Source organism: Pogonomyrmex barbatus, unplaced genomic scaffold, assembly GCF_055798465.1.
Source record: "Pogonomyrmex barbatus isolate J1 unplaced genomic scaffold, ASM5579846v1 scaffold5, whole genome shotgun sequence".
Classification (NCBI taxonomy): Eukaryota; Metazoa; Arthropoda; class Insecta; order Hymenoptera; family Formicidae; genus Pogonomyrmex; species Pogonomyrmex barbatus.
Window position 1 is genome coordinate 967,039 of NW_028297149.1, and position 144,179 is coordinate 1,111,217.

The 144,179-nt window shown below is 34.4% G+C and overlaps 3 protein-coding genes, 3 long non-coding RNA genes and 2 pseudogenes across 13 annotated transcripts in view; 4 read left to right on the forward strand and 4 right to left on the reverse strand.

Annotated features, from left to right (window-relative positions):
* Positions 1–16,858: 16,858 nt before the first annotated feature.
* Positions 16,859–66,337, reverse strand: LOC112552379 (uncharacterized). Of its 6 annotated transcripts, none has more exons than XR_016140478.1 (7): positions 65,627–66,337; positions 65,352–65,537; positions 65,164–65,210; positions 65,000–65,047; positions 64,001–64,225; positions 17,993–19,547; positions 16,859–17,946 (listed from the first exon to the last, which is right to left on the reverse strand). It is a non-coding gene; the product is annotated as an uncharacterized LOC112552379 (long non-coding RNA). The 6 variants fall into 6 exon arrangements; XR_016140475.1 differs by lacking the exon at positions 16,859–17,946 and having other exon boundaries at positions 18,094–18,209; positions 18,684–19,547; positions 65,627–66,320; XR_016140476.1 differs by lacking the exon at positions 16,859–17,946 and having other exon boundaries at positions 18,094–19,547; positions 64,004–64,225; positions 65,627–66,251.
* Positions 25,898–35,725, reverse strand: LOC148935234 (uncharacterized; annotated as a pseudogene). The gene is made up of 2 exons (XR_016140472.1): positions 31,700–35,725; positions 25,898–31,607 (listed from the first exon to the last, which is right to left on the reverse strand). The product of XR_016140472.1 is annotated as an uncharacterized LOC148935234 (transcript).
* Positions 66,338–66,956: 619 nt separating the features above from the next.
* Positions 66,957–85,333, forward strand: eIF2beta (eukaryotic translation initiation factor 2 subunit beta). Of its 2 annotated transcripts, XM_089081426.1 has the most exons (7): positions 66,957–67,277; positions 68,895–69,149; positions 69,448–69,604; positions 69,682–69,714; positions 78,639–78,829; positions 84,115–84,399; positions 85,176–85,333. In XM_089081426.1, exons 1-7 carry the CDS (start codon positions 67,260–67,262, stop codon positions 85,218–85,220), a joined length of 984 nt encoding a protein of 327 aa, XP_088937552.1. In that variant the 5' UTR covers positions 66,957–67,259; the 3' UTR covers positions 85,221–85,333. The 2 variants fall into 2 exon arrangements, with proteins under 2 accessions (XP_088937552.1, XP_088937553.1); XM_089081427.1 differs by lacking the exon at positions 69,682–69,714 and having other exon boundaries at positions 66,961–67,277.
* LOC148935235 (uncharacterized) lies at positions 69,721–76,613 on the forward strand. Its single transcript, XR_016140329.1, has 2 exons — positions 69,721–70,069; positions 71,973–76,613. It is a non-coding gene; the product is annotated as an uncharacterized LOC148935235 (long non-coding RNA).
* Positions 85,334–94,582: 9,249 nt separating the features above from the next.
* On the reverse strand, positions 94,583–96,526 carry LOC148935236 (uncharacterized; annotated as a pseudogene).
* A 13,516-nt stretch (positions 96,527–110,042) lies between these two features.
* Positions 110,043–111,288, reverse strand: LOC148935237 (uncharacterized). The gene is made up of 3 exons (XM_089081507.1): positions 110,832–111,288; positions 110,646–110,704; positions 110,043–110,561 (listed from the first exon to the last, which is right to left on the reverse strand). Exons 1-3 carry the CDS (start codon positions 111,286–111,288, stop codon positions 110,043–110,045), a joined length of 1,035 nt encoding a protein of 344 aa, XP_088937633.1.
* Positions 111,289–116,691: 5,403 nt separating this feature from the next.
* On the forward strand, positions 116,692–123,271 carry LOC148935238 (uncharacterized). Its single transcript, XR_016140410.1, has 2 exons — positions 116,692–119,945; positions 120,080–123,271. It is a non-coding gene; the product is annotated as an uncharacterized LOC148935238 (long non-coding RNA).
* A 5,943-nt stretch (positions 123,272–129,214) lies between these two features.
* The window catches only part of LOC105423794 (uncharacterized), a 103,341-nt gene continuing 88,376 nt past the window's right edge, over positions 129,215–144,179 (forward strand). The window contains exon 1 of the mRNA XM_011633709.2: positions 129,215–130,851. The gene's annotated coding sequence lies outside the window, so the exon portion shown is untranslated. The remainder of the gene's footprint in view (positions 130,852–144,179) is intronic.

Sequence of the window (144,179 nt, forward strand, 5' to 3'; positions counted from 1 at the left end):
TATCAAGTCGTATTGCCCTAAGTAGATGCCGAATTACTCCCTCTCTGCATACTGGTTCCCGTATTGTAGAGCGACATTTTCAGGAGTCGAAAGGACTGACCCATGCAACGCGGGGATCGAAGAACGAGCAAAAGGGGAGCCGCCACTCCTCGCGAAATAGCGAGGAGACTCCACACAAACGAAAGCGAGCCGAAGAGCACGAGGACGAATACTTGAGCCGGAAGAGATAGCCACCTCTCACCGGAAAGATCAATGAAGGATCCTCGGAAGTCGCAGGCTCGGCCGAGAAGGATCGCCGTCTTCGAATCTCCCGCGGGATCAGTAGAACGCGGGCTATCTAGAATCCGCGCCGAAAATTAAAGGACCTAGCGGCTGATCGCGCCGCGGCGCTGATCGATACGCAGAAAGGGGATAACGACCACCATGGTGTCGCAGAAGTTCGCGAAGATGAATCACTTTTCCGTGCGAAGCTTTTGTAAGTAGATGCAGGAGCCAGAAGCCATGAGAAGAAGCAGATGATCGAGAGAAAGGAGTTGCCGTCTGGTGAAGCGAACGTGCCGATTGTAGTTGTCAATTTCGCCCGCGGACCCGAGGGATCGCGCGGGGCTGGCACGAAGAAACTTTCGCGGGAAAGCGTTCCCCGCGGTCGCGAAAATATTGCGTCAAGGCCATTGTCTATCCGGTGAGCCGGCCACGTGCCCCCCCTCATGATCCTTGTCGAGTCGTTGCAGTAATTTTCTCTCGCCCTCGTCACGCACGAAAAGTCGAGATAATTGTAGTTTTTTTGGTACGACTCTCGTTTGTATGGTTGCCGCGCATGGAATGTACTGTTGTAGAGTGAGATGGCTGTGTTCGCGGGGTGTATTGGATCACGTGTTGCGAATTAAATCGACGTCTGGTGTGAGCTCCCGACGGAAGCATAGTTCGGACACGTCATTGTGTATTCCTGAGTACTGTCATCACATTGCTGCCTCAGTTAACGTGAGGATTTCTGTACCTTTTATCGTTGCGCGATTCGAGAGAATGTATCATATCACGAAAAGGCGATCGAGATAAGTGCTTGAGAGATTCAAGCCGACATTAAAGATATTTTGGGTGTTGCTCTAATTAATTCGTGTCGCATTATTTGATTCCTTCTCTTTCGCACCCCGTCCCGCGAGTTCTCCCCCCCCCCTCTACCATCAAATCAGGCTACCGAATCGTAGTATAGTGTATGTGAATTCTAATTTTATTTTTAACAGACGATTTTCTTTGTGTGATTGAATGACACGTGCTCGTGCCTGGCGCCCAATCTCCCATAAGTTGTATTGTAAAGGACCGTCCTCAGGGGCGATGGTATATATACGAGGGTAGTCTGAAAAGTTTTGAGCCTAACATAGAAACAAGTATTTTTTCGGTCAAATATAGTTTTACTTTTCAACATAATCTCCTTTTAAGTCGATACACTTTTCCCATCGATACTCTAACCTCTTTAACTCCTCCAAATAGTAGTTGGCGTCTTGCTCCGCAAAATAGGCGTTTATGTATGCGATGACCTCCTCGTTCGATGAAAATCTCTATCCTCCAAGCGAAACTTTAAACTTAGGAAACAGGAAAAAGCTGAGGCCAGATCTGGTGTATATGGTGGGTGATCAACCAATTCGAAGTGCAGTTCGTGAATTTTTGCCATGACGATCGCCGAAGTGTGAGCAGGTGCGTTGTCTTGATGGAACAGTACTTTCTTCTTCTTCAAATTCTTCAATCGGCCGTTTTTTTACAATTTCTGCCTTCAGCTTATCAAGTAATGATGCGTAATACGCTCCTGTTATTGTTTTATCTTTTCCAAAATAGTCGATACACACAATTCCGTGACTATCCCAAAAAACAGTCGCCATTATCTTCCCAGCTGATGGAACCGTCTTCACTTTTTCGGAGCAGGTTCACCCTTTGCAGTCCACTGTTTTGACTGTTCTTTTGTCTCTGGAGTGTAGTGGTGGATTCAAGTTTCATCTACAGTTATGAATCGACGCAAAAAGTCTGACTCATTCCGCTTGAACCACTCCAACAGGGCCTTAGAAATGTTCATTCGAATTCGTTTTTGATCCAAAGTGAGCAAGCGCGGCACCCAACGCGCGGATAGCTTGCGCATATCCAATTCTTCAGTCAATATATGACAAACGCGTTCTTTCGATATGCCCATAGCCTCTGCTATCTCTCTAACCGTGATTCGACGGTCGTCCAGTACCATTTAGTGAACATTTTCGATGTTATCAGCGGTGGTCGCAGTTTTGGCCCGAACACTCATCATCAGCCAAGCTGGTACGACCACGTTTGAATTCATGCCCATCTTTTTACGGTGGCAAATGATGGGGCAGAGTCTCTCCCGTAAACAGCGTCCAACTCAATTTTAATTTGCGCAGACGTATTGCCTTTCAAATATAAGAATTTAATCACGGCACGATATTCAATTTTTTTCCATTTTTACAAAAACACTGACATCGACTGACACAAACAACTGTCAAACAACAACTGAGCGTCCAAAATGGCTGAAATTTTCACAAAAGTCTTTCACAAAAGTCTTTCAAAGCATATACTATATAGTACTAGAATAGTTTTGACGAGTAACGTCATCTTCATGTTAAGATTCAAAACTTTTCAGACTACCCTCGTATATGTATATATATTGTTGCGGCCGTGCGGTATTCCGTTCGGCGCTGCTAAAAGATAATCAATATCAATCGATAAGAGTTTGAATAGAGGATCGGCCCTTGGCAACGCGTCGTTCTCCGACTGTTTTATAGATTTGACGGCCGGATTCTGCGGTGGCCGGACGCGTTTCTGTACCGTTGGTTTAATAAAGAGCGAGTCTTTCTTAAAACAGTATTCTTCCTTTCCGAGAGCGCTCCGCCGAGTATCGCGATCACGGGAATTAACGCCGCGAACGCGACAATTTTGGGGGCTCGTCCGGGATCGAATTTTTCGATTCGTGTGTGTGTGTGTAAGAGATAATGGCGGAGCGACAAACAGAAGAGACGGGGACTGGACAGGAAGAGGCGAAAAGTCGGAGAGTAATCTCTGCGAGAAAAAGGGCCTGTACTCGAGCGGAAGGGCCGGAGGCGTCTCCGAACTTGGAGGAGATTCTTCGCTTAACGCTGGAGGAGCTTCGCTCTCTGAGGGAGGAGCGCGCTCGTCGAGAGACAGAAACATTTTCAATGCCCGGTCTGCAGGAAGAGATTTCGCAACGTCCGATATCAGGCCAGTCATTTCCTTTTTCAAATTTTAATTCCGACTTGAAACTTAAGCCCGATATTTACGACGGTAGTGTTCCGTTGCGCGAATATCTTACGCAGTTTAATTTAATTGCGCGGGCGAATAATTTGGGAAACGCGGAAAAGGCTGTTGTAATAGCGTCATGTCTCCGAGGAAAAGCGCGTGTGATTTTGGAAGGGGGCACGAATTTTGAGAACTCTCAATTTGAAAATTTAGTCGCGCGTTTAGAGCTACGTTTTGGGGAAAATTTATCCTCGCAAAATTATTATTTTCAATTTACGAATCGAAAACAGAAATTCGGAGAAGATTTAGCTGCATTAGGCTCGGATATTGAGCGTTTATCTCGATTAGCTTATCCAGAATGTTCTCCTGGAGTTCGTGACAAAATTGCTTGTTCTCAATTTGTAGTTGCATTGTCTGATGTAAATGTTAAACAGACATTGCAGCTAGAAGGGTTAACGTCTTTGAGGGCTGCGGTAGAAAGAGCTTTGGCTATTAAAATTATTAGGGAGAATTGTTTAAAAGAGCGGAGAAATTTTAATTTTAAGGAGGTTAAAGATTGCTCGAATTATAAGAGCAATCCTGATTTAAACGGGTTCAAAGTAGAATCTCGTGGAACGAGGGGATTAAATTTTAAGAAAAAGAAGAATTTTAAAATTCGAGAGAAAAAGGAATGTTGGCAGTGCGGAAAACAAGGGCACTTCCGTTCCGAGTGTCCATCACTTTCTGTTTCACAGCAGGGAAAATAGGTTTTGTCGAACTTACAGGGGCGGGCTCGACAAATGGAAGAAATGCCCCAGGTGTTTGTAGGCGTTTTGAGAGAGGGTGTGAAAAATCAAGAAATTTTGTTTTTCAAGGCTCTCTTAATGGGAAAGATTGTTTTTTTAAATTGGATACGGGCTCCGATGTGACCTTAGTGAGTAGTAAATTTATAGGGAGAAAAGGGAAGCGTTTTTCAGCTAAGGAAGAAAATTTGAGATATCCTACGGGGGAAAGAGTCCCGATTAGTTTTAAAATATTTGCTAAGATAAAGTTAGGGAGATTTGATTTAGAGTTACCGATTTTCGTTGCCGATATTGGAGAGGATTGTATTTTGGGCGCGGATTTCTTTTCACGAATAGGGATGCAAACTGTTATAGAATCTTTTCTCCGTGGAGGTCATAGGGAAGATTTTTGTCGTCGAATTAAGCAAGAGAACGAAGCTGTGCCCGCGGAGTTGGAAGAATTCTTTAATAATAATTCCCGAGAGTTGGAGGAAGATCAGAGATTAGTTTTCGCTACATTGTTGCGAGAATTTCGTGACGTGTTTTCGGAGCAAGCTATTGCAGGAAAGTGTGAAGTTCTTCAACATAAAATTGAGTTAATGGATTCTTGTCCTATCAAACAGGCTCCTAGGAGAATTCCAATTCATATGCGTTCAGAAGTTGAAAAAATTATGGAGGACATGAAAGAACAAGGGGTAATTGAAGAATCTTCAAGCCCTTGGGTTTCTCCAGCAGTTTTGGTAAAGAAGAAAGATGGATCTCTTAGATTTTGCATTGATTTTCGGAAATTGAATGCGGTTACGAAAAAAGATTCTTATCCGCTACCAAGGGTTGACGATCTTCTTGATCAGTTATCGGGAAATGCCTGGTTTTCTACTCTAGATTTGAAGAGTGGTTATTGGCAACTGAAAATTCGTCCCGAAGATAGGGAAAAGACTGCTTTTTCTGTGGGGAATGGACTTTGGCAATTTGTTGCGATACCTTTTGGTCTGTGTAATGCCCCAGCTACCTTTGAACGTCTTATGGAACGGGTGCTACGGGGTTTACTTTCGAAAATTTGCCTGGTTTATTTAGATGATGTGATAGTTTTTGGCAAAACCTTTGAGAAAATGAAAGAGAATTTAAGAGAGGTTCTTCTGAGATTTCGTGCTGCGAAACTTAGTGTTAACCCAAAGAAATGTGATTTATTTAAGAGACAGGTAAAATATTTGGGTCATGTTGTTTCTTCTGCCGGGATCACTACGGATCCTGAGAAGACTGAAGCGGTCACTGAGTGGCCAGTTCCTCAGAATAAGAAACAGGTCCGGAGTTTTCTTGGATTTTGCTCTTATTATCGGAAGTTTGTTAAAGGATTTTCTTCAATTGCGAAGCCTCTATTTAAATTAACTGAGAATTTGACTAAATTTGAATGGACTGAGCAATGTCAAGAAGCATTTTTGAGGTTAAAACAGGCATTAACGTCTGCACCTCTTCTTTCCTTTCCGAAGGGGGAAGGAAAGATGATTTTGGATACGGATGCTTCAGGTTTTGGAATAGGGGCGGTACTTTCACAAGTTCAGGACGGCTATGAGAGGGTCATTGCTTATTATAGTCGGGTTTTGAACAAACCTGAGCGGAATTATTGCACAACAAGAAGAGAGTTATTAGCTTTGGTAGATTCGATGAAACATTTTCATCATTATTTGTATGGAAAGAGTTTCTCTATTCGAACTGATCATGCTTCTTTGAGATGGTTGATGTCCTTCAAAGACTTGGAGGGACAATTGGCTCGCTGGATGGAAAGGTTACAACAATACGATTTTGATGTTGCTCATCGAAAGGGGATTATACACGGTAATGCCGATGGTCTTTCGAGACGCCCTTGTGTAGAAGAAAAATGTAGATTCTGTTCTAAAGTGGAAGTTCAGAGAGGGCTTTTTGAGGATAAAGTAGTTGCTCGTATTGTTTTGCGTGAGGATTCTTCTGAGGATTGGCGAAGGGCTCAAATAGAGGATCAGGAACTGGCAATGTTTTTACTTGCCAAAGAAAATGATTTGCGACCTTCTTGGGAGGAAGTTTCTTTGAAAGGATTGTCAGCCAAGATCTATTGGCATCAATGGCATGCCTTGGAAGTCCAAAATGGGATTTTGCATAAGAGATGGGAGGCTCCTAATTTAAAAAACAGTTTTCTTCAGTTGATGGTCCCGCGAAGCAAAGTGAAGCAGATTTTAGAAGAAGCTCATGAAACTCCTTCTGGAGGGCATTTCGGGATCAATAAAACGCTGGAAAAGATCCGGAAACGTTTTTATTGGGCAACCTGTAAGAAGGATGTTGAGGAATGGTGCAGAACCTGTAAGATTTGTATTGCGAAGAGGGGTGCTGCAGATAAGGGGAAATCTCCTTTGCAGATCTTTAATTCGGGAGCTCCTTTTGAGAGGATTCAGATGGATATTTTAGGCCCGTTACCTATTTCTTCTTCAGGCAACAAGTATCTTCTAGTTGTTGTTGATTGTTTTACTAAATGGGTAGAAGCTTTTCCTTTGAAAAATATGAGAGCTACTACGGTAGCAGAAATTTTTGTTAATCAGGTTGTTTCTAGATATGGGGTCCCGTTGAAACTTCATACTGATCAGGGAAGGAATTTTGAATCACAGCTCTTTCAAGAATTGATGAGAATTTTGGGAATTAGGAAAACGAGGACGACCGCTCTTCATCCTCAGTCTGATGGTCAAGTTGAAAGACAACATCAGACGATTTTACAGTATTTGTCAAAGTTTATTGAAGAGAATCAAAAGGATTGGGATCGTTGGATTCCCATGTTTCTTCTTGCCTATAGGACCTCTAAACATGAGGCTACAGGCGTAACTCCTTCAGAATTATTTTGCGGAAGAGATCTTACCTTGCCGATGGATTTGCTAAGAGGTACTCCTCCCAGTTATGGTTTTTCCGAGTCAGCGGAGGAGTACGTTCGAAATTTGCAGCAGAAGCTGGATGAAATTCATCAGAGAGTAAGAGAGAGATTAGAATCAAGGTCTTTGAAGGTCAAGTGCCGCTATGATCGAAAGGCTAGGCATCCCGTTTTTGAGGAAGGACAGAAGGTTTGGTTATTTAATCCTCATCGTAAGAAGGGTAGGTCTCCCAAACTACAGAACGATTGGGAGGGGCCTTTTGAGATAATTAAGAAAATTAGTGATGTAGTTTTCTGTATTTCTCGTTCAGGTGGTCGGAAAAGCAAGGTTGTGCATGCCGACAGGTTAGCTCCGTATAGAGAAAGGGAAGAATTTTAAGTAGAGATTTTCAGGGCCCGGTTTTCCAATTTCGACGTTACTTTTATTTCTTGTTAATTGTTTTGAGTTACTGTGTTCTGTTTTATTTTTCTTTAAGCTTCCTTCCGTCGTGAGAAGCGTCGTGGGGAGATTCTCGAGCCTGAGCACCAAGCAAGATCTTCAAGCTCGTACTTCAAACTGAGAAGAAGTCTGCCTCGCCCCCGGTTTTCCGAGTCGTGGTTTTTCCGGGGGACGATGGACGAATGCCGAGGCAGGGGCTTAGTGTGTCTTTTAGAAAGACGTAAGAGTCCACGACGATTACCCCCACTTTGCCCGAAAAATAGAAGAGAGAAGTGCGCAAAGCTCAAGACGAAGAGTCAAGAGTGAAACGCGCGAGAATTTCAAAAACAAGATTCTTCTGAAGAGTAGAGAAGACTGGGATTGGAAGTAGCGACGCCCGGTAACCTGAGGCAGCAGCCCAGGGTAGGGCAGGAAGTCGCCAGGAGAAGTCTTTTCTAAGAGGAAGTTCTTGAAAGAGGAAGAATTGTCGGGACGACAATTTTATGAAGAGGGGGGCAGTGTTGCGGCCGTGCGGTATTCCGTTCGGCGCTGCTAAAAGATAATCAATATCAATCGATAAGAGTTTGAATAGAGGATCGGCCCTTGGCAACGCGTCGTTCTCCGACTGTTTTATAGATTTGACGGCCGGATTCTGCGGTGGCCGGACGCGTTTCTGTACCGTTGGTTTAATAAAGAGCGAGTCTTTCTTAAAACAGTATTCTTCCTTTCCGAGAGCGCTCTGCCGAGTATCGCGATCACGGGAATTAACGCCGCGAACGCGACAATTTATATATATATTCATACAAAATTTTGATTAACTTATTAATTGTTTTAATAATACAAACATAATGACAATAATATAATGCATCTGATATATTTCATAATCTCTTGAAAGCTAATCTTTCTTTACATATTATCAAGATTTAAGGTTAATTATTATGTATGATTGCAATATATAAAATTCGGAAGAGTTAGGAGAACACGAATATCCCGCGTACTGCCGCAGTAAACTACACATATTACTTGATATAAAATAAAAAATGCTATTAAACGCAGTGATAAGAACAGTACATTGAATATTATCAATTTCAAAACGGTCAATCGAGACGGTGGTTAATCGGGATGGTGGTCAATCGGAATGATGGTCAATCGGGACGGTGGTCAATCGGGACTGTGATCAATCGGGACGGTGGTCAAACAGGATTGTGACCAAATGGGACTGTAGTTAATCGGGACAATGGTCAATCGGGACGGTGGCCAATCGCAATGTAGTCAATTGGGACTGTGATCAATATTAATGTGGTCAAGTAAGATGTCTCAGTCGTCACCTCTCTTTTCTTCGTGAATTAGCGTCATAGCGCGATCGGCCAACAAATCTATTATTTAGATGCGCGCGATCCGCTGATCCCGCGAGAGATTTAAAGAGCGGTTGCTTCTTCTTGGCTTTCTGGTCAATCCTTTCTTCATCCGGGGTTTCCTACAGCCTTGCGTGGAGCGACGCCTCCCTTTCTGCCGCCTCTTGTCCCCACGTGGCAGTGCTCAGCTTTCCAGTTCTCTGTAAATATTAGGTGTACAAAAAAGTTCTGAGCTTTAGATTTCATACAACCGAAATAACAATTTAAATTTTATATATCTTCCCGCCCTTTTGCGGTTTTAAAGCGTTGATATTTGGCCTTCTAAAATGCCATACGGTTTGGCGTTTGATGCACATAACCTCAAAAATCAGTAGTGTTCACGATGGCAATAACAAAAGAGCATATTCGATTTTCCATCCACTTCGCGTTTCATCTGAAGAAAAATGCTGCTGAAGCCACTGCAATGATTTGTGCTGCATGGAGAGAGATATGGAGAGAACGCTGTAAGTCATACTACATGTAAAAAATGGTATCAAAAATTTCGCCAAGGAGATTTCAGTCTTGAAGATGAACCGCGTGCTGGACGCTCTCAAAAGATTGAAACGGACGAATTGCTGGATATACTCTGCAAACTGAAAAGGAGCTTGCAGAACAGCTTGGCGTTACGCAGCAAACCATTTCCGTACGTTTACATACGATGGGAAAGGTTCAGAAAGAAGGCAGATGGGTTCCGCATGAATTGTGAAGACAACAAAATCGTCGGCATGACACTGCACTCACTTTGCTTTCAAAGTTCCAGAAAAAAGATTTTCTGCAAAATCATTACAGGAGATGAAAAGTGAATTCTTTATGATAACTCTAAACGTAAAAAATCATGGGTTGACCCTGGTCAACCTTCGACATCGACGCCAAAGCCCAATATCCACTCAAAGAAGATTTTGTTCTGTATCTGGTGGGATTGGAAAGGTGTGTTGTATTATGAGTTGTTACAACCGGATGAAACAATCACAGCAGACCACTACCAACAATAATTGACCAATTGATGCATTAGAAGAAAAGAGGCCATTCACAAGGACATCGTAAAGTGATCTTGCTTCATGACAATGCTCGACCACATGTTGCGAAAGCGACTCAGGACCATATCTTTGCATTAAGCTGGGAATTTTACCCGGTGTATAGCCCAGACATGGCGCCTTCCGATTACTACCTATTCCAGTCGCTGCAGCATCATTTGGCTGATACACATTTCGTGAGATTTGAAGAGATACGAAAATGCATTGATGACTTTATTGCTTCGAAGCCGGTGAGCTTCTAGCGTCAAGGAATTCGCAAGCTACCCGAAAGATGGCAAAAGGTCGTTGATGTAAACGGGGAATATTTCGCTGATTAATATTTTTTTGTTTGTTTTTGAATAAAGATTAAATTTTACAAAAAAAAGATCAGAACTTTTTTGTACACCTAATAGATTGCTGTAGCAAAACCTAATTCATACTTGAATATCGGTAATTTAACGGAGGAGTACGACCTGTCTAATCCTTGTTCAATGGCATCTCTTTTCGAATTTGGTTAAGGTGGATCGTCGGTAGGCATTTTGTTTTACATAGCATCTCGTCAGCCGTGAATTTCACCACGATATAATAATAAACGGTAAGCTAAACAATAATAGGAAATGGACAGAAAAATCCACACGAAATCATAAGCGGCTCACGCCTCTCTAAGTTCCGTTTGCATTCTCTCTCCCAAAAAAGGCGGACGCAGGATTCACTAGCTCTCCTGATCAGAGCAAACGCTCCTTGTGACGGGCAATTCCAGAACGCCATGTCACAACACCTATTCGATCTAGAATCCATTATTAACTTTATCCTTATCCTTTATTTCAAGATGACGATCCTCTTTTTCCCGATCTCAAAAAAAACAATTCCCGTCCTTTCGATTTGATAACCTCACCTCCCGAAGAAGATCAAGATTACTCTCCTCCTTAGCTCCTTATTTCCTTAGCTTCTATACCTGCTTAATCTCCCTATACACATATACATTATATACATTTCCATTATGCTATACTGTATTATTGTTAATCTTATTTTTGAAATATCTATGTCATTATTATTCAAAAAGTTAGAGAGACGGTATGGTTGTTAAGAGTCAAGCGCAGATCTTGCAGCATACAATTTAATTACGGATTATGTTATTACATAAAATATATAATAGACGTTTCAGTCATTTGAGTCATCTTCAGTACAAATCCTATAATCATAAATCGTATGGCGTTGGTGAAAGAATTCTTAGTTGTAATCTTTTTGCAAAGAGATTTATTATACATCCTATAACCGTTGTCCATGACACAGTTGTACAACTAAATGGAATTGGTACAAAATGTGCAACAAGATAGAATAGTAATGATATAATTTTTTATATGAAAAAACTAATGAGAAATAGCAAAGAATACAATTAGGATGTGACATACAACATAATCATTTTACCTTCGAACCACCACACAAGTACTTTGCATATGTATAATAAACAATTAGTAAAATAAAATACAAGTCAGCGATTAAAATAAATGTAAAAAATATAGTCAAAATAACAATCCAATTTTAAAACTTGATACATAAGAAATGATAAAATCGGAAACAAATATAATTAAAGACACGGCCATACAAAACGACTACATCGTCCAATGTCAAATTGTAAAATGACAGTAAATCTCGGCGATAAAAATAGATTTAATTACAAAATAGGAGCTGGCAAGGTTATTTATAAAAAGTACAATATATTAATGCAGTTATTTGTTTATAAGCGCGATCTAACATTTCGCTGTTTTTAAATTAGACCGTTCTTTTGTTTTTTGATATGTATAATTTCTGAGATCAACCATTTGTTATACAAGCTCTCAACATCCAGAATTTTTCGTTATCCCAATTAAATTCATGTTTCGTATGAAAATTGTGGTCCACAATCACAGAACGGGAAGATGTATTCCTAATAATATGCGGTTCAGAAATCCGAATACCTAATAATCGTTTGATCCACATAAGATGCATCATAATTCCGATAATTAATCTTGTATATGACATTTCTCTTTTGTGAATTTGACATGGGGTCTTTACGTCCTGATGACTATCACCACGAAATTTATTGATATTATAAAAAGCTAGTCTGAAGTTTGAGTTTTTAAAAATTTTGAAAAATTTATCAGAAACATTGGGGATGTATGATAAGGTAAATCACGAAAATTCATCCTCCCGTATGTTGTCAGTATTATCACTCGTCTGTCACTGATTTTGTTTGTATATTAGATTTTTTAATCGCTTATTAATATTGTCAAAAATAAATTCCTTCGGCTAGTCATTGTCGAATAGCATATTAACAATAAATTGAAAATTTTTCTCATGAAATTTTGAATGCGAAAGTAAAAATGCTTTATCCACTAGGTTCGTAATAATGCCTCTTTTTTGGAAAATGGGGTATTGCGACAAAAAATTCAAACATCGACCTGAAAAGGTTGATTTATGGTGCCAAAAAACAATTGAATTGTTTATTATGGACAACGAGATCTAAAAAATCTCGACATCTAAGAAATTTATTCGTTGTCTTCCTATCTCCAATGTAAATTATAGCCTCTGATGAAAGGCATTGAAATTTTTGACAATTTTGTTGATTGCAAAAGACGGAACCGTCATAAGAATATCATCAACATATTTATAATAAATTGGCACTGAAAAAGAAATTGTCGCAAGAACTCCATCCTCCAACTCCTGCATAATTAAATTTGCAATTATAGATGAGAAAGAAGAATCCATCGGAGTCCCGAAATTTTGCTCATATATCACGTTGTCAAATGTGAAAAACGTAGTATTCAGGAACCGAACAGCCTCCAAGAACTCCTTCTTCAGTATTTTGCAATGATCTGATATGCCACTTTTTTGAGGCATTGAATCGCCAATTCTGTCGGAACATTGGTAGACAATGACACATCGTCCAAAGAGATTAAGGAAAAATTGTTATCAATGGTTGTTTCCAGTAAATTTTTAACTAATTCATAAGTATTCAGAATATGACTTGAAGCTTTGGGAACATTAGTGGAGATCATCCCGTGCAAAAAAGTGGCTAATTGGTAAAGAGGTGTATCAATGGAGGACACAATGATTCTACAGGGGCAATTCGGTTTGTGTATCTTCAGGAGTCCATAAGCTCTCGGCAGTACATTATCGCTACAATATAATATTCTGTATCTCGGAAATATATTCCTTCTTTTTTCATCCCGAAAACAGCGTGTTCAAATCTCTAACAGTTTTCCTCATCAGATCTTTGTCAATAATAGTATAAGTGATTCTATCATTAAGCATGTCTTTAATTTTCCCGATGAATGCATCCCTATCGACAGCAACCATTAAGTTTCCCTTATCAGCTTTGGTAAACAATACCCCTTCTTTTTTATGAATTTGTCCGTTAGTTTTTTTTTTTAAGTTGAGAAGCATATTATTGTTCTTACGCTCTTAAGAGCGATAAAATTTAGGCTGCTCAAAATGGGAATTGAAAGATTTCTTACTTGAATACCAGTAGGTTCAGACAATTTTTTAATGTTATTATTGGTAAATCTTATTTTTGAAATTTCCATGTCATTAAGTTAAGTTAACTCAAGAATTATTATTTATACAAACCGAGTAGGATCATCGTACTAAAGATTTGATTCATACTGCCCTTCGTCAAAATCTTACTCTATGGCCTCCACACTAATGTAACATCCGCAATATCATTCACACAGTCACACACCCTCACACATGTTACTTCTCTTGTTTCTTTTAAAATTCCTTTTTTTCATTCATTAAAGATTATATTTAAATTTTAACTTTCTTTATTATTTTCATTTAAAACTCTCGTTCTCTATCCCATCGATCGCACGAGGTCTTTCCCTGGTAATTAACTTTTTTAAGATAGGAACTAACTTTCCTAAAAACGACCGACGAACGCATGTCTACGGCACTCATAGCGTTTCCTTATCGTTGCTCCAGTACCGAGACATAAACAATAGGTTTCGACTCGAGATCACGTTTCTACGCCTGATTGCCGAGAGAGCTGCTGTTCATCCTTCCGAGCCTATTCATACTCCTTTCATTTAAATTCTTAATTCTTAATTTCACAATTTACTCTGGGCTGGACGTAACACTACATTTCTTGGGTTTGACAACAATTTATTTAAATGTTTCTTTCGCATCAATAAATTTTGCATTCTTATCAATAAAGCATAGATTGTAGAAACTATGAATCCCGATAAAGAAAACTTTATATAATCCACTATAAATATATTGTAATAAATATATGTAATTATATTGTAACAATACGCCTCTCGCGCATCGTTCTAGTTATAAGTGCGACCGGGCTCCGCGTCCGTGATACCGAACGCACCGACCGTTGCACGCGCAATCGAACACGCACTCGCCACGTGCGTGTCAAGCGCCGCCGACCTGCGCTATTTTGTTAATACAAAATAACAAACGCGGCCGGGTATATAAACCGGTCGAACCAGGATAAAACATCCAGACCGATCCGATCTTCCGACCTGTTCACATCTCCGACCGATACCGAGAAACCGAGATCAGGCATTTCTGATCTCCGCCGAGCACTCGATATCCGGTATCATACATCCGCAAAAAGTGAGGAAATCGAGACAGAGTATTCTCAGTCTCCGTCAAGCATACTTGGCTCTCGCTTCCCTCGAGACAGAGCATTCTCAGTCTCAACGTTTCTTGACTAACCATACGAGCAAACCGAGACGGAGCATTCTCAGTCCCCGGCAAGCATATTTATCACTCGTTCCGTCTATCTTCCACCCCGAGACGGAACATTCTCGGTCTAATCTATCTCGCCTTTACACAAGCATATGGGACGGAGAATTCTCGGTCTCCGACCAGCATACTTGTCTTTCGTGCAACATTCACAAACCGAAGCGAGCATTCTCATTCCTCGAATTCGAACACACATTGACCGCGCGAAAATATCGAGCAATGCGGCACGCACCCAAATAAGAAGGGAGGGTGTGCGTCACAGCGGGGCTCGACTACGAACCAGTCGTGAAAACTCGTAATTATTTTGCGAAAAAATACTACTTCAGCCAGGAATCGAACCTGGATCTCCTGCTTACCGGGCAGGCATTTTATCCTTTCGACTACCGAGGCATGTGATGATATTTATCGCAATAACATGTTTAGAACAACAAGTCAACAATACAATGACACACACACACACACACACACACACACACACACACACACACACACACACACACAGACACACTACAATATACGTGTGTGTGTGTGTGTGTGTGTGTGTGTGTGTGTGTGTGTGTGTGTGTGTGTGTGTGTGTGTGTGTGTGTGTGTTCTCTCGAATCCCCACGACCGGTACTCCAGAGCGATGTTGATCTGTCACTCGATGGATGCAGGTCGGACTGCAGCGGCGACACCCTCCAACGCCATTGGCAAATATACAAATAATCCTCCTGGAGCACGACAGGAGAGATTGCATCAAGCATGGCTCGAGCCCCCGAATAAGAAGGGAGGGTGTGCGTCACGGCGGGGCCCGATCACGAACCAGTCGTAAAAACTCGTAATTATTTTGCGAAAAAATACTACCTCAGCCAGGAATCGAACCTGGATTTCCTGCTTACCGGGTAGACATCTTATCCCTTTGACTACCGAAGCATGTGATGATATTTATCGCAAATAACGTATTTAGAATAACACAACAATACAATGATACACACATATATATATATATATATATATATATATATACGTTGTGACGTTGTCACCTCGCTCGACGCTCGGATCGGCTCGTCGGTGTCCGGGTTCGAGAGGAGGGGAGACTCAAGCGTACGCGAACACAAGTGGCGGCGAAAAGATCGTTTATTGGTGGAAAGGTAGATACAGAGTAGTGCAGAGCCGGGTGATGTCGCAGTGTCGCTGGTAGCAAAGCGGAGACGCAACCGGTTGGCGTAAGGCGATGAGATGCGCAGGACGGGTGCGGCGTGCGGTCGACAACGATTTATTTACACGGCGCGATTATCACTAAAAATCTTAGGATTACTGACTTATAACTAGCAGCCTTAATCTCTATCGCATGCACTTACGAGCTAATGTCAGGCGGGACGGTTAGGTATTGCGGGCAGGGTCGAGTGCCACGTCGAGCCCTGCCTTCGCAACGGAAACCGGCGAAACCCGGTGGAGCTGAGCGAAACCTCAGCCCGAGGAGCGGTGACAGGAGTCGGTGAAACCCGACAGAGCTGAGTGAAACCTCATCCCGTGGAGCGGTGACAGGAGTCGGTGAAACCCGACAGAGCTGAGTGAAACCTCAGCTCGAAGATAGAGAAAGCCGGTGAAACCCGGCAGAGCCAAGTGAAACCTTGGCCCCGAGAGGTAGTAGATACTGGTTAGGTCAGTATCGGGAATCGGATCGCAGGATGGGATCTGGTCTCGATGTCTCGGCCGGCCAGCTTATATACCCGGTCGGCGTTCCGCATTGCGCGCCGTCGGTCCGGTGGCGGGGAGTCGGTATCGCGTGGGGGCACCGCGTACTGTGCTCGTAACGGCCCTGCCGTTACAACGTATATTACAATATACATATATACATGTATTCTTTCGATCGCCAGGGTCATATAAATGTCAACTTTGGTTTTTAAATGGAATTTCCCATTTTTGATTACACATCTTTGTAGCTGACTTCGAGAGCTCTGTAAAACACTATAATAAAGTATTTTTTTTTTTAATAAATACTTTTTTTATTCTGAGGTTTCAATTTGATATGCAATTTTACATAAAATATAAAATATCTAATAAACTATTCATTTTTTGGCAATTATATCTTAATACTTTTATGCACATAATATTGAGATGAATCAATTGGTGGAAAAAAGGTACATAGTTTTTCAAAAAAACGTATGTCATTGCATATAGCAAATCTCCATTCTTTTTAAATAGCAACTATTTTCACATGCCTAGACCTATTTCACAAGAGAAAAGTGATGAAATAATTGCATTTTTCAATGCAGAATTTATTGCGGAATGAATTACAGACATATTCAGATTGTGCAATGTAAATGTAAGATAAACTATATTAATAATAATTAATAAAAATGAAAAATCCATAGTGAAAGAAGGGATAAAAGAAAGAGAGAGGGAACAGAGATAAATTTTTCTAAATCTTTTTGCTATAATACTTTGTAATACTATAATATAAAGTTTCATATATAGAATTACACATTCAATAAAATATATATAAATACTAATACTAATAATAATAATAATAATAATAATAATAATAATAATAATAATAATAATAATAATAATATTAGGTGTACAAAAAAGTTCTGAGCTTTTTTTTGTAAAATTCAATCTTTATTCAAACAAAAAATATTAATCAGCGAAATATTCCCCGTTTGCATCAACGGCCTTTTGCCATCTTTCGGATAGCTTGCGAATTCCTTGACGATAGAAGCTCACCAGCTTCGAAGCAATAAAGTCATCAATGCATTTTCGTATCTCTTCAAATCTCACGAAATGTGTATCAGCCAAATGATGCTGCAGCGACTGGAATAGGCAGTAATCGGAAGGCGCCATGTCTGGGCTATACGCCGGGTGCAGGAGAAATTCCCAGCCTAATGCAAAGATATGGTCCTGAGTCGCTTTCGCAACATGTGATCGAGCATTGTCATGAAGCAAGATCATTTTACGACGTCCTTGTAAATAGCCTCTTTTCTTCTAATGCATCAATTGGTTAATTGTTGTTGGTAGCGATCTGCCGTGATTGTTTCACCCGGTTGTAACAACTCATAATACAACACACCTTTCCAATCCCACCAGATACAGAACAAAACCTTCTTGGCGTGGATATTGGGCTTTGGCCTCGATGTCGAAGGTTGACCAGGATCAACCCATGATTTTCTACGTTTAGGGTTATCATAAAGAATCCACTTTTCATCTCCTGTAATGATTTTGTGCAGAAATCTTTTTTCCAGAACTTTGAAAGCAAAGTAAGTGCAGTGTCACGCCGACGATTTTTGTTGTCTTCGGACAATTCATGCGGAACCCATCTGTCTTCCTTCTGAACCTTTCCCATCGTATGTAAACGTACGGAAATGGTTTGCTGCGTAATGCCAAGCTGTTCTGCAAACTCCTTTTCAGTTTGCGCAGAGTTTATATCCAGCACTGCTTGCAATTCGTCCGTTTCAATCTTTTGAGGGCATCCAGCACGCGGTTCATCTTCAAGACTGAAATCTCCTTGACGAAATTTTTGATACCATCTTTTACATGTAGTATGACTTACAGCGTTCTCTCCATATCTCTCTCCATGCAGCACAAATCATTGCAGTGGCTTCAGCAGCATTTTTCTTCAGATGAAACGCGAAGTGGATGGAAAATCGAATATGCTCTTTTGTTATTGCCATCGTGAACACTATTGATTTTTGAGGTTATGTGCATCAAACGCCAAACCGTACGGTGGCGTTTGGCATTTTAGAAGGCCAAATGTCAACGCTTTAAAACTGCAAAAGGGCGGGAAGATATATAAAATTTAAATTGTTATTTCAGTTGTATGAAATCTAAAGCTTAAAACTTTTTTGTACACTTAGTAATAATAAGAAATATGTTTTAATACAAATAAATATATACAATATATGACATGCATACATGCATACATGCGAGAAACAAAATATTTATACAATAAAAATTACTAAGTGCACAACGTAACAATTACATATGCGAACGGTTTTAATATAATTTCAAATCATAAGTTTTGAACGGTGAAAGAATAGATAAAGAAAAGAAATAAATTAAGAAAATAGAGAGAGACATTACAAGTGATGGCTTTTATTTACTCTTTCATGCCATATTCAGACAAGATTTATTCTTTTCAGTCAGTTTAAGTATATTATAATAAATTAACAATTAAAACAAATAAACATTAACGATATTTTAAAAAAAGTTAAAAAACAAGAATGACAAACTTGATTAATTACTTTGAGCAATTTTTTTAAAGTTATTATAATATGATTAACATTATATCGAGATTCTCTCGAAATATCGTTATCCTTAGTGCAAGCATTCAATAATTTATTCATCAACAATCCATACATAAACCAAGAAGAAGGCTACTTAAAATCGAATAACATTTTCCTGGTTATCTATTATTGCATTTAATCTTTAAGGCATAGACGCAGTTAAATATTGAAATAATGCGGGCCTTGCGCGGAGATCCTTCCACTGATCAAATATTGCGCAAGTGCCTCACGTGTACGTTGAACTTGAAGGTCCCACTTTTGTATTATAATGCTCTAAAAATTTTTAATAACATTCATATTCGGGAATTTGGCTGACCAATCCAACATCCTAAGGTTGGATTGTGTAGCCAGCCAAACCTGGATAACTCTCGCTCGAGGCACTCCTGAATTGTCTTGAAATTTATATAAGGTATGTCAGGAAACGCAACATATGGCATCATCACATTGAATATGTGAATGTATTCGTCGCTATGTGGTGTAGTACGCACCAATGATCCAGGACTATGCGAAGTCATACACTTCCAAAATCCGAATGTGATGCATCCAGATTATTGACAAAAACGAATATTTTCCTCATCTAGTTCCTCTCATTCTCCACAATGTCATTCTTCTATTCTCATCCGTACAAAAAACTTTTTCATCTGAAAAAATCATTGTCATCCATTCATTTTTCTATCCTAAATGTTGCAAAGCGAAAGCCACCCGATGTTCCTTATTGTGCGTTTAATAACTCGTTGAGCAGAAATATGATGGAAAAACTCATTTTTATTCGATCTACATCGTATAATACGTGTTGAATAATTCAATCCAATCAGTTTTCACCTGTAAGATATCAGAATATTGACAATTAGACAAGTGAAAAGTTTTTATACGTGCCTGACGAAAATAAAAATCGGAGCATAAATTGAATGTAAGGGAAAAATGACAGAAGCGTAAACAAAACTTTTAAAAAATGTAAATGGAAATAGCCAAATGTAAAAGAAGCATTTATCTATTAAATCTCTTAAAATTTCTTAAAAAGTTTCTTAACACTTCTGTCATTCTCCATTTACATTCCATTTACGATTGTTATTTTCGAGAATTATATTTGAATAGCTTAAAAGAAGTTTTTGAAATCTAGAATAATCGCTCGGAAAAATTTCGGAAAGATGTGGATCCAAAAATAAAAATCTAATTCTAAATTTTCATTGATATTTTTATACCTTTCTGGATGACTGGATGCTGTTTTGTGTTAATTGTATTTACAATTAGATTATCTTCCTCTCTCGTTGTAAATCGAGTAAGTCACGATATGGTCCTGCATTTATATGATCTTCTACTTCTTGCTTTCTAATAATTCTATACATTGTACTTCTCCGCAATAAAAGATATTATTAGTAAAACAAGAAAAAACATTTTATGATTAATAGAATCTCGAAGATCGTATCCTGCCAACAAATTATATATAAGAGAATACACACACACACACACACACACACACACACACACACACACACATTTCGCGCGCGCGAACGTTGTATGTGTGTCTGTATTCTCTCGTATATATTTTGTTGAATGTGTAATTTTATAAAATTGTACATTATAATATTAGAAAAATTATAGCAATTACAGCAAAAAGATTTAGAAAAATTTGTTTCTCTTTTCTTTCTCTCTTTTTTACATTTCCTTCTTTTACTATAGATTTTTTATTTTTATTAATTATTAATATTATTGATATAACATTATGTTATAACATTATATATTTATAATAATGTTATATCAACAACATAATATTATTACGATCGACCAGTGTTCCGCTCGATGCTACTCTCATAACGATCTCCAACCTGAAGATCCTTGCCGATGCGGTCAAGCGTTGTTTGGAGAGAGTCGACGGCGTTACGCGAGAATTTGAGTCGTATTGCGGCGAATTCTGATTTTATTGTGAAAGCTCTTGTTAATATTCTCGTGCTTCAGTCTAATAAAATGTGTTTCTCTCTTAAACTGTTCTTCCTTTCCTGGCGCGAGTGCAACTCGAGTGAACTCGCCGTGAGTGCGACATATTATTAATTCATCTTACATTTACATTATATAATCTGGATAATTCTGTGGCAGTAAGTCCTGCATTGGAGTATGCAATTATTTCATCTCTTTTCTCTTGTGAAATAGGTTCAGGCATTTTCTTTTCTTTAATTTCATAAACACAACAACAAAGCACAATATCGAGCTGTTAATTATTTATTTTTCATTGCCATCAAAAGAAACGGTCGTGGCTCGTCACCAAGTGTATGCGCTAGCGCTTTACAAACGCGAAACTGGCCGCGTCTATTTACACAAGCCGGTGAGTTGCTAATTATCAGATCTCAATAACGGCTGAACCGATCAACTTCTGAATAGGCGCAATCGTTAATTTGGATTTGCATTATATAATAAAAGTATTTTTATTTTTTCTCTACGTGAACAGAGATATTATGATGCAAAGTTCAAATTTGGACTTACTTTTAAGAAATATCATTGTCATCATCCCCCTCCGTGTGGAGTACGATTGCATTTTTCGCGACTGTGAAACAGGTCAAGTCTTCGGAGCGATGGGTTTGTTCTTTTTAACTGAACTGGCTACACTAGTTCAAAGTTTATCTTTCTACTTCTAGTGTAAAGAAAGATAAACTGATGTGAAATTATTTATTTTACTAATATATATATATATATATATATATATATATATATATATATATATATATATATATATATATATATAACGCGGACGCGATTGCGGGAAAGGAGCCGGCGGTCTCCAATCTCCCCTTTGTCGGGGCAATCAGGTTGTATTCACGGTGGACGAATACGCTCGCTCCCAGTGACGGACGAAAACACTCGGCGGAGGATCAGGAACGAGTACGCTCGCACACGGAGATGGACGACCACCGGGACGAGAACATTCGTCTCCCACGGGATCTCGAGGAGTTATGTGAGGGTACGTCCTTACACGAGACAGCAGTAACTGCCGAGAACGCTCGGCAAAACAATGAGTACGCTCGTCATCCACGTCAGGAATCGGTTTCCCAGCTACCTCGAGAACATTCGGAAGCCTCTGATTGTCCCGAAGACTTCGGGAACGGAACCCGTTTGACGAATCGGCTTATACCCCCTTCCAACGGGCTGGGTACCGAAGTGAGAAATCCCCCTGGTGGGGTTGGCGGAATCCGCTGCACGCGTTATCATGCGTTTGTAGTGTGGCAATTTTTTTTATTCGAATTGTGGTGCGGATGCACCGTAGACGAGCCTCGTAGACGAGCAGGTATTCAACCCGCGAGGCCTAGTAACGGTATGGCCGTTACAAAATTAACGTGTTTACACATTGATATTTGAAGAAAGAATAGAAGATACATTATTGATAAAAAAAGTTGTATTTTTTGGTAACTTAGTAACAAAAAAAGAAGAGTAATAACAGTGAAAAAATAACAGAAAATATAAGAGAATTGTGAGGGAGTAAATGAATAAGCGAGGCGTCACAGTACTTTCTCCTTAGTGACTATGTTGCGAACTTAACTTTCTTCTTAGCGGGATAAGTACGCAAAAATCTTCTTGCAGGGCCAAACATAGGAATTGTAGATGATGTGGAAGGAAAATCCGGAGACTGACGTAATCGTAGAGGATTGCTGAGAAATACTAGAAGGAACCTCTGGAGATGAGCCAGATGAGTTATCCAAAAACAACGTTTCTCTAGGTAGGAAAACTGACTTCAAACGTTCCATAGAAATGTTTACAATTTTCTCTGCAACATTTATTGAAACTAAATAATCAGAGATTTGATTAACTACAGGATCAGAATGATGAGACTGGAGAGATTTCGTGACATCCTCTTTATTCGTGAATATAATCGGCTATGTTTTTATGCATAAAAGGTGATTTTCTGCTGTGATGACTTGTCAGAGTGGATTTAATGTTCTTCAGGTGAATTCTGTGTTTCTCCAAAAATTTCTCAGGGTCCACTGGAAAATCCTCTTCAATAAAGAATTCTTCTGGAATTCGAAGTATTGTTCCATAGAAGAGTTCAACATCAGAGGAGTTAAGCATTCAAATCTTCTTTGAAACAAGAACGAAATTCAAGAAGAACTGAAAGTAAAGATTCTAACCAATTATGTGTTTAGTAACATATGTAGCAGTTTTAACTATTCTATGGCATTTTTCAAAAATGCTATTCGAAGTAGGATAATAAGCCGAAGTACGAAATGTAATTGCATCGATGCAATTGCATTAAGTTCATTAAAACTTTGAATAACGATGCTTCGAATTATGACCCTTGATCAGTAATAATAGTAGTAGGAAATCCATATTTAGCCATCCAATGTGAGTAAAATGATGTCGAAATTGTTTCAGCTGAAACGTCCTTAAGTGGTATAGTTACAAGCCACCTAGAAAATCTATCAATAATTGTAAGACAAATTCCGAAAATTCTGATATGTAGGAAGAGGACCAATTAAATCTAAATAGACATGTTGAAAATATTGATCAGGAACTGGAATGTGAACTGGAATGTGAACATTCCTGATATATCTAGAAATTTTGCTCGTTGTGCAAGACAAGTACGTGCCTTTAACATCTTTCATCCTTTGACATCTTTCTTTAAAGAAGACCAAATAAATTTTTGGAATAATTGTTCGATGGTAATTGCTTTGATCGAATATATTTTACAAATATACTTCTTATGGAAAAATTGCATAATTATATCTTTCTATAAGAAAAGTATTTTGCACAATATTTTTATAATATAAATACAAATATAAAAAATTAAAATAATAACACTGGACTTCTACACCACCCTTGAGGTTCCACTTTTGGCGCGTTAGGTTTTTTAAAGTGGACCTTCTCCTGGAACCATATTATATCACATTTTTTTTTATCTACTTTTTGGCATGTAAAACTCAAACAGATATATTATAGTCATATTGCGTAAGAACAAACATAAATAAAAAAATCACATCAACGTCTTGTGCCGGATACATCGCGCAATTTTGAAAAGGACTTTATTTTGTGAGAGAATGGAGGGGATCACTTTGAGCACATGTTTGTGGCGGCGCTGTCCTGTCTTCGCAGCGCCGTAAACATCTAATCTCGAGGACAGATCCGGATGAGATCGCCTCAATCACATGACGCGACCGCGCGCTAATGCGTAGCAGAGCGCTCTCTCTTTATGCTCCAAACTGGCGACCGGGACAGATGTGATTTCTTTCTTCTCCGAAGTTCCTTACTTTTGTGATATTTGTTATAAAATAAAGAGTTATTTTTATTAAATAGTGTAAGTAACATCACTGATATCAATCTCTCTGTAAAATTCCTTGACGCATATACTCCGTTACTTCACATGCTAAAATGAAAATATGATATATATAAATATGATATATTGTGAATAAGTTGCACACAGTCACACGTTGATATGATTTTTTTTATTTAAGTGTGCTCTTACGCAATATGCAATATATCTATTACGTCGACTACACGATTCTTCTTTTTCGAGAATCGGTTATTAAAATTTAGTTAAACAAATAAAGAGTTGTCAAACATCTATTCTGTTGAGGAAAGCAAAATGCAGGAAATAGAAAAAGCACGTGCGCCCCGTGGATAACGTCACACGGATAACCTTTATAATTTCGGGAAATGATAAACGCGCGGGATGCTGGTCGCGTGGCTAGGAATTATTAAAATAATTTATCGGCTTTTTACTGAAAAACAGCACGCGTGCAGTCGGTCATGTAGGCATCAATAATGAAGTAAAAAACATAAAAATTTTCTCGACAGAATCATATATATATATATATATATATATATAGCGCCTTTAAAGGCACAGCGTTTAGTTCACTTAGTTCACTCTGTTAGTCAGCGTTCAGTTTGTCTGCTCATTCGATTTACTCAGATCATTCACAATGCCAGTTACACTCAGTTCGAGCCTCATCAGAATATAGAGTCAGTACACGATTTTTACGAGTGAAGTTTCAACCTCGAGATTTTGCCGATCACCCTATTTTCTCAACCTACTCGGCATCGACAGCTTTGACGACAATCTTTAGCATCGACAATATTAAGGCGAATTCATTTTATTTTTTTTTGTTTTTTTTTCATTCGGTTGCAATGCGTTACGAACGCGCGTTCTCCTCCTGCAATCATGAAATCGCTTCTTGTTTCCTTTATTTCCTAATCTCATTAACCACTATGGACTTTGCGGCTTTCCGAATTACGTTGAAGGCCTTTGAAGATTCACGGTAGCCATAATCGGCGAATCTTTCTTCCATTTCTCTCTCATTAATCATTATGGACCTCGGGTTTCCGAAATTTCGATGTAGGTCCTTGAAGGCTCATAATAAGCGAATAATCGGCGAATATTTCTTACATTCTCTTCCTTTTTTCTTAAATATATCTCATCCTCTCTTTATTTACGCAGTAAATCAGAAGCAGCGAGTTCTAGATTGCCACGGTCTAAACGATCTCTAAAACGCTTCCGAAATCGGCGGAATACCCGGGATCGATGTGCGGCCAAGAAAACCGCTTTACAAACAAATTTAACATTAACAGAACAAACGGAACCAGTGCAATTAGAATCAACGGTTCCAGCTCCAAAATCCCCCTCTTACCTTTTCTCCATATACTTTCCCGACCTATCGACAAACCCACTAGCGTTTAATTTACGCAATAGAATCTAATTACTTCCCTGTACAGAGACCCGAATCGAAATCCCTTATAGATTTTAGTGTCTTATCTCCAGGTCCTTGGCTCCATGAAGACCACCTTTTCCCCCCGAATTGGCACAAGAATCCTCTCGATCACCTGAGTTAATAACTCTGCCTCGCAGAGGAAAATTAGGAAATTACTACTTCCTTCCTTAATTCCCCAATGATAATTCTCATCCGCATTTGTACACTATTTGTTAATCACATGATAGAAATATCAACATTATTAGGTTAAGTTAATTAATGAATTATTATTATAACCAGGTAGGATTATCGCTTTAAAATTTCAACTCATTCATACGACTCCGTTAAAATCCTACCCGATGACTTCCGTACTGCTAATATCCGCGATCTGTAACATCTCACACATACACACACACACACACACACACACACACACACACACACACACACACACACACACACACACACACACACACACACACACACACACACACACACAATACTACACACAAGTCATTTCTCTCTAAATCATATAATTTACGTATAACTTATGTTCATTAAATAGATAATTATAGATAATTAAATAGATAATTAAAAATAAAGAATTAAATACGACGAACGCACTAGGCCACGGTGTCATAGCGCTTCTTTATCGCTGACCCAGCCGAGACATAAATAATGCGTTTCGATTTGAAGTTCATGTTTAATTCTTGATCTTCAAGAAAGCAGCTGTCCCATCCTTCCTAGCTTCGCAAAAGATTCGTGGTCGTCGTAAACGCGATGAAAATCAAGATTGTTTTTAAAATCAGGCACACTGTTAACCGACCGTGTTAATTCTCCGATCACTTCGACTTGACGTATCGTCTTAGATTCTAGAAGCTAGACAGAAGAAGCTCCCGCTTATCGCCGGCGCGCGCAATTATTTATCATCGCTACTCGCTCTTAACTTAACGTTACACACACCGCTCGCTCGCACGCGCCCGAGCCTCCCAGACGAACTGAAGCTCGGGCTGTGACCGGCCTCGTTTACAAACTCGTTTCTTCTATATGATCTTCGTAACTTTCTCGCTCGCGTATGCGGATATGCGCGCGAGAGCCTCGCGCGCGCTTCTTCTCGCTCGCTTGCCCCGTAAACTCCAGAAGTTTGATGTCTCTCTTTCTCTCTCTTTCTCACTCACTCTCGGTCGCTGGAGGACCGGCTCCGAAATCCGCGATTTGTGAGAGGATGCGGACCGATGCTGTCGGTCCGGTATCGCGAGTCGATGTGGCGTCGACGGCTACTCGCCGCCGCTGGTCTAGGTGACCACACGGTTCTTCACCGTTCCTCTCTCCCGTCACTGACACTGACATACACCAACCATGGATCTTTTATGCCTGGAGAACACCGCGGCACCCCTACTTTCCGCGACGTGGCGTAGCCTCTCCGCACGTTCGCCCGTACGTGGCCCGTTCGTTCGGACGTGGGACGTTGCCACCCATCCTCGCATGTCCCACACGTATGTCTGCACGTATGTGGTGTGGGACGTATTCGCGCATTGTGCACAACCGACAACGCGTGTTAAAATGCGTGACCCGTGAACACGCGCGTACATCGCGCCGCTACCGTCGTCCCAGCCCTACTTCGTTCTTAATTTCATAATTTTCTAATTTCTTTGGGTTGAATGTAACATATCTGTTTGAACCTTACGTATCGAAAAATAGGTCAGAAAAAAATGTGGTATAATATGGCTCCAGGCGAAGGTCCACTTTAAAAAATCTAACGCGCCAAAAGTAGAACCTCAAGGGTGGAAATTTACTGTTATTATTTTTAATTTTTTATTATATTTATATTAAGTAACAAAACCACATTTCCTAAGTGTCAATCCTCAAGTAATAATAAATAATATTTCTTTCTTTCACAAATTGTATCACCATGTACACCATGAAGACATTTTTGGATTTACTCACGCACTTGATAATACGAACAGATCGATAAATACAAACGAAACATTCTTTTACCATCATTAATTACTACCGTTGAATTATTCGGCGACTTTACTTGAAGAAACGAAAATACATATACGTCATATTTCGACGCGGAGATTTCTCGGCGACAATAATTACGCATGTTGTTACAGTGAACTGCGTAAATCTCCAGATCACAGTAACATCTGATTTATCGGCGTAAATTACTTTAGATTAATAAGATCAGATTGCTATTATCGCTCATTTGCTACACAACTTAATGACACAACTTAAAAATTTTTATTACAAACGCAAGATGTTTCATGTACAAATATGTTGGTCGCTCTGAAAAGAGCGGATTGTTTTTTGCATTGCTCTAAAAAGAATGGATTATTTTTCGTCGCTCCAAAAAGAGCGGATTGTTTTTCGTCACTCCGAAAAAAGCGGATTTAAAAATAATTATAATAGGTGCTCAAAGTGACCACCGCCCATTCTAGCGCAAGCTGTCATTTTAATAAATTTCTCTGGATATCCTCCATTACATCTTCTTCAATGGCCCAAATAGCATATCACAATGTCATATCTAAATCATCGATATGCTCGGGAAGCGTTTTATAAATTACTTTCTTACAATATCCCCATAAAAAGAAATCTAAGAGATTGAGATTCTGTGACCTTGCGAGCCAACGTATTGGCCCATATCGACTCATCGATCATCCATTATTTGAACTGTTCGTTCAAATAATGTGTTACAATTCTGGCATTGTGTAGTCCAGCACCATCTTGTTGGAATACAATTCCGTTTCTCTGTAATAATGGCATCTTCTGAAATCTGGAAGATTATCTTTTAAAAACTGCACGTATGTTTCTCCAGTTAAAGTATCCGGAAGAATAACCGGACTTAGAATTTGATTTCCCATGATTTTAGCGCACAGAATTATCTTCCAGCGGATGTGAAAGCTTTTGAGTCACGTCTCTCCGGAATTTTCTTCGCTCCACAAATGCATGTTGTGCGAATAAATTCCTTTTCGTGTGAACAACGATTCATCACTGAATATCACACAAAAAGGAAATCTGAAATTTCAATCTACTTTTCTGAAATGAAAATGTTCAAAATGTTCTTTGTACTTCGTAATCTTCTAAGCGCAAATGTTACACGCGTGAAATGCATGCAATTCTTCTTCTTGCAATATTTTCTGTATAGTTGCATACGATAAATTGTGTTCTCGAGCAATGACCTGAATACTCGTTTCGGGATTTTGTCCGAAGTACAATTATTTCCATGCTTTGTAAATTTCGTACAACTATTTCCATGCTTTGTAAATTTCTTTCCTCGCAATTTCTCCCAGTATCGTGTTTGTTCGGCAGGACACTGCCGGTTTCATATAATCTTTGAGCTGCTCGGAGTATGACGGCAGCCGATGGATGCCTTGCTCGATAGGGATTCGGCATATTGTCTTGCAGCTACTATCCGTGATACTACCTGAGATACTAGCCGTGACACTCGCCAAGTGTCATTAGCATATCATAATATTCTTCGTATGTATATTGCCATATCATTCCAATAATAATCGAAAGATGTTCTAATCGAGAGATGTGTTGGATTTTATTGGAAAGATGTTCCAATAAAATCCATCGCTTCAAATAATCTCCCTCTAGGATTCGAGGGATTATTGACTGAGATCGCTTCGAGATATGGAGCGCGTTGTAGCTCTGTGAGTTAGCATGAGACTCGTAAGTCAGAGGTCCTCCAGGTTCGAATCTCGATCCCGACTAACAGTATTTACAAGCGATGATGCTCCTCTACAGAGGTCTGGCGAATCGCCTAGAGTAACTCAGCCGAAAAAAAATCCCTATACTGGCCGTTCGGAACCGGCGTAAAACTGTAGGTCCTGTGTTAACAACTCGCGCACTATGGATATATGCAGAGATAACCGAAAGACGTCGGACAATGTCGAAAGATGTTATAAAACCGACTCATAGAATCTAGACTTCGAGGGATTGACTGAGATATCAATCGCTTCACCGTATTCACGATCTTTAGACGGATCAATATCTCCCTCCCATCTCTCCTCGCGAATCAAAACGTGGCGCAATATGCGAAACGCTAGCGATTATTAAAATCATTTGACTACTTGTTATTGCTTGTTAGATAAATGTGTTTTTTCAATTATCCAATAATTAGTCGACAGCGATAGTGATTAATAGAAATTAATTAGTAGATTAATAGTTTTAATTAAGAGATTTAGTATTAAAATCAATCGAATTTGTGCTTTTTTTGTTCAAGTGACCGGTTTTTTTTTCAGTCACCGATAATTAAGTGACTAAATAATTAAAGTTATTGATAATAATAAAAATTGATAAATTAGTAAATTTCTCGCTTCTTAATCAAGAGAGTAAACTGATTGGATGTAAAAGTTTATCAGTGTAATTAAAAAGTTCATCAGTGCATTGAAATTTGTTAAAATGAACTTATTTGAAATTCGATCGGGAAATCCATCTGTCTTTCTCGAGGAATTTGAAGAACAGCAAAAGAGGTGAAACCATTATACAAGATAATTTTTATAAGATAAGTGAGTGAGTGAGGGAGTGCGTGAATAAATGAATGATTTATAAAATATCATATTCTTCTTGAAGACGAAACATGCACAAATGACGACGCACTGCGAGAGACACATCATTTGTTACGAACTTTTATTTTAAAATAAATTTAATTATTTTATTTTAACCAAACCCAGGCGTCTGCAAATTCTTTTTCCGAACCCGATATCCGACGAGCTTTAGACGCTTTCGCGGCACATGTTGTACGTCGAAGGGAAAGTCCGAGAACGCTCCGATTTTTCGTGTAAGGATAGAACGTGAATACTGAGAACGCTCGATATTCGGAACGAGTGTTATTCTTGTGTTATTCGGATCAGCTTGATGATTCGGAAACGGACCAGATGATCGGACGGACAAATCTGGTTCTTTTCTGTAAAATTTGCTGAGCTTATATACCTATTTTTGCGCGTACATGTCAACGCGCGATTTGTTAATATATTTAAAACAGCTGATCTGTCACGCCGTCGGTGTGTGACAGATCAGCAGTGTGCGCTCGCTCGCAGTCGGGGATGTTCGGGCCATATAGCGTCTAGTAATGGAGCTTTTACATATGCTCTGTTACAAGATAATAGAATTTAGATAATAATAATAAACAAATTGAGTGAAGCATCGATATATGATGATGCTTCCGGTTTAGAGGGGGACAAGGGACAAGGAAAAAAACACTGATGATTGTACATATCGCGACATGTTAAACCGCCAATAAATTCGGCTGCTATAAAATAAAGGGCTGCTATGAAATAAAATTTAAAGAGAAAATTGCTGATGATGTGTTGCGACGGAGCGATGACAAGGACGCGCCCGAGAGAGCCCGGGTCCATCGTCGCCGCTGCCCGCCGCCCCTGCCACTATCATATCATCTTCTCTTTTTTCTTTACCTACTATCTTTATCCCCCGTTGCAACTCTTTCTATTGTATACCTACTATCTCTCTCTCTTATTATGAATCTTATTCTTACGATTTTATATATAGTAATTATTATTCTAATATCATAAGGAAGGAGGTGGAGGAAGGAATGATGAAAGAGAAGGGAAAAAATTTTAAATTTGAAAGAATGATATATTTTTTTTCAATATATACATATTTATTTATCATTTAAATCATAGTGCACAATATTATTTATAGAGAGTAAGATATTAATTTGCATTCTATGAATTTTTATCATAAAACTTGCGCAAAACTTACACTGCATCGCATTTATCGGTGATACAATTTTGGCGTAAAAAGGTTACAAATTGTTTAAATTTTTCATTTATGCTGTGTATATTCTGACATAACTAGATATATACATGCTCGATGCAATGTTCCAAATAAAAAGAGTATGGTTGATGGCTTCATGTACAAACAAATATCGTGCAATGTCAGTTTTACATTTAATATTATTTTTATACATTTTAACGAGTTCTATAACCAAATCCTGAATTGTTAATGATGAAACCATAATCGATTGCACAAGTCGTTCGATATCCGCACGTCAATTTCAATGACATCTTCCCTATTGCATAAGGCAATATTATCTGATTGCTTCGATTATTGCCAAGAATCAATTTCACATGAGACATTGGTCCCACGTTGATTCCAATATTCAGATATTTATATGCTGTGGATGTTAATGCGAATCTTCTCCCCAAAATATGAGCTGTATAACAAGATGATGAATTTTGATGTACTGTAAAAAAAAAAATTACAAGTAAAACATAAGCTGTAGAAAAAATTGTTTTAAAAAAAAATTTTTCTATGAAGAATAGAAAAAAAATTTACTGTTGATTGTACGTTTCATCCTGCCGAATTGGGATGTAATAATTCATCTTCTCACACATTTTTGAAAATTTTGTAGTAATAAAAGTTGTTTGTTTTTTTTTTCACAGAACGATTAATATCCGACTTATATATAACGTGTTAGAACTCAACGAATGCTGTAGTAACATTGTTTAGAGTTCTTTATATATTCCCCACCAATTTCTTTTACCGGATATCAATTTTAATGTTGTCTTCAGAACATATAATTTATTCATCTTTATGGATACGTCTAGAAAAAGCCGTAAAAAGATAGAAATCGTAGAAATCGATAATTGTACATGTCATGATGTATTAAGAGAAGTGTCGATACTTCGGCTGCTATTTATTTTGCGCAATTTTTATAATTTATTTTTTAGACAAAGGACATGGAAAAAACACTTATGAAAGCGCCGATAATTCGGCTGCTATAAACAAATTGTGATTTCGGAAGACATATGATAACGTCTCCGGTTTAAATAAAGGGGGATGGCCATGCTCCGGTTTAGATAAAAGAACAAGGAGATTGTCAATGATATATAATAGCTCCTTGAGCGCGCGGGATTACAGTAGAAAAAAATAATTGATCGTGTCGAGAATTTAGTAATTGAGGATATTGAAAAATATGAATCCTGAAAACGCGAATATAGTAAACGAAGTGTTTGGAGAAGAAAAAGAAATAGACATCAATATTGAAAATATTGACATTGACATTGATATTGAAGAAGAGTTTTCCAATGAAGAGCACGCATTGTCTGACGATAGTGATTACCTAAGTAATCAGAGTAAAGACCATACGGATCGTGAAGAGAAAATTGTTCGGAACAATTGCTCTGAATTTTCGTAAAAAACATTGCATGATACAATTATTCAATGGATGATGCTCTGGTCGTATGTACCGAATGTATTGTTCCTCTGACAAACATTGATATCGGAACAATGTATGCTGTTAGGAAGCATGAAATAAATTCTCTTGGTGCGGCTGAGCTTATTCCAACTGCAAGCAGCCTCTGTATACAATAATATCGTGTAATATGTGTCCTATTTGCACAAAATGAGAAAGACAGTATTGTGAACGAGTCATGTGCAAGTGCTCCGTGGAAGAGTGATAAAAAAAATGAAACACTTAGAGCGAGTGGAACGCGAGCTGCTGGAGTAATGCAATCAAGTTGCCTAGTGGAATGTTTCGATTGCAACGATGCGACAAGAGCATCGAACAACTCGAGGAACTTAGCCGTGTAAGCGTTTTCAGTTTACTATCGGAAACAAACAATCTATGGTAGCACGGATCGCACGACTCGTGGATGTAAAGGTACAATTAGAAAGACGTTTCGTGCACATCGATGTTGCGTACGCGAGCACTATTAGAGACAATGGATCTCTCGTTTGACGAGAGATTGATGGCGTTTGAAAGCCATATATTGACTAATGCGGTGATTAATGTGGATTATATCGAACCGCGACGATTTTTGGAAGACGCTGATGGTATAATGCGAGTGGTATCAAGCGAGTACGAGATGCTATAGAAAAATATGATAGTGTGAAAGTGAACACACGCATTCGGCGAGTTTGTGACGGGCGATAAACGCGCCAATAAAAGTGTCAATATGAGAAACTATAAACATTTTCGAGTGTCAAATGTGGATGAATGGTACGAGCAGCATGTCATCGAACCCACGTTGGCATCGCTCGAAGAATTCCAAGAACGCGACAGTGGATGGGCGCTGTCGCAAATTTTCAATCTCATTGTAAACGTAAACAAATATAATTCTCTACATGCAGGATGTTACATCGAGTTACCGCGAGAAATTATGTTGAAACGAGCGGCGATCAACGTACGATCAGAGACCACCGTGATCGGTCGCGACCTTGCATCCGGCTAAAAGGCAGAAAGATCGGAAATTATCATATCCATATTACACGTCAGTCTTGAATCTCCGAGATATTGAGTTTCCAGTGACATTGGATCAAATAAAAAAATTCAAAACTCCATTTTCATTAACGTTTATGACTTTGAGGGAAAGGAGATTCTCCCGACAAAAAAAATTGTATACTATTTTATAATTGTTTATTTAATACTAAAAAAAATGTTTTCCTTTTTTTGCAGATATCTACAATATTTCAGTTCATTTAAAAAATTGTAGTCGCATATAATGGATTGCGAACAGATGAACGACTGCGCCATCCGACTGCCGAGCGAAGACGAAAAGTGGCTCGAATTAAGAACCACTTGAATAAGAAACAACTTCCACTCATTATATACGGACTTGGAGTGCGTATTACGGCAAACCGAACTGGAGAAGGAAGACATCGTACACCTATGAGCAGCATGAGGTATTTAGCATGAGGAATATTATATGCGATGCTCGTATAATGATGCGTATCGGTTTCAGCGCGGACTTCGTTGCGTGATTTGTTCCATAACTCGAAGACTTGGCTCATCGAATAAAAATTTTGTTATCCGCAAATGTCCCCATGTCGAGAGAACAGTGGGAGGCATACCGTAGCGCGACGCGTTTTCATATTTGCGAGAAACCATTTGCATCGGACGACACGCGGGTACGCGATTATTGCCACTTTACCGATCGTTACCTCGGCATTCAAATTGCAATCTAAATTATAAAGATTCATATTGCATTCCCGTTTCTTATAACTATTTCGTATAACTTATCCAGTTATGACGCGCATTTTGTCATCACGGAAATAGCTATAGCGTTCGAAGGCAAGATCGACGTGCTGCCGATAACAAAAGAAAAATACATTTCATTTATTAAACACGTTAAAGATATCGCCGAGAAATCAGATTCGCGAACTTGCGTACGACTATGATTTATCGATTCGTACAAATTTTTAAGTATCAACCTCGATAAATTTGCACCTTTTCTAACGAAAGAGAAATTAAAAATTTTACGTTCTGAATTTTCAACATTATCAAACGAGGATTTTTTGACTTGTTGATGCGTAAAGGTATCTTTCCCTACGAATACGTGGACAAGCTGCAGGACACGTGCCTACCATCACGCAAATCATTCTATAGCTCGTTAACCGGTGACACGGTGTCGGAGAACGATTACGCGCACGCTGCGAACATCTGGCAGCGGTTTTCTATTGAAACCCAAGGCGAATATAGCGATCTGTATTTAAAAACTGATGTCTGGTTATTGATCGACGTTTTTGAAAATTTCCGCGAAAGTTGCATCAAAAGTTACAGTCTTGATTCCGCGCATTGTTACACTTTGTTAGGTTTCATGTGGGACGCCATGCTGAAATATACGTGCGTAAACAAAAAATAATTTCGAAAAAAATTTGTATCAATTGATGAACAACGCGATATTTGGTAAAATAATTTGGTAAAATATTCGAAATCACGTGGATGTAAAATTGATAACGAAATGGAATAGACGGTATGGTACAGAGGCAATGATCGCGAAACCAAATTTCCACATCCGCAGCGTCTTTGCGGAAAATTTAATCGCTGTCGAACTGCGTAAACTCGAGCTGAAATTCAACAAGTTGATTTACGTGGGTATGTGTATACTCGATATATTGAAAATTTGCTTATACGAATTTCACCACGAGTATATGTCATTGCTGTATCGCAAGAAATGCAAGATCATGTACACTGACATGGACAGTCTCCTACAGTGAGTGCGATGTGTACGAGATGATGCAACGCGATATCGCTAAATTCGACACGAACGATTAGAAGATAACGCATACGGGATGCCTCTCGTGAAAAAAAGGTACCCGGCCTAATGAAGGACGAAAATAATAGTGCGATAATGACGGAATTCGTCGGACTCAGAGCGAAGATATACGCGGTGAGGGTGGGCGGCAGAAAAGATGAAAGGTATCAGGAGACACGGTAGTGTCTCGGGTGTTAAGTCAACCGAGAACACTGCCGTGTGACTTTACGCGAGTCGTCGAGGTTCGAGCATCTGAAATTATCGAATTTCAATAACGGCTATACTGATCAAGTTCTAAGTAGGCTTGATCGATAGCTTGAGTCCGCATGAGACTTGCATAATAAAAGTATTTTTATTTTTCTGCTACGTGCCCTACAAGCAGAGATATTGCTACACAAAATCCGATTTAGAAATTTTTACTTTAAGAAACGTCATTATCGTCGCCTTTGTACGGCTGCAACGTCTGTCACGAGATGTCATTATTAATCTTATCGACCCAGCGGATTATCAGACTGAAGTCAGGGTTATTGTAGAATCTAGCGAATCAAGGTCCTGCAGTGACCCTGATTTATCGGCCTGATTTATCCGCTGGGTCGATAAAATTGATTGATGTAAACACGGTAGTGTTTTTGGTTAGATCTCTCGGGTATCAATATAATAATAAATACGCGTATATTAAAATTAAAAAGGAAACATTAGCACTATTAATAAATTGCATACTACTATTATTCTTTTTCTGCACGTCCGAGTGGTGGCCAACGATGTTGACGTTCGCGGCGAGTTTGACAATTTGTAATAATTTCGGAGTGTAACTCATGTTTGTGTTTATACTTTGCAAGTAAGTTCTATTTTTCATTTTATCAGAGAACAAAGATATTATTCTTTTATTCAATCTTATCTACATACTCTTATTATGTCACTCTAGAAAAATCAGTTCCAAAGCGAATAAAAATGAAAATTTGTCAATTAAAAAAATAATATATCTAGAGAACTATACATATATTATAATTTTGAATCATATTTCTAATCAACTATTTATTATTAGACAATTACATATATATATATATATATATATATATATATATAATTGCAAAATTTACAAAGAATTTAAAGATTGATATTTGATAATTTCCAACTTATATTGATCTTAAACTATTTAATAACAATATATATGTGTGTATATACACATTGTTTGATCGGAAGTTTATTATTTCTTCGAATATATATATATATATATATATGTATATATATAGAATATATGAAATAATAAGATTACATGTTTATTTATTAGGTATATATATATATATATATATATATATATATATATATATATATATATATATACACTATAAAATTACCTTTTTTTTAAAAAAAGGTAAAAAAGGGTGTCAAGTATATAGTGAAATACTTCAAAATGTCTGATATCACTATAAAATTATCTTTTTTTAAAAAAAAGATAAAAAAAGGGTATCAAGTATAGTGGATATTGCCAACTCAAATGATTGTGAAAAATTTAAGATTTGATAAACCACTGTTTTAAAAAAATAAAACTCAAGTAGTAGTTTCTTTAATTTAAAAATAATAAAAACCAAATTATATGTATATCTTTCTATCCATTAAAAACTTCTTTTTCTAACCCAAGTGATAATTATTTAGCTTTAAAATATTTTTATATCACAAAATTGCTTTACTCAATTTACGTTTTTATTATAAAGAATTAAATAAAGTAACAGTATAAAATAAATGATAAAATTTTATTTAAATAAAAAAAATTTTTATGTAAAAACACTTGGCGCTGCTCATACCTCTAAAAAGAATATGAATAAAATGTGTGTGTGTGTGTGTGTGTGTGTGTGTGTGTGTAAAATTATAATTTAATCATATTAAATAATAAATTTTGCCTTTATTTGTAACATTCAAATAATCTCATCATTAGTTTTGCATTTTCGTTTGATCTAAGCAGCGCCAAGTGTTTTTACATAAAAATTTTTTTTATTTAAATAAAATTTTATCATTTATTTTATGCTGTTACTTTATAATTCTTTGTAATAAAAACGTAAATTGAGTAAAGCAATTTTGTGATATAAAAATATTTTAAAGCTAAATAATTACTATCATTTGAGTTAGAAAAAGAAGTTTTTAATGGATAGAAAGATATACATATAATTTGGTTTTTATTATTTTTAAATTAAAGAAACTACTACTTGAATTTTATTTTTTTAAAACAGTGGTTTATCAAATCTTTTATATGATTGAAATATATAATTTGACTAAAATGGACTTGTAGCTTCATGTTTGTAAGACTATAACTTGGCGCCAATTATTGATATCAAATCTTTTATATAAATTTTTCACAATCATTTGAGTTGGCAATATTCACTATACTTGACACCCTTTTTTTATCTTTTTTTTAAAAAAAGGTAATTTAAAGAACAACGTCGTAACGCGAACAATAACTTTCGACGATTATACGCAGTGCTTGAACGAAGAGAAATCGAAATGACTCGTTGCCAGTCGTATCGATAAGATATATCGATAAGATCCAAGCTACACCAAGTATATACGGTGTCCGAATTGAAAATCGCTCTGAGTCCCTACGATGACAAATGATACATCGTACCGGATTCGAGACGTTACCGTGGGGACATTGGCGGATTCCATTGTAATATACATATATAATGTACATATATTTTTTTATATTTTATACATATATAATTGACATATGTAGTTTATACGTTCGTATGTAGTTTATACGTTCGTATGTATGTAGTTTATACGTTCGTTCGTATGTATGTATGTATGTATGTACATTTGTACGTATGTACGTATGTCTGTATGTATGTATGTATGTATATATATGTACGTATGTCTTTAGGTCGTTTGTACGTATTTCATGTCGTTTTATATATCATGAGTTTCATCATTGGTATTGTACATGTATAGTTTTTTACGAAGATGTAATGAAACAAAAAAATTCTTTGTATACATTTATACATTGTACAATATATTTATTTTTTAATATGTTGAAAAATAAAATGAATTAAATCACACTGCTTTTGTTTATCCAAAAATTGTACAATCCAGCTTGTCGAATTCCAGCCTTACTTGACGTAAACCTTGTCTTCCTTCCTGCGTAGTACTTTCTCCGCGAGATACGCGTCCGGATGAGTCGCGTGATACAACTCATGCTCGTAAAACGCTCCAGCGATTTTCTGCGATAGTCCTCGAGCAGATAAGTTACGGGATTAATACGCTGCATTTTTAATAATCTTAAACACTTAGATAGTCCAATTTGGCGTGTAATCTTTTTCGAAAACTGTCTTGTACTTGCTTACGCGTAACGAATCGCCTACTTTGAATTTTGTTGGACCTGCGATCTTTATCACTGTACATCGTGTCCAAGAGTCTTTTGGCGATCGCGGGAGCTACATCAACGGGTCGCATGCCGATAGTGTGATGCTTGCGCGCGTTGTAATCTGATACCAGATGCGATAGCACGTCGACCCACTTGTAAGTGCCACTTGAGTGTAAACATCTTCTACATGTCGTTGTTAAGCGTGCGATTGAACCATTCGACGATCGATGCCTTCAACACCATATACGTGGAATAATGATTAACGTTGTGCTTTTTCAAGAGTTTCTGCACCTCGGCACCTTGTAAAATTCCTTCTCCATATTCGTTTGCAAGTTTCTCGAGCTTCAGCTCTCTCGAATTATTTTAGCGATAACGTTAGCGATCTCGTTTCCGACCTTGCTGTTAAATAGTATGGCCCAGGCGTACTTGCTGAACGCATCGATAACGGTAAGTATGTAATGATGACCTCTGTTAAAACTCAAGTACCGACGCATCTTGATATCAGCCTGCCACAGATCGTCGTATCCCCGAATTATAACACGTCTTCGTGGAAAATTTCTTCTCGCTGCAGTGTGCAATTCTTCAAGTTGTCATCTCACGGAATTAACATTTTTTTCACATCGGATTTTGACGATCTCATGTTTCGACGATATTAATAATAATATGTATAAGTAAGATATAGGATTAAAAATTGTTTTCTTTTCCATTGACACCAATTCACTGACTCGTTTCGGCGATTAATTTATAATAATACCGGCTTCGCGAAGTTCCTCGACCGACAGCATCTTGTTGTCGTGAGCGTTGTAACCAGCTCGCGAAGCGTCGAGCAATCTACGACGGATCCACGATGGAAATCGATCCACCAGTTCGTTGGGATCGTCCCAATGCAAGTAATCGATCTTATTGTCATTTAACTTCATGGCTAGTATATTGCCCCTGCACCCTTTTTATCGCTTCTTTTATATGTAGATACGAGTGGAGCGATGATGTTAATGTATTTGTATCCCTTGTTGCCCATGATGAGATTATAGGCGTTGTGGCCACGTCTATGAGCATTCGTTGTTAGTATATTTTTATAAGTTTGTTTGCATCTTCGGTAAATATAGCCTCATTGTATTTTGAAGATCAATTCGTATAATTCTGGTGTACCATTGTATCTCACATTGTCTATGATTATGAAATCATTTTTTGTCAACGTCAAACTTTTTGTCACCAAGCATCGTACCACTTTTGTCGAAATAAACACTATACACATTATCGATCGCTTTATCTGTGTCGTCACCGAGAAAACTCACATACTTTCGTCCCAATGGTCCTAATTGACCATGAAGTTCCTCATTCGGGGGCTCGAGCCATGCTTGATGCAATCTCTCCTGTCGTGGAGGTCTCCAGGAGGATTATTTGTATATTTGCCAATGGCGTTGGAGGGTGTCGCCGCTGCAATCCGACCTGCATCCATCGAGAGAATAGGACCATCATCTCTCTGGAGTACCGGTCGTGGGGATTCGAAAGAATACATGTATATATGTATATTGTAATATATATATATATATATATATATATGTGTGTATCATTGTATTGTTGACGTGTTATTCTAAACACGTTATTTGCGATAAATATCATCACATGCCTCGGTAGTCGAAAGGATAAGATGCCTGCCCGGTAAGCAGGAGATCCAGGTTCGATTCCTGGCTGAGGTGGTATTTTTTCGCAAAATAATTATGAGTTTTCACGACTGGTTCGTGGTCGGGCCCCGCCGTGACGCACACCCTCCCTTCTTATTTGGGCTTTCTGTTTGATAATTGTTTCGAGTGACGGTTCACTGATGTCTTTTGTTTCAAAAATATCTTCGTTTCACACAAACAGTGGTATTTTCAGTGATTTTTTTCGATGATTCTATCGGTGTAGAATCGAACACGGTGAATGAATCTGACGCGGTGTTCAATTGTTTTGTACGTTGCTTTTTAGGCAGCGTTAATTTCAATCATCCGTCCAGTACGAATCTCTGTTAATAGTAGTATCGTTATTATCGCTGTTTTCACGTTTCTTTTTCTTAATATTGATATTCTTTGCAACATTAGCTTCTTTTCTTAATCGACTGAGATTCCTCGATATTTTCAACAATCTGTTTTAGAAGTTCGACGATGGTTTGAAGCGTCTCTCTAACGCTACATCTTTATCTATTTTACCAGTTTTCAAAGCACGATATTTTTTGCGAACCGAATCACTCATTTTCGCAATCTGCTTCGCTATTTTTTCATGATCTTTGATGTTATCCATGTTGCCTAGTTGACGTATCGACATCGACTAATGGTGTTATGGTACCGCAAACATGTTAAATTCTTTTCTGTATCGCTCATTGATAAGCGGACTGTCTTTATCTATCTAGGAATCCGTACTCGCGCTGCCAGTTGCCAGCATAACGCACAGAATTCATCGTACGACATGTCGGTATTCACGTGATCATTGTAAACATGTTTCAAGTTGGTGCCATCCTTCAAATAAAATCAGCAGGTTCGCATTGTTGCGCATATTTAGGTATCTTTGCGTACGTCTGACAGAGATAGAAGCAGTCGACGTTCGGTGATCCATCGAGAAGTATTCTCTTATAGCATCTTGCTTATCACATGTAACATCGTCAAAGACAAAGATTGAATTGGGACGTGCCTCGCTCGGTGGAATGATGTCACTGTTGTTGGAGAACGTAAAGTAACCGATTTCGTCGATCGATGTCAATAAAGTTTCGAGATATTGATATTTTGGTTGTTGTAACAACTTCGAGTATACGTTCTCGAAACGTACACAGTGCGGACTCTTGAGTAGGCTTATGAAAACATTGATTTTACCGCAATTCGACGTATCGCAAATGATAGCGCGTATAGTACTCGGTAGCATTTCATGCTTACGCTTTGTCGCGATGTCCCCCATCATTCGCGTTTTCTCGTCGCAGTTCACGTATATCGTCAGCGACTGCCGCATGAATTTCATATTCACACTGCGTTACCTAAGTTCAATTAAACGCTTATTTATAGGCGCGCGAAACCGCGAATCGCTCAGTAGTAAAAATGTATCTCGCGTTGTCGCATCCTTCCAATATTCGGGACTTGAGCGCTGAGCAATTGCAATATATACGAAGGTTATACTGTTACGCGTGTGTAGCGATTATATTGACCACGTGACCACGGAACAAGCTTCCAGAGTATATAATAATGCGGATTTGGAGGTGCGAACCTATCGTCGCTGTATCGAGCATTATAATCAATCATCAATGGCAACGCACGCACATCGACGGTCTCGCACCGAAGATAAAGGATTGTAGCATATGTCAGCAGCAACATCGAACGAATGAGGTTGCGTTGGAGGTCTGCTCAATCGAGCGATAGACGCGCTTCTTTTCGTTACATATTTCCGGCTATCAGTTTTGCAGTCCGGATACTCGGCTGAAAAAGCGATTAACCAGATGTGAAACGGGCATAAATCCACTGGACGCGGCGTGCCATGAACACGACATTGCGTATTCTCGAAGTAACGATCTCGCCGATAGACACGCGGCGGACAAAATATTTGCCGATAAAGTATCCTAGGATGCGTCATCGCGAGAGATTCGACTCTGGACGAGAAAACTGCCACTAGTCATTTGAGCAGCGATGAAAGCCAAGACCAAGATCGGCATGAACATGAAAGCGAAGATAAGGAAAAAGCCGACAAAAAAAACGAATACTTCTCACGGCGAAACGAGGCGGCGCGTTACCGATTCTGCCAATGTTGAGCGCACTTGGATTCTTGATCGGCGGAGTGGCCAGCATAGCAAAAGCGGTAAACAGAAAAGCCGCGCGACATCAGCTCGAGGAACTGCAACACTCACACTCGCGCGATGGAAACGCACGGACAGGGACTGTATCTCACTCCGTACAAATACGGATAGGGATTATATCTCGTTCCATATTTGTACGGATTTGTACAAAGGCGGACAGGGAAGTTCCAATTGCGCACAGAATAAATCGGACACAGCAAGTTGAATGGATCGGACACAGGTCCAAACGGACACAATAAGGAACGGAGACAAGGTGGTTGAAATCGGACACAGTGAAAATCGGACACAATGGCAATCGAACACATTGAAAATCGGACACAGTACTAATCAAATGTATCCTACTGTAGTAGGAAATGGACACACGATAGCTGCAATCGGACAGTGTCAATCGGACACAGTAGGAAACGGACACACGGTGATTGCAATTGGACAGTAACAATCGGACACAGTGCCAATCGGACATAGTGGGAAATAGACGCACGGATAGTTAAATAGATAAATAGATAAAAGAATCTGGCCAAAAAAACGCGGCGGTCTGCCTCACAAACCGAGATATTAGCGTTAAAATTGATTTTTTTGGTTAGGAAATCTGTCACAGCGACATAATGCAGCAAACTGAGCATGCGTTGTGACTCTGTACGCACGATAGGAAGGTTTGGGCGGCAAAGTCCCCCGAATGGGGATCGAAGAGACGAAGTCCCCTCGTCAGGGATCCAGGGGGCGAAGCCCCCTACTCGGAGTCCAGTGGACGAAACTCCTCCCATTATCACAGAACTAATTACGAAAACAACACAAAATTATATTTGTAACAAAATGAAAGGATCAGCGAAAACTTCACACCCAATCCTTGCGTTGAGGTCTTTGCTAATCTTTCTAGAATTTATCATTTTAGTATATGATAGACTCATCAATTTAGTAAGGCGAAAGATTGCAACTTGCACTTCGAATATAATAACACTTTTAACTCTTTTATTTTTAACACTTTTTCAGCGCTGTATCGAGTCGCTGTAACAGATTTCCTAATCAAAAAAGTGATAAATTTTAACGTTCTAACGCTGCGCAATGGGGACTCATTCAGGCGAACGAGGCATAACGGCGATAAAAGAAAAAAAAACATCAAAGAGATAATAAAGAGACAATAAAAATACCTACTAGTATAACCACTAGTATAACCACCAACGTATAATTGGACCAGCTGGCGAAGCGTATGCGCGTATCGTACTTCAAAGATGTTTTCATGCGTAACGCATTACTGTTTAGTGGTCAAAAGGAAAGCGGTATCATAAATCTGGACGATACGATGAGTACTCATTGGATAGCGTACGTAAAGAGGAACGATCACGTCGTGTATTTCGACAGTTTCGGTAATCTTCGATCGCCCGAGGAACGGGTGCGATATTTCGGAGACAGTGTTACGACGATAGAGTACAATCAAACGTCCTATCAGACGTACTATCAGAGCGTCTGCGGACTGAGCTGTGCCTGTGGTTTCTTCAAATGGTTGACACACGTGAATTTAAAAGATCCGATAAAACGCGACGTCTCAGTATTCGTTGAATGCTGTTTCCATCATGTTACTGACGCTTATGCTGAACGGGAAAAGCAGCGTTCTCACAGCAAACTATTGCCAGCCATAGATTCGAGCAACGATCATTACGAGCTAGGTTTAGCAATTTTGGAAACTTATCACACGATACGGAATGTAAACGCTTTGAACAATACATTTTATTTTGACAAAAACGATGCAGTAATTATGATTCCCGAGGAATCGTATAAACTGCAGGCCATAAATGAATTTTTAAAACGTAAGATTTTACGGAAACGTTCGCGATGCGACACGTTCGATGGCAACGTCGGTGACACTGCGCGCGGCGATGGTAAGATTGGAGAATAGCTGATAGTGCTTCGCGCAAATTACGCAACATGATGAGATGCCAAATTAAATGCGCCTACAGAATAAATTTTAACAAGCCCAACAACATTGGATCGCTGCTAAGTTTTTCGTCAAAGCGTATACTACAACCGCGAAAATGGCATGAATCAGACGTATCGATCAACATAATGAATGTAAACATTATTCGTAGAGTGCAACATTACCGCAGGCGCGTACAGCAGCAACAAAAGTGTGTACACGAATTTTCGCCGAGCATGCCGCCAGGATATAAGATCGAAAAAGCCGATGCAGATCATTTACTTGCCAGTCATCGCTCGGAGCATTACGGAGCTAATGATATGCATTGTTGACCAGAACGGACGATTGCTCGATTTTAGAAGAGAAGAGATCACCATCAGATTGCACATACAATGGCGACAGCGATAACACGAGTCTGACATTTGAGATGCTCGTGTTGAACGAAGCAAAGTACGTGCAGAGAGATAACGCATTCTTTACAAAGAAAATACCGATCGACAATATTCGCTCATTCGGCTGCGTCAAAAAGAGGAAGAAGCTCAACGCATCGAACGTTAAATTTTTGAAATTGGGATTCATCGTATGAGATGACCAATCTGAGATGGCCGATATCTTGAACATCGGAGGTCAGCCGATCTTTGACGACCGCATTGTCAAAATGGAGACTCACGCATATAATCCATGTTAATACAACATTTGGACATAGCGATGAAATAACAATACCCATACAACAGCAAGACTTGTACGCATTGCCGTCCGAAAGTTTTCTCTACGTTGAAGGAAGATTGACGAAGAATAAAGAAGTTGATCTGATCTAGTATTGGGAAATAATTGCATCGCGTTTAATGAAATTCGATATGAACTCAATGGTGTAGAGATTAATCGCAATAGAAACGTTAGAGTGACCAGTCTTCTAAAGAACTATCCATTGTTGTCAAGTGACAACTTTATAGCTCCGTGGAATGCTGGAATTATCATAACTGGCTATAACGCGAAAACTCTAATGACAGCTGATGGATACTTTAATTTTTGTGTATCGCTCAACATATTGTTTAGCTTTTGCGAAGACAAACAATATGTTGAGCGCACATTACAAATGTGTGATAATTAACGCTCATCATAAATTGTGAAATTGATTTTGATACGAGCGTTCAATGATAATAATTGCCTTGTTGGCAATTGGATCAATTGAGAGATCCTGTGATGGAACTGATATTTGAATTATTCAAAGTACAATGGCGAATGCCTCACGTTATGTTGAACGAAGTCAATAAACTATTCATGCTGCGGATTTTGGAAAGTAAACGATCTGTATGTGAGTTTATGAGATTTATATGAATATCCTTTATTGCCGAATATGGCGAAACATTCCTGGGCTATCAAAACTGCGACTCAGCTCGAGAAGCCACGATACATCATTTTTGCTGTGCAGACTAATAAAAAAAATAACATGAATGCACATAAATATTTCTTCGACAATTGTAAATTGACCAACATAAAACTTTACTAAACTCAGAATTTTATCCGTATGATGATCTGAATCTACTTGAAGACTTTGACAAACATATGCTGTCTTATATGACATGTATTTGCGCTTCCGTACATCTTATTATCAAATTAATAAAATACCATACCGCAAATCATTACATAACTATGATACCTTTGAGAATTTTTGTTGTGCAACCATTGACTGTTTGCGAAAAATGAGTCTATCAAGAGCACCGTAGATGTGCGATTAAAATTTGAGTTCAAAAAGAATGTACTAGCAAATATTACCGCCTGTCTCATCATACATGACCGCGTAATTGAATATAATCCACTGTCCAATGTAGTGCGTAAGATGACATAAATTGCAGCGCTGATATATAAGAGAGACAATAAAATCTACGATACATCAAAATCGGCCACAGTCTTCTTCTCGACAACAGTCTGTGCCAACATGTCTGTGCCAACGTTCGTAGACCTGCAAGGTTTCCTCGTTGGAGGACAGTTTGTCGTAAAAGAGTTTGCTGCTCTCAGAGAACGGACCGTTCTCTCTCACTACATTTTCGCAAGCCCGTAGCATTTCCTCGCAAGTGCCAACAAGTCCCGCGCACGCTGGGTAATACATTATCACCATAGACTGCGATAGAATGACGGAACGGTTCCGTACAGCAAAACTAAGAGTTTGATTACAAAAGCTGTGCATGGTATGAGAGAAGACGACGACAACGACGATGCTGTCATATATATCAAGAGACACGAAAAATGAAAATGGCTGTGGAATTTACTTTTGGACGATGAACGAGAGCGCGTGTACATCGAGACCCTGGATGCGGATTACGAAGATGTAGATTCTTTGAACAATCTAGATGCTGATAATACTATGCGATGCGGATATTATTATACTAATTGCGCGTTACAAAATGTATTCAAATTGTTTAATTGGTGATCAGATAACCATGAATAAAATAAATATAATATACGAAATATGTTTTTTATTTCTTTCCTTTACGTTGACTACTCCAACATTCCAACGATTCAATACATGGTTTTTTTTTTCTGATGTTCAATCGACTATAGTCAAAACTCGTCGCCCGCGATTATAACAACAGGAAGAGATAAAGAAGAACAACAAAAAGAATGAATCTTATATTGAAATATAAACGAAACGTCACTTCAGATAAGTTCAGGTTACATCCTACAAATTTTCATAGTTAGGCCGACTAAATGATCAGTAAACATTCAGTTGTGCAAGAATGAAGAGAAAAAAAGATCGCAAGAAAAATTAACGAAGTTAACTGAAATTTTCAAGAACAAATAAATCAGGTAAAAATTTCAAAAATTTTTTATGTGAAAATAGAATAATAAAATAGAAATAGATTAAGTTAAAAAAAATTTTTTAAATTATTTTTTTTAAAGAATGAAACTGCCAGCGGAGGAAAAGCCGCCCATCGGGAGCTTTTCCTCCGCAGGCAGTTTCATTCTTTAAAAAAAATAATTTAAAAAATTTTTTTATGGCTCGAGCTATGCTTGATGCAATCTCTCCTGTCGTGCTCCAGGAGGATTATTTGTATAGTTGCCAATGGCGTTGGAGAGTGTCGCCGCTACAGTCCGACCTGCATCCATCGAGAGAATAGGACCATCATCTCTCTGGAGTACCAGTCGTGGAGATTTGAGAGAATCATGTATATATGTATATTGTAATATACGTATATATGTGTATCATTGTATTGTTGACGTATTATTCTAAACACGTTATTTGTGATAAATATTATCACATACCTCGGTAGTCGAAGGAATAAGATGCCTGCCCGGTAAGCAGGAGATTCAGGTTCGATTCCTAGCTGAGGTATTTTTTCGCAAAATAATTACGAGTTTTCACGACTGGTTCGTGGTCGGGTCCCGCCGTGACGCACACCCTCCCTTCTTATTTGGGATGGAATGATTCCACAAGAGTATCCTGAAACATACCAGGCTTTATTACGAGAAACGACAATGTGCATAAGAGCAATTTATCAAGAAGTGACTTATCAGAAAAAGAAACAACCCTATCGACGTCTCTATGAAAATTGTTACTTGGAACGACATCTAGAAAATGTAGGAATTCATCAGATTTTTGACAAAATGAGAGAGTGGCATGATTATGTAAAGTTACCGAAAACAATAGCGAACTAAAACAACACTGTTTTGAGTGCGGGAAGATATTATAATACTTATGTTAAGAGCGGCGAGTCAATATGTGCAATGTGTAGAAGAGTTTATAAATAATGAAGAAATATTTTATTGGTTGGATGAAATTGACGTACTGAACTACGAAAATAATTAGGAAATATCTGCAGAAATGTGTAAGTATAATATAGTTTAGATTAATAATTTTATATTAAAAAAAAAAATGTGAATGAAAAATAGTTTTGTACTTAAATCAAAATGTGTTTATACGATTTATATAGAAATAAATATATTAGGTGTACAAAAAAGTTCTGAGCTTTAGATTTCAACCGAAATAACAATTTAAATTTTATATATCTTCCCGCCCTTTTGCGGTTTTAAAGCATTGACATTTGATCTTCTAAAATGCCATACGGTTTGGCGTTTGATGCACATAACCTCAAAAATCAGTAGTGTTCACGATGGCAATAACAAAAGAGCATATTCGATTTTCCATCCACTTCGCGTTTCATCTGAAGAAAAATGCTGCTGAAGCCACTGCAATGATTTGTGCTGCATATGGAGAGAACGCTGTAAGTCATACTACATGTAAAAGATGGTATCAAAAATTTCGGGGAGATTTCAGTCTTGAAGATGAATCGCGTGCTGGATGCCCTCAAAAGATTGAAACGGACGAATTGCAAGCACTGCTGGATATAAACTCTGCGCAAACTGAAAAGGAGCTTGCAGAACAGCTTGGCATTACGTAGCAAATCATTTCCGTACGTTTACATACGATGGGAAAGGTTCAGAAAGAAGGCAGATGGGTTCCGCATGAATTGTCCGAAGACAACAAAAATCGTCGGCGTGACACTGCACTCACTTTGCTTTCAAAGTTCCGGAAAAAAGATTTTCTGCACAAAATCATTACAGGCGATGAAAAGTGGATTCTTTATGATAAACGTAGAAAATCATGGGTTGACCCTGGTCAACCCTCAACATCGACGCCAAAGCCCAATATCCACGCCAAGAACGTTTTGTTCTGTATCTGGTGGGATTGGAAAGGTGTGTTGTATTATGAGTTGTTACAACCGGTACAAACAATCACGGCAGACCGCTACCAACAACAATTGACCAATTGATGCATTAGAAGAAAAGGGGCAATTTACTAGCCAAGAACGTCGTAAAGTGATCTTGCTTCATGACAATGCTCGACCACATTGCGAAAGCGACTCAGGACCATATCTATTAGGCTGGGAATTTCTCCCGCACGCGGCGTATAGCTCAGACATGGCGCCTTCCGATTACTACCTATTCCGGTCGCTGCAGCATCATTTGGCTGATACACATTTCGTGAGATTTGAAGAGATACGAAAATGCATTGATGACTTTATCGTTTCGAAGCCGTTGAGCTTCTATCGTCAAGAAATTCGCAAGCTATCCGAAAGATGGCAAAAGGTCGTTGATGCAAACGGGGAATATTTCGCTGATTAACATTTTTTTGTTTTTAAGATATTTGAATAAAGATAGAATTTTACAAAAAAATGTTCAGAACTTTTGTGTACATCTAATATATACAAAATATGTATTTTGTCCCGCCATAAAAAAATAATTATCTAAAAAAATAATTGTACGAATAAGATTCGTAATAAGAGAGTGATAGAAGGTATACAATAGAGAGAGCCGCGATGGGGGAGAGAGATAGTAGATAAAGAAAAAAGAGATGATATGAGAACACGGCAGTGGTGGGGGTGGCGGCAACGATAGACCCGGGCCCTCCCGGGCACGCCCCTGTCATCGCTCTATTGCAACACATTATTAGCAATTTTCTCTTTAAATTTTAGTTTATAGCAGTCGAATTTATTGGCGGTTTTCTTAACATGTCGCGATACGTACAATCGTCAGTGTTTTTTTCCTTGTCCCTTATCTAAACCGGAAACATCATCATGTATTGACGCTTCATTCTATATTTGTTTATTATTATTATCTAAATTCTATTATCTTATCTTCCTTACTGGGCGACACATTTTAAAGGATCATTGACGAAGCATTCCTCCTTCTCTCTCCCTCCGCGCCAACGAGTTCCCCCCCGCACCCCCTCGGAGTTCTTGGATTAGAATCCTGGGTTAGCCTAGTATAGCTGTTATAGTATACCTATTATAATATAACGTTTGAGGAAAACTCAAAAAACAGCGTGCGCCGTGTAGCTCGTGTACTCGCTTTGTCTCGTACACCATGTTCTTCGCCAAAACGGATTGCATTCGTATCATTTTCAACGAGTATCATTTACAACTTCTTACGGGAGATGAAGTGCAACGCGTCTATTTTTGTGAAGGTACTTTCATTATTTTTATTTAATATTGGCACTATTTTTAATAAATATTTTAATTGTCGGTGAAATACGTAGGATCGTTCGCGCAGTATCGGCGCAATGCTCTTTTCCCCGACCGCATCTTGTGGACGAAGCGATCTTCACATCGAACAGCGTTTTTAACTCCCATAATTTTTTATTATGGGAAGACGAAAATCCGCACGCCGTTCGCCAAGACGCGTTTCAGTATCGCTGGTCCATTAATGTATGGGCAGGAAAGCGAACCGAATCATAAGTAAATTTATAAAGTAAATAATTTTCTCCCTCCTCTCTCTCTCTCTCTCTCTCTCTCTCTCTCTTTCTTTCTCTCTCGCATGCAGTTTTTAATTACTCATTTGATAATTTTCAGATTGGTCCGTATTTCCTCCCGCCGCGTCTAATAGGAGACATTTACGCACATTTCCTGGAAAATGAGTTATCCACACTTCTCGAACATTCCTCTTTGTGAACGCGACAAGCTTATTTTCCAGCATGACGGGACCTGCGCACTTTTCTCGTCAGACACGCAAAATTTTAAACGTGCCTTATCCGGAGAAATAGATGGGTCGAGGTGGCCCAATCATTTAGGCGCGGTCATCGAATCTTAACGTGCTCGATTATTTTGTTTGGGGTTACGTCAAAGATCTAATCGAGCATAGGTGTGAGGGTAATAAAAACGACGTACAAGAAGCAATTCTTGCCGTCTTCAATTCCATCACGCCGGAAATGGTGCACTGCGCGACGCGTAATATTGCTCGAAGAGCCGAGCTTTGTTTGCGAGAACGAGAACGACACTTCGAGCAGTTTCTGCATTCAATAATGAGAATGGATTAGACCTACTGAGAATACCACTTTTAAAACAATGCTATCTACCGCAAGGTGGTGCGGAAACGATAGCTTTAATATTTTTATTTCTTCTCATTGAAAAAACGTAGGCGATACCACGCGACCGCGCCGCTCGTACGTAGCTATTGCCGTTTGAAGAAAACAATTCTTCGCGCGCTTAGCAATGATGATTGCCGGGCGAGAATATCTTATCGCGCGCTTGCATTTACCGATGAACCAGGCAATATGGTGATTTTTAAAAATTAATAGCTCGTTAACTATTGCAAAAATTGCAAAATGGTAGAGGACTTTTCTACTCAGTTTTACTAGCTCTACCTGTCTACGAGAGGTGATACAACCGATATCAGACACCCTGTATATATATATATATATATATATATATATATATATATATATATATATATACAGGATGTCCCAAAACTCTCGCATTTGGAGTACACTACGTGTTTCTTTATGCTAAAAGAAACAACTTTTTCTTTTAGCAAAATTGCGTGCGACGTCTAGTTTTTATAGTAAATCAAATTAAAAGTGACGAATGAGTGCGTGTATGTGCGTAGCGGTCAGGACCGACGCGGCCTGGAACTTAATCTTTAACGATTTCATGTACTGTATTGTTTAGAATATAATATAAGTTAACAAAATAAGTATTGTTTTCATCCTTTATATAACGAATAAAAGAATTGTCTGATTTCGTAGCATTATCTGGAAAGAAAAATAAATGTAAATTATGGTATATGAACTGAGCATGTTATATTAATTATTTTTTATTGTCATATGTGCAATTGCATGTGACAATAAAAAAAATACTGAATTTAACGAATACTTATTAATTACGTGAGTATGTAATTATGAAAAGTCAAAAACTAGATTTTTTTATAATAGTGTCTAAATAATTCGGTAAATTCAGTATTTTTTTATTGTTATATGCAATTGCACAATAATTAAAATAATAAAACGCTCTGTTCATACAACATATTATTTACATTTATTTTTATTTCAAGATAATGTTACGAAATCAGACAATTTTTTTATTAAATCATTAAAGAATAAAACAATATTTATTTTGTTAACTTTTATCATATTTTAAACGATATAGTACGTGAAGTCGTCAAAGATTAAGTATTAAGCCGCGCCGGCCTGAAGAACGCGCGTCAGCCCTGACCGCTACGCACATACGCGCGCTCATTCGTCACTTTTAATCTGATCCACTATAAAAATTACTCGTCGCACGCAATTTTGCTAAAGGAAAAAATTGTTTCTTTTAGCATAAAAAATCACGTATTGTATTTCAAATGCGGGAGTTTTGGGACACCCTGTGTGTATGTATGTTAACACACACACACACACACACACACACACACACACGCACACACACACACACACGCGCGCACACACACACACACACACACACACACACACATACACACACACACACACAGGGTGTTTTTAAGTGATATGATCGATTATCTCGCGAATTGATGATTTTATTGAAAAATTTTTCAATAAACGAACGAAAGTTATATGGTTTGAAAGGGGGATACATGATAGAAATGTGGACTTGACTTTGAATAATGACCTTGTCAAAATCAAGTCGAGGTCATTAACGTTTTTTTAAATGGAAACCTCTATTTTTTATTACATATTCTTGTAGCTTATTTCGAAAGCTTTGCAAAACACTATAATAAAGTTACTTTTCGTACTTGTTAGGTTACTTAAGTACTTGTTAAGTTATAAGGCAAGACCGATCACTGATCCGGCCAACTAAGGCAAGACCGATCACTAATCCGGCCAACTAAGGCAAGACTGATCACTGATCCGGCTAACTAAGGCAAGACCGATCACTGATCCGGCCAACTAAGGCAAGATCGATCACTAATCCGGCCAACTAAGGCAAGACTGATCACTGATCCGACCAATTAAGGCAAGACCGATCATTAATCCGGCCAACTAAGGCAAAATCAATTCGGATATGTCTTTAGCCGTTGATAAGATGTTCAAATGGAATTTCATTTTTTTTGCAGACATAGCTTCAACCATTTCTTAAAATTTTCTACTGTTAAAATATTTTGAGGAATGCTACGACAAACATTAGTTCACAAACATTATTTTCATGTCTCCTGCAGATGTCGGCGGAGTTTTGTAAACAATATTTTTTATGTAGCCCCACAAAGAAAATCACACGAAGTTAAATAAGGAGACCGTGGAGGCTATCAAATATATTCACACCTCCCTATCCATCTTTCATGAAAGATGTTATTGAGGTATTCCGTCACAATACGATGAGAATGGGGTGGCGCACCATCTTGTTGTCACCACATTTTTTGTTGAAGCAAGATCAACTTCTTCTAAAAGCTTAGGCAATTTATTCTGTAAGAAAGAAAGGTAAGTTTCCCCATTTAAGCGGTTATCAAAAAAGTATGGACCAATCAAATATCCATTTACAATTCCGCACCAAGTGTTTAAACTCCAACGATGTTGATTATCAATTGAGTCCAATGAGGATTGTATGTGAACTAATAATGACAATTATACCTGTTGAGTTGTCCATTGTTATGAAATGAGGCTTCGTCACTAAAGAGAACATACTGGAAAAAAGTGGATCTTCTTTTATCATTATAATGCCCAATGACAAAATTATTTTCTTAGCCTCATATCATTTTCACTTATATCTTCACTTATATCTGGATTAAAGTAATATGGAATGGAATTTATATCTTTGTAAAATCCTTTACACAGTGACATAAGGAATTCCTAAATTACATTGCAGTTCTCTAGTCAAAATATGAGGATTCAAGTTTATCATTGCTAGCATTGCTAATACACGCGGGTCATTAACGTCAGCATTTTTGCTTTTTCTCTTACGGATTTTTCTACGCTCTCGTAATAAAATTCTTCTTATCTACATTGCATTTGGATGTCATCTAAATGGATATCTATTACGATACAATCTTTCTGCTCTACTAATAATTTCGTCCAGCTTCACCAAGCACAAGAATAATATCAACGATTTCATTTGAACTGTAAGCGGCCATTTTGGAAAAAGCTTTGAAAAAGCCCACTAATGTAAAAAAAATTAAAAAAAAAGCTATACAAGAAAAGAGGAAAGTTGAATCGTTTAATTGGGAAGGATTGAACTCAATTCCGTGCGCGTGAGCGTATGTCAAGTAGTGGATAGATCGCGGAAACGCGCGTGTGTAAAAATCCCGCACATGCGTACATGGATAACGCCGGCAGTACTATAACTTTCAAGCTCTATAACTCGGAAAGTACTCAATGAAATGTAACTTTATTATAGTGTTTTGGACAACTCTCGAAATAAGCTACAAGAATATATAATAAAAAATAGAGGTTTTCATTTAAAAATACATTAATGACCTTGACCTGATTTTGACAAGATCACTCAAGTTCATATTTCCATCGTGTGTCCACCTTCAAGCGATACAACTTTCTTTCGAAAAATTTTTCAATAAAATCATCGATTCGCGAGATAATCGACCATATCACTTAAAATGAAACACCCTACATACATATATACACACACATATATATATATATATATATACACTCATATACATAACGTGTGTATATATATATGTTTCATTTTAAGTGATATGGTCGATTATCTCGCGAATCGATGATTATATATATATATTATATTTTATTGATATTAAATTTAATTGATATAAATAATGGATATTATAAAAAATATTTAATCTATGAATTTTATTTAAAAATTAGATATTAATTTTTTGTATTATATTTTATTATTCTTAATTTTTCTTATTTCTTCTTATTTTGATTCTTATTTTTTCTTATTTTTTTTATTTTATTTTATTTTTATTTTAATTATATCTTATTATTCTTATTTTACTTGGATCAATTATTTGTTTCTGACTCTTTTCGCTTCTTATTAATCTAATAAAATTCATTTTGGTGTTCGTTTACGCAGTACTGCAAGCAGAGCATTCAAAGCAGGACTTCCGATAGGGTGAGGTCCAATCGGACACATTATCAATTAAATAAAAAAATTTTTGATAGGTGGCTCACTAGAAAATTCCTAGGCATCGGCTGATGTGAGTGGTGTGTCCGATTGAAAATGTGCGCATCTGAGACACTCCCCGGAGTAAACGAACGACATCTGCGATAGTGATTGCATAAACGAATGCACCCATCTAGATTTGTATGTACTTGACCTGAGAAGTATGCCGGTTCAAAGAATTATTATTTTAAATCGTTTGTATTTTGTATGAAGAGTTATGAAGTGCAATTGAAAAGTCGATTATTCTTCTATTCTTTGATTATGATTGGTCAATTTTTTACGGCTTAAGACTTAAATTAAGACTTAAATAAAATAACTCACTTATTGTAGACCGGGACTGACGGAACTTTCGAAGTTGCAACGATACTACATTATAGTACAATAGTGCAGATAATCTTATTTATTATGTTATTTTAAGAGCCAAATTGCAAAGTCCGAGTCTGTAGGTTTCGCGATTTCATAAAACATAGATAAAAAAAAGACTTGTGACAAAATATTGTAAGAATTAGACGACCGTAAGCGGTCATGAAAGAGATTCGGAATATAAACAGCTAACAGAGAGGAGCCGTCGTGGTCGTGCAGACTAAGTGTCGGATTGGTAGACGAGGGATCCCGAGTTCAAATCCAGTCGGTCTCCGTTAATTTTTTCCGAATCTAATAGATATCTTTCAATCTCAGAAGTGGGATTCAGCCTATGTTACCTCAGAGAAGATTCAGCCTATGTTACCTGACAAGTCGATCGTTCAGGAGTGAACGGAAAAAGTCGGGGGTAGTACTCCAAAGTCGTTGTCGGTCGTTCAAGAGAAATGAACGGGAAAAAAAAGTCGTGGAGTAGTACTCCAAAGGAGTCGTGTCGGTCGTTCAAGAAAGTGATCGAAAGTCGGGAGCAGAAGCTCCAAGTTTCGGATAAAAGTCCGATAGAGGAAGACTCGGTACATTCGGGACGAATGTAATACCAGAATGGCCGAACTGTAAGAATTAGACGACCATAAGCGGTCATGAAAGAGATTCGGAATATAAACAGCTAACAGAGAGGAGCCGTCGTGGTCGTGCAGACTAAGTGTCGGATTGGTAGACGAGGGATCCCGAGTTCAAATCCAGTCGGTCTCCGTTAATTTTTTCCGAATCTAATAGATATCTTTCAATCTCAGAAGTGGGATTCAGCCTATGTTACCTCAGAGAAGATTCAGCCTATGTTACCTGACAAGTCGATCGTTCAGGAGTGAACGGAAAAAGTCGGGGGTAGTACTCCAAAGTCGTGTCGGTCATTCAAGAGAAATGAACGGGAAAAAAAAAAGTCGCGGAGTAGTACTCCAAAGGAGTCGTGTCGGTCGTTCAAGAAAGTGATCGAAAGTCGGGAGCAGAAGCTCCAAGTTTCGGATAAAAATCCGATAGAGGAAGACTCGGTACATTCGGGACGAATGTAATAGCAGAATGGCCGAACTGTAAGAATTAGACGACCGTAAGCGGTCATGAAAGAGATTCGGAATATAAACAGCTAACAGAGAGGAGCCGTCGTGGTCGTGCAGACTAAGTGTCGGATTGGTAGACGAGGGATCCCGAGTTCAAATCCAGTCGGTCTCCGTTAATTTTTTCCGAATCTAATAGATATCTTTCAATATTATCTCGAAAAAACTATTATTATAAGATAAAGGATACGATCATAGACATAGTATAGATAGACCGAGCATATTATATACTAGGCAATGGGCGACATATGTAAGTGAGAAGAAACAACACTTGATTTTTTCTCTCTTTCTAATAGAAGAAAGTGGAGGAAACATTAAGTGGGGACTATGTCTATGATAAGGCCATTGCACGTGAAAAAAATTTTAGTGATAATTGTAAGGTCATAAGCGAATTGACCAACTACAATCGATTATTTTTAGACTGTAAGGAGAATAATTGATTCTGATTGATCAATTTGCTTATGATTTTACGATTACGATTAAAATTTTTTTACGTGCAATGGCCTATAGGGATCATACACACAGTTCCCACTTAATGTTTCTCCTACCTTCTTCTATTAGAGAGAGACCAAAATATGATAGAATACAGATTTGTATCTACACCGCACAAATGAGTTATAAATGAGTTGGCTTATTGTTTCCTACTGATTCTTAAATATTGAATTATAATTATCTAAATAACTCACACAAAACTTTTTAATGACACTTTCATAATTCTTTATACAAAATACAAATAATTCCATACAGAAACATTGTCCAATTTATCTTCGATTAATTCTTCGGGCTAAATACACGATATAAAAATGATTAATTAATTACAATTAACTGAATGATTCACAAATCTTTCCAATTGTACTTCAATATTCTTCAAATGATTTAAAATAATAATTCTTTGAATCGGCATACTTCTCGGGTCAAGTACATACGAATCTCATCCAGTAGCAAATTCATAACGTTGATTTTCTTAGGGTGCGTTCCCAGGGACAAGGAAATAGCGGAACGGAATAGTAATGGAAAGGAAACATGGTGGGGGCTAACCAATCAGAATGATTCCGTTCCGTTTTTTCATGGCAGGGTTCCCCATAGCAAACATTTAACGGAACGGAATACGTGAATTTAACCTGTTATCGGATACATCGTTGGACAACCCGACATAAAGGACTTTAACCGTTCGCTTCATCCGAGAAGACATCCAAAAAAAAGCAATTTTTGCACAATATGGTATATAATATTATGTATATATATATATATATATATATATATATATACATAATATTATATCATAATATTAAATATTGATATTAAAATATTTTATCTAAACTAAGACTCAGTTGCGCCAACGAAATTTTGGTTTTAATCGAGACATAAAACTTTAAATTTATTGTATCTAAGCACTTAAAGTATTTTAATTTGTTTATCTTATTAAGATTAGTATAAAGCATTTTAGGTTACGCTTTTGCTTTGGTATATAAATTTAAAGTTTTACGTCTCGATTAAAGTCAAAATTTTGTTGGCGCAACTGAGTCTTAGTTTAGATAAAATATTTAATATCATAATATTTAATATTATGATATAATATCATATATATAATAATATTATATATCATATTGTGCAAAAATTTTTTTGGATGTCTTCTCGGATGAAGAGAACAATTAAAGTGGTTTTATGTCGGGCCGTTCAACGATGTATCCGATAATAGGTTAAATTCACGTATTCCGTAATAAATCCGTTCCGTTAAATGTTTGCCCTGGGCAACCCGGTCATGAAAAAACGGAACGGAATCATTCTGATTGGTTAGCTTCCCACCATGTTTCTTTTCCGTTATTATTCCGTTCCGCTATTTCCTTGTCCATGGGGATGCACTTAAAGCCTAGTCTACAATGACATAAAGCTATAAGACTGTAAGGGTGCCGTCACATGCGGCGTAACTTGCGTCAGCATAACTTGCGCCGACCAATCACATCGTTTCTGATGAACATCAGATTCCGCCTAGTTACTTTATATTGTTTACGCTATTAATGGGTGCTTTTCATTTAGTGACACAAGTTGACACAGGTACAGTATATACAGGGTGCTTTCCAAGGAGAGTTTGGTGTTACACAGTGTGACACAGAGAGACACTGTAAGACACAGTTATAGAGTTTAATTGGAACACATAAGTTACTACACGCTCACTAGAGAGCGTAAAAGATTGTGACGTAAGAGAAGATCATCATAAACATGAGCGCATTTTTTTCGTTGTTATCTATTACTGCCAGTGCATTTTTTGAAGAATTATTGATACATACTGAAATAAATTTAAGTAAATTATATGTATTGATTATTTCATTTCTGGCTACAAAGCGCTTTATTTTATATTTGTGAAATAATTATGATCTTTTCGATTTGACATTACATGGAATCTCATTCATTTCAGGTGAATATAATTCCTTTTCTCTTTCAAGGAAAACTTCTGTTCCTTTGAAACAAGTATGATGCTTAACATCATCTAATGTAGAAATAATTCCTTTACAATGCCAACAAAAGAACATATCTGCAATAAAAATTAATGCAATAAAAAATATTAATTAATAGAATTTGTACTAATAATGGGTCATCAACAAATACGTAATGTTTTTAAGTTTATATAGTTCTTTAAATAAAAAAAAACTGAATATTGATTACCTAAGAATTCCGAATTCGGTACTACGTTATTCGAATGCGACAATGCGAAGACATTTTTTGCAAATAAAGAATGCGTTCCATTTCTCGCATGATACGCGTGATGTATCATTTATCCTTATCACAATACATTAAACAAGGATAAATGATGCATTATGCGCATCATGCAAGAAACGGAACGCATCCAAAATGACAATAATGACCGGAATGTATATTAGTATCCCACTTAAAAAAATAATTTTGCTCGATATGTTGGCACTATTGACGTCCGACACGGCCAAACTTAGGATTGAGCTGTGTTTCGCAGTGTTGTTCTGTGTCTCTCTGTGTCATAGATGGAAAGCACCAATGTAGACATTGTGTTATACAGTGTCGCCTGTGTACGTGTTGGAAAGCACCCACAGTAGCGCAACTCTCTGTCGGTACCTTTGATGTCAGTGTTGACCAAAATGGAGTGCATATGCGTGAAATAACTAAGTTAACTAGTGTCGTCATCTGAACTTCTTTCTCGTTTTATCCTCCATGTTATTCTCTTTCTAACTCAGTATATACTCAGTTAGTATATTGGAACTTAGTATTGTAAGAATTAGACGACCGTAAGCGGTCATGAAAGAGATTCGGAATATAAACAGCTAACAGAGAGGAGCCGTCGTGGTCGTGCAGACTAAGTGTCGGATTGGTAGACGAGGGATCCCGAGTTCAAATCCAGTCGGTCTCAGTTAATTTTTTCCGAATCTAATAGATATTTTTCAGTATATTTAACTTATATGTAAAAGATTAATAAAAATATGCTATTAATAATGCATTAAAAAAGAAGAAATAAATATAAAAAATGTGGAATATAAAATATGTAAATGTATTAAAAAATATAAATATTGTACTATAAAAATATTGTGTGTGTGTGTGTGTGTGTGTGTGTGTGTGTGTGTGTGTGTGTTACATAATATAAAAAAAAGTAGGTAAATGTAATTATTATGTATTACAACAATTTTTTATGTATTATAATAATAAACATACAAAAATTTATATATAGAAAGATACTGAAATATAAAGATATGAAAGTAAATATTTTATTAACAGGTAAAATAAAAATACACTTTTCTAAATATAAAATATGATTATATTTTTGTACAATACCATAAGAAATATAATTTTATTTAAACTTTTTATATAAATATTATATAAAATAAAAAAATTACGTTATACTTATTAATATTAAAACGCTACAGTGAAATCAATAATGTGAAGAAAACATGATATATAAAATATGTATTATACTGTATAACTTCTTCATTGGTCGTATTTCAGCTACTCGATCCACCTCAAAACCCATGAACCAAAGAAAAAGAAAAAAAATCGAAAAGGTAAAAAATGATTGTGATAAAATAATAAAATATGTGAAATGTTAATGAAAAAAGAGATCTTTAAATTTAATATTAAACTCTATTTTATACCTCAATTTTTTTATCTGTTTATACCTTTGTTACTTATCTTTGTGGCATGTAAGCACTTAAAAAAACAAAGATATTAATATTAATTTGTATTAAATAAAAAACAAAATTATAATATTTAACATACAAACATAACACACAATAACAATAAAGCAATTTAATTAAATGTAAAACAATTAATTAATAAGACAAAAACATTCAATTAAAAAACATTTCAATTAAGAAACATGCAAAATGAAAAGAAGTTACAAAAAAAAGAAACACACATTAGAAAAAAATATTTTAACATTTTTCATAACTTATATTTTGGCTGCACAATCCATTTCGAAATAAAATAAAGAAAAAGAAATTGGAATTTGTTAAAGAAAAAGCGATAAAACAATATAATAACTTTTTCATTAATTCATATTTCAGTTATTCGACCCACCTCAGTATAAATTAAAGAAAAAGAAAACAAATTAAAAAGATGATTTTGTTAAATTATGCTCATAAATTATAGATTACAATACATATTATATTATAAAAATTATGTTATAAGACTATAGAGACCAACATCGCTCTGGAGTACCGGTCGTGGGGATTCGAAAGAATACATGTATATATGTATATTGTAATATATATATATATATATATATATGTATCATTGTATTGTTGACGTGTTATTCTAAACACGTTATTTGCGATAAATATCATCACATGCCTCGGTAGTCGAAAGGATAAGATGCCTGCCCGGTAAGCAGGAGATCCAGGTTCGATTCCTGGCTGAGGTGGTATTTTTTCGCAAAAATAATTACGAGTTTTCACAACTGGTTCGTGGTCGGGCCCCGCCGTGACACACACCCTCCCTTCTTATTTTGGAAGATTATTATAAAAAAAAAGCGATGAAATAATATTGCAATAACTTTTTCATTGATTCATATCTCAGCTACGATCCTTAATATAATGAAACAAAAAAAAGGAAAATTAAAACGTACTAGACGTGAACTAGATTTTAAAGATAGATAAATTTTAAAAGCAGAAAAAGATAGAAAAAGATTAATAAATGCAGGACATTTAAAAGTTTTATATTCTTTCGTGCAATTCCTTTGCATGACTTATTATGTTGCGATAATGTATAGTAAATACGCATGCGGAGAAACAGTTTTATTAAAAAGTCTTTTGGAAAATTTGGACATGGCGGTTAAAAAGTTACATTCGGTATTCGTGCCAACTGAAGTAAATAATTACCGATATTTTTTTGGAAACAGTTCTTTTCAAAATATTTCTTCTAATTTATGAATATAATTACAAAAAGTATTAGTTGGTATATTTAAATTACCAAACAAATCTCCGTTTTCGTTTTCATAGGCTCGAAAAGAACAATATAATGTAGTATTATCTAAAACAGCCTTATTTTCATTTACAAAATTACTACATATATCACATGAATGTATCGCAGTATATTTTTTAAAAATCACATACATATTTAAATGCATTTTCCTCTGGCAGATCTATTGAATAATAATCATGTACAGGAATATTTAAAATATTATGTATTGATGAAGAAAGAAATTCAGGAATTGTGGGATCTGTAATATATGTAATATATGATGTTTCAATAATGTTCAACACATTATATACATCATCATTATCATTTATACAATTTTGCGTTTCTGAATGTTTTAAAAATTTTGTACTAAATAGCTTTTTAAAGGCACACATAAATTGTACAGGTGTCGAATTGAAACAATTACCACCTTGCTGTCGAGCAGAACCAAAGAAATTTTCAATACAATCTTGATTCAATCTGTATTTGAAGATATGGAAAATTATAATTTTGTAAAATTTATCAAATTTGAATTATACTTTTAATAGTGATCTGCCAACATTCAAAGCATTTTACTTTTATATATGTATTATTACTTTTTAATACTTTAATACATTTTAAAAAGTATAACATTTGTTCCAAAAATTGCATTTGTTTTTCATTTCCGGTGAAAACTTTACCATATTCTTTTGGATTATTTATCGAAGATGAATTTAATATATGAAACAATTTATCAAAATTATCGATTAAATCTATAATTCCAACAGCTTCAGTTGGAAGAAAACCAGAAGACATTTGTGTACACATACACAATGGCAGCTACATGATTACTAAAAACTTGTACAGCATATTTAATTTCATTTTTGCAAAATTATTTGGTTCAATATGATTCATTGATAATTTCGGAACTGTTTTAATCCATTGTTTACTATCTCTTTTATAAAAGTCTACATATGAGTCCATGAAGCTGTTTTATTATTAATTTGAAAATTATGTTTTAATAGATTATTTCGCGTTGCTTTGAATAAATGTGGAGTATCAAAAATATAAAATATGTTTTCACCATTAACTACAAAATTTGTATTATCTAGAAATATTTAATTCAGAAATATTATATACAGAAATATTTAATTCATGTGATAATTGTTCAAATAAAATTTGAATCTATGTCGGTAATTAATGCATGCACGATACCGCCATTTTTTTAATTTAATTATAATATTAAACAAAAGATCTTTCAATATTTTATTGGAACAGGTAGTCTGTACAAAACAAAAACAAAGTTTCCAGTTGCCTACAATGCTACATGCCATTATAATTAAAGCACTTTTTGCAGGTAAGCTTGATTTTGTATCACCGGTATCTTCAAAAGCAATTATTTCATCACTAGATATGTTATAAAAAAGATAAGCTTTCAAACTTATTTCATCTGCACACAATATGCAATGACGCTCTATAACTGATAATGAGTTTAATTTAACTTTAAGTGCTTTAAAAATTTTATTATTTATTCCGGGTATAATATTCCACGTTTTTGTAAATAATTGTAGAGAACGTACCGAAAACAATGCAATTGATTTTTTTTAGTTCTCTATAATTTCATATTTTTTCATATTTCATATTTTTTTTAAAAAAGTGGACTTAAGAAATATAATGATAATGCAAACTTTTTAAATTCATGGTTATATCTTCTGCCACGTTTGCTTTTGCATTATGCTTCAATTTAAGCAGCTAATATTTTATAAAAACTATTAGGTAATAACTTACAACCTAATTTTTTCAAGTGGTCGAATTCGTCCTCTTCTTTAGTTGGATTTTTTTGGTATTCTTCTTATCCAGTTGAAGATGTCATATTGTTTCTCACAATGATTTATTTTGTGCCTTTAACTTTGCGATTTTCATACGCAATTTCTTCTTCTGTGGACTATCCTCTGATTTGGATTTTTTTCTTTTCCCATTTGATATTCTTTTATAGTATTCTTAGATGTACTCCTAAATAATAATATGTTAAAATTACAATTAAGATTAAAATCAAATATAATTATTCATTTAAAAAATTTTTAATTTCTGAAATTTTAAATAAAAATTAAAAAAAAAATTATTAATAGATACAAAAATCTAGTCTTGCTGAGATTTGTCACTGATTATTTTTAATTTAGTTTAAAACTTATATTCGCCTTATTACATTAATTGTTTATGCAAATATGTTAAAATAAATTTCCTTATAAAAAAAAACGAATAGCAAAAAGATATTAAATAAAATATAAGATTATAAAGAATTAAAACATATATCAATATTTGCAAATTCTAATCATAATTTTTTATAAAAAAGTTAATACTTTTATTAAGTAAATAAAATTTCATAAAAATAAATATTTCCCAAATGGCACAGAGAGTTCAAAAAGAATTCATTTGTATGTCATCTGTATGTCATCAATTCTGAATTCATTTTCAAATGCAAAAAAATTCTTTGCATTTAGTAATTAAAAAAAAAATTTCTTTTGCATCTGAAAATGAATTCAGAATTGGTGATATACAGGTGACACAAATAAATTTTTTTTGAACTCTGTGCCATCTGGATTCATTATAATTTAAAATATATAAAATATATGAAAACTTATGGATCATTCATTTCAATATCTGTAATTGGTACTGGAACCTCTGTATTGCTGAAATGTAAAATAAAATATTAAATATAAATTAATTATAAAATTTTATAGTAATAATATATATCTATTATTATAAATAGAAAATATAATTTATTACCTGTTCTTATTTATTTCTTCAATTTCCATTCCTGTTTCATTTATATTTCTGCAACATATATTTGATAACATAAATAAAGATTCTTGTTCTTTTCCACAAATAAAATAATATAAAATAAGATATCATTATAAAACATGCCAAATATTTAAAATCAATATACTCACTCGTTTCTTCTTCATGTTATTTTTCTATTTTATTTGTTATATCATTTCTGAAAATAAATTTCTTTTATTTCCTAATTCAAATAAATTATTCTTCATTGTGTGTGTGTATGTGTGTGTGTATGTGTGTTTTACTTTTCTTAAATATTGCTATTAATATTAAAGTGATTATATATAGTTACAAAACTTACTCTATGTTAAAACCTGATCCAAAAAATATTATTAGGATGGCATCAGGAAGACGAGCTCTACTTTCATTTAATTTGTATCATTTTTTATCAAAATGTAAATGGCACAATCTGCAATTTTGGTAAGCATATTCTGGTTCTTTTGGTTTTAAATCCATCTTTTTGCATGCTTTCACCTATTGCAATCATCTATAAATATCATAATATTTTATCAATATACATGTTTTTTTATAATTAAAAACATGATTTATATAAAAAGTAATAATTAAACAGTATACCTATCATGTTTCTTAGGAAATCTGAAAAAGAAACGTTTCTCTACATCCAATGTTGACATACATTCTGATATTGCACACCATGGAGTTTTTTGCTACCCATCTTTATAGATATGATATCTTATGATATTTATAAAATATAATTTTAAATCCAGATTACAGCTACCTGAAACAGAGCTAAGATCAAAATGCTTTTTCAAAAAAATAAGAAACTTATATATTTATATAAGTCAATTATTCTCTCAGAAAAGGAAATTTCTCATCAGCTTTTTCTTTTTAAATCCACTCTAAATTCACTTTTACTTTTTGCACAAAAACTGATTCACAAATCACTAAATCACTAACCACAAATTATAAACACAAATTACGCAAATAATCATTATCGTTCTCTAAAATTACTTCTCGAAATTGCATCTAAACACATCAAACATATCTAGACATTTAAACGGCATATCTAGATGTTTAAACGGTATGTTTTGTTAGTGTCGGTCCACAATAAGTATTTAAGCTTTAAACCGTAAGAAATTGACCAATCATAATCGATTATTCTTTTCATATTCGATTATAATTGGTCAATTTCTTACTTCTTAAAGCTTAAATCATCTATTGTGGACCGACACTTAGAAAGAGACAATATGAAGAAAGAAGAAGTAAGAAAGATTAGATGGTATTAGTGTCGGTCCACAATAGGTGATTTAAGCTTTAAGAAGTAAAGAATTGACGAATCATAAGGGTCGGTCCACAATAAATATTTAATCTTTAAACCGTAAGAAATTGACCAATTATAGTAGATTATTCTTTTCATATTCGATTATAATTAGTCAATTTCTTACTTCTTAAAGCTTAAATCATCTATTGTGGACCGACACTAATCGAATATAAAAAGAATAATCACTTATCAATTTCTTATGGCTTAAAGATTAAATACCTATTGTGGATCGAGACTTAATGTCGGTCTATAAGTGTTGGTCCACAATAAGTATTTAATCTTTAAACCGTAAGAAATTGACCAATCATAATCGATTATTCTTTTCATATTCGATTATAATTGGTCAATTTCTTACTTCTTAAAGCTTAAATCACCTATTGTGGACCGACACTAATAGGTAATTTAAGCTTTAAAAAATAAGAAATTGACCAATTATAATCGAATATGAAAAGAATAATCGATTATGATTGGTCAATTTCTTACGACTTAAAGATTAAATACTTATTGTGGACCGACATTTACAGCCTTATAGTCTTATGTTATGTCATTGTAGACTAGGCTTTAATCCAAACGCAGCCTAATCTTCTCTAATTCCGAAGCATATTCATTAATTTTCTCTAGATTTCCGCCTTTCTGCCACGAAGGTACATGGCGAAAAAATTCGCGTGAAAAATTGTACATTTTCACGTTTCCGCTCTAGAGGGAAAGTTACATGATCGACTCCCACTTATTCAACGTTAAATGGTCGGTCAATCGTATTTTCTGAACGCAGTCGGAGTTACAAAATTTTCTGATGCAATCTTTGAGCAGCATGCAGAGATAGAACGTGGAATCTTTATTTGAGTCTTGTATGCTTTATGTCGTTTAAATTAACAATAAACAAAGAAATTTCTTTTTTTAAGACGAGAACGCTTTATAATAAAGGAAATGACGGAAGAGGATACGGTATGTAAAACAGCTTACAAAGTGCTGAAGTCAAAAATTTATGAAGACGGCTTTTACGCTGTTTAAATTTTTTCTATCAAAGCAATATCAGATTTTGCTTTTTTCCATCTTCTAGAAATTATCAATGCATAATAATATTTTGAAAGCAAAAAAATATTTCCAACCTCGAAATCTCATTGAAAATGTTTTTTTATCGTGTTAATAATCCTTTGCGAGAATTGTTGCGAGAATTTGACGAGAAAATGATATTAGAAGTTATTAATATATGTTTTTGAATTCTATTTTTATCAATATTTTTATTTGTGATTAGCAAAAATTAAAAGGATAATTAATTTTAAAAAATTTTCCTATCGTGTGTCTTGTTTTCTGGCTTTTCTAATATTGCAATTTTTTTTCCTTATAGTCTACTTTAAATTATATTACAACTCTATTTTACTTTTATCAAGACACTAATCTATTTCTCTTTCATATCTTTGTTATTTTATTTTTGTATTTATTTTGATTTGTGCTGATACACACACACACACATATATATATATATGTATATATATATATATACATACGTATATACACATATATATATATATATATACTATATTATATCCCATATACATATATGTATATAAACATAATATACATGATATATGTATATATATATGTATATATGTATATATATATGTATATAATATGTATATATATGTATATAATATGTATATATATATGTATATAATATGTATATATATATATGTATATATATATATGTATCTATATATATATATATATATGTGTGTGTATCTATATAATATGTATCTATATATTAACGACATATTTGTATCAAATTCTTGTTTTTCAATCAGATATAGTTCAGTCAGATATAGTTTCAGATTCAATTACTGAATTATAATATTCAGTTTCTGATCTTATTCTTCTGATCTTATATCAGATTATCTTCCTTTTTTTCAAGAACTATTTGAATCTCCTAAACAAAACCAGCAAAAATTGAGATTATTGGACTTTTCTTCTTTCTTATTAACAGGTTTATTTCTAAATTCTTAAGCTAGCATTAGAATATGATTCAGATTCAGATTTTATAATTAAATTGATATTGATATAATCATGTTGATTATGATTCAGAACAAATTCTTTATATTTTTTTTTATCTTTTAATTCTTCTTTATTTTTCAGAATTCTTAGTTTACATATTTGTATTTGATTTTGCAAATAACTTAATATCACATAGCTTTTGTTTGTCTTCTTTATATTTTTTGTATTGTCTCTATTTTATATAAAATTTTTTTCTTTACAATTATTTTTCTTATTCTTATTTAATTAAAGATTTTTTGTATCATTCTATAAAATTATTTTTTTTTCATTACAGTCAATTATTTCTAAGATTTATATATTTTTATGAAACTTTGTAAGCTTGTAGCTATATTAATACTGCATTATTGTTTGCATTGTATTAAAATTTCTTAATAGTTCATAATCCAAAAAATTTTGTTAAATTTAAATTTTGTTGAAATGTATAATATACACTCAATAAAATCACCATTGTTGATAATGTTTACTGAATAGTATGAATTAATTATTTTAATTCTATTTTTGTAAAATTGCTAGGTATTTGATCCAACCCTTAAAAAGAAGAAAAAGAAGAAGAAGACTACTTTTGATATAGATGCAGCTTTTAATGAAGGTAGCAATAGTGGTGATATAACTGAAAACATTGATAAAGAAAACCAGGAACCTGAGGCAACAAATATCGAAGATGATGAAGCACTGGATTTGGAAAATTTTGGCAAAAAGAAAAAAAAAAAGAAAAAGGCATTCAATTTGGATGAATTAGAAGCAGCTTTGCCTGATACGAAAAAAGAGGTAAAAAGTTATTTGAAAATTTTTATTATTTTTAACAATTTTTTTTATTATTATCATTAATTATTTATTTTTTTACTATTCTGAATTTTTTTCTAATAATAGATATTTTACAAATTTTTTAATGAATGAATTTTTTATATTAGTCATAAGTATATTAGATAAATAAACTAGACGTTAATGCTACTTTGTTATTTTTCAAATAATCTAGGGATTTACTAAATTAAATTTTTAAATAAATACGCAATCATGTTTGATTACAGTATATTTTAAATTTGTTACGATCCTTTTTAATTTACAGGAACCTGTAGAGCAACAGGTTGAAGAAATTATGTTGGATGATGATTTTGATTTAGATATGGATTTCTCTAAGACTAAGAAAAAGAAAAAAAAGAAGAAAGATCTCGATGAATTAGTGGCTGAAGAAGAGCGTAAAGAAATCGAAGATAAGGAGAATGGTATGTATCATAAGAAATGATTTTTGTCAACATCTTTTTACATCTAGTTGTTTATGTTATTCATTATTTGTTAACATGCTGCACTGAATCTGAGCGAAGTGCAGAGTATGGTAAGACATATGCTCTTGGTGTTTTCTAATCATGCATTTGATTATCTTCGATTATTCTTGCACTTGTTTTATAATAAATTGGTATTATAAAAACATTTCATATAAAAATTAATATTGAAATAATCTTATTTTCATAAAATGAAAAATTTTCCAGATTGGTTTATATATATTTATTCTATTGCGTAACATTACTAAGGTTTACTTTAACATTGGGACATAATAGATAAAATATTATTTCTAGGGATATTAGAATTGCATTAAATTTTTGTAACAAGTAATTTAAAACAATATTTTTATTTATATAAGAGGAGGAGGAGGTAAATTATAAGAAGTTTATAGATGTGGTTGTATGTAGGTGAGTGTGATTAAATAATTAATTTTTTCAGTGTCATATATTCATGCAAAAGATATATATAAAAAATATACCATGCAAAAGATATATATAAAAAATATACCATTAAATTTTGTCACAAATCTAATATTTTGAAATAATGATAACTCAAGAATTATTATTGAGAAGAATTATAATTCATTCATTCTTCAAATTAAAATTTAAATTTCCTTGAATAATTAAAAAAGTAAATTGAATTATAAAAAAATGCTTTATAAAATGGCGAACATTGAAAATAGACTATGAAAATGGATAACTTATTTCTAAATTAGTGCGTTACTCAGAGAAACTGGCTGTCTTACAAAAATATTTGTTTTCAAATTTATATTTATTACTAAAATTGATTATTTAAAATTTTTTTTAAAACTTAAAACTAAAATAACTTTTTTTCATATAGTTACCATTTTAAAACAATGTAAAATAATTTTTTTTTAAATCTGCAATTCATTCATCCTTTATAAAAAAAATGTTAAGTTGATTACTCGCATTTCTCAAAGCTTATTGTTGCCGCTTTTCCACGATGCTGATTGATTCTTTTGCTGCGCTAATTTCGTGAGTTATTGTTAATTTACACAAGACCTAAAATAATAGGTAATTATCATTACCTATAACTTATTCATTACAATATACTACATGGAAGTAGAAAATAGCATTTATATAATGCGCTTTTTTGGATTATATGTATAAATTTTGCATTTGTCTAATCAAATGTATTATAAATTACTAATAAACTTCTTTTATTTCGAAAAGTGTGTGTGTGTATGTGTGTGTGTGTGTGTGTGTGTGTGTGTGTGTGTGTGTGTGTGTGTGTGTGTGTGTGTGTGTGTGTGTGTGTGTGTGTGTGTGTGTGTGTGTGTGTGTGTGTGTGTGTGTGTGTGTGTGTGTGTGTGTGTGTGTGTGTGTGTGTGTGTGTGTGTGTGTTCTTTGTAAATTATGTTATCATAGAAATAAAAAAAAGTTTTACTGTTTAAGGTTTACATTTTAATTTATTTTTTTATAAAATTCTATAATGATTTGATTTTGAAACTACAAATTTTACAAAAAAAATTGATTGTTGATTTAACATTTTTTTTTTCTTTAAAATAGTATTATTATCAAAAAGGGTTATAAAAAAATTTTTTTAATAAATGAATTTTTTAAGAAATAAATGACGGTAAACATATTTTTGTAAAAAGTGGTCATTCTTTTGAACAACTCAGTAGTAGTTTAAAAAAACAGATCTTTATTTTTCAAAGGCCTGTTTTTAATGTCTGCCATATTGTTAAATATTTTTTGTATTTAATAATTTTTGTTATCAAAAGAAAGGTTTAAATTTTAGGAAGGCTTAAACTTCAGCTTTGATTTATCTCAATACAATAATGTTATGCTTAGTAATTATAGTACATATAATACAATAACATTATGCTTAGTAATTATATTATAGTTTAAAAATATTAGAAAGTGACAAATTTTGTGATGGTCCAGGTTTTTTCAAAATTCTATATAAGTAAAATGTTAATTAGAAAATTAGACTTAATAATTTTTGAATGGAGTAAAAAATAACATGATTTATATTTCAGAATTGAGAAAGTTATTTTATTTTTAAAATGTTGTTATTGTTACTGAAAAAAAAGCATTTGTTATTTTTTTCTATTGCTTTTTAATATCAGAATGAGATCAAATTAAATAAAAAATTTATTTTTTAAATATTTTTTCATTAGATTATTATAAATAATAAAACTTTTTATTTTAAACTTCTAAAAACTCACAAAAAATTTAAACAAAAATTTTTAAATATTTAAAATGCAAATAAAAAGACTGATTTTTATTAAATTCATAAATACAGCTATATTTATACTTTTTTTTATCGTCGATTTTATGTTTACAGATTTTTAAAGTCTAAAATCTGTTATGATGCTAATGCGATTCTGTAATTGATTTCTGATAAATTATTCTTAAGAAATAATCATTTTAAATCTAAATATAATGAATTATAAATACTAATCGAAGACTGAACGTTAATATATAAAAATTATAAATAGATTCAAAAAGATATATAAAATAACAATGAAAATTAAATTCATCATCATTACTGAAAAAAACTAACAGTCACAGCATTATAAGTAACGCATTATTTCTAACTTTCTTTACATTTTGTATTGATATAAAAAAATATTTTTATACTGCATAAGTACTACATAAAATGCATAAACTAAATTTTTATGCAAAATATTAAATAACTAAAATATTTAGATAAATATTTAGATAAAAATTTAAACATTAAAAATATTCTTAAAGATATATGAAACTTCAAAATTCATATATTATTCAAAATAATAAATATACAAGAGTGTCCCAAAATTTGTGCATACGGAGTATAGTACGTGAGACGTGGGAAGAGGGGGGGGGATGTTTTTCTTTAACAAAATTGCGCGCGACAAGTAGTTATTGCAGAAAAGTCGGTTAAAGTTGACGAAGAAATGCTCTTAACTATGTGGCGCTCAGAATAGGGACGCGCTTCTCGCTCCTTTGTATCTAATTGTCAGCTGGTATTTATAAGTAATATCTTAAGATGCTCTTTTATAATTACATTTACGACATTTTAAGACTTAAGATTGTTTCGAATCAGTTCTGAATAGCAAATCTTAATCCTTTTCCGTATTGTATCGAGCTACGATTCTGCCCCGATAAATTATCTGAAATTAAAAAGTAAGCGATTTTTTATATTTGTCACTCTTGGATTACTTTCCTTGAAAGAAAATTTTTAAAATTTTATTTTCTGTAAAAATATGCACATTCGAATTTGAAATTTTTAATACAATTAAACCATTAGAATTGAAGTCGTCATAATTTTGTAAAAAGATCATACAACAATCTGTATGGAATTATTTTAAAGAGTAAAACTTTTCTTTTACTTCTTTCATTTCTATAAATTGATATTCATCAAAGATGCTTTAGATGCTTTAAATACATTAAAGAGCAAGATGAACAAATTCAAGAAGAATTTAAACGTCGAAAATTTTATAAAATTACACTCTACGGAATTAAAAAAAAAAAACTTTCGCGACTCAAATTAATTAAGTTTCAAGATCACGAAATTATTATATTTTTAAAGGAAAATTAAAAGATAAAGCTATACATCTTCGAAATTACTGTACATCATTTCTCCTATGACATAAACCATAAAACTGAAATAAGAGATCTATCTTAAGTTTTTGTTAATTATATTTTTCATAGTACATGATTATAAGGGTGATAATTATATTAAATTTTACTGACAATTATAAGTTGGCAGTAATTTTTAACATTAGATCTTTTTTATTAATTTAGTTTCAATATTCTTTCAAAATTCTTACAGTATATGTATGCAAATACAATAATTATATTAGATTTTTCTACCAACTATGTGACATTAGTTTTCTATAATAAAATTTTTTTATTTATGAGATTTTTATTTTACGCTATAACAAGTTAGTGTTATTATATTTTTTATATCAACTTTCACTTAGAAATCACTTAGAAATAATAAAATAGTTTATTTACTGATATGTTTAAATAAAATAGACTTTTTACAAAGAAAATAATTAGAGATGCGTGAACATAGCATTATTTTTTTATTTTTTGAAAATTTTATTTTAAAAAATGGAAAGAAAAAATTTTGAAGGCCAATTTCATCTGCGAATAAATCAATATCATGATTATGTTGCCTCTTCGAAATCCTTCATCTTTGTCCTTCATCTTGTCTATTTTTTCTGAATTATTATGAGATAATCCACTGTATCGTTCAAAATAAAACATTCTGTATACACGTGTATAAAGGATTTTTGAAATTTGCAATTTGAAGTAAAGTTGTTTTCGAAAGTTTGAGTCAAATTGTTTATAACTTTTTTTTAAGCTATAGATTTTAAGATATATGGATTTATAATTAGCCAATTAGAAATTACATTTAGTCAATTATTTATATGTTAATGACGCGTGCGATAATCTATGACTGCATCCTTGAAGCATTAATGTTAATATGTAGTCGATTAATTATAAACATCTATATTTTAAAAATAACTCCTTGAAATAAAAAGTTATAAATAACTTTTTGACTTAATTTTTCGAAACTTTCTTGCTACAATATTTTTAATCGTGAATTTCGGGTCGCATTATACAAGGACGTGAACAATACAACTTGATGGTAATTAATTGTTCCTGTCTCTACTTGATTTTTTCTTTCTTTTTTTTTAAGTTTATGAATTGACATGTTTTTTTGCAACTTTTTTTTAATGAAATTTTTAATAACGTTACTTTAATTTTCTTTATGGAACCCTAGTTCTTTCTAAGTTTATCTTTTAAAGGACAGTTAGAGGAATTTGACAAATGTCATAAAATATTTTTATTTATTATTATATGCTATTATAATAAAGATAATAGAGAAAACATTTTATAGCAAAAATATTTAGAAACATCTACTCATAGAATATGTTCGAAAATATCGTCTTGTAAATACCTCTAGATATGCATCTAAAATTTCTTGCCGTATATTTTCTGATATAATTATCTTCGCTTATTTTATCAACATATTTCAAAAAATTTTACTTGGTCAAGGTTTTTAAAAACTTTTAAGAAACATTTTTAAAGACGTTTTTAGATATGTTAAAAATAATAAACGCTTTTTCTTTTATTAAAAAAAAAACAAAACGTTTATTTTAATGTTGGAAAAACATTTATTTAACTATAAAAAAATATTTTTTTAATATTTGAGAAATATTTCTTGAAATGATTTGAAAAAAAATATTCTTTTAATGGAATAATAGATGGTATCACTCGGAAGACAATATCTTAAATATCTTATAATCTTCCATTTTCCTTAATTGAATTTCTATCTATAAATTTGGAATCATCATTAATATCACAAATTACATTACTTATTAACAGACTTTCAACGCAGCAGTTTAAAGCTATATTTTTAAAGCTATATTCTTTTAAAAAATATTTAAAAAATTAAAAAAATAGATTTTTGGCTAGTCATCAGTAGCAACTTTTTTTTTTTTAGAGAAGGAAGCAAATCCTTGTTTACTGTTTATTGAATAATTCAAAATTAAAAATTGTTTGGATTTTCCAATCCCCAGTTGTGACTTGGAGGATTAAAGAAATATATGATTATGGTATAAGTTCTACAAATGAGCTCTGTCAATATTTTGTCCCTTCTTCTTCTTCTTCTTCTTCATAAATTATATATAAATTATATAAAAATATCGTAAATTATTTATTTCTTTATAATCACATTTTGATATTTTTGTATACGGAGTAGTGAAATGAATAAATTAGTAAAAAATTAGTAAAAAAATTAGTAAAAAAGGAAGATATATAATGCTTTTAAAAATTTATTCAATTTACAATATATAAATACATTATTTTTTTAAAAATGACTATATATTTCTATTATAAAAATGACTATAATTTTCTTACTAATTGATTTCGTCTTATTATTTTGTGCATAATTAAAAACATAAGTAAATGTGAGAAATTTTATATTTCATATCAAAATTAGAATAAACTATTAATTTTTGATAATTTTTCTTGATATTTTTTACTTTAGACTCTAGAAAAATTAGGAGAATAGTATAAAAAGAAATTATGATCTTATTTTAAAAAATGGTACTTATAAAAGAATATTGATATTGTAATGTGGTCAGTTCATGTCGGATAATCTCCTGTTCAATTCAATTGTATCATCTATCCTATTCTACTTTATATGTTATTTATATTGTTAGTTTCCTTATAATTCAAAAATTTAGTGATGCATTAATATTCAAACTTTTAACTATTATCATATTAAAGTTATTTATAAAGTAAAAAAAATAAAAAATTGTTACATCTAAATTTTTTTGCATATTTATTACATAGTTTTTGGTAAGATAATATATTCTAATAACTTTGTAATTGCTTTTTATTAATAAACGAATATAACGTACCATAAATATTCTATATTTTTAGTGAAAAATGGCTTTTTTTTACTTGATTCAAATTCAAGATTTAAGTTTAAATTTATTAAACTATATAAGAAAAATATGTTGTAACATTTTCTTTATTTATTTATTCTAATAATTATAAAAATAAACAATTTAAAAACTTTAATTTAGTTCCATATATAATGCAAAGTGTATGAATTTTTCTATTAATGTATTCATTTTATGTATCTATAATAAGGAATTAAAAATTAACTAAAATAAACTATGTAATGATAGAAAACTTTTAATATCTAATTTAAAAAAAAGATATAGTAATCTCTGAATTTATACTTACTTGAATAATAATTTTTAATATCTTTATTTAAAAAATATTAAATTACATTTTTTGTTCTCTTTATTTATTGTTTTGTCATTTTTTAAATAGTTAATAACATTAAGTATTGTTCTCAATTGCACTTGTCTGTTCAATTATAACAATCCCAGATTAGCTAAAATTGCTAAGATCATATCTTGCAGTTATTTATACTACATATTGTGTCACATTTTGTGTCAATAAAATAGCAGCAAAATTTTAACAATTTCCAGTCTAATATTGATAGTTGTTTTAACTAATAGTGATAGAAAACAACAATGAAAATCAAATTGATATGCATTATGATGTAATGAAAAAATTGAATTTAATTGATTAACAGGGAAAGAGCAGATTTAGAGTATAGCATGTTAACATATTAGTAAAAAGTTTAAAAACTAAAACATTGTTTTCTATCATCTAGCAGTAGAAAACTATTAGAAGTCAAATTTGAAAGATCGCTATAACAGATTTATAGAAAAAAAGTATGATGTGTTGCATCGTGTGAGAGCAAAAATATGGTAAGGTCTGTGCTGTCACTAAGTGAATAATAATTATAGAACTGTTGCTAGATAGCATTTATTTCTTGTATATAAAATTTGTTAATTTGTATAATCACATAATTTTATTAAATTATACTTTTATAATTTAATAAAGTTTTTTTTATTTCCAATGAAATTAAATTGGTGCATAAAATCGGATTTTTGCTAATTGAAAATATTAGTATCACTGTTTTAGTCATATTGATTTGTAATATAATCTTATATACAATTGCTTGTCACTATATCATGCTTATAAAATTTTTTCTGAAAACGCATTTTGATTGTTTTATTTAAAATTTAAAAAATGAATTCTACTGAAATTTATATAATTTCGATTTTGGAACATAATTGTGGAGCTGATCTTTTTATTAAGATATGAAAATGTAAAATCGTGAAAATTGTTTACGATTGTTGTAAAGAATCTTTTTTTTCCACAAATGTCGTTCTGATCGAAAAATGAATATCATTTGAGACGAATCAGTAATGATGAATATATATTCATATAATTCATATATATTCATTCCTTTATAACTTCTTGCAATCGATTAAATTTATATGATATCCATTCTTATTTACTCTTTTTGTTCTACCAATTGCAGGAAAATGACGTATCATAAATTATCAATATTCATTTTTTTAGCAAATTCTCTTATTGATTGATAAAAATCTTCTACTAAGTTTCTTAAAATATTATTATGAACTGAATTTACCATATAACTCACTTTACAAAGAAAAATCTCCAGAATGAAATTTTTGAAGAAAAGTCTATTATATTGTTGTTTCATTAACAGTATACAAAAGTTCTATTAATATTGTTATAGTAACATTATCCAATTTAAATGTATATAAGAAAATTATACAAATTTCAATAGAATTTATTTTGAACTTTAAACCAAATAACCAAAACACGTTTTTAAAAAAAAGTTTTATAAATACATTGTAACTATAATAATGATAAGCAGTTAAATTATAAGATTATGCTATAAAATCAGTGTGGCTGAAACAGTGATAGCAATATTTTCAATTAGTGAAAATCTAACATAACATATGCAATTCAATAGTTATTGTGATATTGATTTCTAAATTGTACAAGGACAGAATTAATAGAATGAAAAAAAAAAATATATATATATATATATATATATATATGAAAAATTAATAAATTTTATTTATTCAATATTATCTTTTCTTATCCTATAAGATTAAAGAAATAATATCTCTTATTTAATCACCGTCTCAATTTAACTAATATATTAATTAATATATTAATTCAATAATTAAATATCTTCTGCATTTTTGCTGTTACTTTTGTAATTGCATGTATGCTTAATTTCTGTTGTATTTCTGTTGTCATTAGTTGATACGACTTTTCTCGTAATATCTGTTACATATCTACCATCACACTATGACATTATCATATTTCTACATCACATTTCTAATTTCTGTTGCATTTCTGCTATTACATTAGTTGAATATTAGAATATAAAAACTAAACATAAACTAAATTTAAAGAGGATATATACAATGAATAGGGGTCTATTCTAAAGTCTAATTTGCTGGCATATTGCTAATATATTTTTAGCAATATGCCAGCAATATACTTTGCTAACTGGGATGTTACATATAGGAATTTATAAACAACTCTTTTTAATAGAAATATATTTATAAATGATTTAATAGAAATATATTTGTCTTTTCTTTAGTGGAGGAACCAAGTTTGTGGGTTGGTTTGGATAGAGATTATACATATGATGAATTATTAGTTAGAGTATTTAACATCATGCGAGAAAAGAATCCTGATATGGTGGCTGGTAAGAAACAGAAGTTTGTTATGCGTCCACCACAAGTAGTACGAATTGGAACGAAAAAGACATCTTTTGCTAACTTTACTGAGGTATGTATTATGTAAAAAAAAATCTTATATATAATCTTATATGTGTGTAATAATTTACGAAAAAAATTTATAATTTAAAGATAAAAAATGATTTTAATATTCATTGATAGCCGAGCAAATGTTAACAAACAACATCGAGTAACACAATTAGTTTCTCGGCAAGGAAGTAATTCCAGGGAGGATAACAAAGAGATTTTAATCGATATCAAATTATTTGATTATCGAATTATTATTGAACCACTATGTTGGTCGACTATTTAAATGGCACATAGTTGACGATATAATTATTTGAATTTATTACAAAAATTTAGCTATCAAGATCTTGCTTGCCGAGAAACTGGCTGTGTTACTCGATTTTAATATTGTTTATATCATTCATGTAACATTGATAATTTATATATGAAAGTGTGACACTCCAAACAATCTTTTTTTCAATTTTCTTGTGGACAAACATTTTTTATTTTATTTTATTTCGTGTAACCAACTTTGGATTAAAAAAAAAATTAAATTTGATGTTAATATCATAATAAATAGTTACGATTATTAATTAATACGTTTATTAAGTATTTATCATATTATGTAATGATTTTTTAAATAGCTATTTTATTAAAATATATAACTTTATAATACACTAGACATTACAAATGTACGCTGGGCGCGCACTATTTATCTTTTTCAACACAAGAGCAAAAATTAATATAATACTATTACAGTATAATATTTTTAACTTCTTGATACACAATTATCAAAACAATCTTCTGTGAGATCCTAATAAAATCCTAATAAAATTACCTTTTAAAAAAGATAAAAAAATAACGCCAAATTCACGCACCTCTTTTCTTATTTATATAAAAGAAAGAATTTTATACAAATATTTCCATCTACAAAAGTCTTTTTAATAATAAATTTCATATTGGTACAAAAGATGTGATATGAAGAACTGGCGCCAACTTTTAATTTAATAAAATAAAAAGAACTTTAAAAGAACTTTACATTAAAATACATTTTTTTTTATAGTTCATTTTTATTTGAAAAGTCGTTTCATTATTTCTATAAAAAAACATGATATCAAAAATTGGCACAAACTTTTAATTATATAAAGTAAAAAAGAAACTTTGCAAAGGTGAAAAAAAGATTAACGAACAAAGGGCAATGAGAAAACGCGGTAAACAATGCGCAATGAACCTTATAAATCTTCTTGATTAAGAAATCTTCTTTATTAAAATTAAACGTTTCGGCTCTCGTATTGAGCCATCTTCAGTGATAAATAGTATTGTATTCAGTAGTAATAGTATTCAGTAGACGCCGAACTCTAATGTGGCTTGATAAAAAGTGTGTCGCTCACGACGGTTGCCAAGTTGTGTGAGGGAGCAGATCTTTCCGTCTTCCCTGATAAAGCGGCACACGAATATAGTTGGAATCAAATTCTAATAATATAAATAGTATAAAATTTCTTTACTCACCATATTAAAGCGAAGCTATATATGGTAGATCATAAGCAAAAAAGTTAAAAACGTTACAGAGATGTTAAAACACGGTACAACGGTACAATTATTAAAAGCAAACTTATATCCACTTTTCAAGCACTTTGAGTTTGCTTGGGATAATGTTAAAATTTTAGATTCTGAATGTGATTGTGGTAAACGTTTAATCTCAGAGATGTTATTTATCAAACTACAAAACAATAATAATTAAATCTACAAACGGATACAGAATGCCTTCATCATGCTTATGTCTCTGTTCTTGACAAATTATAATTTTATATATAATTTATATATATATTTATATATAATTTATATATATAATTCTTGACCTCTGGCTTATTTTTTATTTTCAATTCATTTCCTTTCACATCACGTTTTTCGATTTCACACAGTATATAACTGTCTTTTGATTGATATGTTTTTAATAATCGTACCATTGGTTTTAACATCTCTGTAACTTTTTTGCTTATACGATCTACCATGTATAGCTTGGCTTTAATGTGGTGAGTAAAGAAATTTTATACTACTTATATTATTAGAATTTGATTCCAACTATATTCGTGTGCCGCTTTATCAGGGACAAGACGGAAAGATTTGCTCCCTCACACGACTTGGCAACCGTCGTGAGCGACACACTTTTTATCAAGTCACATTAAAGTTCGGCATCTACTGACCAATGCTATTTATCACTAAAGATGGCTCAATACGAGAGCCGAAATGTTTGATTTTAATAAAGAAGATTTCTTAATCAAGAAGATTTATAAAGTTCATTGCGCATTGTTTACCGCACGTTTTCTCATTGCCCCTTATTCGCGTTTTCTCGTTGCCGTTGTTTAATTTTTTTTTTTTAAATGCGGAGAAACTGAATATATGTAATTGTGAAAAAAGATGTTATCAATCCAAAATTAATGTCAATTTGTAGTTGCCAAAAAAATTTTATTGAATTATTAAACTTGTGTTTATATAAAAATAAAAATGCGACCTGGGCGCGCCAAATTTTAATACGTCGTTTTTTTTTCTTACACATCAAATTTTCTTTTATATTATATTTTTATATAAACACAAATAAAGTTTAATAATTCAATAAAATTTTTTTGGCAATTACAAATTGACATTAATTTTGGATTGATAATATCTTTTTTCATCTTTGCAAAGTTTCTTTTTTACTTTATATAATAAAGTTATTTTACTTTATATAAAAGTTTGTGCCAATTTTTGATAGAAATCATATTTTTTATAGAAATAATGAAACGACTTTTCAAATAAAAATGAACTACAAAAAAAATGTATTTCAATGTAAAGTTCTTTTTATTTTATTAAATTAAAAGTTGGTGCCAATTCTTCATATCACATCTTTTGTACCAATATGAAATTTATTATTAAAAGAACTTTTGTAGATGGAAATATATAAAATTCTTTCTTTTACATAAATAAGAAAAGGACGGCGTGAACTTGGCGTTACTTTTTACTTTTTTTAAAAGGTAATTTTATTAGGATATTATTTTTTTAGTAACAAATAATATCTATTATTTAGTATTTAGTAAATTTGAAACATTTTTATACTTGATATATACTAGAAAAAACAATCAATCATTATTTTTTAATCTTTTGTAAAAAAAATATATATACACATTTTTTGCTCCTTTAGGCCATTTTTTCTTGTTAATTTGCGCATCAGCAATGTCTATCCATCCATTAGATGTTTAATAAATGGTTCCTAAAGTGCCAATATATTTATCAATCTTTTCTTTCAATAAATTAACAGAAACAAAATTTTCGTGTACAGGAAGTAATTGAAAAAGATCTCCAAATAAAAGAATTTGTTTTCGACCAAACGAGCCATCATTCCATTCAGTAGTGTCATATATTTTGGATAATTAAAGATGTATATACATTAAAATTTAATTAGATATCATTGATATTTCATCTATTATAAAAAGTATAACATCATTTAAATCCGCTCGTAGAACTTTCAATACATGATCAGATAATTGTTTATATTTAGGAGTATGACCTGTTCAACAGGTAATTGAAACAATCTGTGAATTGTCAAATCGTCTATATTAAATGCAATATCTGTAGGTGCTGCTACAGCAGTTTCTTTATTAAGATTTTGTTTTATCCAACATTTAATAGTCTTAATTAGAAAACTTTTTTCAGTACTATCTTTACCGCTAATATGTAATCGTAATACTAATTTATTTAATTTAATAGTGCTAATAACTCTATCAAATATCTATCTTTCTTTTGATCCGTGTTTAATTTTTGTATGTTTATTTATGTTTATGTTTATTGATGTGTATGTTTATTCAGCTTCAAGACATAATAAAAAAAAAATAAAATTGATTCTAATTCTATTTCTATTTCTTATTCTATTTCTTCAATGTATTATATATTACAATATTACTTATTATTATATGTGACACACGTTATATCTTCTTTTTTATTAATACGTACAACTTCACATGAAGGACATCTATCAAAGAATCATCATATCACAGCATATCAAATAAAAAAAATGAGCGCTGCAAGAGCTGTCATACAGAGACATTCATTAGCGCCTCTTGCGACAGAAAAAGGAGAGTTACGATCGACGACCAGGACGTTTCTTAAATTTATCAATTTGAACTTTGCGATTATGTCGCGATATCTCAGTTTGTAGAACAGAAAGAGAAGAAAAATAAAAACACTTTTCTGATATAATTTGATACTCAGTTATCGATTAAGCATAGTTGAAACTTAATCGATACAGTCATTGCTGAGATATGAAAATGTAGACCGAGTTCGTCCCGGGGTCTCGCGTAAATAGAACGGGCATCTCGCCGCCGTTCTACGCGAACTTCGTTGCGCGTGAACTTGGCGTCGAGACACTACCCGTCTCTTGATACAATGACAGCTATTCACGAAGTTAGCGCAACCAGAGATCCAGAGATCCAAGCGGCAACAATAAACTTCGAGATATTCGAGTATTGACTTAACATGCCTTTTTTTAGAATGGATAAATAAATAAAAAATGACGAAACAAAAAATTAATCAATCAACATTAAAATATAAGCGTCAATAATATATATTCTACAACGATAATATATATAAATACAAAACATACGTTTCGACCTTAAATGTGATCAATATATTAATAAGTATAAATTTTATAAATATCGCAAAAATTGCTAACAAATCAAAATATAAAAATTAATGTTTTAATTTCTCACATTATTTGAAAGAAAGTCATTACTATAAAACCGCACTTAAAAAATGTAAGAACAGAAATTAGATGAGGTACGTAAAATGGACGAATAAATAAACACATCTACTTTTTCTGACAGGCAAAATGAAATCATGAACATATGTGAAAATGATTATAAACGTTATTATACCTGAAGTAAGCGTACAAATCTATTTATTTTTTTATTTAATTTTTTTAACACTGCAATTTTATAAATTTTTTTCAATTAAGTAACTTTTTCAAATAATATGACAAATTAAAGTGTCAATTTTTATATTATGACTTGTTGATGGTTTTTGCGATATTTATAGTAATTAATTTACTGAAATGACCGCATTTTAAGTAAAAACATGTACATTTTCTTTTTGTATTTATATATACTATCATTTTAGAATATTTATTATTGGCGCTTATATTCTGATCTTGGCTTATTTAGTCCTTTGTTTCATTATTTTTTTTATTTTATTTATTTTATTGAACTTTTATTGAATTTTATCTGTATTAATTTTATAATCGTAAAGAATTGTAAGACAAATTATATTGTAAGCTTTTATTTAAATATTCTTATTTTACAGATTTGTAAAACATTGCATAGACAGCCAAAACATTTACTCGATTTTTTGCTAGCTGAGTTGGGTACGAGTGGCTCAGTTGATGGTAACAGTCAGCTTATCATCAAAGGTCGCTTCCAACAGAAGCAAATAGAAAATGTTCTTAGAAGATATATCAAGGAATATGTTACATGTCATACGTGCCGCTCTCCAGATACCATTCTTCAAAAGGACACACGACTATTCTTTTTACAATGTGAAACTTGTGGTTCAAGATGTTCTGTTGCTAGCATAAAATCTGGATTCCAAGTAAGTTATTCTTTATTTAAAGATAATGTATTTTTTTCTTATCATTTTGCACTTTTACAATCAGCAATGACTTATTAATAAAAATTACTAAATGAACATGTGTATATCTCCTGATTCATCGATAAATGCAAATGTGTAGCAAGATATCAGTCAGCGTTTATGAATGTTGCTATGAATGTTTGGAGGATGTTGTCAAATGATGAAGTTGACAAATGATGAAGTATTTGTTTATAATACATGTTTCTAACTATCTTACCTTCTAGCAATCGCAAATGCACGTAACACTGGGTCATCTATCTTGCTGTACGTTTGCATTTGCTGATGCTTTGGGCATTTCGGAGATCTTTATTAATTAATAATTAATATTTGTAATTGTAAAAATCGCAAAATAGTAAAGGACTTTTTTATTTAATTTGAAATTCTATTTGTAAACAAGCCATACCATTAATTGATGAAAGATCTCATGTATATGTATAGGTATATACATGTCGAACATGCATATATATAACATATTCATATATATACATTTGGGAAAAGTATTGTGTATATGCATTATGTGTATGTCATGTATGTATATGTGGATGAGGCGCTATAAAATTAATTATTGAATTATATATATATATATATGTACATATACATGTATTTCATACTACTATATTATATTGTATGAATTTATATTCTTTGATTATTATTATTATTCTTAATCAAACTCTATGTGTATATAATTATAATACATCAAATATATTTTAAATATGAATTTTTTATATTTGTTTCAGGCTGTTACAGGAAAACGCGCTGCTATTCGTGCTAAAACTGCCTAAGCAATTCTTTAAGAAGATGCTAGTGCAAAAGTAAAATATTATGAAATATAAATAAACAGTACAAGTGATTGCATCTCGAATTGATTTAAATACAGAAATGTAGATAGTATTAACTTGGATTGTCGTAAATTTATTATTAATCCTAATATAAAGACAAACTAAAATAGTTAAGGTCTTACATAAAATCTTTAATATCTTAAATATGTAAAGCATCAAAATTTTGTCATTCAATTTTGTCACGTTTTATGAATTGTAATTTAATCCTAAATCTTTGATTTTTAAACACTAATATTTTTGATTATGAAAAAATTTTTTGATCTTGATTTTTGTGAAAAATTAGAAATTTTCTATTTTAAACATCTTTCAAATCCTAAAAGATTGTAAAAGGATGAACAAATGGGTTCAACTTTTCCAATATAATTTAATCAGATCATAAGTTTTATACATTTTAGAATTTATAATTCTCAAAGTTATTTGCTTTTCAAACTTATATTTGTTTTTTATAACAAATTTGGAAAATGTCAATAATTATTAAAATGTTAAAATATTATAATGTTAAAAATTATTAAAATATGTGTAATTTTTTTATTTTTTTTAAACCATTAAAACTAATATTAATATACATAAAACAAATACCCACAAAATATCTGTTATCTTCGTGTCTATACATGTACAAAAGTTGTTTGTTTAAATGTATGAAGAATATCCAATTGTTATTAACAATAGATTTAAGCAATAATTTATTATATTCTATATTTGTATATATAATAATCAAATCAGAACAAATTTTTGCAAAATTATAAATTTACAAGTTATATAACTTTGCAAATCTAAAATATTTTGGAGAACAATTTTTCAAAAATTTAATTATTAGGTGTACAAAAAAAGTTAGGTGTACAAAAAAGTTCTGAGCTTTTTTTGTAAAATTTAATCTTTCATTCAAAAACAAACAAAAAAATATTAATCAGTGAAATATTCCCCGTTTTCATCAACGACCTTTTGCCATCTTTCGGGTAGCTTACGAATTCTTTGACGATAGAAGCTCACCAGCTTCGAAACGATAAAGTCATCAATACATTTTCGTATCTCTTAAAATCTCACGAAATGTGTATCAGCCAAATGATGCTGCAGCGACCGGAATAGGTAGTAATCAGAAGGCGCCATGTTTAGGCTATACGCCGCGTGCGGGAGTAGTTCCCAGCCTAACTCAAAGATATGGTCCTGAGTCGCTTTCGCAACATGTGGTCGAGCATTGTCATGAAGCAAGATCACTTTACGATGTCCTTGGCCAGTAAATGGCCTCTTTTCTTCTAATACATCGCTCAAATTGATCAATTGTTGTTGGTAGCGGTCTGCCGTGATTGTTTCACCTGGTTGTAACAACTCGTAATACAACACACCTTTCCAATCCCACCAGATACAGAGCAAAACCTTCTTGGCGTGGATATTGGGCTTTGGCGTCGATGTCGAAGGTTGACCAGAGTCAACCATGATTTTCTACGTTTATGGTTATCATAAAGAATCCACTTTTCATCGCCTGTAATGATTTTGTGCAGAAAATCTTTTTTCCGGAACTTTGAAAGCAAAGTGAGTGCAGTGTCACGCCGACGATTTTGTTGTCTTCACAATTCATGCGGAACCCATCTGCCTTCTTTCTGAACCTTTCCCATCGTATGTAAACGTACGGAAATGATTTGCTGCGTAACGCCAAGCTGTTCTGCAAGCTCCTTTTCAGTTTGCGCAGAGTATATCCAGCAGTGCTTGCAATTCGTCCGTTTCAATCTTTTGAGAGCGTCCAGCACGCGGTTCATCTTCAAGACTGAAATCTCCTTGGCGAAATTTTTGATACCATCTTTTACATGTAGTATGACTTACAGCGTTCTCTCCATATCTCTCTCCATGCAGCACAAATCATTGCAGTGGCTTCAGCAGCATTTTTCTTCAGATGAAACGCGAAGTGGATGGAAAATCGAATATGCTCTTTTGTTATTGCCATCGTGAACACTACTGATTTTTGAGGTTATGTGCATCAAACGCCAAACCGTATGGCATTTTAGAAGGCCAAATGTCAACGCTTTAAAACCGCAAAAGGGCGGGAAGATATATAAAATTTAAATTGTTATTTCGGTTGTATGAAGTCTAAAGCTTAGAACTTTTTTGTACACCTAATATATTCATTTTAATTTGTCTTTCATATATGAAATGCTTTTAATTATATTTACTTTCATAAACTCTCGTATATTCTTCCTTATAACTCTTCTTTCTTTTATTTTCAAGTTCCTTCAAAGAATTTAATGAAAAACCTTTTAACAAATATGTATAATATAAATGTAATAAAAAGCTAACCAACTTATTGCAATCTGATCTTAAATTACTTTAAAGAATAATGTTAGTGTTATGTCAAGTAGCTTCTTTCCTTATAAACGTGTACTTGATATAATAGAACTCTATTATCACTTTCAGAACAAATTTGCAAGAATGAAGAGTATTTTCTGAAAATATTAATAAAAAATTTGGCTAACAAGCTTAGATAATTGATATATTATAGAAAATTGACTTCGAGATAAAGAAAAGGGTTGTGATTGAACTGATTTTTTCTCGACCGACTATCAGCACTGTTGCCAGAAATGAAGACGCAAGATTTCATTACACATATGCAATGCAGCATATGCACTCAGCGCTTTGTCTTCGGACAAAGAAAATAAACCTAGTAAACAAAATGTTAATATGTCTATATGTTATATATCAACATAGAAAACGGTAGTGGTTTTTGTGTCGATTGTATTAATTTTATAGATTTGGAAATTCTTTTCCGCAATTAAACATTATCACATATGTCTAGCATATGAATTTTGTATCAAAATCCAGAAAAATTTGTTAAATTTAGACCAATTCTTTTTTTATCATTTGACACTTTAGTGTCGGTCCACAATAGGTGATTTAAGCTTTAAGAAGTAAGAAATTGACCAATTATAATCGAATATGAAAAGAATATTCGACTATGATTAGTCAATTTCTTACGGCTTAAAGATTAAATACTTATTGTGGACCGACACTTAAGCGTCAGAACTGTTAAAGAGGATGCTGAACTTATCTGTACTACCGATAGGATGCGATAATTTTTGTATCGCTCTTTTTTTAATTTTATAGATTTGGAGATACTTTTCCACAATTAAAATTTATGCACTAACACGTGGTTCGTGGTCGGGCTCTGTCGTGACGCACACCCTCCCTTCTTATTCGGGGGCTCGAGCCATGCTTGATGCAATCTCTCCTGTCGTGCTCCAGGAGGATTATTTGTATATTTGCCAATGGCGTTGGAGGGTGTCGCCGCTGCAGTCCAACCTGCATCCATTGAGAGAATAGGATCATCATCTCTCTGGAGTACCGGTCGTGGAGATTTGAGAGAATACATGTATATATGTATATTGTAATATATGTATATTGTAATATATGTGTATCGTATATATTGTAATATATTGTATATCGTGTATATTGTAATATACGTATATATGTGTATACGTATATATGTGTATCATTGTATTGTTGACGTGTTATTCTAAACACGTTATTTGCGATAAATATCATCACATACCTCGGTAGTCGAAAGGATGAGATGCCTGTCCAGTAAGCAGGAGATCCAGGTTCGATTCCTGGCTGAGGTGGTATTTTTTCGTAAAATAATTATGAGTTTTCACGACTGGTTCGTGATCGGGCCCCGTCGTGACGCACACCCTCCCTTCTTATTTGGGTTTAGCATATGAATTTCATATCAAGAACGAGAAAAATTTTATAATTTAGATCATTTACCATAGATTTTTTTACCATTTGATATTCTAATATGGCATCCAGAGCTGTCAAATTGTATCGATATTTGCTTTATACAAAAATTTTGCATTTCTTGAACCTACAAAATTAATATTGCTAAACTAGAAGATTATATGAAGAAACAATATTGAGTTCTTAGAATTAGGCAAAATAATGTCATTCAAAAAGGCAATACGAAAATTTATTCATATGCAGAAATGTATGTATAAGTATATGTATTATCACCGACGAGGTACTGTTAAAGACTGTTCAATCTCGATCCGTCCTTGTCTCACAAAATCGTGGACATTACCTACAGTATCATGGACATTGGCTATTGAAAAATATTTATTAGATTCGGAAAAATAAACAGAGATCGACACTGGATTTGAACTCGCGATCCCTCGCTTATTACCAAGACATTTAATCTGCACGACCGCGACGGCTCCTCTCTGTTAGCTGTTTATATTCCGAATCTCTTTCATGACCGCTTACGGTCGTCTAATTCTTACACTATATAGTTCAATGCTCACGTTTTTATGGACATAGAGGCGCTTCAAAATAAAGTTATAGCTACATTGCGAGCATGTCCGCTCTTAGGCTCTGCAGTCAGTCTTACAGAAGTTAGCATCATCATCAAAGGGGATAGTTGAGGAATGTTGATATCGACCGTTTTGATGAGGATAACAAAGGGAAGATAACGTTTATTTATTACTGTCATTATGACAGATTTAATTTTAAATTAATAGTTCCTTTTACGAACTATTAATTTAAAATTAAATCCACCATAACAGTAATAAATAAACATTATCCTCAGTACAGTCAAAACGGTCGATAATATCAACGTTTTTCAATTATCACTGGACTCCCGGGGCTCCTTTGGTGATGAAAATTTATCCACGGTTATCGGTCTTGGTAGACATCAGGAGACACGGTAATGTCTCGGGTGTCAAGTCAACCGAACTGTGTGACTACGCGAGTCGGCGAGATGCGAGCATCAACAAATTATCGGATCTGAATAACGTTAAATCAATCAAGTTCTAAGTAGACTTGATCGATAGCTTAAATTCGACTTGCATAATAAAAGTATTTTTATTTTTCTGCTATGTGTCCCACAAGCAGAGATATTGCTACGCAAAGTCCGATTTGGAAATTTTTACTTTAAGAAACGTCGTTTTTACTTAAGAAACGTCATTATCGTCGTCGCCGGGTTCTCATCTACAGTTGCAATTTTTGTCACGACGCCACTGTCCAATGTACACGCACCGGCGAGAATGATATCTGTACGCTCGGCGTGCAGCCGCTACACATCATACGTGTGAAGCGTGTATGTCCGTGTCTTCGCGGAGCGTGAAAGAGATCGCGGAGCGGAGGGAAAAAAATAGTGAGGGCAATTCGATGCTGCATCCTTAATGCGAGACGATTGAGAGAGAAAGCATAATTGAACGTGATTTCCCTTTGCTGTCTCACACACTTAATGCTAGTGCGAGTGAGAGACCGCGGTATCTCGATACATCGCGCTTTTCTTTCTTCCTCTTTCGTTCTGATTAATTATTGATTATTCAGTGATTATTTATTTATTTAATGATTATTTAAATATAATTATTAATTATTTAATTATCGCGTAATAATTCTTTTATTATATGTTTTAAAAAAAGTTACGTATAAAATTACAACTATCTACTGCGGTTTTGGACATTGAATGTCTTACAACTATCTCAAGCAGCCGATATTAAAAATTATTTTAAAAAATAAATTCGCGAAACTGTATTCAAAAATAAAGAAGATTATATTTAATAATAATAAAAAGTTATTAGTAAATAAAAATGTGAAAATCAAAATAAATATTTTTGAAATGAATATTATGTTGTAAATTTAAAATTTAAATTTGCAATAATGTAATTATATAAAGTATTATTTCTATATGTAAAAGTATTATTTCACGTTGCATTATATCGTATCATTTCTATATACTTACATTTAATTGTAAATCTTATAACACAAGAAGTTTATTTGCACTTTAAAAATGCAAATTTAAAAATGCGCGTAAAACTGTTACATTGGTCTCGAAATTGTCTGCAACGATAGTAATTTTACATGTAACTTCTTTTTAATGTATAATAGAAGAATTACTACGCAATCATAATTAAATAATCAATTAAATCAATAATTAAATTAATTATTGATTATTTAATGATTATCTAATTATTGATTTAATTGATTATTTAATTATGATTGCGTAATAATTTTTCTATTGCACATTTTATAAAAAGTTATGTGTAAAATTACAATTATATATAATCACACAAATAAAAGAATTACTTAAATTATTTCTTGTATACAATTACTAAAATATCATCCATTTAACACATAAAATTTATTAAATTAATTTTTTATTACAGATTTTAACACCTATACATTTTATTAGTTTTTCTAACAATGTAAAATATTAATATGGTTAACACAAAATTGATATCACTATAACATTATCTTTTTACAAAAAGATAAAAAAGAGTGTCAAATATAGTAAAATTCTATTTAAATTTAAATGTTACATCACAATCTTATTAAATTTAAATAAATATCTAATATTTAACTTTAATGTGTATATCATTTATATAAAAGATTTGATATCAAAAATGTGGCGCCAAGTTATAGTCTATCTCGAAAGTTAAATGTACAGTTGCTTTTAAAAATTGTAAATTAATCAATTCGTATCTTTGTATTCCTATTAAAATCTTCTTATTTTAAAACCCAAGTGATAGTAGCTTTAATTTTTTTTAAAAAAGTAATGATATAAAATTGCATTTAACTTAATTAATATGTATATCATATGTATATCATCTATATAAAAGATTTGATAAAAAGTGGCGGTCAGTTATAGTCCCATTACTTCGAAAGTTAAATGTAGAGTTGCTTTTAAAAAATGTAAATCAATCAATAATTGGTATCTTTGTATTCTCATTGAAGTCTTCTTATTTTAAAATTCAAATGATAGTAACTTTATTCTTTTTCAAAATTCATAAAATTGCGTTTAACTTAATTTAATTCAAATTGTCTATATGTGTCTAACATAATAGCTTTCATTCTCAATATATGTATATCAATTTTTAAATATGTATAGAATTTTTAAATATGTATATTTGAACAACATGTATATTTGAATCGAATGGAAAATTTAATTACAAAGAATTAAAGAAGTAATAAAATGGAAAAAATTTAATTCAAATAAAAAAATTTTTATGTAAAAAAACTTGGCGCTGGATAAAAAAAATAAAACTATTTAAAGTAATAATATATTCCTTAAATCTTGTCATTACTTTTTTAAATACAAATTTGTCATTTTTTGTTATTATTTCAATCAAGATCTAGCAGCGCCAAGTTTTCTTACATATAAATTTTTTTATTTAAATTAAATGTATTCCATTTTGTACTATTACCTCTTTAATTCTTTGTTTATTCTTTGTTTAATTAAATTTTCCATTGGATTCAAATATACATATTTAAAAATTCTTTACAGAAGGATATGCCAGAATATTATGTATACTATATATATTGAGATAGAATGAAAGCTACTACCACTTAGCACATATTATTTGAGTTAAGTTAGGTTAAACGCAATTTTATGATATTATTTTGAAAAAGAATTAAAGCTACTATCATTTTATATATATATTTATTGTATCTTCGGCTTTCGCCAAGAAGCGGGACTTGGTTTACAAATAAGGCCTTAAGACACTCATCCCTCCACTCCTATCCACGCATCCATCCATATTCAAATCTAAATACTCGACTTCCTGAATCTCGCCACAACTTATACTTATACTTAATTAATGCCTAGGCATTGCATTGTGTCCCTTCCAATCACCCTACTACATTAAGTATACGAGATACATAAAATACTATACCATATATAACATAACATCACGTATACATAAAATACATATAATACATAACATACATAAAATATATAGAAAACACACCTTCATATACCCCTACCCTTGCATCTCTCTCTCCTCTTCAAGCCTTCCTACTCTTATATCTCTCTTTCTCCTTCCAAAATTTTACTAATACTTTCTCTTTCCTCTCATCCAAACTATCATTCTCCAACCTGCTTATTCTTTCCTCTACGCAGTCTCCCAGTTCCTCAAACCAGTCTTTTGTTACTTCGCATTCTCCTATAAAGTGTACTAGGTTATCCTGCCCCCTCTCACAGAAACTACATTTTCTCTCTTCCTCTTTTAACCAGTACTTATTATCTATTTCCATATTTCCACACCTTAATCTCATTAATGCTCTTATTCCTTCCCCCTTTTCCTTTCCTCTCACTTCATTTACCTCTAAATAGCTAGGTGCTTTATTCTCGATCATAAACCTTCTATACCTTTTATTATATTTTGCTTCCCTAATCCTATGTTCCTCCTCCTGACGTTGTACGTCCCTTTCTCTTTCCCTTATTTCCTCAATTAAATCCCTTTCTACACCTGGCATCCCATCTATCGCTACTACCCCCCAACCGTTTCTATTGTAATATTTCTCTCTCTCCTTTCCATATAAGTCCTTCCATCCCTCTCTCCTTTTTTCCAACCAACAGACTTTTACCCATCTCTCCTCCCCCATTCCTTCAATCTTTTCCTCATATTTCCTCGCTCTAATACCCCATTCTATTTTAAGCTTATTCATCCCTAATTCCCTCGTGATCAAGTATCTTGGTGTACAAAAGTCTATTTTAAACATCCATCTAATGTAGTCCATCATTATTTTCTCTAATTCTTTCCTTTCCCTCCAACCCCATAATTCTACCTCATAGGATATCACACTTTCCACTAAATACCTGAACATCATCCATCTCCTTATAAAATCATCCCTACAAATTCTTTCTCCTAATCCCCATACCATGTTTGCCGCTATCCTTCCTTTTCTCTTTAGTTCCTTTATATGAAAGTCGTAAATCCCTCGCCTATTAAAGTTAAAACCAAGATACTTGAAAGTCTGCACTTCCTCGATCTCGCTTTTCCCCCATTCCCATTTCATTTTCTTTTCCCTCCCCTCTTTATTGAAAACCAACATCTTCGACTTACCAGTATTTAATTTTAGTTTCCTTTCCCTTAAAAATCCTCCTAAAGTCCCCATCATATCCATGATAGCCTCCCTATTTTTTGCTAACAACACCAAATCATCTGCGTATGCCAGCGACCACACTCTGTTTTTCCCTAGTTTTATTCCGCCTGTTCCCCTCTTTTCTAGACGCTCATCTAGATCCGCAATGTACAAATTAAACAGCGTCGGACTCAGTACACACCCCTGTCTCACTCCCTTCTTCGTCTTGAATTCTTCCGATAGACCATCCTTCGTCCTAATTGCTGCTCTCGTATCTTCATAAATTTCCTTCATCCTCTGTATTAGTGTCCCATTGATGTTTTTCCTCTCCAGTGTCTCCCATAGCTCCTTCCTATTCACATTGTCAAAGGCCGAGCTCAAATCTGCAAAAAAGGCATACACTTTCTTTTTTCTCCTGCTTTCCTCTCTCTCTGCACCAGATGACTTAGCACAAAAATATTATCCATGGTCCCCCTTCCTAAAGCCACCTTGGCTCTCGGGCACTAGGGTCCCATGCTCGACCTCAACCTCCAACCTTTTCCTCAACACCTCCGCGTAGATCTTGTACGCTGTGCAAAGCAACGATATCCCTCTATAATTCTCCATTTTCTCCGTATCTCCTTTCTTATAAATCGTTGCTATGACGCTTTTTCTCCAGTCCTCTGGTATTCCGCCTCCTTTCCATATACACGTCAGCAGGTCTGCTAACCTCCTCTTCACCTTCCCCCCTCCGTACTTCCACGCTTCCATAGGAATACCGTCTATCCCTGCTGCCTTTCCTTTCTTCAGCTTCTTTACTGCCTCCGCTATCTCCTCTGTCTTCAGTTCCCTTTCTACTTGTTCCTCCTCCTCTATCTTCCCCCTTTCGCTTTCCCTTTCTTCCTCTACTTCCTCTCCTCCAAGCAATTTTCTAAAGTATTCATTCCAACTTTCTTTATTTATAGAATTTTCCACCCAGTTATTTTTCCCTCTTTTCTTGTTAATTACCTTCCACACCTCAGCCTCATTTTTTAAATTTCTTAGTTCCTTTTCTTCTTTCTCCTTCCACTTCCTCTTCTTCTCCTCCACATGCTCTTTGAAACTTCTCCTTTCTTCCAAGAATCTTTCCCTACTCGACTTTCCTATCCTCCATCCTTTGTATAATCTATGTACTATCCTCTTCTTCCTCGTGCAACTCCTGTCCCACCATTCCTTGTAACCTAGTTTCTTCTTTCTTCTTTTTATTCTTACTCTTATCATTGCGTCCTTCACCAACTCCTTTACCGCCCCCCATTTTTCTTCTACTGAGACTTCACTTACTTCACTGAGACTTCTCCTCTTCGTCTTCTTCCCCTTCTGTCCTTTCCTTATATAATTCGATGTCCTCCTCCTTCCATCTATATCTCCATTCCTCTTCTTCACTCCTCTCTTCTCCTCCTGCGTTCTTCTCTCTTCCTTCATCTTCTTTTAATTCCAGTACCAGGGGCATGTGGTCTGAGTCCGTCCGCCCTATTACCTTAAAGCTACTTACAACGTCCATACAATAATCATTCGCTATTACATAATCGATCGTGGAGCTGCCCCTCTCTCCTATGTAAGTGTATTCGCCTTCCCCGTCTCCTATCTTTGTCCCATTCATAATATTGATCCATGATATTGCCGCCTATTTCCCCAACTAAATCTACTAAATCTCTGCCTCTGCTGTTAACTACCTTATCCTTATTTTTTCTTACGACACTCCATCCTTCCTCGTCATTTCCTCCCTCTAAACCAATTCTTGCATTAAAATCCCCCCCTATTACTATATACTCCTCTTTATTCTCTTCTACCATCCTTTCTATTACTCTCCTTATCGCCTCCCAATTTCTCGTGGCATAGACTGCTACTAATACATAATCTCTTTCCCCTTCCCTCCCCTTGATTTTCGATACAACAACCCCATCTTCCTCCTTCCATTTTAGTTCTACATTATCCCCTTTCCAATCTTTTCTTATTCCCACAATAAATCCCCCCATTGCCCTGCCTTTCTTTTTTACCCTCCTTGCAAAACTACATCCCCACCTGTGCGTAGTCGGTAATCTGATCTTAATTTTCTCCCACCCCTTTTCTTCTACCCACGTCTCAATTAAACACACATACTCCATCCCTCCTACAAATTTCCAAAATTCTATATCCTGTCTCCATATTCCTGCTATATTCCAAAACATTAATCTCTTATTTCTTACCCTTCCCCCTTCTGCTTCATCTTCCTCCTCCCCTCCTTGGCTTAGTCGAAATTTGTACTCGTTTCACTTCTCCTACTTTCCCCCCCTCCTCTCTCTCCCCGCTCCTATCTCTCTCTATCTCCTCTTCTATCTCGCCCCAGCTTCTTCAGACATTTCCTATTTTAACCCTCCCTGTCCCTATCTTTACCTCTAACCCCTTTTCTCTTTGTTCCCTTTTATATCTCTGTATCCTTTCCTATATCTTCCTCTCTTCCCATGATAAATCATTTTCTATATATATCCTTCCCTCTCTTAGCTTGCTTTTATTTGTCATAATTTCCCATTTCTTCTCCTCCCCCTCTACCTTTGCTATTACAACTGCCTTATTAATCCTACACATTTTTATCTTACATTCTATTCCTAATTCTTTCTCTATGAAATTCTCTACCCATACTATTTTATTCTCTTCCACTTCTCTTATCTTATCCCCTAAACCTTTAATCACAATATTATTGCGCCTTTCCTCTCTCTCTTTCTCTGTTACCCATTTTCTCACTTTGTTAACCTCTCTTTCACTAAGCCTACTACATCCACTTTCTCGCGTTCTCCCACTTCCTCCGCTTCGAGAACTTTCCCCATCCCCTTCCCCCCCCACTCATCGGCTCTCTTATCCCTGCAATCTGCCTCTCTACACTGCCTAATCTTTCCCCCATATCTCTAAATCTTTCCTCCCATTCGCTTTCCCTATTCTTATCTCTTTCCACCATCTCTCGCAATTTCTTCACCTCCTCCCTTAACTCTTTCACCTCTTTTAGCCATTCTCCCCTAAATTCCAACCATTCGTTTTTCCATTCCCCCGATTTCTCCTCTCCTGCCCCTGTCATCTTAAAGGTTACCTTTTTTCCACTCGCACTCCGTCAGTAACTTTCTCTGCCTCAATTCTTTGCTTCCTACCTTACCGACCTCGCTTCCCGCACTCGCCACGCTCGCCTTTCCCGGTGCCATAACCTTAACGCTCTACGCTCTCCAAATCTCTTTGTATCTCTTCTAAACTTTCCTCCTCCACTCTCCCTCCAATCTCCTTACCTCTTCCAATCCCCCTCTTCTCGCATTCACTTCCCTACCTTCCTCCGCCAACTTATTCTACTCGAATCTCTAATCTAAATCACACACTCACGTTTTCCACGTCCACTCTCTCATGCGCTCCCTAACCAAGTCCGCTACTATCATTTTAGAATAAGAAGATTTTAATGAGAATACAAAGATATCAATTATTGATTGATTTACATTTTTTAAAAGCAACTCTACATTTAACATTCGAAGTAATGGGACTATAACTTGGCGCCACTTTTTTGATATCAAATCTTTTATATAGATGATATACATATTAATTAAGTTAAATGCAATTTTATATCATTATTTAAAAAAAAAAATTAAAGCTACTATCACTTGGGTTTTAAAATAAGAAGATTTTAATGGGAATACAAAGATACGAATCATTGATTAATTTACAATTTTTAAAAGTAACTGTATATTTAACTTTCGAGATAATAAGACTATAACTTGGCGCCACATTTTTGATATCAAATCTTTTATATAAATGATATACACATTAGGGTTGAATATTAGATACTATTTAAATTTAATAAGATTGTGATATAACATTTACGTTTAAATATTATGTATATATAAATGTATATATAATATATATACATTTATATATACATATATATATATATATAATATTATGTATATATAAATGTATACAGATAGCAAAATGCCGGCAGTATGCCGGAAGTATACCGACAGATCTGATCATAATTTCGCAGCAGATCCCAAACTGCTGCTTCCCAATTAAGGGGGTACTGGATTTGTTTGTATTACCAACAAAACGCAATAATTTTTGTATTATTCTAATTTTTTATTAACTTTATTAAAACGGAGCTAGTTTCTTTCCCCGTCCGAATCGGGTGTGATAAATGAGCGCAGAATAGCTCACTAGCCCACCACGGGTTCGTCGGTTAGAAATAATTTACTGAGATTAAATTTAGATATGTATACAATAAAGTTTATTGTAATATAAAGTTAACAAAAACAAGAATACTGTAATGGTATTTGGTTGGCAAAGCGAAGATGACAACGTGCTAATAATTTCGTGAGATTATGCCATTGCAAGGATATAGTGTGTATGCCGCCGAACTCGTCTCGATCGGGTCACGACTCAGCAGCGATGGCCGAAATGTTTTCACGCGTGTTTTGGATTCGAAACAGCGCGAATTGTCGCGGCTATGGTTGCTTAGTGACGATAGTCGTAAATCACGCGGTCCTCGGTGTCTACGCGTATGATTCGCGAGCGGGCGGTCCTCGGTGAATCTATCGGATTTTGATCGACCTGATTTTCCGTGTCGTGGCGCGTAACTATGGCCAGTAGAGGAATTAGTGAGTGTACGTCAATTTCTCGCGTGCACCTGTGGATGGAAAGCGGTCGGCCGAGAATACCCAGGCGGAGGCGGGATGCCTTCATCTCTATGACGAGCTTCTTCGGAGGCGTTAGAAGAGCGAATCGGCCGGGAATACCCGGGCGGAGGCGGATTGCCCTCACTTTCGATGCATCTTCCGAGCGGTTGTTAGAATAGAGCGGCTAGGTGCCGGTTCAACAAGCGGCGGAACAGGAAACACCTTAGCTCGTATGCTTCTCCTAGCGTTTGGAAGCGGTGGTTTGAAAAGGAGACGTCGGGAATTCTCGAGAATATCCAGACGGAGGCGGGTTTCTCTCATCTCGTTTTCCTTAGCTTTGTCTCTTGGAGCGGAGTGCGGATCGGCTCGTAGGAACAAATCACGATTCTAGGAAGATCTGTCTTGATAGAGCGGAGGATGGCCTTTATACCTCCATGATCCGATATTCGGTCGGATTCGGAATGATTCGGATTAGATCGTGGGTGATAATTAATTCACCACCACCGCTCTAATTAATCGAACGCTCTTTTTATCTCCGGAGAGTTTTGGAGCATTTCGGGAATACTCCGGTGTTATTTTGTATCTGAGAGCGCGTCTGTTCTTCGGGAGAATTCGGCGGTCTTCGGTCGAACTCGGCAGCGCGGCGCAGGACGTATGCCACGTACGTCTCGCAATTAATTTGTGAGACGGTTTTGTAATAGATTAAAGTGGCGCAAAGCGCCTTTTGCCCGGCGAATCGTCGGTCGAGCACCACTTGGTGGCGGATGGACGACCGCGGAAATGTGCGTAAGAATATGCACCGTTATATCTCCCCCTTCTCCTAAAGCCTCAATTTGGAGACATATATTTTATTTTGGCTGTAGTCGGCATGTCATTTTCCATTGCGGTCGAACCGTATCACGTAACGGTCATTCCCATGCCGCGCTTTATATTTGACGAATGCCGCGAAATGAGGCACATCTATAATGACGCTGGATAGTATCTCGACGGGTATAAACGGCAGCGGTGTGAATTCCATGACCCGTACGGGCTGCAAGGATGGCCGTGCTTCCTCGGCTAGTCCTCTGGATCGGAATGGAGACGGCGTGGCTATAAGCCATTCCATTTTGCGACGCTGATTCGCGTCAAATTTTTGGATGATCGTGCCGACCCTGGGGATGGTCCTCGAGGTTGGCGTTGATGTGGCCGTGATAACGACCGTTTGGGTCGTTGTGATAACGATGGTTTTTGACGATTGGTGAACGTTCTTGTGATCGTTCGTGATCGTTCGGTGATCGTTCTTGACTGGTGATCGGCCGGAGATTTTCTGGACGGGAGTCGGACTGGCCCTTACCATACTGTGTCTAGCGAGGATTTCGCTGGATCGTAGGCAGGTGATGTTGAATCTTCGAGAAGCTCGTTGAGCAATCTTTTCTCTCCATGACGGTCGGTATCGATTTGACTGTTTGTCGGTTTGTTCTCGTGTGCTGCATCAGCCTATCTTCCAAGATGTTTGTATTTATTTGTTCTCTGGTTCGTTATTGTTTACGAGCTTTAAATCTTAAAAGTTAATAATACATATCAGTGGTACTTGCTTCGGTTGTCTCGTAAATCATATATAATGGTTGACACGATTTTCCGAATTTCCAATGGTTTTGAGGGGGGGGGGGGCGAGTTTAGCGTTATATCCCGCGCTGTCTTGTAAGAGGGTGTGGTTGCGCTTCCCCACCCATTCTCCAATTTTCGGTCGCCATTCTCGTCGGCGTAGATTATAATATTGTTCCTGGCGGTGAAACGCTCGTGCCGAGTTGATCCTCACAACTTCGTAGGCGTCTCGTAAATGGCGATGTTTCATGACAGTTTCTGGTTGTTCAGTGATGGTCATCCGATCAGGTCCATCCTTTGGCGTAGCTAATTCGCGGCCGTGATTTAGGAATGCCGGTGTATATTCCGTGGCATCGTGCAGAGCCGTGTTGTAGGCAGTTCGCCTACGTGTTTGTCCCAGCGGCGGTGATTTTTTCCCAACGTATTGGAAAATCATAGTTTTCACCATCCGATTTGTGCGTTCCACCGGATTACAATGGGGCACATAAATGGGTGTAAATTTCTGCCGAATGTTGAATTTCTTGTATAGTTCGGCCAGTGCGGTGGATTTTAATTGTGTTCCATTGTCCGATAGTATCTCTTCAGGATATCCATGCCGGAAAATGATTGCTTCGGCCAAGCTTCGTGTAACTGTATGCTTCGTGTATTGCCTCCGTTGTAGCGGAGCAGGCGCATCTCCAATCACTTAATGAATCGGTCTTGCATCGTAAAAAGCCACCGATGCCCGTTGTTAGATTTTGATAACGATCCGATGAGGTCGTTTATTGCCACGGTCGTCGTATGTGTGTCGCGTGAAGGAGTCCGAGTGGTTTCGTCTGTGTGACTTTGTGTTGATTGCATGCTATGCAATTACGCACGTATTTGGCGATATTATGAAACATGCCTGGCCAGTAGTAGAAAGACGTATTCGCGCGATTGTTTTGGCTATGCCAAAGTGTCCGACTGTTCGTTATGGTACTATTCGCATGATGTCCGGTCGTCTTTCGCGGGGCATACATATTTTCCATTGTTCGTCGGGTGATACGTCGCGGAAGTTCAGATCGTGGAGCAGGTCGATACAGGTGTTGATCGCGCAGCGCGTAATTGAGTACTTCGGTACTAAGATTTTTCTTTGTCGTATCATTCGGCGGTACGGGCAGTTTATTGCGAAAACGGAAACTAGTTCGGGTTGCTGTGATAACGCGTCAGCGACATGATTCAAGGAGTCTTTGCGGTATTTTATGTCGAACTCTTTGCTGTAATTTGGGCACCCATCTCCCGAGTCGGCCCGAGAAGGCTTCTTCTAATCGTTGTAGCCATTGTAACGCCTGATGGTCGTGAAATGATAGCCTTCTAAATAGCTACGCATACGGCGGATTCCCCAGATTACGGTGAGACATTCTAATTCGGTAACCGAGTAATTTTTTTCTGTTGCATTCAGGATGCGACTCGTGTATGCGACTACTCGCTCGCCCTTCGGGAAGAATTGTGTTAAAACGGCGCCGAGCTCCAGCGTACTTGCGTCAGTCTGGAAGTTAAATGATCGCTCGAAGTCGGGACAAACGAGTATCGGTGTCGATACTAGTCGGCTTCTCAGTTCATCAAACGCTTTTTACTGAGGCTCGTCCCATTGCCACCGCGCGTTTTTCCAAGTTAAAGATGTGAACGGCGCGGCTACGATTGAAACGGGTATTAATCGTCAGTACCATGAAGCCATGCCCAGGAACTGGCGGACTTGCCGGATGGTCGTCAGTGTAGGCCATTTTTCCATCGCACGCGTTTTTTCCGGGTCTGTTTGGAGTCCCTCACGACTCACGATATGTCCGAGATACTTAATTTGTTTTACGCAAAATTTGCATTTTTCCGGGTTTAGTTGCAGTCGCACGTCTCGTAATCGGTGGAATACTTCTGCTAGTATGTGTAAATGTTCGTCAAACGTTCGAGCTATCACGATGTCATCGAGATATATCCGTGTGGTTCGAGTCGATTATCTCAACCAGAATTTGTTGGAAAGTCACTGGCGCGAAGTGTAATCTGAAGGGTATCATCCGAAATCAGATCCTTTCCTGGTAAACGCGATTATCGAATGGCTTTCGGGCGCAAGTGGTACAGAATACTCGATACAGAAACGCGGCTTTTTATCTTTTTTCTTAACGATGACGACCGGCGAGTTCCAGGACGGCTCAATAATCCCGTCTTTTAACATTTGATCGTTGTTAATGATAGTCTGCATGGCTGGATTTCTGGGCCGGTATCTCTGTTTGATGGATTGGTCAGTTTTTACGCGAATTTTATGCTGACCTCGGTTAGTCGGTCCCTGAATATTATCGAAAGCTTGGAGTTCTTTTTCTAAAAATTGTTGCAGTCGTTTTTGTGTGGTTTCGGAGAGGTGCGCGGTTCCCATTCGCGCACGTTTGGTTCGTTTTGGTAGCTTCCGGGCGATTTCAATTCGATCTTTGCTTTGGCCCAAAAATCTACCCCAATGATCATGGCATCTCTAATGACGGCATCACGGCAAACATGTGCTACGTAATATCGTGACCGATTCGGATAGGTGATCAGTGTCTGTGATATGACGTATGCTTCCATCAGTCGCACCCTCATGTTCGTCTGGTATGAACTGTAATCCTTGTACTAGTTGAGTGATTTCCTGATCCATAAACGAGGTTTCTGAGCCCGTATCGATGAGCGCCAATAACGAGTGGTTGGCGAGATAGATAGTCAGGTGCGGCCGTGGTAAGAATGTTATATTTAGGGTCGAAATGCGGCCGCGGTCTCCCCGATTCTGGAAGTGTCTCGTCGGTGGATGGCAATCGCGAGTGAAAACGCCGTCTTTTCCACACTGGGAGCAAAACCGTTGTGGCGGACATTCACCCGTGTGTTTACAACGCCAGCAGTACTCTGCTGCATTATATGCGGCGGCGACGACAGTCCTTTCATCTTGTTTCTTTAATGCCTGTCGTTGGGCCTGTATGGCTTCGAATTTTAAGGTGCACTGTTGTAAGACGCGAAGAGAGCGGGTATCTTCCAGATGTATAACTTATATTCTGAATGTAAATTTTCGTATATTTGTTCGATCGTATTGTCGTCGAGGATCCCGGCGCATTAACGTTTGCCAGCGTTAGTTCGACAGCGTATTTGGTATATAGCTCGCCGGGTCATTGGATTCGTGCTGTGATTTCGCAGAGTAGTTGTGCGCGGTGTGGCAAGTATTGTACCCGAAAATCGTCGACAAAATCACTAAGTCCGGTAGCAGGAATTTCCTCTACTAACTCACAGAAGTTCTGTCAGCTTTTCCTCTTCGCCTCAACCACAGAGTCTCTACTCCTTCTAGGATTCCTTGTAAAGATTCCAGTCGGAAGCCCGTATTCTTTGCTCTGTTCCAGGCTCGGTGAGCCCTGATTCTAAGATCTTGTAGTCGTGGGCTCTACCAAGAGGTTCCTTGATTATTAGTAACTGTCCTAACTGGACCGTACAAGCTTATTAGAACCCTTTGCAGATGTTCTACAGAGAGCTCTAACTCCTCCGCCATATCGTGTCTCTTGAGAAACTCCTTGTTCAGATCCCTCCAGTAGGAGATCCAATCCGTCCACTTTGCGTTCTTCACCTTTCTGACTTCCGCCTTAAGATCTGAAAGCCCAAAAGTTATTAGTCTGTGGTCGGAAAGAGAGGACTCATCCGACGCCTTTCATTCACCTCATGCACTGCCCTTTGTGAGCAGAGAGTGAGGTCGAGCACCTCCCTTCTCACTGTCGTGCAAAAGGTGGGTTCATTGCCCCTGTTCAACACTTCCAGGTGGGTCGTTACGAGATACTCCAGCAACTTCTTTCCCCGTTCGTTTGTGTCGGAGCTGCCCCATACGGTGTGATACGCATTGGCATCCCACCACTAGGGTAGTAGATGAACAAGGGAGGCCCTATGCCCCCCCAGGTATGTGGGGGAAGGGGATGAGGGAGAGAGGGGGATCGTAGAATCCCCAGGGGACATAGGGCCTCCCCTTGAGTCGATAAGATGATTTTCTTTCCTCAGAGGGTTCGTATCCGGGACAGAGAAGGTGGATCCCTCTGGCGATCGTCGAGACAGGTTTATCCCTCTCGGTTGGTAAGGCGGTTGCGGGGTTTCCCCGGGTCAGTTCCCCCGTTCTCGACGCCGCCCTAGCGTTTTTTTTTCGAGCGCGTTCTCGACGCCGCCCGCGCCTCTTGTTTCGGGCGCGTTCTCGACGCCGTTCTAGCGTTTCCCGCTAGGTAACCCCGGGCGCGTCATCGACGCCGCCCTAGCGTTTTTCGCGGGGATCTAGCGCGTCCTTTTTCGCGGGGTGTGGCGCTTCCCGCGTCTGGGCGTTTTCCGCGGGGTCTAGCGCGTCCTGTTTTCGCGGTTTGTCGCGTCGCCTTAGGCGTATTTGTTTTCCATAACGTCGCGATTAGACACGTCGTCGAGGCGACTCGCGTTGTTTACAGGATGTTGCGGTTTGTCGCGTCGCCTTAGGCATATCTGTTTTCCATAACGTCGCGATTAGGCGCGTCGTCGAGGCGACTCGCTTTGTTGACAGGATGTTGCGGTTTGTCGCGTCGCCTTAGTCGTGTCTGTTTTCCATAACGTCGCGATTAGGCGCGTCTCGCACGTCGCGATTAGGCGCGTCTCGCGTCCGAGCGTTTTCCGCGCTTAGCGCGTCCTGTTTGTGGTTTGACGTGTTTTTACGTCACTTTAGAGAGTATTTAACTAGGAGTGTCGACGATATATTGTTAATTTGCGAGAGTCAGTCTAATGTTTCGGAGAGTCAGTTTAATGTTTTGGAGAGTCAATTGAAGGATCCGGAGATAATATCGCTCTTAGACGATTCGCTCGAGCTCTCGAGAAAGATGGAACGCGAGATAGTGGAACGGAAGAAACACGCGATGACGATGGGGCCTACCTGAGAAACGGCCTACGATCGAGCGGGAAGAGGAGAATGAGATATCGGCGGAGGTCGAGAGCGATGCGGTCGACTCGCTCGAGTTGATGCGCGCGATGTGGACGTCTATGCATTCGACGTCGTGTAATTTGCGGCTAATGATGGCGTTTTTGTCTAAACATCTGACGCTTCATCGAGGAACGGAGCCGATCGCGCGTATACGCGAGGCTGAGCGTATGAAGAACGCTATACGTATCGTTACTGATGTCTGGAGTCGAAAGGGTCCGTGGAACTCGTACTGTTCTGGGGACAGTATGGTTCGCTTGGTCGAGAGTTCCGCGACGCCGGACGAGCGTGCGTCGCTTATGGAGATCGAGATAACGAAGGAGGCTTTTTCGAATTGGATACGAGATTACTGGGAATATCTGGCGCGTTTGAATACTACGAGAGGGAATGATGAGAGAGTTGTGGCAGTGGTTTAGACGCGTTGTTCGCGTCTCTATCTGGAGATAAGGAGGAGGCTGATCGATTCGTTCAGTATGTGACGAAGTTGAAGGGTGGATGACAGCTCGAGGCGAGATCTCCGGGCGAGAAAGGGATCGATTGCGAATTGGTTCGAATGTACGTGTCAAGGATATAGTTAAGAAGAAGAGACGCAACTGGTGGAAGTATGCGAAATTGAGAGTTCAATTTTTGAACTCCGTGTCGGATCGGAAGAAACAGTTGATGCGACAGTTGATAGATCGAGTCGCCGATGATCTGAAGAAAGTACCCGGAGTGCGCGGGGAAACGAGAAGCGTCGAGTACGACAGCGAGTAGGAATGTATCGCTATGACGCTCGTGCTAATTATCGTCAGGGGGTATTGATTGTGGCGAAGAGCGCGAGTATATGTAAAAGAAAATGTACTAATATTTCTATGTAAAAGAATATATTAATATGTATACTAATTACTAATTGAATATATGTATAAGAATATACACGAATATATGTATACTAATTATTAATTGAATATATGTATAAAAACATACACGAATATATGTATAAGAATATACACGAATATATGTATAAGAATATACACGAATATATGTATAAGAATATGTACACGAATATATGTGTAAAAGTGTGCGCAAATATGATGCCGAAGTTTTTTCTTGTTCCGAGAACGTACGAGAGTGGGAGTCGCACGAGAAGAAAATTATCGTAGGAGTATTAATAAGAAGATAATATTTCATTAGGAATGTGAATGTTGTGCGATGCGTCATTTTCGCGCTTGCTACGCGTGACTACGGGAAGTCTGACCGCAACGGTGATAGAAGATTAGTCAGTCTATTGTTTATTTCGTCGTTCTTTATTTTGTTCTTTATTCTATTGCTATTTTATCGTTGTCATGCTTTTATTTTTTGTTCTCTATTGTGTACTTTTGTTCTCTATTTTGTATTGTTAATGATATTGCGTATGGGATCTTTAGCGAAATCACGCTACTTATATTTGGATTCGTTCGATGAGAATAATCTCACGCGATAGAGAATAGAAATTAAAGCGATTTTAATTTCTGATTTGTGACTCGGATCGATTCATCGCGTCGGTCTTCGCCCTCTCGCGACCGATGGCAACATCGATCGAACGGATCGCGCGTATTTCGGTCGGCGACGCGCAGTGTCGATTTGACTTCTGTCTCGCGCGATGACGCCCGCTCGTGGAATCACCGTGATCGCGTGCGCGATAGCCGTTATCGCGGCGATTCGCAACTCCGTCGATAGCGACGAAGAGGCGATTCGGTTTTTGCAAACCGGATATCTGGACGGCGATAACGTGCAAACGATATCAGATAACGCGACATTGGCTCTGAGACACGCGATTGCGCTTTTTCAGGAGTATTACCGTATACCTGGTGATGGTATTCTTAACGAAGCTACATTGGAACAGATGCGTAAACCGCGATGCGGCGTCAAAGTATATTGAATGATTTGAACAATTCTCCGAGGAAATGGGCGAAGACGCATCTCACTTGGAACTTTCATCTGGCGAGCGAAAGCGTTCTATGAGTCACCGAAGTCGCGTTCGAGATGTGGACTGCGAATTCGTCGCTGACGTTTGAGCGCGATTCAATGAATCTCAATATCGTTTCGGAAAGGTTTTCACACGTTTGTAGATCCTCGGCATCAAGGTAGCCGAATATGTCCGTCGTTGCTGGACGGACCAGGAAACGTGTTAGCTCACGCTTTTTTACCATCGTCAGAAGTGTCAGAGGTGCACGTGGATAGCGCGGAGAAGTGGCACATCGAGTTAACTGTTAATCCTGACGATACGATTCATCTGTTGCATACGTTGACGCACGAGATCGGTCACGCATTAGGATTACATCACAGTCCTCTAAAAAATGCGATAATGTACGCTTTTGTTTCCTCTAAGACCTTTCCCGATTGAGCGAGGCGGATTTTCTCGCCATTCAGAATTTATACGGTTTAAGAAATAAGAACGAAATTCCGGGACCAGTTACGACGACCGTAGCGACGACCACGATTGCAACGCGCGATACGGGGAATTCCGCGGATCTGTGCGCGTTGCGATGCGTCGATGCGGTGTTGGTATTAGAAAATAGAATGTATGTGGCGTATCGACATTACTTATGGTCGGTCGATCTAAACGGAAAATCTTACGGCAGGTCGTTGTTACTGACTATCGTGTGTTTTCTTCCTGATAATTTTACGCGTTTGGCGGGTGCGTATCGACGACCCTCGGGCCAACTCGTATTGTTTGTTGACGATACAATTTATATAGAATATCCGAGTTTTGAGTTAGTACCGGGTTGGCCGAGGAAATTGAAAGATATGAATCTTCCTCCTAATGCGAAAATTAAAGCAAGATTAATACTAACGCGGGACGAACGTTCGCGATTTACAACGACGAGATCGTGGCCGAGATCGACGATTGCTCGATGATAGCCGTTAGGCATAATTCGTTGCATGCAATATTTCCTGGGATTCCACCCGCTGTAATGTCTGCCGTTCGATACATCGACGGTAATCTGTACTTTTTTGTTAAACGACAGTTCTTCAAATATAATGAATTTATTAGAAGCGTAACGTATGGCTGATAAATTTGATTCAGAGATTTTTGGTATCGTGTGTCCAAAGGACGGATTGTTAGAGCAATTGCGCGCTCTTTTGAAAAGACTCGCTCAGATGAGGAACGTATTTTCGAGCGAGGACGATTTAGAAGAGGAGAGAGAGAAGGAAGAGGCACGGAAATTTTCGCATAGTGTATAGAGCTAAGAATACGAAACATTTACGAACAGTAAACGCGATCTCTTCGATCGTAAAGATGTACGATATCGAGCGCTCGCAGGATTCCGAGACACGCCGAGTCGACGAGAGTGATGACGCGAAAAGGAGAAAGAGGACGCTCGACGATGACAGATCGATCGCGTCGAGTCATAGTAACGCCGGTTATACGAATAATTCAGTTAGAATTCTAGAACGAAAATATTCCTTGACTAAGACGGGATACAAGTTTCTTAATGTATGTGTCACTTTTGAGCGCTCTTCGCGCGTGAATATTATTCTGGAAGATAGTCATGGCAAGGAGGTCTCGATGTCGCCCGACGTGGAGGCAGCTTGTCGAGCAACGAGACGTTCTCTTGAAGTATCTGCAGAGTACCAACGGAGAACCGTCCTTTCCAGCCCCGTTGCATATTGGAAATATGACCGTGCGTTTCGGAAAAATCAACAACTTGACGATATTGTGCCTGGAAACATCCGCGGCTCGCTTGGCCATGTCGAAGGAAACAATGAATAATATGTTCGAGCTCGAGCATTGCATCAGTCGACTCGTTATCTCGTTGACCAAGATATTAGGAAAAATCAATGCGAAATTGGCACGTTTCAAGGATATTGCGTTAACCGCTAAGGATACGGAAAATATCTCGAAAGTTATACGCGATAGCGTATGCCTACGATCGTAACGACATTATCGATTGCGAACTCGTTGCTCTGTACTTTGGGATGTAAGATTGAGATGAAATAAAAGTGAGATATATCGTAAACAATGTTTTGTGTATTTCTTCAAGCATATATATATATATATATATATATATATATAAATATATATATATATAAGTATAGCGAGCGATAAAAAAATTCGATTATAGTATAAGCAATGAATCTAATTATAATATATAAGCACTGAATCTAATATATAATACAATGATTAAAAACTAATTTGACATATGATATAAGTCGTTAATGCGATATTACAATTCGGTGATTCCCGTCGTTTTGACCATCAGTCGTACAATTTGCACACGTTCTCCATAGCGCAATGTTTCGCGTGACGCTCGCAGTGAAATGCTCGAACGTTGTCCAGAGTGCTTAGGCGCCCTATATCCTCGAAATCCGCGTTAATAGTCTCGACGATCACGTCGTGATCCGCGATGACGTCGCAGCCGAGAATTTCCTCTAACCACTTCTTTTTCTCCAAGTCTTTGACGTACACTCGTTTAGGCGCGTCTCGCGATTGATCGCACACGCCGTTTCGAATCACATGCTTCGAGAGTCTGTACGCGACGTCGCCGTCGCTCCACTGCAGGCCGTGATGATTGGAGGTTCCAATCACAATCCAACACGCTTTAGATTTTTCCATTTTTGTAAGAAGATTCCAGGGTATCGCTTCTCGAAATATTCGATGGGTCAGCTCTTTTCCATTTTTTAATATTGCCACCTCTTTAACCATAAATTTTTCCCGAACGGTAAAATCTTGCAGATCGACGAAGATCGGTATGTTCGGCATCGTTCTCGTAGGAAAACCGCGATTACGTGAGTTTACGACGTGAGTACGACGTTCGTCAGTGGGTTATACTCTACAACTCTATTGTGAATGATGAGACAATAAGCCGTTGTGTTAGCTGGAACGTTCTCTTTGCATTCGAATTCTATGCGAACGTCGACGGTGGCGCTCTTGATCGATTCGTTCTGGTGGGAGCAATCGATGACCACTAGCGGACCATATTGCAGAAATCTAGTGACAGACATAAACAGTTCGCAAGTCTCACACCCGTAATACGTCTTTCGAAATTTTAGATACATATCGTACAGTACTGCGAACTTGTTTCGCTCGAAATCTAGATTCATATTGTCGTAGGGATAGAACTCGGAATTCAAATAGAGTTTTACATTAGTCAGCTTACAATTGTCGAATTTAGAAATGTCTTCTGACGGTACGTTTTTTTTTCCAGTCTGTAGCGCAAAGATCACGTATCGCGGTTTCTCCAATTGCGTTGCCGCTTTTACCGCCCAGGAATGCTTGGTCGTACTTTGCAACAGCGGAAATTCGTATAGATCCTACGAACGAAAGCCCATGCTCAGATATCGTCCACTGTCCAACGTTCGCAGAAGCGATAGTTTGTTAACGTCATTAAGTATCACGTGTGGCATTTGCCACTGTATTCTTAACAAGGTGATCTTCGGTTTCTGATCTGAATACGCTACGACGCAATTGTTATCGTTGCGAGCGCGTATCAGAATGAGTTCGTGTCGCGCGTTTATCACTATGCGTTTGTAATCCTCGCAGAAATCAAGGAGTACGTTGAGAGGCACACAAAAGAGGCATACAAAAGTTGAAATCGTCCAACGCTATAGGCGGTATTTCCCATCCGGTGTTTTGTAAAACTCTATCTCTCTCGTAGCTCAACGATGCATAGTTTTTCATCAAGATCGTTATGCCGACGTTTCTGCTCTTATCGATCTCCACGCCATTAAGCTCGTATCGAATTTCGTCGAACATAAACGCGACGCAGTTATTGACTAGCTTTGTTCTCGTAACTTCTTTCGCCGTGCCTTCCGTCGCCGTGCCTTCCTTCGCGCTCTCTCTCGTCGCGAATTTTCCCTCGATGTATAGAAAACTTTCACACGGCAATGTATACAGATCCTGTTGCTGAATAGGTATTCGTATCTCGTCGTTGTATCCGAACGTAGTGTTAGCATATGGATTGTAAGTGTGAGTTTCTATTTTCACGATACGATCGTCAAAGATCGGGACACCTTCGATACTTAAAATGTCACTCGCCATGTCGATTCTTCACGACGAAACCTAAAGATCTTAAGAATGCAACGTTCGCGGCGTTCAGCTCGTTCGCTCTTCCCTCGTGTGCCTTCCTCGTCGCGTCGTTTTGCGGTAAGATCGCGGATGTAACGTTTGCGTCTCCTCTTTCTCTCGAGTACCACTCATTCAGAACGAGCATCTTTTGCTCTTGCGCAATTCTCTCTAATGCCTTCGTCGTCGCACGTGAAGTCACGCCGTTATCTCTTCTCCGCGAAAATCGATCGGTCGCTCGTCTTGATCCACTATTCGAAGCGTGATATCGGTAACGTTTCGCGCGATGATCGGAAAGTAAATGATCGATGTTGGAGCGTTCGACAGTTTATATCCCGGAGGAACATTCGGCGAAAACTCGTGTATCGTGTGAACCGGCTCGTTATTGCTGTACGCACCTGCGGTGATATTGCATTCCACCCGAATGATATTTACGCCCATGATATTCACGAGTCCGTCGGATGTATGCCATTTGTTCGGTCGTAGCACGCGCGACGATGAGAATCCCAGGAGCGAACCGATATTGTTTGGTTTCGCGAAATCGATTTGATGCTCGCATCTAATTTCACTTCTCATAGTGTTCTCATTGGCTCGAATAATCAGAGACCGCGCGCCTCTCTCGCCCTCGTCGCTCTCGTCATAGACGGTGTCGTCGCTCTCGTCATCGTCGCTCGTCCTCTTGCTTTCGTCGATCTTTCGCTTTTTAGAAATAGCGGCGTTTAGATATCTGTCTATCGTACTTAATTCGTACGAACCTTCGGGAATCACGATCGTTTTGTCGTCGTAATAGAACTTATTATTCGTGGAATCGACATTCGGTATAGTGTTATACGTCTCGAAATTCGTGAGACCTAACTCGTAATCGTCATCGCTCAGATCTAAAATAGCACGCCGTGAGAACGCTACTCTTACCGGTGAACGAAAGACTCAGCGACATCGCGACCGATTTTCGAGAGAAATCGCAAGCACAACTGACCGCAAATGTTCTGATCGTACGTCTGATACGATCCGCGATTGTACGTTATATTTACGCCGCCGAGATATCTCTCGATGGATGGATATTTACTCTAATTTCTTAAGAGGAAAAGCCTCTACCTACTTAGTGAAGCAATCCGTTACCAACAAATATCTATTTCCGGAAGCAGAAATCGGTAAAGAACCAAGAACATCCTTTTGTACTCTTTCAAAAGGAGCACCCACGTTATAAATTTGAAGGGAAGATTTCCTCTTTTCCAAAGGACCCTTTCTAGTAACATAAACTTTACAAGTTCTACACCAATGTTTCACATCCTGCTTACAGGTCGCCCAGAAGAACCTCTTTCGAATTTTTTCCAAGGTTTTATTGACACCAAAATGTCCACCAGTTGGAGAATCATGCTTTCCTCAAAATTTGCTGAACCATTTTTTCTGGAACTATTGTTTGAAAAATAAATGTTTTTAAATCTGGAGACTCCCATCTTCTATAAAGAACTCCTTCTCGGAGAACAAGAGAATCTCATTGGGACCAATAAATTTTTGTAGAAACATCTCTTGAAGCAATTTCCTCTCGGAGAGGACGTCTGTTCAATTCTTTCCCACGAAGGATATTAACGATAGATGGGTCCTCCAATTGTGCCGCTCTTCAAACTTTCGGCTCTATTCTTTCAAAAACAATTCTGCCTATATAATTCTTCTTAATTTCCTCTTCTCTCTTCTCAACTCTACTGCAATAATTGCAGACATTCTCTACACAAGGACGTCTAAACAACGCAACGGCGTTCCCATGAGATTTTTCAGCACGATGTAAAATTTCAAAATTGTATTGTTGAACGTTCCAACCAACGGGCCAACTGTCCCTCCAATTCCCTAAAAAACATCAACCACTGTAAAGAAATATGGTCAGTTCTAATTAAAACCTCTCGTCCATATAAATAATGATGAAAATTCTTCAAAGAATCCACAATCGCTAATAACTCGCGATGAGTCACACAGTAATTTCTTTTTGTTTTACTAAATACTCGATTATAATATGCGATAACCTTTTCCTTATCTTCCTGTATTTGAGACAAAACAGCGCTAATATCGTGATTAGAAGCATCAGTATCAAGAATAAACTTCCCTGTTTTGGACGAAATTTTTGGACGGAAAGGATAAAATAGGAGAAGAAATAAAAAATTGTTTTAACTTTTCAAATGCCTCCTATTATTCGTTCCATGTAAATCTACACTGATTTTCCGTTAAAAAAAAAATAAACGCTTAGCAATCAAAGAAAAACCTTTCACAAATTTTTCTGTAATACGAATAAAATCCTAAGAAGCTACGCACCTGCTTCTTATTCCGAGGAACAGGCCAATCCCGTACACAAGCAATCTTCTCTGAATCTGTTGAGACCCCTTCTCTAGAAACCTCATGGCCTAAATATTTTATCTTTCTACTAAAGAAAGAATATTTTTTTGGATTAATTTTCAAATTTGCCGATATTAAACGAAGAAAGACTTCTCGAAGATTATCTAACATTTGCTCAAAAGTTTTGCTGTAAATAACAACGTCATCTAAATAGACTAAACAGATTTTATTTAATATTTGATGAAGAACCTTCTTCAATCACTCAAAGATTGCTGGAGCATTATAGTCCAAAAGGCATAACAGTGAACTGCCATAAATCTTTGTCTATCAAAAATGCCGTTTTCCCCTTATTCTGAGAACGCAATTTGCTAATACCCATTTTTCAAATCAAATGTAGAAAACCAGGAATTTCCATATAACCGATCATCGATAAGAAGATCATCGATTCTGAGCAACGGATAAGAATCCTTCTTGGTGACGGCATTGAGTTTTCTATAATCGACGCAGAATCTCAATGTTCCATTTTTCTTTTTCACCATAATCGCCATAAGGAGTTACCTAAGAACTATCTTCAGTTACATCTTATTGCGTCATCTCCTCAAGAATATTTTCTTGTCACGCATTTGCAAAGGAATTCGCCTAGTGTTAAATACTAACTGTTTAATAGGGTTAGATTTTCCAACCGTAATAGAATGGTCAATTATTGAACAATTTGCTGCAACAATATCTTCAGAAAAGACATTCTGAAATTCAATAATGAATTCAGCAAAACACGTTTTTTGCAGAATATCCAATTTTTCAGAATTCCTCTCAAAGAATTCTAACAAGAAATCTGGGACTTTATTAATAAGATCGCTTATCCGCGAACAAGAAAATTTTTTTCCTTTTTTGTTTCTCATTAAAAACTAAATCAAAGACTTTATTTTGTCCAACCTTAGAGAAAAAATCCGTCCCTAAGATGCATTCATCACTAATTTTCGCTACGTACAAGGAGAAATCTAACTTATTTACCAAGCTTTACTCCAACGACAATCTTAAAATCAATGGGAACTACTTTTCCTGTTGGATATTTCAATTTCCTACCCAAAGCCGTTGATTTGATTTAACAAAATTGCTATTAAGAATTGAAACCCAATCAAAGTCCATATCAATCCTAAAAATATATATTTGCCCATCAACAGAACTCTGAAAACAAAAATCACTTGAATTCCTCCCCAAATTCCGCAAAGAAAAATATTTTTCTTTTTCAGCAGAGCTCAATGAATTTTCCCCACAGAGCTTAACTAACTCGAGTTTCCTTGCTTCGAATTAAAAAGTGAAGGGCATTCTGACCGGAAATATTCCTTGATCCCGCATTGTCAACACTCTTTCCCACTTACAAATTTAGAAAAATTCTTTTGTTTTATAAATTTCGTCTCTTCCGTTTTATCCCTTCCGTAAAAATCTCTTTCCTTTTCTTCTGCAAATCCGCGCTCACTTTTAAAGTCCTCCTGCCGTATCTCTTTTCTTCTCTCGAGGTTTCGAAAAACTATTTTTTTTTTATAATTTTAATAGCTACAGCCCTTTCCACCGTCGCTCTTGAAGACCCTTCCAATTGAAGCGTTCATTTAAGAAAATCCGTCCGTGCAACAATAAATTGAGAACACGCAATCTTGTAAATCCGGCGAACACTCGGGATAAGCCAAACGAGATAAATGTTCCAAATCGGATCCTAAAGAAGCTAAATCTTCCCCAAAATTTTGTCTCCGATTTGTAAATTGCATATAAAAATTTTGAGCCGAAAATTTCTCACCAAACTCTAACTTAGATACGAGCTCGGAGAATCGTGAATTCTCCAAATCTGTTCCCCCCTTCAAAACTGTACGCACTTTTCTTTTCAAACATGTGGCTAACACGATTCCTTTTTCCGAATCCCCTAAGCTTTTGCTCGCGCAATTAAATTAAATTGAGCTAAAAATTCGCGCAGCGGGATACTTCCGTCATATGGGCTTAAGTTTAATTCCCAAATTTCTTTCGAATAAATTAAAATTAGACTGGCCTGGCATTTGGCATAGCCTCCTCCGAGCGCTATAAAAATTCAGTTTCACACAGTTGCACTGCTCGCTCTTCTCGAAGAAGACGGAGTTCCTTCTGTGTGGAATGGAGAACGGCCTCCAAACTTGTCATCTCGTCCTGCTCCGGCGTTCGTGTGCAAATCCTCTTCCTCGCCACGTGAGTTGTCCTCCTTATGGAAAATCCTCGTGCCTCATCGTTCTCGATTGGTCTTTCGACACTTCCCGACGCGACGTCCATTGTCCGCGATTCCGGACGAGTCCCCAAAAATGTTGCACTTCCGCGGCAGTCACTCGCACAATTCGCGCTCACACAACTCATGAAAATAAATGGAAGCCGTTTAAAAAGAGAGAACTTTAATAAATAATTATTACACAGCTCGTTTTACAATCTTTAAGCTTCTCAAAACTTCAATTCTTTAAGCGTCCCGCGAGATTTGACGAATCTCTGTCAAATCTCAAATCAATCGATCAATAAACATAAACAATAACGCGTTGGCAAGGATCTTCACAACATTAGTCGGGGGGGAGTCAAAAGCGAGCGGATCACAGACTTCACCTGTCAATATCCATTTTTCAAATCAAATGTAAAAAACCAGGAATTCCCAGATAACCGATCACCGATAAGAAGATCATCGATGCTATATAATATACTAGACTGCTAACTTCGTCCCTTTAACTGTGATCAAGAAATATGAACAACTTTTCGCACATACGCAGAATAAGGTTCACGCATATGCAGAACATCATTCTTATATATTTTTATACACAGGGTGTCCGGCATCGGTCATATCATCTCTCGTGTGCAGATAGAGCTGGTAAAACTGAGTAGAAAAGACCTCTATCATTTTACAATTTTCGCGATAATTATTGAGTTATTAATTATTAAAAATCATCATATTAGTCCGGCCCACCGGCAAATGTAAGCGCGCGGTAAGGCATTCCCGCCCAGCGATCATCGTTGCTAAGCGCGCGAGGAATTATTTTCTTCAATATATTAGCTATAATCGCTTGAAGTAAACAATTTCTCACGCGCCTATCAACGATGATCGCCGGGCGGGAGTATTTTACCGCGCGCTTGCATTTGCCGGTGGGCCGGGCTAAGACGGTGATTTTTAAGAATTAATAACTCGATAATTATTGAGAAAATTACAAAATAATAGAGGACTTTTCTACTTAATTTTATCAGCTCTACTTACACATGAGAGATGATATAACCAATGCACACCCTGTATGTACTCGAGAAGAGATTATAAACAAGATAAAATTTAAGAATCTTTATTTAAGTTTTAACAAATTTTGTAAATATATAATAAAATTTATATATTTTAGAAAATGTGTATAAAAATTAAACAATGTATATTATTATATATACAATTTTTGTTTGAGAAAAGTCTTGTTTTATTTATCTTTTTTTTGTATAATAAAAATATCAATGTAATATTTATTAAATATGTGGAAATCTAAAATGTATTATATTAAAATTATATAATTTGACACACACACACACACACACACACACACACACACACACACACACACACACACACACACAAAGCTTTTTCTATCATTATTTACAGTTTCTTTTTTTTTTTAATTTACCTAAACATATGATTCTTGCCTTTGTCTTTATTTCCAGCATTTGGAATTAAATATTTTACAATATCTCGGCATTTTTTAAAAAATCTTAAAATATATTTATTTAAAATAGTGCTTTCAACTTTCCAATAAATATATAATTCTTTTGACATTTTTGAAAAAATTGAATATATACTTAAGAATCAATCAGAGAACAGAGAGGCTGATCATATAACTGTCTTGCCATCTCTTTCTCATACTTAAGGTTTCCTATACTGTGCATCCACTTCGCGCAGGCATCACTTGTACATAAGGCAAAAAGTAGGAGTGTAGTATATAGAAGTCTGTGGGACTACCACTCGGCCACAATAATATCATTGATTGATTTTTGTTCTTTATATAAATAAATGACCTTTAAAAAACATAGAAGAAGTACGTCATGACTTTTCCGACAATCCAATAGAATTAAGTATAGGATTTTAATTTTAATTCTTTGCGTTCGTTGTGAATTGTAATTATCATATTAAATAATAAATCTTGTCTTTATTTGTAACATTCAAAAAAATTTCATTAGTTTTACATTTTCATTATTTTCCTTATTTGGTCGAGCAGCGTCAAGTGTTTTTGCATAAAAATTTTATTTATTTTCGATGACCGAGAACAGAATTCGGCGGACTTCCGGTATATTTGGGAATCAACTTGGCATTGAAGGTTTTGCTCTTCCATGACAGGAGATCGTTTCCACACCGTGTTACGCGGTTGTCATTCCTATCTTCTGAGATTATAATTTCGCTCGGGTTAAGTGAATTCGAGCTAGTTCGAATGCCTCCTCCAGGTGCTTCCGATTGACCTCAGGCGGTGTAGCAACGACGGGTATTTCCCAGTCATTCGGATAGGGCCGCATGAGCTCATGGTTTAGATAGGCGGGCGTGTATCCCGTGTCTTTGTGTTGAGCGGTGTTTACAGCAAAATGCAATGTTGCGATGTGCTCGTCTCACCTCTGATGACGTTTCCCACGTATTGACTGAGCATCGTCTTCATGGTTCTATTGGTTCGTTGCACTGGGTTACAGTGTGTGGTGTATATATCAGTGGGTGGTTTGATGACGGATGCCGAATGCCTCCAAAGCAGAATTGGCGGGAGATAAATTGCGTATCGTTGTCCAAAATTAATTCTTGGGAACATCTGTGTCGATAGATGATACGATTGATTATTCGAGCCAGACTTGCTGCCTTTCGGAGGGGCACCATTTCCACCCATTTGTTAAAGCAATCTTGGTGGTCAACGGCCAAGTGCCTTCGAACGAGGCAACAATCCAGGTCCACTTGCTGCCATGGCGCCGTGATTGGAGCGGATATGGAGACATCCCGCGGGTGATTGCTGCATTGGCTTGTGCATCAGGTGATTAGCGCATTGTCGCACATAATGCGCAATCTCTCGGAACATGCCCTGCCAGTAATATAGTCAGGTGGTTTGGGCTATGATCTTGGTTATTCTTAGATGTTCAGAGGCCGGTTCGTCATGCATCCGTCGTATTATGTTGGATCGGTCTTCCCGGAATGCGCTCTGCTTTTATTGTTTCTCCGCCGGTGTGTCTCGGAAGTTTAGGTCGTGGAGGATGTGCCGATAAAGATGGCCTGCGCAAATTTCATGATCGGATCACTCGGTGGATCGCGCTCTTACTCCTCTTTCTCCGATATCATGGACAGCGAGAGTTCCAACACAGGTCTCTTACTCGCGAGAGAGAGCATCTGCCACTCAGTTGAGAGCCCTCTTTTGATATCGGAAAATCATATTGTTGATGCTTGAAAAGTCACCTTCCCAAACCGGATGGGACTTTGAGTTGGTGAAGCCACTTCAGAAACTGATGATCGGTGATCACAGTAAATCCTTCGGTATTCCCTTCCACATAGTCGTGCATCCATCGTATTCTCCAGACCACGACGAGGCATTCGAGTTTGGTGGCGCTGTAGTTGCGTTTTGTCGAGTTAAGAGTATGGTTGGCGTATGCGATGACTTCATCATCCAGCTGCTAGGTTAGCAGCTAGGTTAATACTTAATGTTAATAGGGGTGCTCCGAGGTCGTAAGAAGTCAGGGCAGGCCATGGGTGTCGTGGTGAGAGTCTCCTTCAATCGTTGGACCGCCTGTTCTTTGGCTCTCCTCACGTCTACTTCGTGAAGCGAGTAAAGGGGACAGCGAGAATCCGTTAATCATGGATTAACTTGTTGATAACAGGGTTCAAGAGAAGGGAGGACATTCAAACTTACTAACAACGTATTGATTAACAAATATCATTTATTGTACTACTAGTTATTTACAAAGAGTAGGTGTGTGTGTGTGTGTGTGTGTGTGTGTGTGTGTGTGTGTGTGTGTGTGTGTGTGTGTGTGTGTGTGTGTGTGTGTGTGTGTGTGTGTGTGTGTGTGTGTGTGATCTGGCGTAGTGTGATGTATTGCACACAGATAGTCGCGGCGGTATAATATTATTTACAAAGGTAGTCAAGGCTTACAGAAGCAGTATGAAAGAATAGCGGTTGGTTTGCAGCGCAAATAATCATGCGGAAAATCATACAGTGGTCGATACACGGCGCAAGTGGGATACGATCGTGCGAAGGATCAGTATGCGGTGCAAACTACGGGGTACAATCATGCGAAGGATCGTATAGCGGTCGATGTGCGGTGTAAGTGAGACTTACATGTTAACTATGCAGACTTAACTATGCATGTTTACAATATTATAACTATTTATATATTTATATTTTTTAATTATTTATATACTAATCTTTTAATATAATTTAATCATATCGGTTTCCAGTATCGGCATTACGGAAAACGTATGCCATGACAATCTATTCGGATGGGCAGTCTCAAAACATACGGGATGTCTATCCTACATCTGTCTGCCAGCCGCACCTGACCTTCGTGTTCATCTGATACGAAGTGTAGGTCTTGGGCCAGGCGAGCGATTTCTTGGTTTATAAATGATATTTCTGCCCGTGTCTATGAGAGTTTGCAGCGATTGGTTGGCGAGGAACACAGATGCGGCCGTGGCAAAAATGAGATGGTTAAGGCCGGTTTTTCTGGTCCTGGAGGCGTTTTCCGGTAGTGGATGATAGTCACGCATAAAAACGCCGTCTTTGCCGCACTGCGAGCAAAAATGACGGGACCGTCGCCGGCAATTTGCGCGCGTGTGTCCCCGCTTTGCATCGCCAGTAGCATTGGGCTGCGTTATAGGCGATCACAGATTTATGCGGTTTTTCCTCTTTGAGTGCTCATCACTGGCTTGTATTGCCTCGAATTCCACACAGCGCGTTGCAGGACGAGGAGCGAGCGCATGTTTTTCTGTCGAATGTACAATTTATATTCTGGATACAAATTTTCGTAGAGTTGCTCCATTTGAGCGTTCTCATTAAAATTCCCGACGCGGCGCATCAATATAGGTCGATCGCATATTTGGCGTATGCTTCGCCGAGGCGTTGGATGCCTCCAGTGATTTTATGGAATAGTTGGACGTGGTATCGATGTGGCAAGTATTGCACCCGAAAGTCGTCAACGAAATCGTTCTATGAGGTCCACGATATCCGATTGTTTCGATATCAAAATAAGGTGCTGCCTCGTAATATTTCCGGCAATCTGAGTAGCATATGCTCCTCGTACCCGTATACAACGCGAAGTTTCTCGACGCGCTCCAGGAATGCCCACGGGTTGCGTCCGTCAAAGTGGCAGCCCCATTTTCGGATTTAATTGATTATTTTCGCGGTCTGTGTTATATCTATGTCGCATAGTGGGATAAATCTGGGAACAGCGGCCAAACATATACATTTTGCAATATTTTTTTAAACAAAAATTAATTACATAACTTTTTTTAGAATAAATTAAGGTAAGAAAATACATATTTGAATAAAAAAATAATAAATTTGTCAACTTTATTCCGTAAAAGTAATACACTTTTATCAATTTTGAAGGATGTATTTTTAGTCAATTTTAAATATCAATTTAAAAAAAAAATATATATTGAAATTGATAAAGAGTCAGTATTTGTAAAGAATCATTATTTTCATATTTGTATGTAGAATACACATAAAAATAATAAAATACTGATTGTATTTCTTTTTTTCTAAGATTGTCAAAATGAACTAGTAATTCAAGGCCTATTAATGAAAATATGTCAGTCTTTCAACTTATTTTTTATTAACACAGACAGCCGCAGAGAGTTCGGGGTTTGCACGAAACTCATCTTCAAAATGTTCCCTAAATATTGGTGATAAATTCATTTGCGGATATTTGCTGATTTAGAAGTTGCGAGTAAAATAAGAATGATTTTAAAGGCGCGGCCAGTTGCGTTGCATCATAACGACACATCATACAGACCATTCAAATGTACTAAATATTTTTTATTAACATTAGTAACATTAAATACTAATGATAAGTAATAATTGTTAATTACTCATACACACACACACACACACACACACGCACGCACGCACGCACGCACGCACGCACGCACGCACGCACGCACGCACGCACGCACGCACGCACGCACGCACGCACGCACGCACGCACGCACGCACGCACGCACGCACGCACGCACGTATGCACGCGTGTACATTTAGCATCTAGTACATCATCTTTTGTATGTAAATGCTGCATATTTTTTTCAATACTACATGTGTTTTTTTTGCACCAATTGATTTATTTTGTTATTTTGCGTAAAGGTATTAAAGGTATTAAAATTATTGAAAACTGAATATTTTGTAAAATATTTTGTATTTTTTATTAAAATACTGTAACTTTCTTATAACTCGAAAAATATTTAATGAAATAATTTTTTACAGTGTTTTAAAAAGCTCTTGACATCAGTTATTAGAGTCTGAAATAAAAAATAGGATGTTTTTTTCGAAAAAATCGATGTAACCTGTACCTGATCACCCAAGGTCAAACTGATAAGATCAGTAAATAGATGTTTTTAAGCCCTACAACTTTTGTCTGAAATATTTTTCTTAAACCTTATACTTTCCGAGTTCAGGGGTATCGGCTTTTTTTTCCATCCTATATATACGCATGTTTGTGGATGATATTTATTAAAAAAGTATATAAAATTCTTCTATATTGAAACATTTAATAAATCCAATAGTTCTACAATTATATAATTCTTTTAATAACAAATTTGGGAAACACATTTCATTTAAAGATATAGATTTTTATTAGTCATTCGGAAATGTTTAATTTTAAATATATATAAAAAACAAATATAAATGTATAGATTTGCATTTATTCACAATATCTTACATAATAATCTGTTCATTCAAATTAAATCTCGCTTTTTATAACTTTTTTTAAATTTAAAACACGTTTCTTACCGTGTTATTGAAGCGAAGTGTTAAACATTTAATTACATTATTACTGAGAGAGACATTAATTCGAAAGATACTAAAATATTATGGTATATAAATTACATACAGAACTTTAGATTTGATTTTTTCGCGAGTTTAAGGATTGTATCGACTGATTTTGCTATGCGTTAGTGAAGGTATATATACAATACATATTTCAAATTCAGCAAAATTCAAGAAAATTCTTTTTAATATTCTGCTTATAAATATTTTGATAATTATTATAATGATACAATGATATTATCTTTGATTAGTTTAGTATTAACATAGACTATTATCTTAAAATTTTCCAAATCTATAAATTGAACTAATACTGGATTAGAGAATAAATCTTAACAATTGATCTATATACGTTATATTAGTATATAATTATTACAAAATCGCATTGATTATTGGAAGAAACGCAAGTTTAATGTTATTACAGTAATAATATATAATAACAGTTGAGGAATAAAAGTTGAGAGGGAGCAAAAATATAATAGTCATTATTGTTTTTCGACTCTTAGTATACTCAGTATATACTATAATTTTATACTACTTAATTTAAAATTGATGTTAATATTATATTTTTTGCGTAACGTAATAGTAACATTAAAAAAAATTAATGTTACTGCTATGTTATAATATTAAAACTATATTATCTATTTGAAAATTGTATTTTAAGAATATTCTGCATTTATAATACAAATTCTGCATTTATAATACAAATTCCAAATTATTAGATTATATTTAATAAAAAAATTTAAGTTTCATTATCAAAATTTTAATTTTTGAAAATGATAGAACAATAATGATTAACTTATGTTTAATAATAATGATACAATTGATGTTATCAATGAATTCTCTATGCAATTGCGCTTAAAGATACGTTTTTCTTCTACTTTCATTTGACATAAAGGGATGAGAGTATGAGGGTGCAATTCATATTTGCTGCCGCAGTCAGCAATGAAGAGAATTGCACCTTTAATCAAGATTTCTACCAATTTACGAGCGCCGACGGCGCGAAGACAAAGCCTATTGTTGCCGTAACTGGTCGGAGCTTCAAGTGTTCCAACGCAACGGTGAGAGTTGATGCGTATATAACGGGTGTATCAATAAAAATATAAACATATTCTTATTATGTTCATAGTTTATTAAACAATATTTTTATTCATTAAATTTTGTCTACAATAATAAGTAACAGTCATTAAACATGTAATTTGTTATTAAATTACATTGATTTTTAGTTGCAAATTTATTATCATTCTTCGTTTTCAATATTTCGTAAAAAAAATTAATATGCATTTTGTAAAATTAAAATTATTAACTGTAATTATTAACTATTAAATTAAAAGTCTGAAATTATATTAATAATACGTACAAATTAATATAATAATAATATCATGTTTTTTTTATTAGTATAAAAGTAAGAAATAAATTTTTTGACACATTTGTATACAAAAAAATGTAAACTATTATATAAGATTTTATAACAAGAAAAATATTAAATAATACTAAAAGTATCTTATTCTGAAAATTTATTTGATTCTTATTCGATTCGAAATAATCTCTTAATTTTTAAATATATTTGATTTCAAAACGTATATAATTATCAGATTTATTTTGATATAACTAATTAATTATGAAATAAATAACTATTTAGAAGTTACCCTATATACACATATCTTCACTGCCGAGACAGGACAGGCAAAATGAAGATTTTGTAGGAAGTTGATGTTCAGGGACCGTCGAACTAGTCGCTTCGCATCCCAGAAGCCTCTACCCTACTTGCTTCTGGCTAAATTCGCTGTCATTGCGTCCCAAGCAACTTGAAGCCACTCGTAGTTCTGTTTGTGTTTGCTAATTGTGAATTGTCTATTTCTTGCCTGTGGCTTGTGTGCATGTGGTACCAAGAGAGACATACGTTACCTCGATCTGCGAAAACAATATAAGAGAAAGATAGATAGATGGACAGATAGAGACAGAGAAGTAGAAGAATTTAGAGCACAAGCCGCCTGTGCAAGACAAAGTGAGTTTCCGGCTGAAAGCACATTGTGTATAAAATGTTCAGACCAAAGAAAAGCCACTGTCTCGGACAGTCAGGTTGATTTCTTCATTCTCTAGCTATATTTATATTCACTACTGCATCTTTATGCCGTAAACACTCCAAATTTATTTTACTAGGTAATACTTGCATCATCTATTATGTAAAAGGTATTTGTAAGCATAAAGATATGAATGTTTAATCTCTTTTTTTATTTTGATCGCGAATCAAGAATATATCGAGCAATAATAATATGAATGGTTCAATAGTTAATAATAATATAAAACATACAGAATATTTTAATTACATGTATTAATTTGAAAATTAATAATTTTGTTTAAAAGAATAATTATTCATATATAAATTATTAACAACAAGTTATCTTTCTTGTTCTATTGCTTTCATTTTTTTTATACACATAATATATTTATTAAATTATAAAATTTATTCAATGTTATAAAATAATAATAGTCTGCAATATAATATTACTTAAAATACCCTGAAACTATAAAATGTCAAACATTGAAATGTTTATTTGTATAAATTTGTATAATAGTTTTTGTAAAATATTAATTACTAAACATTATAATACAGAATAATTTTTAAAAATGTACATTAAATTATATTATACATTTAATTTCATCATTTAAAATTGTTACATAATAGAAAATGATAGAAAAGTACAAAGAGGCAAAACATTAATAGCAATAATAACAATAATAACAATAATAGCAATATATGAATCATTAATTTACACGAAAAATAAACTATGGCTTATAGGCAACAAAATTAAAATTCTTGTTGGCCATTTAGAAATCTCAATCTTGCAAACGTGGTATACATTTTATTTTAATTATTGTGTGGAATAAACAAGGTTTAATGAACCGTCGGTATTGTGTCATTGAATCGTTTTAACATGTGATAATGAGACAATTTTTAATACCTCTGACATGATATCGCCCCCGTGTAAAATAAAACGATCACTCGTATTGTGAAGAAAGTGTGCACCCTCCGTCGGATGTTGCTGGCCGCAGTGCGGACAGCCCACTCGAAATACGTCCTGTCTCTCTAGAGACAGGGGACATATTGTTTGGTTCAGTAATTCCTCGCGTTATTTCCTATGTTTGCTTTTTATCATTGTAAACTGATATATTGTCCGTAGTAACTCCCCTTGCTATGAAAAACTTATGGGTATGGGAGGAGAAGAGCGATTATATGATGCGATACAGACGACGAAGAGAATATAATGACACGAACCAAAATTTCACTTTGCGAAATTACGAAAACCAGATTATTTGATTATAACGAAGAGCTATGTTTTCTTTATTTTCAGATGTAAATGCATTCGGCAATGAAATATCACTTCTTCATGCTAGACTACATGCACAATGTACGTGCTCGTAAATGAATTTGATAGAGTGATAAAACACTTGTCATAGTGGTCTATTTTTTATTCAGTCGAATATTTTTGGTTGCAGATATTCATTTGCGTTGACATTGAAAAAAAGGTTTCGTGCAATTCTTATCACGGATAAAAATAGTTAGTTTAAATGTAATAGTTTTAATGTAAAACAGATTTAAGATAAAGTTTTAGATAAATTAACACACTTACATAAAGAGAGAGAGAGAGAGAGAGAGATTTATATATAAATGATTAAAATTGAAAATAATAAACCAAGAAATTTGTCACTATCTAACACATTTTATAAGAACGTATTTCTAATATATTCTTATATCTCTTTATATGAAAATATAATTTTCCTATGCCTTTTATTAGATAAATATTTTACTTTATATTAAATTAAAATAAATTTTAAATAAATGTACTCTCTCTCTCTCTCTCTCTCTCTCTCTCTCTCTCTCCTTCTCTCTTTTCTATTTCTTTTTTATCTTGTCACGCTCAATAAAAATTTTCTCTTGACTAATTGTTTATCTATTTATCATAAGATATTATATTGACATGTACTTTACAATCAATGTTTGAGCCTGAACTCTCTTGGGTGTCGCTTAAGTACTTACATGCAATATGTGATATACACTTTCATCATATGGCGTCACACGTGCTCAAAATTATTGAATACTTTTGTCAAATATGACTCAACAAAGAGAAAGGATGTAGTATAATATAAAGTTTAAGTTTAATAACAAAAGAAAGTATTGTTTCTATAAGTTTTATACCGTACAATTATACGTTACAATACAGTCAAAGCCAATTATTCAAATGTAAAGTATCAATTTTATTTAAATTAGAGTTGTAGTTTTTATATTATGTAAACAATTATCATATATATTTATAAAATATTGGAAAGTAACGTTTTAAAAAAGAATTATTCAGCGTCTTCAAAACAATTTGAAAATCAGATATATCTGAATTTGCATAATGATAGATGTATCTATTGGTGGAACGTAATTTATGTTCCTCTTCAGTTAATTACACGAGGGAAGCGTTGATGCTTCAATAGAAGCGGCGAGGCAAGGTGAGACAATGTTTAAAGGGCAATGGTATAATCCGAAGAAAGGCGTCGAAGCGCATAGCGGCGTCGATGGTAAAGTGGGTGTAAGTGAACGGCGAAGGTAGATGGCTACCGAAATGGTAATAGAGGTGTGGTTGTGTCACACACCAGGAGTTGCCGTCTTAGTGAAAGCTAGTATGATCTGGCACGAAAGACAGAGCAGTCTATCTGTCTTTATCAGCCGGATAGGCAGGTAGAACCGAGCCATTCTATCTCTTTCATCCCACTCCTCCTTTCATCTCTCACCATTCTTCTTGTCAAGAGTTACGCCAACGAGATCGGGCGAAAACACCCGATTGGCGTGTCTCTCTCAAACGGGGGAGGACATCATGTACTGCTATTGGCTCCCAGCGAATCCATACTAGGTATTCATTCGCCATCCTATTCGTCGATTTCTCGCGGAGCCGAAATCCCGTTTACCCCCCTTACATTGCAAATTCTCTCCCTCCTACATCCTCTCGTTCGACACTCCTTGTAAACAGTCAATGCAACTCACCCCTCTCATGGAGCGCTTTACAATGCATTTTACCGCCGGTGCTTTTACCTTTCGCACCGGATGTTTCTACATAAATACTTTTTTAATAAACGACGAGGTCACAAAAGTATGATAAAAAGCGCCATAACTACTGCACCATTTTTGCATATATTTTTGCGTCTAAGAGAAAATTAAATTTCCATATTCATCCAAATGTCAGTCATTTTTCTACTTACGATATTTGTCACATTTAACTGATGCTATAATTTTTTGTTAATGCTAGTAAATATTCGGTATAGAGAATTTATTCTAAAGCAAAAATATGCATATATGTATACATTTATAAATATATGTTTATATATAACATTATTATAAAACATATTGACATGAAATTTCATGAAATAATTCAATTTCGTTTCAATATAAAATAAGAAGAAATTCAGTAAGAAAAGACAGTTTTAAGTTTTATAAATAGTTAACTCAATTGCATTAGATTAGACATATAATTATTACAAGAAAAATTATATAATGTGTCATCTAATGCAGTGTAGAGATTATCGATTATAAAACTTAAAACTGCTTTTTGTTTTTGAATCTCTTTTTATTTTATATTAAAACGAAATTAAATTTATTTCATGAAATTTCATGTTAATGTCAAGATTTTATAATGATATTATATATAAATATATACTTATAAACACACACACACACACACACACACACACACACACACACACACGTGTGTATATATATATATATATATATATATATATATATATATATTTATTAACGATGGATTAATATAGCATGCTTTAACTATTTTCACTGCAGTTTTCAGGTTATTGTGAAAAATATTTATATAATTGAACTGAAAAAAATATTTATAAAAAGACCATGATTTAATATATTTGCAAAAATGTGTAAAAGATATATTGTTAAAATAACAATAAAAATAATAATTTACATATAAAACATAAATTCAAATAAGGAAATGTGAAATTATATATTCTAAAGAAATAATAACTAAAAATGAATAAAAAGTTATATTTTTATAATTAGATATGAAAATAATTAAAAATAGTTATAGATTTATTCTCTCTCTCTTTCTCTCTCTCTCTCTCTCTCTCTCTCTCTCTCTATCTGTCCATTAACAAATAAATAAATAAAAGCGAGTTAAGAAATGTAATTTAGTTATATTATTGTAAGAAATGTTTATAAGAAATATTTAATATTTAATTTATAATGCCATTTTTAGGAAAACATGAAAATTTCTTTAAAATTAATATAAATACCTCGGAAATATATAACTCGGAAGTAATACAACATATAATATATAAAAATATAGCATTTTCTTTTACAATTTATTATTTATTATTTATTATTAATTTATTATTTATTATCAAAAATTTGCTGTACTAGATTAATTAAATTTTACTTGGATTGATTTGAGAATCAAAGAATTAAGATTAAAAATTAAAATATGTCATAACAGACAATAGCTTTTTAAGAAATAAAAAGAATCAATCATAATCTCTAAAAATCTAAGATAAAGCATACATTAAAGAGCAATAGTGCATGAGCATATTATCAATTTAATTTTTGAAAAACTTGAAACATTGAACGATAATTATCGAGCTGGTTAACAAGTTAGAGCCAGAAGAAGTAGACACTTTCCGAAAAGAAATCAAATTTTTAAACGAAGTGTTGAATTCGAAAACAAAAAAAACAAGCCTTCTGCACTTTGTCATGATATCTTCATGACTTTGTCATGATGTCATCGTTTCATACTTAATTCTATCTTTCTCAATTCAAGCAACACGCACAGCAAATAAAAACAATTATTGATCTGACTTCTAAAAATATTGGATAATCGTCAATGAAGCAGTTAACGAATAGACCGAAAAGAAGAAACACCTTGGCTTCAAAAAGAAAGCAAACTGTCATGCGAAGTAACTATATCCCGACATCCTAATAGGTAAAAGTAGGAAAGAACGAATGGAGGGTGAGAAATGCAAGAATGAAGAACTTTACGGGATAACGCCGGTTGTGCAACGAGGATGGGCCATAGCGTTGCTCCGCCCAACGTACCGCCCACACCAGTGGTGATTGCTGCTAAGCTTTCTCCGTCTCTCGCCCTTCATGGCAACTGAAAACTTCTCGCGGCTCGCCAGCAAACAGCGCACATACGTCATCCTCACCAGCGGCATACGCCGTCTTCAACCGTCGCTTCAAGTCATCGCCACAATTCATATATATAATATTCTCGATCCATCGATTGAAAATCGTCAAATTTATCGATTCTGAACTGTTATTTGAAATATCTCTGGTAGTGATTTAAATTGTGTATCGAATGTGACATTGACCAAATTAGTGAATCAATTGAACTATTTCGAGATTGAAAACTTTCGGTTAAAATTTAAGAAATGGAATAGAAAAAGAAGAATAGAAAAATAAGAAAGAACGACGAAAGAGAGAGAGAGAGAGAGAGAGAGAGAGAGAGAGAGAGAGAGAGAGAGAGAAAACAGAATCAATTTCATAATTGTTTGATGTAAAAAAATATTGTAGTGCATGAAGATTATTAATTTCAATAATAATATGTTTAATATTAATACAACATTATTTTTGATGCAAAATAATTCTTTGAAATTAAACTTTTATAATTAACCTTATCAGAAAAATGTAAAGTTTATGCTTCAATTACGAAGAAATTAAAACAAAAAAACGTGTTTAATAACGTATAGGACGTTGTCAATGATTTTGAATATGGAAATTGAATGTGAAAAGTGAATCAATTGGAAGATTGAAACAAAGGAACTTAATGATACCGTTGAATAATTATGCAAAATTGCCAATGTGTTGAACATCAAATCATCGCAAAAATTCCATTTTTGCAATAAAGATGAAGTCTTTTAAATTCGATGATGTTAATTCGCATTATAATGTGTACAGTTTAAAATATATATGTGACATATTTCTATAATTGTTAAAGTTTATGTGATGAAAACACAACAAAACTAATGAGAAAAAATTTCTCATAGTTTAAGTCTTGAATTGTATTCGATGTTGGATTTTCGAGAATTACTTGGAGAAAGAAGTTGGTGAAAGTGTTCGAGCTGGTAGAAAAAAAGTTGTGTTGTGAGTTGTGCTGCTGGAATTCATCAGGCAAACATTTTCACAATTTTTGTAAGTATTAATAATTAAAGAAAAAATTTTATTTATTAATTTAAAAATAATTAAAAAACTGAATAATAACAAGTTAGATTTAGTTTTATATTTTGTATGTTATATTTTTTTAATTATTATTAAATTTATAAATATTATATGAATATTATATGAATAATAATTAGAATCTTATGAATAATATTATAGAACATTATTAGTCTTTTATCTTACAAATTTTATGAAAATTGGGTTACATATTAAATATTTATATAAATTATAAATAATTACAAATTAATAAATAAATAAATGAAATATTTAACGTTTTATTTGTTAAAATTAATATTTTTATTTAAAAATTAATTAATAATTTTATTTTGAAACTTTTATCACATATTTATCATTAAATTTATTTTTAATCTATTATTATTTAAATAAATAATAGCAGGCATATAAATATTTATATTACATACTTACACATTTATATACATACAACATATTTATATACACACACACTAATAAATATTCATTTATTAATAAATATCTATATATCTTGCTGTTATTATTTAAGTGATATATTATAAAAATAAAAAATTATGTTAGTAAATATATAAACATGAATATAAACATTTGATCGAAGAATCTGATATGTATAAGTTGCGTACGTCATAAACTGTATAATAATAATATTTATTATTATTATTACTATTGGTACAAAATTGGTACAAAATACTTGATAATTATGAGTAATTATAATCGATTTTAATGTAACATGTTCAACAATGATAATTCGAACTTTTATCTGAAAATGTAAATGTAAATGTAATTTATTCATATATATGTGTTCAACGACTATAATATAGGAGTTCATTAATAGCAGAATTAGAAGTTCAAAAAAATTCGATGTAATTAACTAGATTTTATGGAATAGATACCGAAGATAAATATTGTTTTTCTGTATCTAAAGAATACTAAATGGATTAAAGCTCTCGTCGCATCACGTTGCATCGCAGTTCCGTTCTCTCGTGCTGAAAGTGAGATATTTCATATAATAACTAAGTATATTTAAAAATAACAGATACAAATAAATACATAATTATGAAATAAATTATGTTTTAGTAAAAAAATATTTTTAATTCTTAAATCTTAATTATGCTGCAATATTGCTATAAATTTAACAGAATAAAAAATAAAATATAGAAAAGATAAATCATGTATATTAAACGTCATTGAATGTAATTTTATATATCTGTTAAGGATTTCATATATCTTAATTACTTCATTTTGATTAATAATAAAATTAGTATGTTTAAGGATAATAAAAGAAGAACATTAAGGTTTTGAAACATAAAGAAAGGATAAGAAATTTATAAAATAAAATTTTAGAATACGAAATGAATAATTCAATAATATTCAGATTGTTCGATTTCTTAATTGCAAATTTTTGTTATTGCATCGATAATATCCAATAAAATTATAACATATTTTATTATTTTCTTATCAAATTATGTAAAATAATAATAATAATAAGTACGTATTATTTATTTATAAATAAATATATATACCTGCAGTAGCTAATTTTACTAGGTCCAATTTATCTCTTAGTGAATGCTTTCTAAAGAGATATTGATAAAAGCAACATGTGATTAATTGATAATAATATTAGCTATTTACGCTATACAAATGCAGCAATCTACTTCTTCATTTTCTTTTTGCAACTTAAAATCGTAAATGATGTATTGTATTAGCGAAGAAAATATTTAGCTTTTGAGAGTGCCTCGATGATTATTGCGAAAGGGTGTAATATAATTCGCATACCAAAAACGACGCATGTGGTGCGCGATGCAAACGAATACATGTCGAAGCAGTAAGTGCCACTAGAAATTAACAAACAATTAGTTCGCCCCGTCCATGTTTTATAAACACGGTGCTTGTGCCATCGACAACCATTATTTTCGAGGATTCTTTCGCTCGCGTACCAACCTATATGCTACTACCTAAGTACCTTGAGTTCGAGCCTACGTGTATTCGAAGCATCCGTATATTCTAGCGAGTACTTAGGGCTTTCGAGCACCGCACGGCACGGGTGCAGGGTTGTTGTAAAGGGCGTTTCGTTGTGCTTAAAAGCGCGATGAGGCGCGGAGGGTAGACAATCTAAGGCAGCTTTGGTATTGCAGCCTCTTCAAACCTTGTGCAAACACTTCGAAAGCGGAGCGTTCGCCTAGCATACAGCGATTAATGTCCGAGCGATAAGACCTCGTTCACAAAATTCACTCGACCACGCGCGGCTTCGTTGTTTATTCATTATATCATCGAATATTCCCTCGCGGCATAAGTCACCTCAGTAGACTCAGTAGCCACTGCGTTTCATTATAGATTTTGATACTCTGAACTATAGAAACTATAGTTAAATTATATATAACATTGTGAACAAGATGATAAGATTCCATATAACGATTAAACATAAATAAATACTGAAAGGTAAATGTTATATATAGTGTTATATAGCAAATAATAATACTATTATAGCGTTATTGTTGCACAAAATAATTCATTTCTTTGTAGAAAATGATAGCAAACTTTTTACTTTTATATTTTATATTTATAAATTATTTTATATTTTATATATTTTAAATATTGTATTTTATCCACTTTACATTTAATTATATACGTGTATTATATAAATACGTAATTATATACGTATATTAAATAAACACGTGCATAATCACCAGAGAAAAATAAAAATACTCTTAAGGTTTTTTCTTTGAGCAGCTCTCGCATTATATCCAATTTTATAAAAAAATTCGACATATTATTATTCTTATATTATTTTAAAATTAATACTTTGCATAATAGAAATTTAATGCAGTTTTCGATGCGTTATTGATCTTTTTATGTGATTAAACAGCAAAACTGTTTAAGAACTCAATCAAAACGTAAAGCTTTTCATGCTATTACTGCATAGAAAAGATTTAGAAAATCTGAATTCAGTTATTTAGCAGTTAAAGGATATATAAAGAACATATTTTCTACTTCATATATTGTAAATGTGATGTGCAAAAATGTTTTTGTAGATTTTGGAAGTATTGGCAGTAATCTGTGTCTTAATATTTTTAATAACTTGTCACTGTGTAAATGAGATATTCTGATTCAAAACTATTTTCATTTTTTTTTTATTTATATATCATCAATCTGAATTATTCTAAACATCAAAATTAATATTATAATATAATAAAATAAGTAAAATAAATAAAATATATTATAAATAATGTTTAGTAATAAAATTCTTTGTTATTCACATATATTTTATTTGTGTGTATCTCTTATTTATTCGTTACTTCTAATCTTTGATAATTGCCATTTTTAATCTTTCTGGAAACATTTATGATAGAATTATATTCTGTAAACTGTCTTAATTCTTTTTTTCTTCGCTTCATATTTTCATACACATTCATGACTGACACATTTTTAATTTTACTTATAACTTAAAAATATGTACGTATATATATATATATATATATTGCAATTTAAAAAAATTTTTTTGAGATTACTTTGCGCGATATTATGAATTTTTTTAATTTTTGCAATTTTTAAGTAAGTCTAATATCTGTTAATGCATCGAGGGAATTGCTTGGGAAGAAAATAGCATTAGTGGCCAAAATTTTTTAACAAATTTACAGACACTTAAAGATATACTTATGAATTTAACTTATTTAAGATAAAACTTATTTAACGAGCACCAAGACGGGTTGCTTAACAGGCTAGACTACATACAATCCTAATCTTTTCTCGCCTTTTACCTATGCGATTTAGGTCGGTTACTAAGGGTACGTTCAGCGGAACAAAGCGATCAGTGAGCGGTCAGTGATTATTGGCCTTTACTGTTAGATCCCTGAATTTAGATCAATTATGTTGGTGAATTACTCAACCATTGTGTAATTGTGTTTTCTGAACGCGATTTAAGCCATCTCGGCTCGTCTTCATTTTGACATATTGATCAACGTTCTCTTTTTTGTTGAAACTAGATTGCATTGTCAGAATACTTGGAATCGATGATGTAACCGAGTTGTTATTAATCTAATTGCTGTTTGAAAAATTTATCGTTTGCGTCTGTTGTAAATCTGCTTATATGAATTTAATAAATTATTTTTTAAATGTTATTTTTGCAGCTTTTAAATTTATAACTATTTGCTTTTTTTAACTGTCCATATAAAATTGACTGTTGTAAAAAGCTTTTACTAAGAATTCAAAATTATTTTAAATTCATTTTTTACATTTCTTAACAATTTTGAAAGAATTATGCAATATATCATATAAAATGTTGCAATAGAAATATTTCTAAAATCTTTCATATACAGTCAATTTAAAAATATACGGACTGCTGCTAGAAGACGTTTTATGTACATGCAACATTTATTGGGCTTTTTATAATCAAAATTACTATAACATATCATAATTATTTACATATCTTTTATATGTACATTTGATATGAGATATAAATGTGTCTTTACAGCAAGAAAATTACAGTTCAGTTACATGCAGCACAGAAACATTTCAGAGATATCTCAAAAATATTTCATCTGATGAATTAAAATATCTTTTAAACGTTTTTTAAACAGTTCTGTTAAAATATTTCAACTGTTTCAGTAATCTCTTAATAATATTTCAGAAAAGTTGCAAGTCTATCAGTTACCTTTTTGTAAAGTTCTAAATATTGGAATCGTTTGAAATCGAACATTTTACTACTGTAAAAAACTATTTCATTGGGCATTGTAAAAATATTTTGCAATATTTCTAAAATGTTTTAATTCCATTAATAAAACACTTTTGAAATGTATTTGCACTCTATGCGTGAGGTATTTATAAATTAATCTAAATACTATAAAATAAACGTTAAGATTTTTTTCAACAAAAGACATTATTTAGATTAAGATTATTTGATATAATTATTTGACATGAGCATTTGATATGACTATAAATGAATAATTAATTTTGAATTATCAATTCAAGAAACAATTTTTAATTGCACTAACAACAATTTCAATAAAGAGAAAACACTTTTTATTTTGAATATAATGTTTCCAAGTTTCTGATAGATCGTGATGTGTTATCATTGTAATAATCTTATGTGTAAACTTTTATTACATTATATGTGTGTAATTATATTATAATTATTTATAGTATAATTACAGATAAATCTTGTATTGTTAAAAAATTTAAAGATAAAATTTTATTAAGAGAACTTTTTATTTCTTTCTTGTGATTACATTTATTTATCTATTTAGTTCTTTGTTAATTTTGCTAACATATAATTAAAAATGTAAATATAAAAAGTAAAAATTATTATAAAATTATTATAAAATTATTATAAATTAACAGTTTGCTACTATTTTTTTCACGTAGAAGGTCACATTTTATAATAATGCTGTAATATTATGCTGTGCCATATTTTTGTCCGCAATAATAATAAAGAAGAATACAATAGATTCTCTCTCTGATCGATTTTATTGTAACCAGTCTCTGTTTAAACTAAATATATTTTCATAAAAAATTTTCAAAATCAAATCAAATATCGCGATAGAAAAAATTTGTTTACATATGCCATGCTTAGAAAAAGCTGCTATAATTTTTTTCAAAAGTACTGATTATGTTAAGCAAGTAAATGTGCAATAGATAATATATAACATTTTTTATTTAATTTACAACTTTATAAATGGTATGTATTTTCGAATCAATCAGAAATCATTTAATCGAATTACAAGTTAACAATGTTTTATACATCTAATGAATGTTTTATACATCTAATCTTTGAATGATTTTTATTAAATTTTAAAGATTTAGAATTTACAAATTATCTTACAATTTAAAGTGCAGGAAATATGTATGATGTTATATTATACTCTTTTATATGTAGTTGACGTAATTATAAATGGTAATAGTTAATTTTAAATTATCAGTTTAAGAAGCAATTTTTTACCATTTTTGTAATCGCATTAGTAGTAATTTCGGTTAAGAAAAAATGTTTTTATTTTAAATGTAAATTCTGTCAAAATTTTTATTTTTAATATAATAATAATGTGTTATCAGTGTAATTATCTTATGTATAAATTTTTATTACAGTATGTATATCTATTTATAATAAAATTATTTTTATACTAAAATTGAGCTACTTTGGCAATTTTTTGTCTGTACATTGCGAGACAAAAGAATCAAAAAATATCAAAAGTATCAAATATCTCATTAAATGTTACGAGAGCAGCTGACAAAATGATAGAATGAAGAATTTCATGCAAAAAGCCACGATTAGCATATTTATCGAGTATTCTATATCATTTTTTTTTTATTATTGAAACAGAAAGACATCATGATCTTGTTTTAATATATATGTTCATATGTTGTCATATATATGTTCATATGTATATTGAAATATGTTCGACCAAAAATTTGATATAATTTTATTAATTCATTCGGTTAGTTACGCATAATAATTCTATTAAATATTCATCTTTATTTTACATGAATCTTATCCCAAACTAAGTAAAATTTTGCATATTGAAAATTATTTAATTAACAAATAAGTATTTATTATCGTAGTAGTATTTATTATCGCTATTAAATCATGAGCTAAATTTCTAAGAATTTCTAAGAAACAGAGTAATTTAAACGAGAAAAAATATTCTTTTAAATAATAATTCTAATATATTTACTGTATATTTACTGTATAATTATTTCAATCACATTAAACTAAAAATATAAATGTTATACTAATAATACTATTTAATAGTTATAATAATAATATTATACTAATAATAAAAAAGTTAACATGTATTCGGCCTATATCTATGTATTATTTATTCGCACGTCGGCTGAAAAAGACGTTTGACTTATCTGAATATTGCGATAAATATTACCATAGCCTCAGTAGTTTAGTGGATAAGATACCTGCCCGGAAAGCAGGCGATCCAGGTTCGATTCCTGGCTGAGATTATATTTTTCGCAATATATATTTCCGGTGGAGATAATAAAAGGAATTTTAATCGATATCAATAATATTGATCATCGAATTACTATAGAATCACTACGTTGAAAGTCTGCTAAACCATAGCGGCACGTAGTTGATAATATAATTAATTGAATTTATTTTATATTAAAAGACTTTAGCAACCAAGATCCTGCTTGTCAAAGAAATGTCATGTTTCGCGTTGTAGTTTGTTAGTTAAAAATAAAAATTTAGAAACTTTTTTTTTATATATTTATTGTTATTGTAAAGTAAATTAAATATTGTTGACTAAAGATTTTAATTAAGTTAGATATAATGGTAGAAACTAAATACATGTATATACTGAATAAGTAATCAAAATAGCATAATTAAAATTTATAAAATTTTGAAAATTATGATAAAAAGAGAAATAATTAATAATATGTACTATTTTATATTTTGTTATTTTTAAAATAATAATAATAATTCGTTGTTTTTTTACATATATTAACTCAACATATATATTTTTTTCTGTTCATTCTTACGCACATTTGATCTAAAAGTATATTTTATTATATTCATATAATAATTTGTATTCAAATGGCTAAGAGAGAAGATAAATTCTTATTGTATATTATTGTGGAATATATTAAATAAAGTATAATGATAAAATATATGGTATAGTAATAAAATATAGATATAGAAATGCGGAAATAGTAATAAAATATAGATATAGAAATGCTGAAAATAAATTTCAATATATTGATTTGCAGTATATTTGTGCATTGAGAAGAATTTAACTTGATAGATTTATAAATTAAAATAATGTTTGTTAATCCGTGACGTATGTTATTGTATACTGAACTAAAACTGAGAAAACTATAACTGAAAAATAGTAAATTTATAAGCAATGTAGATATTTTAATAATTAAAGAACAATATAAATATAACTTATATTATTTTTATATAAATAATAATAAATAAAATAAATATAATAATAATAAATAAAATAAATATAATAATAATAATTTCGTGAATTAATTTCCATTTTCCGTAAATATAAAAATAAACAAATCAGCGTATAAATCACAAGGAAATATTTATTTAATTTTACCTCCATGTGACCAACATATGACTAAGAAAAGAGAACGCAAGAGCGTCCTCGAATTCAATGGAACTGCCGCGACTTCCTTCCTTGCTTTATTTTCTTCGTGGAGTCTCGAGCATTATTACGCTACTTGATTTCGCATCGAGCCAGCTGTCTCCGATTATTCGCTATAGAAATTTCGGGGATTCTGGTTCAAAGGGAGACCCCGGCAACCTCCGCTAATATTTGAGGAGAGACCCGCGCAGCTTTGGGTCTTACCGGACGTTGTGCGCAGGTTTTCTCATTGTACAATCAATCTCGGATCTTCTTCTCAATAAGTAGACAACTTCGTGATTATGTAGCTGCACACAAACACAGCGAGTTATTTTACTTAAAAAGCATTATATGTATGATATTAAAGATATAAAAAAATCTCTCTCTATTTCTCTATCTGCACACCTATCTTGTATATAATGCAATAAAAAGAAAATCACAAATTATTATATGTCTGTACATATATATAAAATAATATTTTAACATGCTATCAAATATATTATTAAATTATTAAAGATTGAAATCGTCAATTCAAAAGATCACGTTTCTATCATGTTATTTTATTATTAATAATTTGAATATATAAATGTTTCTAAAGAGTTATTTCTAATTATAATTATATATTAATTAATTCTAATTATAATTAATAAAATTAAAAACTGTCGTCAATAAAAATTTATTTGAAATATTGATCTTGAAAAGTTTTAAAAATATATTTGATATGATATTGTCATTCGTAATTTCCGATCTTGTAAAATTAATGCATTAATTAATGATATCATTGATTCAAAGACCTCATTCTCCGATAACGATGTGGCGGCAATGCCAACTCTTTGCAGAATGCCTTTTCATCGAGTGATCTCAAAAGAAATTATGTGAAGCAATAAAATTCACACAAAAAAGATTACAGAAATGGTAATGCGGAAAAATAAACTGAAGAATTTTAAGTACTCACTAAATAAAGGACGGAAATCGTTGCCTGCATGCGGAGTTTGAAACGTTGTTTAAATTCTCTACAGCTATTTAATCTGTTGTTTTACACTTTGTTTCACGTTAAAAACCACAGCGATAATTAACTCGATAATGCTTTCTACACGGTAATCTCTTCTATAATTGCGACATATTATAAATTTGCTTTATATAGGTACAAAACATAAATTTTTATTTTGTAGCAATGTAGTGATACAAGATTTTGATGTTTAATTTTAAACAAACTTCAACACAAACAAACATCAACTTTATGTATTTAAAAAATATTTTGATAAATAATAACATTATTAAAAAGAATAATTTTGCATCTACTTAAATTTTTTATAAACAATTTCTGGCAATGATATAAATTAAAGGTAAGAGTTTCTGTGATATAAAGTCTGTGTGAGTATCAGTAACATAAATTATTTTTTTATTATATTACTTATATTTTATAAACAAAAATAAATAAATCTCTCTTATTGTTCTTTTCTTAATCAAAACTTTCTTATGACATTGTAACGTATCAATTGCTTTTTATATTTCTTTATTTTGAAGTGAAATAGTATTCGTTTATTCTCTATATCTATTATACATCTTTCGATAGAAAAGAATTGTTGAAAACTGTAATACTCTATATTCATATAAATGCATGAAATGATCTTTTACACTTTTGCTGTTTTAAACTCTTCGTGACTTACAGACTACCATCCCATTACGTCTACTCTTATTCTCTCTTACAATCTGCGTGAGTCCGACGTCTCGGGCCAAGGATCAGTAAGATGGTTAGTCAGATAACACTTTGCAGCTCTACAACGCTTGCTCGCTACCGGCGGGTGGCTGTCGTGTTGTATAGTGATGTGTATGTGTAGGTGGACACATACAAATGTATGATATGTATAATGTCTGTGGGATATTATGTGTGCGTGACGCGAAGTCGTGGATAGGGTCGAAAGTGGTTGGTATCTTGTTGGAGGGCGAGAAATACGAGCTGGCAGCCGGGGTTCTTCCAACAGCTTGCGTGCGTGATCAAATCGAGAGGAAGTGAGCGTGAGACAGAGAGGCGTTGAATGAAGACGAAAAGGACGGAGTGGCCGCGCGGGGTTGTTTTATCCATTCACATCCCCAATGCTTTTTAAAAAATTAGCTTCTTCTCTCTGTTAGAGTATTCCTGTCGACACCGTATGTAGAACGAGCTTTAGACAGCGAGAGATCAATCTGTTTGAAATATATAGATTCCAATCTTATTTTAACTATCTTACTTTAATCATCTTACTTTACATAACGTATACTTTACATAAAAAATTGCACATCTTTCCTGAAGTACTAGTAATACAAATTAAATCAAAAAGAAAAATAATTATTTTAATTTTAACATATTATATTAAGTAATTCATATTATCATAATATTAAAAACACAAAATAGTGTAGAAAACATTTGTTAAAAAAAATGTCCAATTTTATTGAAGAGTATTTCGATATGTTTTTAATTAATAGATCTGACATATTTTGTATAGAAAAGTTGTTCTAATACGGTATAATACAAAGTTAAACGGAAGGGAGGAAGTGATATATTAATCCTGAGTTACCCCTTGAATATTCTTTTACCCTCGTAGATATATGCAACACTAAGACTACTTAAGAATGACAGCCCGCAGTGTTTGGAACGGCGGTAATTTGTATGGAGATATACGATAGACTATAACCGGTAAGGAACAGCAGCGTGCGCCGACTAATTTGTTTATCATAAGTTCATCTCAATTTATATGGTTGTATCTCATGTTTTCGTAAATGCCAATCGCGACTTTTGTTCGTTCTCTCTCTCCCCCCTGCCCCCCCCCCCTCTCTCTCTCTCTCTCTCTCTCTCTTTCTCTCTTCAATATCGAGTTGCGAGGAATAAAATTTTCCACTTTTCTTTTTTTTTTGTTTTCTCAAAATCTATCTATTATACATTATAACAGAGTATTGCTTTTCATTTATAATTTACATAAATATATTGGTCAACAAACTGAATACATAAATAAAATTATACCAAATGTAACTTCAAATAAGCAGAATTCTGCGAAAAATTATCGTATTTGAAAGGTTTTCTTCTGCATTTTCAAGGTTAAAGTCTACATTTAAAAAAACATTAGTCGTCTGTATTTTAAAAAACACAATCGTCATTTGAACTTATTCTTTTCTCGTCCCGTCATTTTTTAAAAGGACGTGTTTCTTCTCTCAAAAAATTGTGTGATTTGGTGTATGTACGGAGCAAAATGAATTTTTTTCGCAAATATTATGGTAAGTGTCGTAAAGTTTAGACTTTTTCCTACAAATTAAAAAAAAGAAAAGTTTGTACGATCTTTTTTTTGCGGAGTTACAGTGTATCAAAGTTACTTGCTACTGCATTTTTGTTTATAATCAGTTATCGCGCATTAGTATTATCCGATGCGCATCATGGGGAGATTGCTGATCAGATTTTGCGTATTTTGTGTGTGTGTGTGTGTGTGTGTGTGTGTGTGTGTGTGCGCGCGCGCGCGCGCGCCTGTGTGTTTAAGAAGGAGATGCATGTACGTCATATTTAAAGTTGCATATTGCTAGCATTATTATTTTTGCTTGTTGTTCACATGTTAGCAATGAGGCTTACACCTACAGTGCGCTAATTTGCTTAATACTCGTAGATTAAAATATAATATGATTTATCAATCATAATTGGACATTATATACATTATACATTATGTATTACATTAGATATTAAGAGAATATCTATAAAAGCTTATTCAAAGACGAGGCAGAAATACGCATTTTAAATGCCACATATACAAATTTCTTTTCCAACCACCACACACACACACACACACACACACACACACACACACACACACACACACACACACACACACACACACACACACACACACACACACACACACACACACACACACACACACACACACACACACACACACACACACACACACACACACACGGGCATACATATGCGCAATTGTATCTTATTGCCAACTTTACGATGAGCTGGCTTGAAACGATTAAATGTGCGTGACTCTATGCGAATCATTGAAATAAATGAAGCTCATATTTTGATATTTCAACAATGATTAAACTGTTATTGAATTTTTATAATTACGTTGCTAAAGTTAGAATTACATAATTCAAGTGTCAAGCTTTTAGTTTTTCTTTCTGTAGTATACAAATGGAGATATCGCAACGCAAAGTTCAAATGTATAAATTTTTGTTATATAAGAAACCTCAATATGTTAACTCTTTCTTTCTCCTCGTCAAATTCACTATGACTTTTCTACTTTGACAAAAAGGTACAACATTGTTTTCCATAGAGCACTTTCAACGCATACTTTTTGCCAAATCTTTGACAGATATTTTTGAAAAATAAATTATTATTATTACAAGTTTTGCAGATTATAAATTATGAAACAAAAGTTATATAATATCATACTATACAGTATGGTTTTAATTTGTATCTAATTTAAAGATAACGTAAATAATGTATATTAAAATAGAAAACACTTATTATTATTAATTTATTAATATTTTCTTGCAAAAGATATTCTATTTTATAAATAATCTCTACATTGAGTCGATAACTGAAATATAAATTATAATAAATATCGTATATTAAAAGAGTACATATTTATTATTAATGAATTATCAAAATTTTTATCGAAACACTATTTTTGTCAAAAGTTTCTGTCAATTTAATAAAAATAATTTATTTTTTAAAATAAATTAACAAGCTCATATTAATAATTCTAAATAAATTGCAAAGTCATTATCATTTCTAAAAGAATAATCGATTTTGTAAACAAATCGTGCATATAATTCTTGATATTGTTCTTTTGGATTATTTTAAAAGCTATTTTAAATTTTCTATTTTAGTAGTAATAGATTCTTTTCGCACATTAGTCTTAATTTTATACATAATATAAGAATGTTTGAATTAATCAATTACAAAAAAAGTAATCATATCTATGAAACTCAACCTTTTTTAAAGATAGGAAAGGATAGGTACACTTTTTTCTGATAAAAAAAGAAAATTTTTTTATAGAAAATATAACACACGAGATTTATAGACATTAATAAAATCTAATATAGTTATATACATGTATATAATATATGAATATAATATACATGTATAATATCAAACAATTGCATTATTCTACTATAAATTACATTATAAATTTTTAATTGTATTATATAAAACAGTTTTAAGATCTCTGATGTACACATATATATGTATATAAG

Bases quoted from the DNA above. Each gene is read 5' to 3' on its own strand.
- eIF2beta (XM_089081426.1), top strand. The intron at 69,150-69,447 runs GTAAAAAGTTAT...TTTAATTTACAG, and splicing joins TGCCTGATACGAAAAAAGAG to GAACCTGTAGAGCAACAGGT. The intron at 69,715-78,638 runs GTAAGACATATG...TCTTTTCTTTAG, and splicing joins TGAGCGAAGTGCAGAGTATG to TGGAGGAACCAAGTTTGTGG.
- LOC148935237 (XM_089081507.1), bottom strand. From the start codon at position 111,288: ATGGCGAGTGACATTTTAAGTATCGAAGGTGTCCCGATCTTTGACGAT. The intron at 110,705-110,831 runs GTATGCCTCTTT...ATTGCGTCGTAG, and splicing joins GTTGGACGATTTCAACTTTT to CGTATTCAGATCAGAAACCG. The intron at 110,562-110,645 runs GTGATACTTAAT...TTTCGTTCGTAG, and splicing joins TACAGTGGCAAATGCCACAC to GATCTATACGAATTTCCGCT.